At 48.4% G+C, this 106015-nt stretch overlaps 10 protein-coding genes, 2 long non-coding RNA genes and 1 pseudogene across 28 annotated transcripts; 7 read left to right on the top strand and 6 right to left on the bottom strand.

The window, feature by feature from the left end:
- Nucleotides 1-6958: 6958 nt before the first annotated feature.
- Nucleotides 6959-30850, bottom strand: LOC309638705 (heat shock factor protein 1 pseudogene; annotated as a pseudogene). The gene has a single exon. The product of its transcript is annotated as a heat shock factor protein 1 pseudogene (transcript).
- A 116-nt stretch (nucleotides 30851-30966) lies between these two features.
- Nucleotides 30967-33942, top strand: SMIM40 (small integral membrane protein 40). The gene has a single exon (XM_082415008.1). It carries the CDS (start codon nucleotides 31375-31377, stop codon nucleotides 31615-31617), a length of 243 nt encoding a protein of 80 aa, XP_082271134.1. The 5' UTR covers nucleotides 30967-31374; the 3' UTR covers nucleotides 31618-33942.
- Nucleotides 33943-34093: 151 nt separating this feature from the next.
- On the top strand, nucleotides 34094-38529 carry DAXX (death domain associated protein). 2 transcript variants are annotated; one of them, XM_082414985.1, is made up of 8 exons: nucleotides 34094-34213; nucleotides 35107-35365; nucleotides 35520-36351; nucleotides 36477-36691; nucleotides 36851-37070; nucleotides 37233-37707; nucleotides 37868-38090; nucleotides 38285-38529. In XM_082414985.1, the coding sequence occupies exons 2-8, from the start codon at nucleotides 35159-35161 to the stop codon at nucleotides 38342-38344; spliced, it is 2232 nt and encodes a 743-aa protein (XP_082271111.1). In that variant the 5' UTR covers nucleotides 34094-34213; nucleotides 35107-35158; the 3' UTR covers nucleotides 38345-38529. The 2 variants fall into 2 exon arrangements, with proteins under 2 accessions (XP_082271111.1, XP_082271112.1); XM_082414986.1 differs by having other exon boundaries at nucleotides 34107-34213; nucleotides 35110-35365.
- On the bottom strand, nucleotides 38498-39090 carry LOC309638715. Its single transcript, XR_014251252.1, has 2 exons — nucleotides 38969-39090; nucleotides 38498-38706 (listed from the first exon to the last, which is right to left on the bottom strand). It is a non-coding gene; the product is annotated as an uncharacterized lncRNA (long non-coding RNA).
- On the top strand, nucleotides 38702-42509 carry ZBTB22 (zinc finger and BTB domain containing 22). 2 transcript variants are annotated; one of them, XM_082414992.1, is made up of 2 exons: nucleotides 38702-39046; nucleotides 39921-42509. In XM_082414992.1, exon 2 carries the CDS (start codon nucleotides 39990-39992, stop codon nucleotides 41898-41900), a length of 1911 nt encoding a protein of 636 aa, XP_082271118.1. In that variant the 5' UTR covers nucleotides 38702-39046; nucleotides 39921-39989; the 3' UTR covers nucleotides 41901-42509. The 2 variants fall into 2 exon arrangements, with proteins under 2 accessions (XP_082271118.1, XP_082271117.1); XM_082414991.1 differs by lacking the exon at nucleotides 38702-39046 and adding an exon at nucleotides 39169-39270.
- Nucleotides 42510-42637: 128 nt separating this feature from the next.
- Nucleotides 42638-52723, top strand: TAPBP (TAP binding protein). 2 transcript variants are annotated; one of them, XM_082414994.1, is made up of 8 exons: nucleotides 42638-42915; nucleotides 43048-43218; nucleotides 43452-43712; nucleotides 49422-49820; nucleotides 50223-50564; nucleotides 50655-50744; nucleotides 50878-50915; nucleotides 51608-52723. In XM_082414994.1, exons 1-8 carry the CDS (start codon nucleotides 42879-42881, stop codon nucleotides 51617-51619), a joined length of 1350 nt encoding a protein of 449 aa, XP_082271120.1. In that variant the 5' UTR covers nucleotides 42638-42878; the 3' UTR covers nucleotides 51620-52723. The 2 variants fall into 2 exon arrangements, with proteins under 2 accessions (XP_082271120.1, XP_082271121.1); XM_082414995.1 differs by lacking the exon at nucleotides 50655-50744.
- LOC309638713 lies at nucleotides 45905-51741 on the bottom strand. The gene is made up of 2 exons (XR_014251251.1): nucleotides 51631-51741; nucleotides 45905-46572 (listed from the first exon to the last, which is right to left on the bottom strand). It is a non-coding gene; the product is annotated as an uncharacterized lncRNA (long non-coding RNA).
- A 511-nt stretch (nucleotides 52724-53234) lies between the features above and the next one.
- Nucleotides 53235-60667, top strand: RGL2 (ral guanine nucleotide dissociation stimulator like 2). Of its 4 annotated transcripts, none has more exons than XM_082414978.1 (18): nucleotides 53420-53579; nucleotides 53805-54004; nucleotides 55276-55359; nucleotides 55615-55793; nucleotides 55924-55974; nucleotides 56064-56361; nucleotides 56633-56884; nucleotides 56967-57070; nucleotides 57164-57248; nucleotides 57338-57406; nucleotides 57574-57648; nucleotides 58270-58302; nucleotides 58423-58544; nucleotides 58641-58736; nucleotides 58819-58930; nucleotides 59039-59329; nucleotides 59745-59859; nucleotides 59968-60667. In XM_082414978.1, the coding sequence occupies exons 2-18, from the start codon at nucleotides 53846-53848 to the stop codon at nucleotides 60177-60179; spliced, it is 2337 nt and encodes a 778-aa protein (XP_082271104.1). In that variant the 5' UTR covers nucleotides 53420-53579; nucleotides 53805-53845; the 3' UTR covers nucleotides 60180-60667. The 4 variants fall into 4 exon arrangements, with proteins under 4 accessions (XP_082271105.1, XP_082271104.1, XP_082271107.1 ...); XM_082414980.1 differs by having other exon boundaries at nucleotides 53433-53579; nucleotides 53805-53936; XM_082414979.1 differs by lacking the exon at nucleotides 59745-59859 and having other exon boundaries at nucleotides 53235-53579; nucleotides 59968-60098.
- An 809-nt stretch (nucleotides 60668-61476) lies between these two features.
- Nucleotides 61477-63634, bottom strand: PFDN6 (prefoldin subunit 6). 4 transcript variants are annotated; one of them, XM_082415007.1, is made up of 5 exons: nucleotides 63515-63634; nucleotides 62500-62578; nucleotides 62160-62230; nucleotides 61954-62078; nucleotides 61477-61705 (listed from the first exon to the last, which is right to left on the bottom strand). In XM_082415007.1, exons 2-5 carry the CDS (start codon nucleotides 62561-62563, stop codon nucleotides 61576-61578), a joined length of 390 nt encoding a protein of 129 aa, XP_082271133.1. In that variant the 5' UTR covers nucleotides 62564-62578; nucleotides 63515-63634; the 3' UTR covers nucleotides 61477-61575. The 4 variants fall into 4 exon arrangements, with proteins under 4 accessions (XP_082271133.1, XP_082271131.1, XP_082271130.1 ...); XM_082415005.1 differs by having other exon boundaries at nucleotides 62500-62645; nucleotides 63515-63611; XM_082415004.1 differs by lacking the exon at nucleotides 63515-63634 and adding an exon at nucleotides 62782-62907 and having other exon boundaries at nucleotides 62500-62645.
- WDR46 (WD repeat domain 46) lies at nucleotides 63062-70204 on the top strand. The gene is made up of 15 exons (XM_082414993.1): nucleotides 63062-63295; nucleotides 63395-63607; nucleotides 63705-63785; nucleotides 63929-64041; nucleotides 64172-64259; nucleotides 64386-64447; nucleotides 64669-64773; nucleotides 64879-65029; nucleotides 65155-65290; nucleotides 65621-65720; nucleotides 68780-69093; nucleotides 69239-69333; nucleotides 69474-69569; nucleotides 69697-69810; nucleotides 69924-70204. The coding sequence occupies exons 1-15, from the start codon at nucleotides 63227-63229 to the stop codon at nucleotides 70020-70022; spliced, it is 1836 nt and encodes a 611-aa protein (XP_082271119.1). The 5' UTR covers nucleotides 63062-63226; the 3' UTR covers nucleotides 70023-70204.
- A 278-nt stretch (nucleotides 70205-70482) lies between these two features.
- B3GALT4 (beta-1,3-galactosyltransferase 4) lies at nucleotides 70483-76821 on the bottom strand. 2 transcript variants are annotated; one of them, XM_082415000.1, is made up of 2 exons: nucleotides 76725-76821; nucleotides 70483-71935 (listed from the first exon to the last, which is right to left on the bottom strand). In XM_082415000.1, exon 2 carries the CDS (start codon nucleotides 71910-71912, stop codon nucleotides 70776-70778), a length of 1137 nt encoding a protein of 378 aa, XP_082271126.1. In that variant the 5' UTR covers nucleotides 71913-71935; nucleotides 76725-76821; the 3' UTR covers nucleotides 70483-70775. The 2 variants fall into 2 exon arrangements, with proteins under 2 accessions (XP_082271126.1, XP_082271125.1); XM_082414999.1 differs by lacking the exon at nucleotides 76725-76821 and adding an exon at nucleotides 72115-72740.
- Nucleotides 72873-77378, bottom strand: RPS18 (ribosomal protein S18). 3 transcript variants are annotated; one of them, XM_082415003.1, is made up of 6 exons: nucleotides 77293-77378; nucleotides 76725-76823; nucleotides 73509-73595; nucleotides 73319-73420; nucleotides 73120-73211; nucleotides 72873-72992 (listed from the first exon to the last, which is right to left on the bottom strand). In XM_082415003.1, exons 1-6 carry the CDS (start codon nucleotides 77293-77295, stop codon nucleotides 72917-72919), a joined length of 459 nt encoding a protein of 152 aa, XP_082271129.1. In that variant the 5' UTR covers nucleotides 77296-77378; the 3' UTR covers nucleotides 72873-72916. The 3 variants fall into 3 exon arrangements, with proteins under 3 accessions (XP_082271129.1, XP_082271128.1, XP_082271127.1); XM_082415002.1 differs by having other exon boundaries at nucleotides 77278-77332; XM_082415001.1 differs by having other exon boundaries at nucleotides 77239-77310.
- Nucleotides 77379-77432: 54 nt separating this feature from the next.
- VPS52 (VPS52 subunit of GARP complex) lies at nucleotides 77433-98775 on the top strand. 4 transcript variants are annotated; one of them, XM_082414990.1, is made up of 20 exons: nucleotides 77433-77802; nucleotides 78638-78722; nucleotides 78880-78932; nucleotides 79116-79191; nucleotides 79378-79449; nucleotides 79743-79918; nucleotides 80302-80452; nucleotides 80746-80846; nucleotides 80958-81090; nucleotides 81228-81285; nucleotides 81992-82125; nucleotides 82569-82724; nucleotides 83179-83297; nucleotides 83575-83698; nucleotides 83989-84084; nucleotides 84198-84305; nucleotides 84533-84598; nucleotides 97402-97513; nucleotides 97730-97848; nucleotides 98013-98775. In XM_082414990.1, the coding sequence occupies exons 6-20, from the start codon at nucleotides 79746-79748 to the stop codon at nucleotides 98199-98201; spliced, it is 1839 nt and encodes a 612-aa protein (XP_082271116.1). In that variant the 5' UTR covers nucleotides 77433-77802; nucleotides 78638-78722; nucleotides 78880-78932; nucleotides 79116-79191; nucleotides 79378-79449; nucleotides 79743-79745; the 3' UTR covers nucleotides 98202-98775. The 4 variants fall into 4 exon arrangements, with proteins under 4 accessions (XP_082271116.1, XP_082271114.1, XP_082271115.1 ...); XM_082414988.1 differs by having other exon boundaries at nucleotides 77437-77802; nucleotides 79382-79449; nucleotides 98055-98775; XM_082414987.1 differs by having other exon boundaries at nucleotides 77485-77802; nucleotides 79382-79449.
- The last annotated feature ends 7240 nt before the right edge of the window (nucleotides 98776-106015 follow it).

The following is a 106015-nucleotide window of genomic DNA, read 5'->3' on the forward strand; positions in this document are numbered from 1 at the left end:
CATAAGACACTACAACCCAAGAAAGATCCTTCCTGATACAGAGGGACAAAAAGCCGTTGAAACTAGAAAACCTGTCTCTGGATCTGCAATGCTTTCAGAGAATGATCTTGATCAAAAGGGAGAAATGTAAAAAAAGTAATATCAATAAATAGAAACCTCAATTAAATACAGTCAGGAGACCAGCAGGGGGAGCTCTCACACCCTGCGACAACAGCAGAGACCAATAGGAAGAAGAAAGACTCCTCTTTCCTGGCAAGGACTCGGCCAGTGAAAAGCCATGGATTCTTTGTTTGCTATAGCCCTCCCAACTTCCTTTTCCTCTCTGTAAAAGAATTCTCCTTCCCTTGTCGTGTAGGGACTTGCACGTGCCTCACCAGACTGCAGATCCCAAACTGCAACTCTCTGCTGATCCCTAATAAGCCTATCTTTGCTGGAGAAATATCTGGCAGTCTACTTACTTTAGGTCAACAGTACTAATTAGAGAGTCTCTAGACTGGAGGACATCAGAGAGCAAGGGTGTCATCCTGAAATAGGAGGATTAAGTGAAAATTTAGAGTTTCCCAATGAAAGTTGAGATTCCCCGTCTTTCCCCCCCCACTTAGCTCACAGACCCTGGCAACCAGACTGTAACCCTGCAGACAAGAGATTGTCCAGAAAATATGACAAGGACAAAAGAAAAGACCTAAAAATACAGATGCAAGTTCCCAAGTAACAGCCCAGCTAGGTCACTACAGCAGACATCACTGCCCCCACTCGTATCCTCTGGGCAATCCCACTTCAGTGTACTCCTGCTGACTACCAGCTGCCAAAATCTGAGCCTCTTTGCCTGGAGTCTCTCTCCAAAGCCAGGTAAGGCGACCTTGCCCAGGTACAAGGCAGAGGCCAGAGGTTCTAAGGAATTAATACCTTCCTCCGCAGGAGAAGCTCTCAACCAATGACTGTCGGAATTTGTTGTATAAATACTCCAGCTCTCTTGCCCTTGTATGCAATAATTCTGAGGTGTGTGTTTTACGCCATTTTCCCAAAGTTACTCCATAGCAGTAAGCCTCAATCACAGTTAGCTTTACAGCTGTTTTCTCTTCCCTGTCTCACTTTCCTACTCCCCTACTTATGTTTCCACCAAGTACTTCCACTCAAATACATGGCTTTAGGGTCTCTTTTGGGAGAATCCAAACTAAGATTATCATGTTAAAGTTGAAAAGCCCCATGCAAAGTGAACAGATCTTCTAATGAGCTTTTTAGTGCACCATTTTTTTAAAAAATTTATTTATTTTTGGCTGCATTGTGTCTTCATTGCTGCGCATGGGCTTTCTCTAGTTGCTGCAGGTGGTGGCTTCTCTTGTTGCAGAACATGGGCTCTAGGTGCACAGGCTCAGTAGTTGTGGCACCCAGGCTTAGTTGCTCCACAGCATGTGGGATCTTCCCAGACCAGGGATCGAACCCGTGTCCCCTGCATTGGCAGGCAGATTCTTAACCACTGTGCCACCAGGGAAGTCCCACCACTCTTAAATATAGGCAGACAGCCAAGGATCATCAGAAGTTTAAGAAAAATCCCTAACTGGAAATATAAAGATCAAAATAAGAAAATACCTCATAGGAAACAGAGACTAAAAAGGAGGAAGAAAACTTGCTAAAATATCTATTATTAATTTCTTCAAGAGAGTTAAGAAAAGAAATTACATTCATGAAACAATAACAGAATACTATAAAAAATAATATTCAGAGAATATAACAGAATTCTTGAAAATGAAAAAATATATATGATAGAAGTGAAAAACATAGAGATTTGAAAGATAATGTTGGTGAAATCGCCCAGAAAGTAGAGCAAAAGGAAAACAATATGAAAAATGAGGGGGAAATAGGATTAAAAATTTTAGAGAATCAGTCCAAGAGGTCCAGTATCTGATTCTGGGAGTTATATAAAGAAGGAAAACAGCTGGAAGGATATAACCAAAGAAATAATTTAAGAAATTTCCCAGGACTGGCAGATGAGTTTCTAGAATGAAATTAAGCCCAGCACATTCAACAAAAATATGCCCGTTCCAGAGTTATATCATTTTGAAATTTCACCAGTGAGGAAAAAGAGACGATCCTAACAACTCCTAAAGGAAGATAAAACAGGTTTTGTTTTGTTTTGTTTGGCCGCACCACGTGGCATGAGGGATCCTAGTTCCCCGAACAGGGATCAACCCTGCGCCCCCTGCAGTGGAAGCGCGGAGTCTCAACCACTGGACCACCAGGGAAGTCCCCTAAAAAAGGTTTTATACAAAGGATCAAGAGCAAGAATGCCATCCATTGGAAGCAAGAACACAGTGGAGCAATGCCTTCAAATTTCTTAGGAAATTTTTTTGCAATCTAAGATTCAATACCAAACCAAACTATTAATCAGTGTATGAATAGGATAAATACATTTCCAGACATACAAAGTCTCAAAGCATTTACTTCTCGTGCACCTTTGCTCTGGAAACTTTTACAGGATGTGCTCCACCACAACTAGGAGATAAACAAAAAAGAAGAAGGCTTGATATGCATGAAACAGGAGGTCAAACACAAGGGAGGAGGAAAATTCCTAGGAGGACAGTGAAGGGAGACGTCAAACACCAGAGCTGTTCAGCAGGACTGGAGGGCAGCCACTTCCCACTGGAGCTGATCAGAGGCTTCGAGAGGGAATTTCATTTAGAAGATGTGATAGACTACTTGATGTGTTTGAACAAATTGAGAAGAAATACATACTGGAAGATATTTGGGGGTTGAATTAATGGTAAGAACATAGAAACAATACACAAAAGGGCAATTATTAGGTCAAGGGAAAATGAGAGTTTATCCAGTGAGTAATGTTTGTGCAGTCATAATAGGTTAATGATGAATATCCATCTAAGCAAAATGAGCTATAATGTACTAACTCTGTAGAGTGACAGATGATAACTAGACTTATCATGGTGATCATTTCATAATGTATAAAAATATCAAATCACTATGTTGTATGCCTGAAACTGATATAATATTACATGTCAATTATAATTCAATAAATAAATAAATAAATAGTTTAAAAAATGGGCTATGTTGGACTGGAGAAATGGGCAGATGGGTGGGAGGAGGGATGTTGTTTCCCAACTATGTGAATCTTTAGACTATATGCATGAATAACTTTGATTAAAAAATAATAAAAGTATGAAATTAATAGCAAAATAAATAGCTAAGTGAAATAAGGTTGGGACTTCTAAACAGGAGAGGAGGTAAAAGTAGAGATCAGCAGTTTACTTTTCTTTTAAAGCCTTTTTAAAATTTTTATTTATTTATTTATTTATTTATTGGCTGCGTTGGGTCTTCGTTGCTGCATGTGGGCTTTCTCTAATTGCAGCGATCGGGGGCTACTCTTCATTGCAGTGCGCGGGCTTCTCCTTGCAGTGGCTTCTCTTGTTGTGGAGCACGGGCTATAGGCACGCAGGCTTCAGTAGTTGCAGCACGTGGGCTTCAGTATTGTGGCATGCAGGCTCAGTAGTGTGGCTTGCAGGCTCTAGAGCGCAGGCTCAGTAGTTGTGGCGCATGGGCTTAGCTGCCCGGGTTCGAACCCGTGTCCCCTGCATTGGCAGGTGGATTCTTAACCACTGCACCACCAGCGAAGTCCCTATTTTTCTAATTTAAAAAAATTTGTTATTCTTTGTTATTGTTCTGCCTTTTTTTTTTTTTTTCCTGCTGTGCCTCACGGTTTGCAGGATCTTGGCTCCCAGGCTGGGAGGTCAGGCTTGAGCTCCTGTGGTGGGAGCACCGAGTCCAAACTGCTGGACTAACAGAGAACCTCAGACCCCAGGGAATATTAACTGGAGTGAGGTCTCCCGGAGGTCCTCATCTTGGCACCAAGACCCGATTCTACCTAACTGCCTGCAAACTCCAGTCCTGGACGCCTCAGGCCAAACAACCAGTAAGACAGGAATACAGCCCCACCCATCAAAAAAAAAATGAGACGACTAAAAAATATGTTACAGATGAAGGAGCAAGGTAAAAACTTACAAGACCAAATAAATGAAGAGGAAATAGGCAACCTACCTGAAAAAGAATGCTGAGTAATGATAGTAAAGATGATCCAAAATCTCAGAAATAGAATGGAGGCATGGATCGAGAAAATACAAGAAATGTTTAACAAAGACCTAGAAGAACTAAAGAACAGACAGTGATGAACAACACAATAACTGAAATGAAAAATACTCTAGAAGGAATCAATAGCAGAATAACTGAGGCAGAAGAACAAATAAGTGACCTCAAAGATAGAATGGTGGAAATAACTGCTGAAGAGCAGAATAAACAAAAAAGAATGAAAAGAATTGAGGACAGTCTCAGAGACCTCTGGGACAATATTAAATGCACAAACATTCGAATTATAGAGGTCCCAGAAGAAGAGAAAGAGAAAGAGAAAGGGTCTGAAAAAATATCTGAAGAGATTATAGTAGAAAACTCCCCTAACGTGGGAAAGGAAATAGCCACCCAAGTCTAGGAAGCGAGAGTCCCATATAGGATAAACCCTAGGAGAAACACACCAAGACACATATTAATCAAATTAACAAAAATTAAATTCAAAGAAAAAAATATCAAAAGCAGCAAGGGAAAAGCAGCAAATAACATGCAAGGGAATCCGCGTAAGGTTATCAGCTGATTTTTCAGCAGAAACTCTGCAGGCAGAGTGGAGTGGCAGGACATATTTAAAGTGATGAAAGGGAAAAACTTACAACCAAGATTACTCTACCCAGCAAGGATCTCATTCAGATTCACTGGAGAAATAAAAAACTTTACAGACAAGCAAAAGCTAGGAGAATTCAGCACCACCAAACCAGCCTTACAATAAATGCTAGAGGAACTTCTCTAGGTGGGAAACACAAGAGAAGAAAAAGACCCACAAAAACAAACTCAAAACAGTTAAGAAAATGGTAATAGGAATATACATATCAATAATTACCTTGAATGTAAATGGATTAAATGCTCCAAACAAAAGACACAAGCTGGCTGAATGGATACAAAAACAAGACCCGTACATATGCTGTCTACAAGAGACCCACTTCAGACCTAGGGACACATACAGACTGAAAGTGAGGGGATGGTAAAAGATATTCCATGCAAATGGAAATCAAAAGAAAGCTGGAGTAGCAATACTCATATCAGATAAAGTAGACTTTAAAATAAAGAATGTTACAAGAGACAAGGAAGGACACTACATAATGACCAAGGGATCAACCCAAGAAGAAGGTATCATAATTATAAAGATTTATGCACCCAACATAGGAGCACCTCAGTACATAAGGCAAATGGTAACATCCATAAAAGGGGAAATAGACAGTAACACAGTAATAGTGGGGGACTTTAACACCCCATTTACACCAATGGACAGATCATCCAGGCAGAAAATAAATAAGGAAACACAAGCTTTAAATGACACAATAGACCAGATAGATTTAATTGATATTTATAGGACATTCCACCCGAAAGCAGTGGAATACACTTTCTTCTCAAGTGCACACAGAGCATTCTCCAAGATAGATCACATCTAGGGTCACAAATCAAACCTCGGAAAATTTAAGAAAATTGAAATTGTACCAAGCATCCTGGAGTAAAGAAAACCCTCTTACACTGTTGGTGGGAATGTAAAATTGATACAGCCACTGTGGATAACAGTATGGAGGTTCCTTAAAAAACTAAAAATAGAACTACCATATGACCCAGCAATCCCACTACTGGGCATATACCCTGAGAAAACCATAATTCAAAAAGACACATGTACCCCAGTGTTCACTGCAGCACTACTTACAATAGCCAGGTCATGGAAACAACCTAAATGTCTATCAACAGATGAATGGATAAAGAAGATGTACATATACATAATGGAATATTATGCAGCCATAAAAAGTAACAAAATTGGGTAATTTGTAGAGATGTGGATGGACCTAGAGTCTGTCATACAGAGTGAAGTAAGTCAGAAAGAGAAAAACAAATACCATATATTAATGCATATATGTGGAATCTAGAAAAATAGTACAGATGAACCTATTTCCAGGGCAAGAATAGAGACGCAGATGTAGAGAACAGACGTATGGACACAGGGGCAGAAGTGGAGGGTGGGATGAATTGGGAAATTAGGTTTGACACAAATACACTACCATGTGTAAAATAGATAGCTAGTGGGAACCTGTGGAATAGCACAGGGAGCTCAGCTTGGTGCTCTGTGATAACCTAGATGGGCAGGATGGGGGGGATGGGAGGCAAGTCCAAGCGGGAAGGGATATATGTATACATATAGCTGATTCACTTCATTGTATAGCAGAAACTAACGCAACATTGTAAAGCAATTATACTCCAATAAAAAAAAAGTTTAAAAAAATCTCAAAAACAAACAAAAATTCATGAGGAAGACATAATAGTCCTAAATGTTCATGCATTGAACACAGCTCCAAAATACATATAGCAAAACTTATAGAACTGAAAGTCAAAATAGATAAAACCACAGTTATAGCTGGAGGCTTCAATACTCCTGTCTCAGTAATTGATGAAACAAGTAGACAGAAAATCAGCAAAGGTAAAAAGATCTGAACACACTATCAACAGATTTGGCCTATTTGACACTTATAGAACATTCCACCCAACGACAGAAGAACAACATTCTTTCCAAGGGCACATGGAGCGTTCATCAAGATAGATAACAGTCTGGACCATAAAACAAGCCTCAACAAATTTTAAATAACTGAAATCATAAAAAGTATGTTCTCTGACCACAACTGAATTAAATTAGAATGATATCTGGAAAATCTCCCAAATATTTGCAGGTTAAACAACACACTTCTAAATTACCCATGGGTCAAAGAGGAAGTCACAAGGGAAACTAGAAAATATTTTGAATTGAATAAAAATGGAAACATAACATATCAAAATTTGTGGGACACAGCCAAAGTGGTGCCTAAATGGAAATTTAAACATTAAACTAGAAAACAAAAAAAGTTTCAAATTATTAATCTATGTTCCATCTTAAGAAGCCAGAAAAAAAAAGAGCAAATTAAATTCAAAGTGAAAAAGTAAGAAATAAGGAAGATTAGAGCAGAAATCGATGAAATTGAGAACAGAAAAATAGAGAAAAATCAATGATACCAAAAGCAGGTTATTTGAAAAGATCATTAAAATCAATAAACCTATAGACAGACACTAAGAAAAACTATTTTTAAAAATCTGTAGGAGCAGAAATCAGATCAGTGCTTGCTAGTGGCTTCATGATGGGGGAGGCGATTGACTACAAAGGAGCCTGAGGGAATTTTGAGGTGGATGGAAATGTTCTATATCTTGATTGTGGTGAGGTCTGCGACTGCATACATTTGTCAAAACGCATGGAACTGTACACCTAACAAGGGTGGATTTTACTGTATGTAAATTATGTCTCAATGAACCTGAAGTAAAAGAAAATACAAGAGTGCATTTTAGCACTTTATGTAGGAGAATTTCATGAAATTTTTGTTTTGGATGCGTGTGTTCTGGATTGCAGTAATAAAATGTTTTTTATCCCATAAATTGTAGTTAAAAAAGAAAAAGCAAGTCATTGCCCGAGAACGTGCCAAGGTCTTCCCTGTCTTGCGACTTAACACTAGCCAGTCGCTCTGCCTGAAACACTGGGACAGTTCATTCTCCGACTTCAAGTCGCCCCAGGGAGTCATTTCCAGGCCACTCTATCAAGAAACCCAATGCCTCCCCTCTCTCTATAGCTCTAATTCTCTCTCACGCTGTTTATTTCCTTTATATCACTTACTACAATCTATAATTTTTTTATCTTTGTAGCAGTACATTGAGTCTGTGGGCTTGTAGGTTGTAATCAGATAATAGCTTTATCCTTTTCCCCCATTGTCCCTGGTAACCTGCCCTGTGGAGCTAGTTCTTTCTCTGCCTTTGAACAATACTCAGGAAGGTCACAGAGCGAATCTGCTCAATCTCTCTATAAAAAGTCCTCCACACTTCATTTTAAATTAAGTTTCTTCCCTCGGCCAGCTATCACTGGCTTGACTTGGAAAGTTGTGCTGGGGAACAAAGACAGTGTGGCCGGATTCTTCTTTGTGAATTTCTTTCCAGACTCCCGCAGCATCCCACCATACCCATCAGTGCCAGATGCAGGGGAGGAAATGCTTTACTTAACCAGCACAGACTGGAAGTGGTTTTGGTTTCCTCTGGCTGTGATAGATGTTCAGATTGACTTTTGCTCTGTGGGATGTTTGTGGGTTTGTATAGCCCCATGATTGCTGGCTATCTCTCACCTGCACTCTGTATCCCAAACTTCAAATTTATCTAGGTGTGGAATTGGCTGCAATTCTCCCCACTTCCTGTTATCTGAGCTCTTTGCAATGTGCTCTTGGCAGCTACTCCATCAAAAGGTGGAGCTTGTTGCCACACTCCTGGAATCTGGATTGGCCTTGTGACTGGCTTTGGTCAATAAAACCAGGTGAAAGCAACCTTGTGCCAGCCAAGGCCTCAGAAAGCCCTGTACACTTCTGCTCTCAATCCCAAAACCCTGCCAGCCAACACCCTCAGGCTAGTCCTCTGGATGACAAGACCTGTGGCCCAGGCACCTCTTATCACCACAGCAACACCCAGGCAACCTTCAGAAGCAGAGCTGTCCAACTGAGCAGCTGCTGATCATAAACATATGAGTGAGCTTTGCTGAGATTACAAGAATTCCATACAGGAGCCCAGACCATGCTGCCAACCCACAGAAGCGTGAGTTAATTAAATGGTTAAGACACAAAATATTGGGATAGTGAGATACACAGTGTTAAAAAACAAACTGAACAGAGAAAATTTGAAGATCTAACTGGCTTTATTCAATGATTCATGAGTTGGGCAGCATCCTATCTAACAAAGAGGAGTGTGCTCAGGGAATTCCCTGGTGGTCCAGTGGTTAAGACTCAGCACTTTCACTGATGTGGGCCCAGGTATGATCCCTGGTCAGGGAACTAGGATCCCACAAGCCACGCAGCAGGGCCAAAAAAAAACCACCAAGAAACTGGGTCTTCCCTGGTGGTGCACTGGTTAGGAACCTGCCTGCCAATGCAGGGGACACGGGTTCGATCCCTGGTCCTGGAAGATCCCACATGCCGCAGAGCAACTAAGCCCGTGCGCCACAACTACTGAGCCTGCGCTCTAGAGCCCGTGCTCTGCAGCAAGAGTAGCCACCGCAATGAGAAGCCCATGCACCGCAATGAAGAGTAGCCCCTGCTTGCCGCAACTAGAGAAAGCCCGCGCACAGCAACGAAGACCCAACTCAGCCAAAAATAAATAAATAAAATAAATAAATTTATTTAAAAACAAACAAACAAGCAAACAAAAAAACTCACCAAAAAACAAAGAGAACTGTGCTCTGAGGAGATGTTCAAGATGGAAAGATTTTATAAGCAGAAGGAGGATGAGACAAGGAAGTTAAGTGAATCTTCCAGGGAAGATCCCCTTGCGTTAGGAGAAGGCAGGGGGTCTTATCAAGCTGATTGCTTCACTAGGATTGATCAGGTACTTTCAGACTAATTGGTTTAAAATTCCACTCCTGGGAGAAGTGGAAACTACAATTAAGTTAGGTACTAAGTCTTAGTGGGGCTTAGCATAAGTGACTCCATTTGGGGCCTGTTGTTCCTTTTTAAAAACAGCAATTAGGACTTCCCTTGTGGTGCAGTGGTTAAGAATCCGCGTGCCAATGTAGGGGACACGGGTTAAAGCCCTGGTCCAGGAAGATCCCACATGCCACGGAGCAACTAAGCCCGTGTGCCACAACTCCTGAATCCACGTGCCACAACTACCGAAGCCCGTGTGCCTAGATCCCGTGCTCTGCAACAAGAGAAGTCACCGCAATGAGAAGCCCGCACCCCAACGAAGAGTAGCCCCCGCTCGCCACAACTAGAGAAAGCCCACAGCAACGAAGACCCAACGCAGCCATAAATAAATAAATAAATAAATAAATACCAAAAATAAATAAATAAATAAATAAAAACAGCAATTAGCTAACTGATACAGTCTGTTAAGAAGTATCTGTGCCAGGGCTTCCCTGGTGGCGTAGTGGTTGAGAATCTGCCTGCCGATGCAGGGGACACGGGTTCGAGCCCTGGTCTGGGAAGATCCCACTGCCGCGTAGCAACTAGGCCCGTGAGCCACAACAACTGAGCCTGTGCGTCTGGAGCCTGTGCTCCGCAACAAGAGAGGCCGCGATAGTGAGAGGCCCGCGCGCCGCGATCAAGAGTGGCCCCCGCTTGCCGCAACTAGAGAAAGCCCTTGCACAGAAACGAAGACCCAACACAGCCAAAAATAAAAATTAATTAATTAATTAATTAAAAAAAGAAAAATGAGTAGAGGCTTCTTCCTTCAACTCTAAAAAAAAAAGAAGTTATCTGTGCCAGCTGGATTCTTGTTCAAAATTTGCATGGCATACTCTTATCCCTTTGCTTTAATTTTTTGTGTGTCCTTATGAATCTTTTTAAAAAGCCAAATAACAGGACCAGAATTATTGTTTATTTTGGTTTTCCAAGCTAACTATCTTTTCTTGGCATAGGCTCTTTAACTCCAACTTTGTGAAGTAGAGATTATTATCTACTTTAGGTATAGTTAATTGAGTCAATGAAATTTAAAAGATTTGCCCAAAGTTACTTAGTTAGCATGAGGCAGAACTGGAACATGAACCCGGCAGTCTGGCTCCAGAGCTGATGCTATTAAACGCCATCTACTCTGTTCCCTGCCACACTGACAAGTATTTCCTGGGACGTGTGTAAACCAGTTTGAAAAGCATGAGTTTAAAATAAAGTATGTGTATATTTTACCTCCAGCCTTTACTTTCCCAAAGTTATTTCTAAATAACAGGCAGCACTCCCCAACATATAAAAATCTCTTTCAAATCAATATGAAAAATATTGACAACCAATAGAAAATGAGCAAAGACATAGATTATTTATAGGAAAGGAAATTCAAATGGCTTTTCAACCACTTGATTGAAATAGAAATACACTTAATTTCACTCCTAACTTTTAAAAGTAAATTAAAATAACAATGACACACTATTTCTTGCCCATCATATAGACACAGATATAGAAGTTTGATAACACTCTCAGTTGGCAGGGGCCAGGGAACGAAATTAGTACTGTCCACCCGTTGATAGGAGGGTACACCAGTGCAACCTCTACAGACAGCAATTTTATAGTATCTACTGAAGTTAAATATTTACATATTCTTTAATCTAGTGATTCTCCTTCAAAGAATATACATCTACACTGGACATTTTTGAGAATCTAAGGGAGCACTGTTACAAGCAAGGACTACCCCAGACACCTGCAGGTATGGTCACCCTGACTGTGAATTACGTACAAGGTTATTCATTGCAGCACCGTGTGTATTGGTAGAATAGTGGAAATAACTCAATTATTCATCAATAGATGAATGTTTACATAAAAGTACCATTATCCCTACAATAGAATGTAACACAATGGTTAAAAAGGAGGCAACTCTTCTAAATATTGATTTCAAGATATGAAGTGTAAAGAAGCAAGGCAGAGAACAATGAATATGATATACTACTGTTTATGTATTTTTATAGAATATATGCCAATACACGCTTGTATATGAAGACACTGTCTCTGGAAGCTAGCAGATTCAGGTTTGAGGGGCTCTGAAACTTGTACAATTCTGGTGGCCCTTTTTAAGAAAAAGAATACAAAAAGTACAAATACAGAATTAGCTACAAGGCCTGGGAAGGGGCCTAAGCAAGCAAGGGACGCTGATGCAGAAGCATAGTTGGCTTCACAGTAAATTGTCTCTATCTGGAAAGATGCAGGAGAAACCAGTAAAAGAGTTTGGCTCCTGAGAGGTGAACTGGGTGGCTGCAGGACACGAGAAAACAAGCGATGCACCTTTCTCCCTTTGGGATTTTGCACATATGTTACCTATTCAATAGGAAGAATTCCTTTGTAAATTAATTGCAGTGTCAAACCAATACAATTCCTAAATAACCAGAACAAACAGTAATTTCTCAGAAAAAGATACATTTCTTTCTTTAGAGACTCCCTTCATTTTCAAGACAGAAAAAGAAGATACATACCATTTTTGGTTGGTTGAGCTAAGGATAATAATGACAACTGTTGTTTTTTAAATACCAGTAGCTTCTTTCCCTCATAAGAAGAAAAATCTGGATCTTAAAATTGGCCTTAAGGTTTTATTTCTCATATACTGTTGATCATCTTACAGCACCTCCTTGCTGATTTTTTACAGCATCCTGTTCTTCTTTCATAGATACTCTAGCTTATCTATGAGGAAGTTTATTATAGTTTATGTGACATTCCCCTCTTCTCTCTGCCTCTGTTTACTCTGTATTTTGTTGTTGTTGTTGTTTGTTCTTTGCCACAGAGCCCGTTGTTCATAGATCTCTGCCTGTCTTGTCCGTCTGTCCATCCATCCGTCCGTTCTCGTATGTATCTGTGTATCTCTACGGAAGGGGAAAGGGGGTTTCTCATGTAAAAATCCAAAATATAGTTCTAGGAACACCCGTGTACTAGTCAGTCCGAGTGTGGCTGTGAAGCCCCAAGCAAGCCTTGGCACATGGGGCCAGACCCTTGGTCTGGGGGGCCATGCCCAGACCCGGGCCTCTAGGAGACAGTGGGGTCCCTGGCTTTGGGGGGCTCAGAGCCCATCAGCAGGGAGATGGTGGGGTCGTCGGCGTGGTCGTCCTCCTGCGAGAAGCAGGAGCCCTCCCCCAGCTCTAAGAGCACCGGTAGACCGCTGCCCCGCACGTCCACGTAGCCCGGGTCCAGCAGGAGCTGCTTCCCCAAGTCAGGGCTGCTGCTCTCTGCCTCGCGAGGCCTGGGGGTCTCGCGGGCCAGGCTGCTGTCAAGGTCGGGCAGGCTCCTGCCGGGCACTGTCACGGAGAGGCCGAACAGGTCCGGCAGGGCACTGGTGTCCACGCTGAAGCCGTGGCCAGTCGGCTTGGTCTGCAGGTCGCCCAGGTTGGAGTCCATGGCGTCCAAGTGGTCCCTGAGCTCGGTCCCCTGGCTGGACTCAAACACGCAGAGAGGAGGAGGGGCAGGGGAAGAAGCGGGCGACCCCAGACATCTGTGGAGCGCGAGTCAAATTGTCCAGGCGGGCTACGCTGAGGCACTTCTGGGAGGGATGGGGGGTGGGGCCGAGGCGGGCAGGCGCGAGAGGGGGCACCCCCTCCCCCCCTCCGCCCCCGCGTCCGTGAAGGGTGCGGCCGAGGCCGAGGCAGCCGACGCAGGCTCTTCCACAGGATGGAGTCAATGAGGGTGGTTGGGGACAGGGGCGTATCCACCATGGTGGACGGGTGCCCGGGACCAGCATCCTCTGCCCGGGGGCTCCGAGGTGGGCTGGGGGGCTCCACCTTGACTCGAACCAAGGGCCTACTGGACAGGGGCCTCTCGTCGTCTACGCTCCTGCCTGGACAGGCCAAGGGGCTACTGGGGCAGCTCAGTGATGTCAGAGATGATGGGTCCCGAGTTGGCAACAGCATCTGGGGAACAGAGGCTGCGGCCGCTGTGGGCTAGGTCGGAGCCGAGTAGGGCCCCGGGCCGTGGATGTGCTCCAGGGAGTACTGGGCATGGAATAACTGTCATACAGCCTCAGGGGGAATCCTTCTCTTCACCCCCAGGATCTGGTTCCACTGCACCAGCGAGATGAGGAACTGGATGAGCTTGTTGAAGACTTTCTGCTGCCGGGCGTGCTTCTGCCGCAGGCCAGCCACCTTCCGCCACAGGGCCTTGTTCTCTTGCTTCACGGTCAGCAGTTTGGAATCCATGCTCTCCTGCTTCCCCTTCATCCGCTGCACGTCGGTCAGCAGCTTGGTGACACTGTCCTGGGGAATCTTTATGTCCTCGCTCCTCAGAGTGGACACGCTGGTCACTTTCCTCTCGACAAGGGGCTGCTCCTGGCCGCGCAGGAAGCACAGGTGCTGGAACTCGGTGTCGTCCCCCTCTGGCTTGACCAGGCTGCCCTGCTCAATGCGGACCACCTTCCAGAAGCCACACATGTTGAGCTGCCCCACGAAGCTGGCCGTGCCGCTGTGCTTGGAGGACTTAGGTGGCACCTCCTTGGCAAACGGGCCCTGGTGGAGCACGTGGACGCTGCTGCTGCTCGGGCTCCAGAACGTCCGTGTCTTGGTTGCTCACGAAGATCCACAACTTGGTCAGGAAGACCTGGACGTTGCTGGGCTCCGCCGTGCCCAGGCCCGCGGGCAGATCCATCCCGGGCAAGGCGGGAGAGGCGGAGGGAGTGACCACGAGGACAGACCACGGGCCGGCCGCCACTGCGGGCCGCCTGGATGCGAACCGGGCCCGGGGCCTGCGGCCCACATGGCCGCCGCCATCTTCTGACGGGCAAGCTCCAGCCGTCGCCGCCCACTGGCCTCTTTTTAACTTTTTATTTTGATTTTTTGTTCATGTCCAAAGTCTCCCTCAAATACAGTATATGGTGGTCCTGACCTGAGCACTCCTATTTAAAAGCGAGACACCCACAAGCTGGTGGGCCACTCTGGAACCTAGGTGGGAACTAGTGGCCTTGAGTAATTGAGTGGGAATCCAGACTTTTAAATTTTTGAATCATGGGAATTCCCTGGCAGGACAGTGGTTAGGACTCCGCGCTTTCCTGCACACAGAATGGCAAATTTTTTGAATCACATTCAAACGTCAATATCTGTGGGTGTTTTTTCTTGAGGGAGTCAGTTGCCTCCTGGGGGGTGAGAGTGGATTGTCAGTCTTCTGGGAACCAAATGGGGAAAGGGGGCTGGTGGCTCACTGCTTGGGATATAGGTCTTCACTAAAGGCCCCTGTGTTCAGTATGGAGCCTCCTCTCTGCTCTCATTTGGGCTTGGTGTCCCCAAGGCCAGAATCTGTCTGGTTTGGCCTTTCCCCAGTCTTCTCCCAGCAGGATGGGCTGGCCTGGGAGTTGCCTGGTTACCAACTGTGGGGGGAATTAACTGCAGGTATCTCAGCTTCTTCAAAAACTTTTAATCCATCCTCCCCTTGCACCTCTGCTTTCACAGGAAACTAGAGCTGTGAAACTCCTACATCTTCCTGAAGTTCTGCCTCAGGAATTGCTTCTTGTTGCCCACAGCTCCTGCTCTCACCCTTATGTTTTGCTTTTTCAGATTAACAAGGTCAGTAATCACTCTTCTCTCAGCTCCACCAGCTTTCCAATTAAGATGTTGTCTTCTCCTGTCTGATATTGTCTCTCCCCCTGTTCTCTTTGTGCCTTTCTTATCCCATTTCAGGGAGGTTTGCAGCATGAGGTGAGAGGAACTTGAATGTCCAATTCTCAAGATTTAACCAAAAGAGCTTAAAATTACTTTCACGTTCAAAGAAATGAAGCATAAATTTGTCCTTGGATCCAGATATACCTTTGTTTGGGGATGGACTACTTCTGTAAACCTTTTGTTTAGCATTGGTGTTTTCATCAATTGATTCAAAAATATTTCTAAGTGTCCAGTATACTGCACAGACTGGACAAGACAGTGTTGGTTGCCAGCCTCATAGAGCTTTGATTCCAGTTTTGAGAAAGGAGACCCAGAGATAAAGAAGAGAAGACAATATGTATATATATATATATATATATATATATATTATAAACTGCAGTAAACATTATAATGAAAACAAATAAAAGGGATAAAGAATAATCCTATTGTCCTCCTCCTTTTCACATCCAAATAAGAATTGTTAGTATTGGCTTTTCCCATCCCCCACCTCCCACTCATTTTTCACAACCCACTCCAGTTGGTCTTCTGCCTCTTACTCTCCTAAATCCCCCAATGACTTGGATGTAACTAAATACAATACATTTCCAGACCTCCTCTTACTTGATTTCCCCAGCACCAGATAAGTGGACTTCCACTTTCTTGGGACACTTTCCTTGGCCTCCAAGACCCAACACTTTCTAATATCCACCTCTGTGATCACTCTTGACCTCCATTGCCTTCTTTATCCTGATGATCTTGGAGACGCACCAGCAGTGAGTGGTGGCTTGAAGCAAGATCTTAGTTCCCTGCCCAGCAATTGAACCAGGGTAGCCTGGATGAAAACCAGGAATCCTAGCCACTAGACCAGCAAGGGCTAGAGGCTAGAAGTAAATTTTCTCTGGCTCTTGCCTCCACTGAAAAATGCATTTCTCAAGGAGACAAAAACTGTAAAAACAGGTATGAAGTTTATTATTAGAGACACAGCACAACAAGTGGGAGAGCACACAGAGAAACAGTTTGTTTAGTTAAGACAGAAGCAAGGCAGAGATAACACACCTAGGGAGAAAGGGTGTGGGTGTCCTCCCTAATGAGGAGGAGTGCAGTAAAGAGGCAGTTAAATCATTTATACAGGGTGGCTCGTCCCGGTCTTTGTTTACCTTTGGCCAATTATCTGGTTTCTTTTTCCACACCTGACCTGTCCTAGGACCCTCCCCAACTTGCGTGCACAACTTTTTTCCAAGATGGATTCCAGCCCAGAGGCCTATGGGGGCCCTTGGCATCACCTATTCTGGGGTGGTGAGCCCTCCTTTTTGACCCCCAAGGAGCCTTTCTGCGCATGTGCAGTGTCTCCTTTGCCCCAAAGATGGGAAATATAGGACCTCTTGATCTTTCACTCAAACAGGGTTTAGCCCCTCTCTGTTCCTGCCATGACTGTTATCTTAAAGAGTCCTCAGGAGACAAAGCCTGGCTACTTACCCTGTTTCTGTTGTTATTCCTATTTCGAAGTTTCAGGAAATGCAAACAGGAGGCCAGTTGTAAATGCCTAGCCTGGAGCCCATCTATCTCCTGCCCCACTGACATTAAATATTGGAGCTGTCCAAAGCTTGAACCCCCTTCTCTTCTCATTTTGCTACCCTGGGAGAGTTCATCCTTAAGAACTGGAAATTTTAGGACTCACCTTCCTGTCTGGACTTCACCAATAATCCTGATGTTACTTTGCATACAGCCTTGACTCCTTTGCTCCTTCATCCTTTCCCAGCACTCTTGGCAAAGTCCTAACTCTGCCAACTCTGCCATTGCATGCACGTGGCTGAACATATCTGGAGGGAAAGGAAAACACACATCATGCTGACTGGTCTCACTTTGAATTTTTGGTTAAGTCTCAAGTAGACCTTGTGCTGGCTGACAATCATACTACATGTCCCTAGTCCAGTGGTCTTCACCCTGGAGTGTGCAGACTCCAAGGAATACACAAAGTGCTACAAGGGACAGGAAGACATGGCCAGTTATGAATGTATCCATTTTCACATTCTCTATTTCTGTATATCCTTTTCCTAAAACTGATTTACTTGCGAACTTTTGTGCATATTTTCATTTCTCTCCTCCTCTTTTGCCATTGCCCATTTGCCATTCTCCCAAGATGGGGAAATATAAAAACATCTGAGATGCTAAACAAAAGTACAATTTGAAATATTGTTTTTGAAAGTAAATGACTCTAATGATTGAGTACTGAATCCTTTAGCAAGTCAGGTGGTTTTCAATTCGTTGCTTTCAACAAAATTAAAAGAGAACCTAATTGAGTTTTCAACTTGAATATCATTAAAATACATTTAATGATGGCTCATTATGTGATTTTTGGCATATAATTCAGAAGGAGTTCAAAGAAGTGAGTGTCATTGCTATAATAAAAGTATTTCCATTCCCATTTACTTATTTATGTGAACAAGAACTCTCAGCTTTTATTCTGATGAAAAAAAAAATAGATAGAGAATTGTTACTGAAGGTTGTCCCATTTCAGCTATGCTATTCTTACGATTCAATGATACATGAACTGTTACCTAAAGCAAGCCCATGTGCCTGAGGCACAGTGAGGCCAAACAATACCAGAACATTATTGTTGTCAGAGTCTGGAGCAGAGAAAGGTTTATTGCAGGGCCAGGCAAAGAGACGGGTGGCTCATGCCTTAAAAAGCCCAGACTCCCCAAAGGCTTTCAAGCAAAGCCTTTTTCTTTTCCTTTTTTTTTTTTGGCCACACTGTAGGGCATGCGGGATCTTAGTTCACCGACCAGGGATTGAACCCATGCCCCATATAGTGGAAGCAAGTGTGGAGTCTTTACCACTGGACCACCAGGGAAGTCCCAGCAAAGCCCTTTTAAAGGCAAGATGAGGGAAGGGCGTGGTTAGTTGTTGCAGACTTCTTGGTGTGGGATCGTTTGTTCTTGCAGCTGTCCAGGTAGGTCAGTTCACAGGTCATGATGTTCCTCTAAACCTCCAACAAGACAAATGTTATTCTGTGTTCAGGTCAGGTCAAGGTCAGGCTATCCTGTATACTTGAAGCTATAGGCAACATTCTTTAACAAAAGGTGCAGAGCCAGCATGACTAAGCACAGGAAACAGAGCATAAAGATTAAAGTAAAAGGAGGACTTTCCTGGTGGTGCACTAGTTAAGAAGCCGTCTGCCAATGCAGGGAACACAGGTTCGAACCCTGGTCTGGGAAGATCCCACATGCTGTGGAGCAACTAAGCCCATGCACCACAACTACTGGGCCTGTGCTCTAGAGCCCAAAAGCCACAACTACTGAGCCTACATGCTGCAACTACTGAAGCCCACGTGCCTAGAGCTTGTGCTCTGCAACAAGAGAAGTCACCGCTCACCACAATTAGAGAAAGCCCACGTGCAGCAACGAAGATCCACCGCAGCCAAAAATAAATAAATAAATAAAATTTTAAAAATAAAAGAGGGCTTCCCTGGTGGCGCAGTGGTTGAGACTCTGCCTGCCAATGCAGGGGACATGGGTTCGAGCCCTGGTCTGGGAAGATCCCACATGCCGCGGAGCAACTAGGCCCGTGAGCCACAATTACTGAGCCTGCGCGTCTGGAGCCTGTGCTCCGCAACAAGAGAGGCCGCGATAGTGAGAGGCCCGCGCACCGCGATGAAGAGTGGCCCCCACTTGCCGCAACTAGAGAAAGCCCTCGCACAGAAACGAAGACCCAACACAAGCCATAAATAAATAAAAACAAATAAATAAAAATTAAAAATAAATAAATAAATAAAAGAAAAAAATAAAAGGAACAGATCTAATATGGAGTCGTATTTGTTCTTCCCTAATACAGAACTAGCTAAAAACCCATTAAAAGATGCATTGTGAATAAAATTTTATGTTTATTGATATCTATCAAAATGTATAATATATTTATGTGATTTTGATCAATTTGCTTTGTTGCTAATAGTTCAATCCAAAAGAAAAGTTTAAACATTTAGAGTATTATGGTTAAAAGAAATTAAAAAGAACTAATTTTTAAAAATATATTTTGTTACAGAGAAATATAGAAAGATCAATACAAGACTTTCACATATAAAATACATTAAGAAAAAATTATGTAGTGGAAGTGAATGAAATATGAATTCAAGGAAAACGTAAATAATGTAAAATGTCCAGCTTTTGAAGAAGAGTTTATTCATATGTTTTATCTGTTTTTTTTTAAAGATTTTTTTTTTTGGATGTGGACCATTTTTTTAAAAGTCTGTATTGAATTTGTTACAGTATTGCTTCTGTTTTATGTTTTTTGGTTTTTTTGGCCTGAGGCATGTGAGATCCTAGCTCTCCGATCAGGGATTGAACCTGTAACCCTGCATTGGAAGGCAAAGTCTCAACCACTAGACCACCTGAGAAGTCCCGATTCAAATGTTTTTTGAAAGGATGATGTTGAATATGAAAAAGCTATGGCATTGGGACTTCACTGGCGGTCCAGTGGTTAAGACTCTGCTCTTCCACTGCAGGGGGCGCGGGTTCAATCCCTGGTTGGGGAACTAAGATCCCATATGCCTTGTGGCACAGCCAAAAAAAAAAAAAAGCTATGGCATTTAGGTTCTATTGGTTACATTTAAAACAGTAATATAAACAGTCTTATTTTTAAATGTTGATATTTACAAGATACTAAAATTTTTACACTGTTTGTAGTTATTTAAATTTACAAGGAAAGAAATCAGATATGAAGTAAAAGATATGCAGGAGGTCACATAGTTTTCCAAAATGTTTTTAGGGAACATGCAAGCAAAAAAATTGAAGATTGATGAACGAGTCCTGGTACTATTAGTACACCCAGGCAAGAAGGGACTCTGCCTTGAGCCCACATTTAAGAGGACACTGCATGTCAACACACACAAACAATTTCGAAGGGACATAGGGGTATCTCTGTTACTAAGGATCTGACACTTAATTCTGGCACAGTGTATTAATTATCTCTCACTATATAAAATTACCCCCAAACTAGTAGCTCAAAGCAACACACATTATTTCATGATTTCTGTCAGTCAGAAACCTGGGAGAAGCTTAGCTGGATCCTCTGCTTCAGGGTCTCCCATGAAGCTGCAATCAAGGTGTTGCCAGTGATCTCATCTGAAGGCTCAGTTGGGGAAAGACCTGCTTCTAATCTTGCTCCACGAATTGTTGGCAGGATTCAGTTCCTTAAAGGTTGTTGGACTGAAGGTATCAGTCTCTTTTTGGCTATTTCCCAGAGGCCACCCTCAGTTTCTTGCCATGTGGGCCTCTCCAAAGTGGCAGCTTGCTTCTTCAAAGCCAGCAATAGAGTGCCTACAAGACAAAAGTCATGACTTTTAATCTCAGAATTGACCTCCCGTCACTCTTTGCCAAATTCTATTCATTAGAAGCAAGTCACTAGGGGACTTCCCTGGTGGCGCAGTGGTTAAGAATCTGCCTGCCAATGCAGGGGACATGGGTTCAAGCCCTGGTCCGGGAAGATCCCACATGCTGTGGAGCAACTAAGCCTGTGCGCCACAACTACTGAGGCTGCGCTCTAGAGCCTGCAAGCCACAACTAGAGCCTGTGTGCCACAACTACTGAAGCCCACGCGCCTAGAGCCCGCGCTCCGCAACAAGAGAAGCCACCGCAATGAGAAACTCACGCACTGCAACAAAGAATAGCCTCCGCTCGCTGCAACTAGAAAAAGCCAGTGCGCAGCAACAAAGACCCCACACAGCCAAAAATAAATAAATAAATAGAAGCAAGTCACTAGTGGGAATTCCCTGGCAGTCCAGTGGTTAGGATTCTGTGCTCTCACTGCTGAGGGCCTGGGGTTCAATCCCTGGTCGGGGAACTAAGATCCCACAAGCCATGCGGCATGGCAAAAAAGAGAGGAAAAAAAAAAAGAAGCAAGTCACTAGATTCAGTCTACACTCAAGCGGAGGGGATTACATATGGGCATAACCATCAGAAGGTGGAGATCACTGGGAGCCATTTTAGAAGGCCTACTAGACACAGCATGACCATAAGTCTAAACATCTGCTGTTATAATTAACACTATTCAAGTTGCAAGGAAATGTGTCTCCTTACCTCTTGTCCTCTATCATTGAAACAAGAGGTGCTGGTGACCAAATGCCGTGAAGATTCATAGGTTTTGCTGTTGCTGACCCTGCAGATGGCCACTTGTTTTGGATGCAGGGAGAATTTAGCAGTGATTGATAGTGATTAAGTAACAGAAAAGACAAATCAATTAACTTGTCAAACCTTCTCTCTCAGTCAGTATGAATGCAGTACCTTCTTACATAATGATGTATCCTTTCCCAGTAGGGTCACAGTTGCCCACAGTGGCTGAGGAACATGTTCCTGTACTAAACAATTAATATTACTTTTCAATTTGTATATATGCATATGTATGTATAACAAATATGACACATGAAGTTACACTGGCAACTAGTTATCTAATACTTGAATAGTTTTATTTTTATAAAAATATTTCATAAGATTTAATTAAAATTTCAAAAAGTTAAATTTTCAAATGGCAGCTTTCTTTTTTTTAAATTAATTAATTAATTTTATTTTTGGCTGTGTTGGGTCTTCGTTGTTGCTCGCGGGCTTTCTCTAGTTGCGGTGAGCGGGGGCTACTGTTCCTTGTGGTGTGCAGGCTTCTCATTGCAGTGGCTTCTCTTGTTGCGAGCATGGGCTCTAGGCACTCAGGCTTCAGTAGTTGTGGCACGTGGGCTCAGTAGTTGTGGCTCGCGGGCTCTAAAGTGCAGCCTCAGTAGTTGTGGCGCATGGGCTTAGTTGCTCCGCGGCATGTGGGATCTCCCCGGACCAGGGCTCAAACCTGTGTCCCCTGCATTGGCAGGCAGATTCTTAACCACTGCGCCACCAGGAAAGCCCTCCCTTCAAATGGCAGCTTTCTATAAATAACTTTTAATATTTATTCAGTATAATTTGCAATTTACACTTCAATTTTAATAGATGATTTAAATATTAGAAAAATAACATTTGAAAGATGATAATAATTTTACATTAACTTCATTATATGTCTTCATGAAAATATATTCAAATTATGTAAAGTTTGAAGTCAGTTGCATTTAACTTTTATTTTATTTTTAAATTAACTAGTTAATTTTTGGCTGCGTTGGGTCTTCATTGTTGCGTGCAGGCTTTCTCTAGTTGTGGCAAGCAGGAGCTACTCTTCGTTGCAGTGTGCAGGCTTCTCATTGTGGTGGCTTCTCTTGTTGCGGAGCATGGGCTCTAGTCACATGAGCTTCAGTAGTTGTGGCACGTGGGCTCAGTAGTTGTGGCTTGTGGGCTTAATTGCTCCACGGCATGTGGGATCTTCCCTGACCAGGGCTTGAACCCGTGTCCCCTGCATTGGCAGGAGGATTCTTAACCACTGTGCCACCAGGGAAGTCCTGCATTTAACTTTTAAATTCTTTAGCCCATTACCGTTAATAGAACACAGATTATATGAAAATCTCAATTATAACAACATAATTAGTGACTTTGCAAAAATGAAGATAAGAAAAATAAATGGTTTGAAATATATATTTATTAACTTGTAAATAATGCATGTCTCTTTTAAATTGAGGTAACATTGGTTTATAACATAAGTTTCATGTGTACAACATTATACTTCTACTTCTGTATACACTATAGTGTGCTCACCACCAAAAATTTTGTTTCCATCCATCACCATAAAGTTGACCCCCTTTACCCACTTCACCCTCCCCTCATCCCTTCACCTCTGGTAGCCACTGCTCTGTTCTCTGTATCTACGTGTTTGTTTTTGTTTGGTTTGGTTTGTTCATTCATTTATTTATTTATTTATTTTTTGAATTCCACATATGAGTGAAATCATACAGTATTTGTCTTTCTCCATCTGACTTACTTCACTTAGTGGAATACCCTCAAGATCCATCCATATTGTCTCAAATGGCAAGATTTCATCTTTTTTATGGCTGCATAGTATTCCATTTAATTACATACACCACATCTTATTTATCCTTTCATCCGCCAGTGGGCACTTAGGTTGTTTCCATAGAGTAGCTATTGTAAATGATGCTGCAGTAAACACAGGGGTGCATATTTCTTTTAATTAGTGTTTTCATATTTTGGGGATAAATACCCAAAAGTGGAAAAGGTGGGTCATATGGTAATTCTATTCTTAATTTTTTGAGGAATCTCCATACTGTTTTCCACAGTGGCTGTAGCAGTTTACATTCCCACCAACAATGTACAAGAGTTCCTTTTCTCCCTCCACATCCTCATCAACACTTGTTATTTCTTGCCTTTTTGATAGTAGTCATTCTGACAGGCATGAGATGATATCTTGCGATTTTTGATTTGCATTTCCCTAATAATTAGTGATGTAGAACATCTTTTTCATGCGCCTATTGGCCATCAGTGTGTCTTCTTTTGAAAAATGTCTATTTGGCTCCTCTGCCCATGTAAAAAAATCAAATAGTTTTTGAGTTGTATGAGTTCTTTATATATTTTAGATTTTAAGCCTTTATCAGATATATGATTTGTAAATATCTTCTCCCATTCGGTAGGTTGTCCTTTCATTTTGCTGATGGTTTCCTTTGTTGTGCAGAAGCTTTTTAATTTGATATAGTCTCCTTTGTTTATTTTTGCTTTTGTTTCCCTTGCCTGTGGAGACATATCCAGAAAGATATTGCTACAATTGATGTCAAAGAGCATACTGTGTATGCTTTTTTCCAGGAGTTGTATGGTTTCAGGTCTTACATTCAAGTCTTTAATCCATTTTGAGTTGATTTTTGTAAATGGTGTGAGGTAGTGGTCTAGTCTCTCTCTCTCTCTCTCTCTTTTTTTTTTTTTTTTTGCATGTTGGCTGTCCAGTTTTCCCAGCATCATTTATTGAAGAGACTATTCTTTCTCCAGTAATGCACATCTTTATTTTGTTACTCATCCAGCCATATCTGGCCCACCAAAAGAATACCTAGATACATGCGATAATAATTAAATGTAGTCATTTTGATAGTTTTTCAACTGTGTTGCTTTACACACATTCTTTTGTTGTTATGAAAGTAGACTTGGCAAAGTAAGAGTAAAGAACATACCTAACAGTTTATTAGCTTGATGATTAACTTTAAAAAATTTAGACCTATGATATGTGAGCCTCCATTTTTATTCTTGCCCTGGGGCACCTTCTTTTCTCTCCTCAAATCAACTCCCTCACACCCAGCTGATGACATTACTTCCTAGTTCACTGAAAACCAGGGACAACAGAAAAGAACTTCTTTTTCCACTTCCCACCTTCTCCTACATTTCTACCCTTAGACTCTGTCTCCCTCCAGGCATCACAAATGTGTCTATCTAGGGTCACCCCCTCCACTTGTGCACTGAATCCCAGTCCTTCTCAGTCAAGAGCATCACTCCTACAATTGCACTCCCTGGTCCCTGTCCCTGTCTACTCTGTCATTCCTATCAGCATATAAAAATACCAAAATATGCCCATTTTAAATATCCTTCCTCTGAGCCCACATTTCTTTCTACATTATGCTGCATTTCTTTCCTTCCCTTTAAGGCAACATTCTTTGAAAGGACTGGCTGTACTCTTGTTGTCTTTCTCATCTACTACCTTGTCTTGAACTCTTTCCATTTCTTCTGTCAAGAGGTTGGTTTATAGACTCACAGACATAGAGAACAGACTGTGGTTGCCAAGGATGGGGGTGTGGGGGAGGGGAGGATTGGGAGTTTGGGATGAGCAGATGCAAACTATTATGCATAGGATGGATAAACAACAAGGTCCTACTGTATAGCACAGGGAACTATTTCAATATCCTGTGATAAACCATAATGGAAAAGAATATGAAAAAGAATATATATATATATGTATAACTGAATCAATTTGCTATACAGCAGAAATTAACACAACTTTGTAAATCAACTATACTTCAATAAAATAATTTAAAAAAAGAATTGGGTTATGAGGTCCATACCTCCTCCCCTTAAATCTAAACATGTTTGTAACTGTCTTATAACCAACAGAATGAAGCAGAAGTCATACTGCATGATTTCTGAGGCTAGCTCAGAAAAGATTATACAGCTTCTGCCTTACTCATTTCAACATGCTTTTGGAGCCATGAGTGCCATGTAAGAATTTTAACTACCTCAACGTTGCCAGGCTGTGAAAAAGCTCATGCTACGTGGAGAGGACAAGTGTAGGTGTTCTGGCCAACATCCCCAGCAGAGAGCCAGCTGACAGCTAGCATCAACTGCCAGACATGTGACAGAAGATGCCTCCAGATGATCCCAGCTCTCAGTGGTTAAGTCACCCTCAGCCTTTAAGTCTCCCCAGATAAGGACCCAGACATCACTGAGCAAAGACAAGCCATCCTTACTGTGTTCTTTCTGACACAGTATTCCATGAGCATAATAAAATGGTTGTTTTACACCACGTTTTGGGGTGGTATGTTAGGTGTGTGTGTGTGTGTATGTATGTATGTATGTGTATACATATATACATTCATATATTTCCTAGCTCTATTTGCTGAGAAGGCCTAGGAACAATGGCATCATAGTAGCAATGAAGATATCTGGCACCCAGATCTTGGTTTCCAGATACTATCCTTTGTTAAAAGAAGCCAGAGAGGGCTTCCCTGGTGGCACAATGGTTAAGAATCCGCCTGCCAACGCAGGAGACACCTGTTTGAGCCCTGATCCGGGAAGATCCCACATGCGTGGAGCAACTAAGCCCGTGAGCCACAACTACTGAGCCTGCGCTCTAAAACCCTCGAGCCACAACTACTGAAGCCTAGAGCCTGTGCTCCGCAACAAGAGAAGCCACCGCAATGAGAAGCCCACGCACTGCAATGAAGAGTAGCCCCCGCTCACCACAACTAGAGAAAGCCCACACACAGCAACGAAGGCCCAACGCAGCCATAAATAAAATAAATTTATTAAAAAAAAAAAAAAATGAAGCCAGAGCCTCTTGAAGAAATGGTTGATTCCTGGGCTAAGTCAGGAAAAGTACAAATTGAGCCTGAATTACCTCTTGTACCAGAAAGTAAGGAAATGATCAAATAATGTTGTAGACATTGCAAAAGGACACAGGAAACAACTTGAAGCACTTTCTCATTTGCCAAATTTGGGATAATTTTTTTTAACCTTACTTTCTGTTTAATTCATTTTGCCAAACAAACATAGTGAAAACTTTAATCTGACTAATTGTACAGAAAATAGAATTTGTAGCAAACATAACAGCATAGACTTAAGTCCTTGGCAAGCTGGATCTCCACTGAGATCCCATAGATTGCCTTGTAGATAGCCTCCTGGGAGGGAGGTCCTAGGAGGGAGAGGCACAGATCTGCCAGTCCCTATCAGAAGCACAGGCTGCACGTGGGAAGGAAAAGCACAAAAAGTAGAACTGATGTTACTTGAATCTCTTATCACTACATGTGGAAGAGTTCTGATTGCTGGCCAAACTCAAGGTGTTGTCTTCCCAAACCCATAGTCCTTGGGCATCCTGCCTGAGTCCATAGGGGATAAGTTTCAAGTTCAATGGTTCTGAAGCCTCTGCTTCACCAGAACCTGCAACGTAAATTTGGGGGTGGGGGTGAAGGTGGGGAGGGGTAGACAAAGTCATAATTGCTGGTGTCACCAGTGCAGAGTCTGAGATCCCAGACTTCAGGACCTTGTTTCAGGAGGAAACAAGAGAGGGTGCCAGGTCACCAGCAAGAGTCCAACTGCCCTAAGCCTCAGTACTGTCAACCAGTGCCCCAGGAGTATGAGGGAGTTCAACAGCGGCGGCCTAAGGTCCCCACTAAGCTGCTAGGTGTCTGGGAGTCCCGAAGGGCGAAATGGGACTCGTTCACATCCTGTGCTTTTTGCGGATGACAGCCATAGCCAGCAGCCGATCCCTCTCGAGGAGTTCTTCACGGAGCTTGGCCTCGGTGAGACACTGGTGAGGATGCTGCCCTTCATCTCCTTCATCTTCACCTCCATCAGCGCCAGGATGTCCAGCTGCTTGTCCAGCTTGCACAGGAGCTCCTCCTCCGTGGTGCCTGACGACAAGTAGAGTGGTCCGAGCCAGTATCAGGGAAGCCCTCACCCCCCTCCCTGCCCCCCACCAGCTGGGGGCCCTTGGGGCACTCTGTGGCCTCCAGTCCTGCTGTAGCAGCCTCTAGCTCCGATGCCGCAGCTGCTGTGGCTGTGGCCTGTGAACTCCACTTGCACCACCAAGCCCATGGGCTTCCCATCTTCTCCCGTGGGAATGGTGGGCGCCAGGCGGCACGGATCCCAGAGTCTGGCGCCTCCCAAATTTGGGATAATTTGCGCATGAAATTAATGATGATAGTAACTGACTATAATTAATTAAATAAAATAGAAATGCATGGGTCCAGGCAATATAAATAAATATGGTAGTAATGGATTACAAGTTATTGAGTAAAATAGGAATCTGTGAGTCCATATGATATAAATAAATAAATGAATAAATCAGGGAGAAAGAAATGTTCTTTTATAGTCGATTGTTGACTGAAAACTGAAGAAGAAATGACGGAGTAAAAAAAAAAAAAAATCACCATTTAATAAACATCATCTGGCTTCCCCGGTGGCGCAGTGGTTAAGAATCTGCCTGCCAATGCAAGGGACACGGGTTCGAGCCCTGGCCCGGGAAGATCCCACATGCCTCGGAGCAACTAAGCCCGTGCACCACAACTACTGAGCCTGAGCTCTAGAGCCCACAAGCCACAGCTACTGAGCCCACGTGCCACAACTACTGAAGCCTGCACTCCTAGAGCCCGTGCTCCACAAGAGAAGCCACGACAATGAGAAGCCACAACGAAGAGTAGCCCCCGCTCACCGCAACTAGAGAAAGCCCGCGCACAGCAACGAAGACCCAACACAGCCAAAAATAAATAAATAAATAAATTCTAAAAATAAAAATAAACATCATCATGCTTATTCCGATGAGAGTCATAAAGGGATGCTAAGGCAGGTGGTGGAGATTTGGTGCTGTGCCAGATACTTAGGAATTACAAAGGGACAGTTATGGCTTTACGGTGAAAAACCTGCCAGACTGGTTTGGCAGCATCAGGAGTGAGCCGGTTTGCCTCCAGCAACTTCTGATGTGATACACAAAGGCCACATCGTTTCTCTCTTGCCCCAACATGCACTTAGGTTGGAGAGACATTGTACAGAAATGAAAACCCTGTACTCTTTAAAACTGATTCATGAAAGAGAAAGACAGACAAACTGCCCACATTGAAGGAGTCTGCAGATATGTGACTACCAAATGCGATCTGCGATCCTGGACCAAAAAGGACAGAGGCATTAGTGGGACAGCTGATGAAATCTGAATTGTACCTATAATTGGATAGTGGTGTTGATTTCCTGATTAGGATGGTGTATTTGTTTGCTAGGGCTGCCATAACAAAGTACCACAAACGGGGCGGCTTAAACAGTAGAAATTTATTTTCTTACAGTTCTGAAGGTTAGAAGTCAGAAATCAAAGAGTCAGCAGGGTTGGTTCTCTCTGAGGGCTGTGACAGAAGTCTATTCCATGCCTCTCCCCTAGATTCTGGTGGTTTGCTGGCAATCTTTGGCGTTCCTTGGCTTGTAGACACATCAACCCTAACTCTGCCTTCACATTCACATGACATTCTGGTCTTGACGTATGCTGGTATGGACGTGATGTTCTGGTCTGGACATGACGTATGCTGGTCTGTGTCCAAATTTCTCCTTTTTATAAGGACATCAGTCATATTGGATTAAGGGTCCACCCTACTGCAGTATGACCTCATTTTATTTTAACCAATTACATCTGCAACAACCCTATTTCCAAATAAGGTCATATTCTGAGGTACTGGGAGTTAGAGCTTCACTATTTGAATTTTGAAAGGACACAATTCAACCCATAATAGATGGTTATATTGGGGTTGAGAGAAATAAGCAAATATAACCAAATGTTGACAAATGGGGAATCAGGGTGGAAAGGATACCAGAGTTCTCGATACTGTTCTTAAGTGTTTTCTGTAAGTTTGAAATTACTTCAAATTTTTTTTTAAATTCAATAAAGTGCTGAATTTATGTATTACACAAGATCTTAGTGCTGAACCTACCATGGGGAAGGAACTATAAGGAGATGATAAAGGTGTTTGGGTGGCTTTATTGCAAACTTGCCTGAGACACAGTGAGGGTATCAGAAATTAATACATTATGTTTACACAGCACTTCATAATTTACAAAAAAAAAAAATCTTATTTCGTTTGTCCCTCCTGACAACTTTGTGAGGCAAGACTTTTTCAATTTTATAAAAAAAGTAAAGAAAGTTCAGGTGACTGGCCCAAGGTCCCCATCACACAACTGTTAAATGTAAACTGAGGCATGTTAAAATTTTAAGTTTATTTGAGCAAAAAATGCATTCAAATGGGGCCGTGCCAAACCAGAAGTGGTAATGCGTGCTCCTCAGACCTCAGCCAGAGGAAAAACTTAAATGGAGAAAGTGTGGAAACAGAGAAAGGAAATTATTTGATTGGCTATAGCTTAGCCCAGTTGGCTGTGTGTGATTGGTTGTCCTTTAGTGTTTTTTTGTTTTGTTTTGTTTTGTCTGTGCCTCCCAGCATGCAGGATCTTAGTTCCCCAAACAGGGATAGAACCTGTGCCCCCTGGAGTGGAAGTGCTGAGTCCTAACCACTGGACTGCCAGGGAATTCCCTCCCGTGGCATCTTGATTACATGACCTTGAGGCATTTACAGGTTTAGATTTTGGCTTGCTTAAATAGGCCGCCATGACATTAGAGCCCCTCAGTCTGATGGCCTCCTTGTTTAATTAACACAACTTATAAATGATTAGTTTGCACCCTGGTCCAGTTTTTTTTTTTTCTGACTCGTAATGACCTCCTGTGGCGGTAGCAAACGATAATACGAGTTGACTCTAAACAAAACTGTGACTTCCCTGGTGGTCCAGTGGGTAAGACTCCACGCTCCCAATGCAGGGGGCACTGTACCATCCCTGGTAGGGAACTAGATCCTGCAGGTATGCCTCAACGAAGTCAGCATGCCACAACTACGACCCAGCGCAGCCAAAATAAATAAACAAATATTTAAAAAACAACAACAAAAAACCTGTGACATCCTTTGTACCATTTTGGGGTAAACAAGTTCTTCCCAAGAAAACAATGTCTTCTTATTAAGATCAAACTGGAGTTTAGGTAAGAGACCATAGAGGCTCCAGATATGAGGTTCACTATGGACCCTTTCCTCCGCTGTCCACACTCCACCCCCCAACCACCACCTACGGGGCGGGTGTGGGCCGGTCTCCATATGGACTTCGATTTCCCTCATGAACTTTCAGGCCAGTGCCTGGGGAACAGGGTCAAGAAAAGGCCTTCAACCCGTTGCCACAAGACAGCCTCTTGGACATTTCCCACCAGCTACTCTCACACCACGCCCCTCGCGCACAAGCTCGCTCTTCCTTATTATTGCCCCAATAGTTAAGTCCCAATAGTTAAGTCTCGCACCGCTGGCCAATCATGTTCTTTCTCTTTTTATAAACCTCCGCCCTGGCTCCTGCAGTCCAATGATTGATATAATCGTCTTCGAAGTCACTAAGCGAGAGTGCGGGGTTTCAGCGCCGCAACCTCGGGGGCCTGCAGACCTGGGGAAGAACTACGCGGCTGCGTGGACTGTAGCTGCCGCTGCTTGCCCCCCCCAACCCCACCTAGGTTAGGCGTGTCCCCACCACCCACCCACCCCCAACCACCCAATGTAAAGCTGAAAAGGGCCTTAGGTGCTTGACTGAGAGCGGCTCACAGTAGCATACTAGGTCCACTTGTTCACTCTGTCTGTAGGGGCCCAAGACCTTGAGCCTTAAGCTTAGAGGCCCAGAATGACTTGGGCAGCTCCAGCTGGCATGTCTCTGTTGAGCCTTCAGCTTCCGAAACACAGAATTATAAAACGGTAAAGCTGGACAGACTTTAGGAATTGTTTAATCCAGACCATTCACATTGCATTGACTGTTCCAAAGGCTCAGAGGCCCTCCTCTCCTTTCTTTCTCTTGGTTGGGGGAATTAGGGTCAAGCTCGGCAGATGCAGGACTTGCCGACACCACGCCCCTTAATCCTGGCAAGGCTGAGTAAGGGCTTCCATCCCAGCCTCCGTGCTCCAGACAGCTGTCACACTGTGGGTTAGGATGGCTGAGGAGGAGGGTGATGTGGACGAGGAGGATGTGTTCCTGGCGTTTGCCCGGAGGCCCTCTCCTCCCAGGGGTCCCCTGCGGCAGGCCATGGACAAGGCCTTCTTCATCTTCCTGGTCCTCGTCCTGACACTACTGACTCTGGAGGCTGTTTATAAGCTGCTGTGGCTGTTACCATGGGCAAAGTTTGGGGACTGGCTCCTGAGAACACCTCAGATGGAGGAGGAGCTGGAACTGTGACTGCCTTTCCTATAAACGTCCTCTTTCCCTGCCACGGAGGTGAGAGGGGAGAAAGGGGGAAATGGGGGCTTTGGAGGGACACTTGGAGAGCTGAGAGCAGCTATCTTAAAATGTCTGCACCTATACCCCGGGAATTAATTTTGAAAAAGTTTATACTCCTCAAGTATTTTTAAGTAAGCACCTAAAACTTTTCATCATACATTAACATTGTTTCAAGGATGTAATTCCTGGCATACAAAAAATAGTCACATTTTAAAATAAAACAATTAAATCCATCTTTTGTGTGTCCAGGGGAGTTGAAATATCAGAGTGACTTGATATTCACCACCACTCGTTTAAAAATATAATTGGGAATCCTTCTTTTCTTCTTCCATCATTCTCTTTTCTCCTAGAACTCCTATTACCATTCTACTTCTCCACAGACAATTTTATGCTTTTATACTTGAAAGTCTTTTATTGACCAATCTATCACTCTTTCCTACGTAAACATATATATTAATTGAGATGAAAAATATTTTTCTTTCTTGTGACCATAAGACTCTAGTTTTTTAGAAAAATTTCTTCTGGGTTATCATTACAATTATGTGAGCAGAACTGATTAAATAGCATAAAGATTGTACACATTTTCATAGTTGTTAATATTAAAGGTACATTTTTTTTCTATGTTTCAGCTTGCAGGATCTTAGTTCCCTGACCAGGGATCAAACCCCGGCACCCTGCTTGGCAGCACAGAGTCCTAACCACTGGACTGCCAGGGAACTACCTAAAAGTACATTTTAAATGAGATAGACGAGGTGGTGCTTATGGTGCCTTGAAAGAAATAGGTTACATGTCTCTTTATTTAAGACAAGGTAAGGGAATTCCCTGGCAGTCCAGTGGTCAAAACAAAAACAAACACAAACAAACAAAACCAAAAAACAAACAAAAAACAAGGTAACATTATCCCCAGGAGATTTCATGATTGAGAACTACAGTATCCTTTTTTTTTTTTTTTTTTTTTTTTAAAGAGGGAGAAAGTCTATTGTAAAAGAGAAAAGGAAGAAGGAGAAGATCTACTGCAGGAATTTACTGAGGAAAACAAATTTTGGGAAAATTGAGAATCTGGAAATTAAGTCCCTTATATCTCCCAAATCCGAGTACCCTTGGGCAAGTCTTCATGTCCCCCATTTGAAGACTATAGGCTTAGACGACTGGAGAGAAGTGGTGTGGGATTCTTTAATGGAAGGGAGAGTTTGAGCTTCTGGGACTCTGAGGGCTTGGGGATGTAAGGGTCTGTGATCCCAGAAAGTGGCAAGATGCTCACCATCTGTGGAATTCGCAAGGATGCAGGAGGTGGGAAACTCAGCAGTTGGAACCGTGTTAACATTTGCGGTTTCCCCAGAAGCTCACCTTTGGACCCAGCTCTGCCTCCACGAGTCCCTCCAGCTTCCCTAAATCTGGGTTAGTTGTGTGGGGCGGGCGAGGCGGGCGTCAAAGTCGGTTTCTTCTCTCTTCCTTCTTTCATCAGCTCTCTCAGAGGAAGAGGACGAGAGAGACTGGAGGTATTTTACGAGCCTCATTTCGTCTCACAGCCCTCACAGCGGCAATTTGCAGATTCTTCTCAGAACCCCCTCCCCACATCGCCCGTCCTCAGGCCCTGGAGCTCCTGGACAAAGCACAGCCTCCTGGTCATCAGCGCCTGCGCCTCGGGAATCCCCTCCAGAAAAGGAAGGAGAACCACCCAGGTCCCACCTACTTGGTTGGTCATTAGTTCTGTGGTGGAGCTTGAAAAGCAAACCAACAACAATAGCAGTAATAATAACACATTTGTACAGCGTGTTGTGCTCATTTGTATGCATGTGTTATGACTTCACGATTGGGAAATGTAGGCAACTGGATGTAGAAGTAGCTTCTGGACAGCGACAAGGGAGCGCGCAGCCCATAGAAAGGAATGACAGGCGCAGTCGATTAAGCCGTGGAAACTGGTACCTGGCAGGTAGGAAAGCAGCGCCAGAAGGCTTGGCAATAGCCCAGTGGATGGAAAAGGTTTTATTTCCCTCTTAAGAGATTCCCGCCTTTCCGTGCATCCTTGTGCAGCCTTGGAGGGCCAATTCCTCAGCTGCCCTGTTCCGTTCCCCCCTCCCCTACTTGGAAAGGTGGCTCAGTCCTCCCGGCACGCGACTCGCCGGCGGTTGGGCCGGGATGCGGGAAGTTTCTGATTGGCGGAGTCGCAGAAGCACCGGGTGAAAAGAGCTCCACTGGCGGCGCGCCCCAATCCGGGGGTAGCCAGCGCCGTACGGCAAAATGGCGGCCTCCAGGTACTTGGGACGCCCGGAGGGGACAATTCTGCCGCCTGCAGGTCAGGGGGAAGGGAGCCGCAGACTATGTGGGTGGCATTGGAAGCCCTCGCGCGGCGGGTCTATCGTCACTTCCGGCCACGGGGGGGGGGGGCTGGATTCCGTACGACAATATGGCCGCGCCCAGGTGCCTGTAGGCGGAAACTGCGCGGCTTCCGGTCCGGAGTAGGGCCTGCGGTGGGAGGGGGAAGGAAGACGGAGGGAACCATGCGAGCTTCTGAGATCAGCGGCGAGGGTCTTCTCGAGAGACCTTTTCTGAGGTGGGGGCCGGACGGTGCGGGGAGCGAAGGCGGGGGCGGGAATGTCGAGGGAGAGGTACTGGGGGGTTCCGGGCGCTGAGTCTGAGGGGCAAGCTGTGGTACCTTCCTTCCTATCCCTGAAGGGGAGTGGGGCGGCCGGGGGCTGAACTGGGGGAGGGGGACTTGGCGGGAAGCTCATCTAGGGGAAGGACCGGACTCAGGGCTGGAATCTGAGTGGAATCAGGAGAGCCCAGTGTGGGGCTCACGATCGGTTACAGGTCCCAGAAAGAGAATGGGGAAAATTAGGGTGGGGTGAGAGGGAGGGGACTTGAGGTGAAATATCTCCAACCTAACGCCCCGGTTTGAGGAGAGCCATCAGAGGGTGGAATATGGAGATAATTTAAGTAGGAGAAAGGGAAATGGATTGTTGGGAGGGAACCTCCTTCGCCTAAGAGAGTCTCAGAGTTGGGGTGACCCTTCAGGTTGGAGTGAGGGTGTGGATTTGATGTGTGTGAGAGCGAAAGGGGAAAACACCTGAGGTGGTGCCAGCGGGGGTGTGGTATCTGTTTGAGGGGATGTCAAGGAAATCTGGAGTGCAATGTGAGAGGTCGTCCAGGGGTTGAGAGGAAGAATCAACTTGCCAACTATGAGAAATAGTGGGGAAATGCAACTGAAAGACCGGATATCGACGTGAGGGGTGGAGCTGGGGGTGGGACTTAAGGTTTTCAGATGGTTTGGGGCTCCCATAGTAAAGGGCCCAGAAAACATGGTACTAATGGTTGCTGAAGATAGGCAGTGAGGACACTGTTGGGCATGGCTGGGTGTTTTGAAACCCAAGAAGACTGGAAAATGTGTGAGATGAAGGGATGGGGCTATGCTGGAGGGGCTCTGTCTGAGGCCCCATCCCCTTCCAGCAGGAATTACGAAATCCCCAACACTTCCTCCCTCCGGGGGATTTGATCCCCCATGGCCACCGCTAACAGCATCATCGTGCTGGATGATGATGACGAAGATGAAGCAGCTGCTCTGCCAGGGCCCTCCCACCCACCCCCCAATCCGGCTTCACCCAGGGCAGAAGCCCCTGGCTCCTCCCAGCCCCACGGGGCTGGAGGAAGCAGTAGTTCGGGCGGCAAGAAATGCTACAAGTTGGAGAATGAGAAGCTGTTTGAAGAGGTGAGCTTTAGGGGAGAAGATTCTTGTACCCCAGGGAGGGGGATGGCTGACTGGCTCTCCTGTCCTTTCTTCCCCACTAACCCCACCTCGCCTTCTTTCTCTCAATCCCATCCCTTGTCTCTTTCCCCCTCCCTTTTTCTCCTGAACCTTCCAGTTCCTTGAACTGTGTAAGACGCAGACGGCGGACCACCCTGAGGTGGTCCCGTTCCTCTATAACCGGCAGCAGCGGGCCCACTCTCTGTTTTTGGCCTCGGCGGAGTTCTGCAACATCCTCTCTCGGGTCCTCTCTCGGGCCCAGAGCCGGCCAGCTAAGCTCTATGTCTACATTAATGAGCTCTGCACTGTTCTCAAGGCCCACTCAGCCAAGAAGAAGCTGAACCTGGCCCCTGCTGCCACCACCTCTAGTGAGCCCTCTGGGAATAACCCTCCTGCAGACCCCTCCTCGGACCCCACAAGTGCTGAGACCACTGCCTCTGAGGCCCCAAGGACCCATGGTTCCCGGCGGCAGATCCAGCGCTTGGAGCAGCTTCTGGCACTCTACGTGGCAGAGATCCGGCGGCTGCAGGAAAAGGAGTTGGATCTCTCAGAATTGGATGACCCAGACTCCACTTACCTGCAGGAGGCGAGGTTGAAGCGTAAGCTGATCCGCCTCTTTGGGCGGCTGTGTGAGCTGAAAGACTGCTCTTCACTGACAGGCCGGGTCATAGAGCAGCGCATCCCCTACCGTGGTACCCGCTACCCAGAGGTCAACAGGCGCATTGAGCGGCTCATCAACAAGCCAGGGCCTGATACCTTCCCTGACTATGGAGACGTACTGCGGGCCGTAGAGAAGGCAGCTGCTCGGCACAGCCTTGGCCTCCCCCGACAGCAGCTCCAGCTCATGGCTCAGGATGCCTTCCGAGATGTGGGCATCAGGTTACAGGAGCGTCGCCACCTTGATCTCATCTACAACTTTGGCTGTCACCTCACAGATGACTATAGGCCAGGTAGGCATTAGTGAGATGCTCCTTGGTAACCCTCATTCGTCAGGTGTGTGGTGGAGGGGGCGTCTCTCTAGTCCCTTCTTCTAGGGTTCTGGGTGAGTACACTGATTTTACATCTTCCCACATAGGCATTGATCCCGCACTGTCAGATCCTGCCCTGGCTCGGCGCCTGCGGGAGAACCGGAGCTTGGCTATGAACCGGCTGGATGAGGTCATCTCCAAGTACGCAATGATGCAAGACAAGAGCGAGGAGGGCGAGAGACAGAAGAGAAGAGCCCGGCTCCCCCAAGCCACCTCTTCCCACTCTGCAGACCCCTCGAAAGCCTCCTTGGATTCCGGTGAGGTATGGAAGGGAATACACCCTTCAGAAAGACCTTGTCCTTCCACTGCACTGGCCAGGAGGGAGTACGTGGTGACTGATCACGGCGTGTGCAGAAGGAACGCAAGAAGCAGCCCCTCTGGGGCAAGGGATTCCTTAGAGAAACTCCTTTGTCCCCTGCAGGGCCCTAGTGGGATGGCATCCCAGGAGTGCCCTACCACCTCCAAGGCTGAGACCGATGATGAAGATGAGGAAAGTGATGAGGAGGAGGATGAAGAGGAGGAAGAGGAAGATGAGGAGGAGGAAGAAGAGGAGGCCACAGATTCCGAAGAAGAGGAGGGTCTGGAACAGATGCAGGAAGGTCAGGGGGACGATGAAGAGGAGGAGGAGGAGGAGGAAGCAGGTACGTCAAGGAAATAGTCTTCTCGTCGGTTCCCTCTACTCTGTTGGGCATGAGCCCCCTGTTTGAGAGCCTTCCCTTCCTCCTCTTACTCCTAGTATCCTCTCAGCAGTTTTCTTTCCCCTAGTTCTTTTGCTACCCCTCCCCTCTTTTCTTCTTTTCCAGGGAAGGATGGAGATAAGAGCCCCATGTCCCCACTACAGATCTCCACTGAAAAGAACCTGGAATCTCGCAAAGGGATCAGCGGGTCGTCGGGGGAGCAGCAAAACAAAGGACTCACAGTGTCACCATCTTCACTGGCAGAAGAGCCCCCAGCCCCCTCCAGCGTAGTTGCTGAAGGCAGTGGAGAGCACCTCGAGGAGTTGCCCCTGGAGGAAGAGAGCCCTATGTCTCAGCTCTTTGAGCTAGAGATTGAAGCCTTGCCCCTGGATACTACTCCTTCCCCTGAGGAGAGGGACGTTTCCTCTTCCAGGAAGCAATCAGAAGACCCCTTCACCACTGTCTTGGAGAATGGAGCAGCCATGGTCACCTCCACTTCCTTCAACGGAGGCGTCTCTCCTCACACCTGGGGAGATTCCAGTCCTCCCCACAAGAAATCTCGGAAGGAGAAGCAAACAGAAGCTGGGCCATTAGGAAAGAGGTAACAGCAATAAGGAGGAGAAAGAGGGAAGCCAAGGAGGGACTGCGGGGGCTTTCTGAGAGGAATACTGTGGAACGGAGTCTGCGGGGAGAAACTGGATGCTCCCCCTCCAGCCTCAGGCTCCACATACCCTTCCACCCACATATGTTTGTGTCTCTAGCTATGTGGAAAGGCAAAGGGCAGTGCATGAGAAGAATGAGAAGAAGACACATACCCTGCCCAGCCCGCCTTCCCCCTTGGCTTCCATGGCTCCAGTTGCCGATTCCTCCACGAGGGTGGATTCTCCTAGCCACGGCCTGGTGACCAGCTCCCTCTGTAGCCCATTTCCAGCCCGGTTGTCCCACACCCCACAGTCACAACCCTCCAGGCCTGGTACTTTTAAGGTAAGAGGGGGAGGCTGTGTTTCCTGACTTCATTCTCTTTCATTGTTCAGTTTGGGGTTCTCTGTCTGCTGCACTCATCACCTCCTCTCTCTCTTTTCCCACCCCAGTGTTTGATCTCTGATAAGTCCTTCCCTTGGCCTCTCATCCGCTGTGTTCCAGACCTCTCTGACTCTCTGTCTCTCACTCCCCTGCAGATGAGTGTGGCCACACAGTGCGATCCAGAGGAGATCATCGTGCTCTCAGACTCTGATTAACTGCCTCCCCCTCCTCCCTGCCTCCAAAATGTTTTGGGATAGTATTTGGAGGACGGTGGGAAGCAGACGACTGAGGAAGGGATGGACTGAGCTAATCGCCTTTTGGTGGTTTCTTCTAAGAAAAAAAAAAAGCTTAAGTTTTACACAGAAACATTAATAAACAATAAAGTTCTTTTCTTATTGTATCCCTGTCTTTTCCTTGTCCCGCTCTCACCAGCTGGTGATTGGCACGAGCTGTTCTCTGGCTCAGGGTTAGCCGTGCCCCCGGGATAGCCCTGGATCTGTACTTTCCAGCTGCCTTCAGCACGCCTCTCGCGGAGTTTTTCTCGCCCTCAGGCCTTCTCCTTGCCCTCTGCCAGGCGCTGAAAAAATGTACTTCAGCCTCCTGAACGCGCTTTACTTTCTCACTTCGAGCGGTAGCAGTAAAAAGGCCAATCACGGGCCGACTCAAGGTTATTTAGCCAATCCAGGCCCGGAGGTAGGGGGCGGGGTTTCAGGGGGACTGTCTGAAGCTGGGAGACCGGGGCGATTAGATCCCGCAAACACGCTAATGGCCACAGCTCAGGGGCGGAGCCCAGGCAGCGACGGCCTAGACCCATCGCCAGTGCGAAGAGGCAGGCTTACCGAATTAAAGGGGAATGAGAGCTTCGGCCGAACCGAGTCCTCCGTCCTCAGCGGCGGAAGAGACCTGGTATCTTTAAGGTGGAAGGAAGCAGCTGTTCTTTAAAGGGGAAGTGGCCGAGTCGGCCGAGTATTGCCCAGCGGGTCGGGCGGGGTTCCCGCCTGTGCCTTTAAAGCCTGAGGGGCGGGAGGCGGAGCGGAGGCGGAGGGCGGAGGGAGTCGGCGCAAGATGGCGGCGGGAGGGGCCCAGGCTGCGGCTCTGGCCGCCGAGTGAGGGGCGGGGGGGCCCGGGGGCGCGCGGCCCGGTAAGCGGGGACGCGCGGGGTTGGGGGGCGCCTTCCGGGTGGGAGAGGAGGTCGAAGTAGCGCTTGGGGCGGAGCAGAAGGGGGCGGGTCCGATGTGGGCGGGGGTAGATAAGGGGCGGAGCCCAAAGCTATGGGCGGGTCTTGAGGTGGGCGGGGCCGAAATGGGCGTGGCTAGGGATAACTGGGGGCAAGGGGCGTGGCCAGTGAGAGCCGGGGGGCACGGCCTAAAGGGAAGTGGGGAGAGGGGTGGTTTTCAACACCAGAGCCAACCTGCCCCCCTCCCAAGAAAAGGGTACAGAACCCCAGAAAGGTAAATTTTGGAAAGTCAGGCTCTCAGGCAAATGGGAATTTCTGAGGGGAGGCACCCCACTCCCCAACAGCACCTTATTTCTGTAACGTCCAAGGAAAGAGCACTGGATTTGGAGTTAGGACAGCTGCGTTTGTGGGTGCTGCCACTTAATGGTGTAACCTTGGATAATCTCTTAATATTTCTGAGCCTCAGTTTCCTCATCTGTCAAACGGGGTTGAAAGGAATACCTACCTTATAGTGTCGCTGTGGGGAGTTACTCAGATAATGTGTGAACATGTTTTTAAACTGTAAAGGGCTGTGTCATTATGGGATGTTATCATTTTTCTCTCTTTCTTTCCAGAGACCCCCCCGGCCGCCCTCCTCCTTCCCTTGTTCCTGTGGCTGGGGGGGTACCCCTTCCCTCCACACCATGGAGCCATCTCCTCTGTCTCCCAGCGGGGCAGCACTCCCCCTGCCTCTATCGCTGGCCCCACCACCACTGCCCCTGCCTGCAGCGGCAGTGGTGCACGTGTCCTTCCCCGAGGTGACCAGTGCCCTCTTGGAGTCTCTCAATCAGCAGCGGCTGCAGGGCCAGCTCTGTGATGTGTCCATCCGAGTGCAGGGACGGGAGTTCAGGGCTCATCGTGCTGTCCTGGCTGCCTCTTCCCCTTACTTCCACGACCAGGTCCTACTCAAGGGCATGACCTCCATCTCGCTGCCCAGCGTCATGGACCCAGGCGCCTTCGAGACTGTCTTGGCTTCAGCTTATACTGGCCGCCTCAGCATGGCCGCTGCTGACATTGTCAACTTCCTCACAGTGGGGTCTGTGCTCCAAATGTGGCACATCGTGGATAAGTGCACTGAACTCCTCCGAGAGGGCCGGGCCTCAGCCACCACCACCACCATCACCACTGCTGCAGCCACATCGGTCACTGTCCCTGGTGCTGGGGTCCCCTCAGGGAGTGGGGGCACCGTGGCCCCTGCCACTGTGGGCTCCGTACGCTTCCATGCCTCCAGCCGGACCAGTGAGAATCAGTCCCCCAGCAGCAGCAACTATTTCAGCCCTCGGGAGTCCACTGATTTCTCATCTTCCTCCCAGGAGGCTTTTGCAGCTTCTGCAATGGGCAGTGGGGAGCGTCGAGGAGGTGGCCCTGTATTCCCCGCCCCTGTGGTTGGCAGTGGGGGGGCTACCTCTGGGAAGCTGCTGCTGGAGGCAGATGAGCTGTGTGATGACGGTGGGGATGGGAGGGGTGCAGTGGTCCCTGGGGCTGGGCTCCGCCGGCCCACCTATGCACCCCCCAGCATTGTGCCGCAGAAACACTGGGTATATGTGAAACGGGGTGGAAACTGCCCAGCACCAGCGCCCCTGGTTCCCCAAGACCCAGACCTGGAAGAGGATGAGGAGGAGGAAGACTTGGTGTTGACCTGTGAGGATGATGAAGATGAAGAGCTGGGGGGTGGCTCCGGGGTGCCAGCAGGGGGAGGACCTGAGGCTACCCTTAGCATAAGTGACGTCCGGACCCTGTCTGAGCCTCCAGACAAGGGAGAGGAGCAGGTCAATTTCTGTGAGTCCTCCAATGACTTTGGCCCCTATGAAGGTGGGGGTCCTGGGGCAGGGCTTGATGACTCAGGGGGACCAACCCCTTCCTCCTATGTTCCCTCCCACCCTTCGAGGCCCCTGCTTCCACTGGACATGCAGGGCAACCAGATCCTAGTCTTCCCATCCTCTTCATCCTCCTCCTCCTCCTCACAGGCTCCAGGCCAGCCACCAGGGAACCAAGCTGAACATGGGGCAGTGACCCTGGGGAGCACATCAGCAGGGGCCCTGGGCATGCCGGGTGGCACCGGTGGGACTCCTGGAGGGACAGGCAGTGGGGATGGAAATAAGATCTTTCTGTGCCACTGTGGAAAGGCCTTCTCCCACAAGAGCATGCGAGATCGCCATGTGAACATGCACCTCAACCTGCGGCCCTTTGATTGCCCCGTGTGCAACAAAAAGTTCAAGATGAAGCATCACCTGACAGAGCACATGAAGACACACACAGGCCTCAAGCCCTACGAGTGCGGCGTCTGCGCCAAGAAGTTCATGTGGCGAGACAGTTTCATGCGCCACCGGGGACATTGTGAGCGCCGGCACCGCCTAGGCGGCGGGGGCGGGGCCGGACCCGGACCCGGGGGGACTACCGGTCCAGCCTTGCAGCCCAAGAGAGAGTCCCCCGGCGGCGGGGGCAGCGGCGACGAGGCGAGTGGGGCTACGCCCCCGTCCAGTCGACGGGTCTGGTCCCCGCCCAGCGTCCACAAGGTGGAGATGGGCTTCAGTGGGGGCGGAGGAGCAAACTGAAGAGGCGAGCTACTGGGGGTAGCTTTCCGGGAAGAGGGATTAGGGATCACTAGCCAGGGGCGCTGTGGCCCCTAGGTGATCTCCCAACACACTTACCGTCTTCCTATCTCTATGGACTTGTATATATTCCGGAGAGGGAACCTCCTCGCACCATGGGCCACCCCTTTCTACTCCTCAGCCCCTCCTCCCTAAAGTATCACCGGAACTCAGCCCTTCCTTCCCTTCAGAGGGGTACGCTGAAGCCCCAGCTCCCGAGTAGGGCGCAAGTGGTGGGGGGGGGAGGGAGAGGGGGCTTGTTGAGTATCCTGGAGTCGCTGGGTCAAGGGTCAGGTGGTTGTAGTCTGTACCTGAAGTCTGTGTTTGCGTAGTTGTGGGGACCAGGCCTCTGAGCCCCACCCTTGTCCTAGAACATACCCTGCCCCCCAAAAGGATGTGCCCCTTATTTCTACCCTAATCCCTCCTCCTCCACCTTGGGGGTCCCCCAACTCCATTCTCATTGGGGAGTGGGGGAGTGGAGACAAGGAGGGAGTAAGTCGTAGGGAGTACAAGGGTTTTATTTTAAATCTTATTTTTTTTAAACGGTGATTAAAATATTTATTGGTCATTTCATTTGGCTTCCCGACAACCCCTATGTGTTTGCTGGGGACCTGGCCCAGGTCGGGGAAGGTGGAGTAAGGGTTCTCAGGGAAGTGGATTCGGGGTTAGGGTGGACAGGAGGGGGTGCCTCTGGTGTGGGAAGGCTCCCGGACTCTGTGGTGCTGGGTGGTTCAGGACGGCTGGGCGGAGCTGAGTTCCCCAGATCAGAACTGGAGAGGATGTTACGGGATCCCTGCCCAGCCCGTGGAGGAAGCACCTGCCTCCCCCGAGCCTTCCCCTAACCGGAGCGGAGATTTCCTCCGTCCCTCCTGCCGGCCTTTGGAGGAAAGTGAAAGTGAAAGGGGGAAGAGGCGGCTTCGGAGCTGAGAATATCGCGGCGCCATGAAGCCCCTGTCCCTGCTCCTCGCTGTGGCTCTGGGTGAGCGAACCCCGCAACTCTTAGCCCAGGGAAGCGGTGGGAGGTGACTGCCACCACGTCTGGGGGTCGGGTGGGGGAGGTCGGGTCACCTGACGTTGGGGCCGTCCCCTCACTCGCGCCCCTCCCCCCCAGGCTCGGCGACCGCCGTCTTGGCGGGACCCGCAGTGATAGAGTGCTGGTTCGTGGAGGATGAGGGCGGCGGCCGGTTGTCCAAGAAACCTGCTGCGCTGCTGCTGCGCCAGGGCCCGGAGAGCCCACCTCCCCGGCCGGACCTCGACCCAGAGCGCTACCTCAAAGTGCATGGTGAGTCATGCCGGACTCGCTCCCAACTCTGTCGCCTCCACTGAAACCCCCTGCTCTTTAGGTCTCACAGTGACCTCGGGCCTCAGTTTCCCCCTCTGTAAAATGAAACTGGATCACTTTTAAATCTCTCGCTACCGGGTAGTCTGTACCTTTAAAATTCCCTGGACGCTGCCCTCCCCGCCCCTTTCCTGGCGGAGATTCTACGGCAGCAACTTCTCTCTCTGCGCTCACAGACCCCGCGGGCACCCTCCTGGCCGCCTTCAGGCGATACCCGCGGGACGCCCCCGCGCCACGCTGCGAAATGAGCCACTACGTCCCGCTCCCTGCCTCGGCGAACTGGGTCAGCGGCTTGACCCCGGAGCAGAGCTGCCCGCGGGCCCTGGATGGGACTTGGATCATGGTAAGCATGTCCAGCCCGGTCCTCAGCCTCTCCAGCCTCCTTCGACCACAGTCCGAGCCTCAGCCGGAGCCTACTCTCATCACCATGGCAACAGGTAGCTACCGAGGGGAAGTAGAGATAAACGGGTAGATTCTAAGGGTCCAGATCAGCCGTTAACTCGCTATGTGGACTTGAGCGAGTCATTTCCCTAGTCGGGTCTCAGTTTCTTTATTTATAAATCGAGGCAGTTCAGCTAAAGTTAAGCTGTCTCTACCGCTTCTTCTAGTCCCAGTCTAGTTTAAACACAAGTGCGGTTTGGGGCGGGGCTTTGGAGACAGGCGGGGGTTCCTGACATCGACCTTAAGAAACTCGCTAGGCGACGGAGTTGGGAGGGTCTCAGAAGCAGGAACTTTTGCACCTTTCCTCCTAGATCTTGCTAGGCTCCCCCACATTTGCGGTTCACCCAGTTTAAAAAAACAGCCTTCGCGCCCCACCCACGCCCACATCCGGCACTGCGGCAATCAGCAAAGCACAGGCTCTTGAGCTCAAGTGCGTCGACCTCCCCTGACAGACCCTTCCCTATAGCGCGTGATGATGCCCTGACTCTGTGGTCACCGAATGGTGGGCTTGAGTGCGTGGAAGGGAAGCGGCAGGAGATCTAATGGTTCCCGCTGCAAGGACCACTTACTGCATTGTGTTACGCTGTTTGAGGCCCAGGGGTCGGGCACCTTGCTGGGCTGGGGCGCAGGGAGCGAGTGGGCCGATAAAGCAAGAATGGGGAAGATCTGACCGGGATTTGGGATTTCTCGGAGCTCTTCTCGGGAGGGTGGGTAGGATATTAACAGAGTCCTCGGCTTCCTTCAGTCTTGTGCGATTTTATGGAAATAATACAGCCTGACCGGCTGGTCAACCCCAGCCGAGCCCTACACCCTCCCTTCCCCAGTATCTTCTCCCTGCCACCCTCATCACCTAGAGAGAATAACCCACAGGGCTCAGCACCCACCCTGCAACCCTCACATCTGCCTACACCTCCATTTTTAGTCCCCAGACCTCGCCGTGGGCAGGGGCAGAGGCAAACTGCTCCTTGTGAGGACAGTAGCTGTCTCTAGTGGGCAGGAATATTTCCCAGGCTGTTGGCTTCACAAGGTGGGGTGAGAATGTCCTTTTCTCTCTGAATCTGCTTTTCCAACTGTAAAATGTGAATGGTTATTTCCCATCTGCCTTCCCATTGTTGTAACAATCAAGAGAGACACTTTGTTAATTTATTCACTGATTAAATAAATATTTATTATCACCAAGAATAAATTAGGGCCCAGTAGTTCTCAGTCCAGGCTGCAAATAAGAATCCTTTTGGAGGTTATACTGAAATCCGAGTTTTACTCCAGATGAATTAAATCAGAACCTCTGGGGTGGCCTTGGGTACTTTTAAGGGTCACAAAGGTGATCGGATGTAGAGTCTACTCTCAGGAAGGTTCCCATCAGATTTGTCATGGGTAATTGTAGAGTAGAAAGTGACTTGGACCGTAACAGAAGTGCAGATAGGGAGCCATGGGCGTGTGCCCAGGAGAGAAAATTATTGCATCTCACCCACCACCAGGGGTGAAAACTAGTTGCTGTGCTCAGTCCTCCTTTTCAAGCATTCCTACTTGATTAGGGATTTAAGAATATGAAAGTTGTTGTTTCAATGTAAAATTAAAAATGAACTCTTTCCAGGGTCACAGATCATCAGTAATTTTGCTAGTATGCATTTATACTTTATTTCTTACCAAATTAGTTGTCAAATACTCTAAAATGTTTGTTGAGAAATATACTTTCGTAACATACTTGTGTGTATAGTGTTTAATTCTCATCATTCTTTTAAAATTGTTATAGAAAGTTTCAATGACACACTAAAGTAGAGAACAGTAAAATGAACCCCCTATACACCCATTATCTACTTGTATAGTTATTACATTTTACCAAATTGTTTTACCTATCCTCCCCCAAACTTCTGTTCTTTTTTGGAAGTGTTTTTAAGTATATCCCATCGTATTATTTTACTCATAAGTACTTCAGTAAGCATCTCTATCATATAAGGACTTTAACAACCCCCGCCCCCGACAAGAGCATTATCATACCTAACAAAACAAACAATAATTCCTTAGTATTATTTAATTCCTGGCTCATATTAAATTTTTCCCCGATTGTCTCAATGATGTTATTTTACAGTCTATTTGCTTGAATCAGGATCAAAAAGAGGTCTATATATTCTATTTGGTTGTTGCAGCTGCTTGGGCTGCCATAACAAAATATCATAAACCAGAGGGCTTAAACAACAGGAATTTATTTTCTCACAGTTCTGGAGGCTAGAAGTCCAAGATCAAGTCCAAGATCAAGGTGCTAGCAGGGCTGTTGTCTGGTGAGAACTCTCCCCTTGTGGTTACAGATGGCTGCCTTCTGGCTGTGTCCCCACATGGAGGGGAGAGAGAGAGCTGTGGTGTTTCTTCCTCTTCTTATAAGGGCACCAGCTCTATCAGGTTAGGGCCTACCTTTATGACCTCATTAACTTTTATCACCTCCTCATAGTCCCTATCTCCAAATACAGTCACATTGTGGGTTAAGGCTTCAACATTTGAATTGGGGGGGTTGGGGGAGGGAGAACCACAGACATTCAGTCTATAACAGTTTTGTCTCTCTTTTATTTTAAATTAATTTATTTATTTTTGGCTGCCTTGGGTCTTCATTGCTGCATGCGGGCTTTCTCTAGTTGCGGCGAGCAGGGGCCACTCTTCATTGCGGTGCGCGGGCTTCTCGTTGCGGTGGCTTCTCTTGTGGAGCACGGGCTCTAGGCGCGCGGGCTTCAGTAGTTGTGGCACACGGGATCAGTAGTTGTGGCTCGTGGGCTCTAGAGCACAGGCTCAGTAGTTGTGGTGCACGGGCTTAGTTGCTCCGCGGCATGTGGGATCTTCCCGGACCAGGGATCGAACCCCTGTCCCCTGAATTGACAGGCAGATTCTTAACCACTGCGCCACCAGGGAGGTCCCAGTTTTGTCTCTTAAGTCTCTTTTATTTGTAATTGCCCCACCCCTTTAAATGCTATTGATTTGTCATTTGTTCTGTAGAGGTTCCCACATTCTATATTTGGCCAATTGTTTCCTCATCCTGTCATTTCCCTTGTTCCTTTTCCCTCCATATTTCCTATAAATTGGTAGGTAGAGCTAGAGGCTTGATTAGATTTGGGTTTAAATTTTTTCAGTAATACTTTATAATAGTTTTTACCATTCACTTTTTAACAGAAAAGCATACGCCTATATAGTACAAGCTGCAAAACAGGTAGAAATTTCCTTACCAACAGGTTCTGGCCCTGTTGTGCTTACATTTGTATTTTTACAGAGTCCAGGTTGTGGGATGCAGGTCTACAATTGCTTCATAAACCCATATTAAAGAGCACTGTTAGCTTAAGGTTGAACTGTAAAACCTTTAGGTTTTGTTTATTAATCCTACGGATTGATTCTTACAATTCAAAACTGTATTTTTGGATTTTAATAAACTAAATGAAATTGCTTACTTTTTTTTACTTTATTGAACAAAAACAATCCCATGAAGTTCAGAGAAGTTTAACCTTGTAGGCCTTAGAAGCTAGGATTAAAAATTACACAAAAATAGGGAATTCCCTGGCAGTCTAGTGGTTAGGACTCTGCGCTTTCACTGTCGAGGGCCTGGGGTTCAATCCCTGGTTGGGGAGCTAAGATCCCGTAAGCCCCGTGGCATGGCCAAAAAAAAAAAAATTACATAAAAATAACCACAAGAGAAAAAAATTACTTCTACCTGGAAGACCCAGACATTTCTGGCAGTGGAACAGATCTGAAGGACATGAAGTAGTTAGATGTTGGAGAAAATGGGGGAGGGACACTGGAAACTGAAGGAACCAAAGCAAAGCCCAGTGACTAGAGTTTCTACTGGTCACAAGAAAGGGATTCTATGTGGCTGGTTCTTAGGGTGCAAGAGGAGTCTGGAAAGATGGGTTGGGGGCTGGATTACCAAGTACCCTGAAAGCTGGAGTTTATAAATGATAGTGAACCATCAGAAGTTTTGTATGTGTGTGTGTGTGTGTGTGTGTGTGCCATTTTCCCAAAAGCCTGTTATTTTACTTGATTCCTACAAAAGGTAAGCAAGGATTAGATCATTGGACTAATGGGGAAAATAGAGATTAAGTCCTTTTCCCAAGATACCCAGCAAGTCCATCATGATGATGATGACAGTAATGAAAATAGTAACAGCTAAGCGTTTTCTATATGCCAGCTCCTGTTCTAAGCACTTTATTAGGCATAATCTTATTTATTCTTCTCAACAACCGTAAGAACTAGGTACTGATGTTATTCCCATGTCACAGATGAAGAAATATGAGACACAGAGCAGTTAGGTAATTTGCCCAGGGACACACAACTTGTAAGAAGCATGGCTAGGAATTGAACCCGGGCCATCTAGCTCCAGCGTGTGCCTTTAGTTGCTGGCTTCCTAGGTAGCTGGGATTTTTAAACAGGCAAGTGCCCAGATCAGACTTGTAGCCACGCTATTTGGTTTTAGTGTGGAGGATGAAATGAAAGGGAGAGAGATACTGATAGAGGATAGGGAGACCTGAGAGGAGGCTGTTGTAATTGTCCAAATGTATATTGATAAGAACTTGAGTAGGAAACATGTAAGATCTATTTGGGAGACAGAATTAGGGCCTGGTGGGGATAGCACATAGCACATTATATTTGGCAATCTGTCTCCTACACAATTTGAGGGCAGGGGCTGCCTGTCTTGTTTACTACTCTCGTCAACCGTGAACATCCTAGGTGCTCAATAAATATTAGTTGAATGAATTAATTAGAAGAAGGAGTCTTAGGGACTCCAAATGCTTGCCTTTAGTGCCTGGGGGCTGGTGGTGATCATTGGTCAAGGCAGGGAAGATGGGCATTGGAGCCGAGTGGGGAAATGTTCTAGAGATGCTATTGAGTTGGGGCACGTTATGTTTGTCTGGCAGATGGTTGGCTGTAATCACAGCAAACACTTTTGTAGTCATACTGTGTTCCAGGCACTGTTCTAAGCAGCTTTCATATATAGGTGTCTTTGTTATCCAGAATCAGGAACTGCATACATCTGAGTAGCAGGTGTTAAATGATTTAACCTTCACTACAACCCCATGGGATAGGTACTATCATCATTATTATCCCTATTTAGGAGATTCGGAAACTGAAGAGTAAAGTAACTGTTCCAAGGCCATATTAATAACTGCAAAGTTGGGATTAACCAGGGCAGCCAGGCTCCAGGCGCTCAACCAGCATATACTGCCTCAGTAGAGCATAGATGTCTGTGTTCAGGTTTAGTCTAGAGCCAGAACCTTCAAGAGTCAGTAAATACTCTGCATAGCACCATAGGGTTGACAGTCATTAGTCATCACTTCTTCACCAGCAAACCAAGAAAGGCCTGGCTCTTCAAAGGTGGGCGTGGAGACTGGTGGGCTGGTTCAGGTTGTGTCAGAGCACACTCAGATCCCGCTGACCCCAGAGCTGGTGCAGCATGGGCTGTGTGTTCCGAGCAGCCTTCAAGGGCTGTACCCACTCACTGCCTCTATTCACCTTGAGACCTCTCTGCTCACTCTGAGTCACACTGGGTCCCACCCAGTCCCAGGGCAAAGGGGATTTGCAGGGAGGGCTGGGAGATGGTGAGTGTCAGAAGGGAGGTGTCCTCAGAGGGGTGGGTAAATTAGAGTCGAGTCCCCCCCCCGTAACTCCATTTCTCTATTTTTTTCTCTTTCTTCCTCTCTCCCTCCCCACCTTCCTCTCCCCATCTTCCCCAGCTGTGCTGACTGTCCTCACTCACACCCCCACCCCTTGCATCCGAATGGGACAAGATGCCCTGCTGGACTTGAGCTTTGCCTACACGCCCCCCACCCCCAAGGCTGCTACCTCTCTGGCCCCAGGTCCCCCTCCCTTTGGGCTGGAATGGCGACGCCAGCACCTGGGTAAGGGGCACCTGATGCTGGCTGCGACTCCTGGGCTGAGTGGGCAAATGCCAGTTGCCCGAGAGGGGGCGGTGGCATTTGCTGCTTGGGATGATGATGAGCCCTTGGGGCCATGGACCGGAAATGGGACCTTCTGGCTGCCTGCAGTGCAGCCCTTCCAGGAGGGCACCTATCTGGCTACTGTACACCTGCCATACCTGCAAGGGCAGACCACCCTGGAGCTTGCTGTACAGAGTGAGTGAGGGGACAGGGGTCCCTGTGGGTAGAGGGTGATCACTGGGATTATGGGGACACCATGATGGGGGAAGGATGGTGGAGAAAAGGGTGCTGGGTGAGTAGAGGGAGACAGCTTGGGGGTCCCTGAGAGTCAGGGGGGCAATGGGTAGAGGGTCCCTGGGAATCTGAGTGGCTTTGGGATGAAGGTTCCCAAATCTGAGGGAGTAGGGGTCCCTGAGAATGGGGGCTTTGGCATGGAGATTCCTGTGAAACACCAATGGGGAGATGGCGGGTTCCCCATCCTGGGAGGAAAAAACCCAAACCCCTCAGTATTGGGGAAGCCAGAGGGCACACTGAGGGCCTCTGAGAGAGGACAATGTTGATTGATTCCCCCATGCTGCTTTCTTACTCTCTCCCCAGAGCCCCCCAAGGTGGCCCTGACACCAGCACCTCTTATATGGGCTGCCCCCAGGGAGGCACCCCCGGAGCTGCTCTGCCTCGTGTCCCACTTCTACCCTTCCGAGGGCCTGGAGGTGGAGTGGGAGCTCTGGGATGGCCCAGAGGGTCGCTTTCAGAAGGCCGAGGGGCAGAGGTGGCTCTCGGCCCTGAGCCATCACTCAGATGGCTCTGTGAGCCTCTCTGCACACCTGCAGCCACCCCCGGTCACCACTGGGCAGCACGGGGCACGCTATGCCTGTCGTGTCCACCACCCCAGCCTGCCCGCCTCGGGGCGCAGCGCCAAGGTCACCCTGCAGGTAGCTGGTAAGAGCCTGGAATATGGAGAAATGGGGAGGGGGGTGGGGAGGGGTGCCTGGGAATTTCAGACTCATTCTTGCCCCTTCTGCCTGCCAGGTCTCTCTGGGCCCTCTCTGGAGGATGGCGTAGGCCTCTTCCTGTCTGCCTTTCTCCTCCTTGGGCTCATCAACGTGCTGGGCTGGGCCGGTGAGTGTAAGCCCCACCCAGACTGGGACCCTTGACTGGCAGACATTCTCTTCCTCCTCTCAGAAGAAGCCTGACACCCATCCCTCTGCCCTTCTACTGCCCCATCCCATCCCTTCTAAATTTCTCTCCACAGCTGCCTACCTGGCAACTTCCAAGGATTCAACGGAAAAGGTAACAACACTCCACCTTCCTTTATTTTTCCCTTCTCATTTTATCCCCTCTGCCCAACTCCTCACCCAGGAGGGAGGCTGCTGGCTTGGTGGGCAGAATCCAGACTTGTAATTCACACAGACCTGCATTAAATCCTGCCATCTCAAACATGCTACACCTCAGTTTCCTTGGGTGTAGGGGGAAAAAACTGCTTAGGCAGCGCTGTCCAATAGAAATATAATGCAAACCACATATGTAAATTTAAATACATAATCTAGGGACTGCATTAAAAAGGTAAAGAGATATCTAATATATCCAAAATGTTATCGTGGCAACATGTAATCAGTCTAAGAAATTATAGTGTTTTTTCCATTCTAAGTCCTCAAAAACAGGAGTTTATTTTAAACTGGCAGCACACCTGAATTTGGACTAGCCACATTTCAAATGCTCAACAGACACAAGTGGGTGGTGGCTACCCTACCGGCCAGCAGAGCCTCAGAGGGCTCTTGGAATGATTAAAGGAGAAAGGGCATCTCCTCTGGAAGATGCAGGAGCAAAAGCACTTGGCACAGTGCCAGGCTTAAAACACATGGAAAATATTAGCCTCTTTGATCTGCCATCCTCTGTGCCCATGATGTTCATTTGTCTCTGGATTGACCATGAGCACTTCACCCTGCCCCGAATTCCTCACCTCCTTTTTACTTCTCTTCCAGAAAACACAGTGAGGCCAACTCACCACCATCCTGGGGCAGCCACCATCATCTCTGGTCTGAGCCACTGTAGTAACTCCCCCGAATTGTATACCCTTGGTTCCTGCTTCCTCCAGTCTCTCTCCAGTGAGCAGCTGCTTTCTGAAAAGACACAAGACATTCACCTTCTTAGGGCTCTAGAGCAGCACTTCTCAAAAATTTTGCTCTCAGGACCTCTTACAAATTATCAAGGACCCTATAGAGCTTTTGCTTATGTGGGTTATAAACTATAGATATTTATTGTACTAGAACTTAAAACTGAGAACAATTTAATACACAGGAAGACACAAGCACACGTTCCATTAGCTGTGGGGACGATGTCAATACACGTCATGTAGCTTCAGGAAAACACTGTACGTTTTTTAGAGAATGAGAATGAAAAGGCAAATAACAGTTTGGGATTGTTATGAAAATAGCCTAAACTTCGCATACCCCCTGAAATAGTCTCAGGGACCTCTGGGACAGAAACGGGTGCTCTAGAGGCAAAATCCATTCTTCTTGTCCTGGCTTGTGTATCCCTGCGCTCCAGCCACTGCTTACCTCTTCAAGCCCGCCTCGTGCTCTCTCCGGCCCTCTTCTCAATGCTCGTCACACCTACGGCTGATCCTTTTTCTTAATAGCCTCCCACCCTCCCTGGGTCCCAGAGCGCTGTTCCCTCTGCCTGGTCCACCCTCGCCCTTCCTGGGCTCCAGACCAGGTCAGCCTTGTCATTCCCTCAGATGGCCGCGTGTCCCTCTTGTGCGGTTCACCACGGTTGTATTTAAGTGATTGTGCGAGTCGTTGTTAAATGCCTGTCTCCCTGCCCGGACTGTCGGCTCCTCGAAGGCGAGGACGAGCCTGTCCGTACCCTGGTGTATCCCCCGCGCTGGCACAGGCCCTGGCGCCCGCTGGAGGGCGCTCAACATAAGAAGTTAGTCTTTTTGCGTCCTAAGAATTCAAATGCAGGTGTTGGATCAAATAACTATTGGAGGATGGAAGCAGCGGCTCGGCTTAGGGATCTCCGAAGGTCAGGACGGTTGGCCAGACCGACGCGGGGAGCGGGTCTAATCGTATGGGAATAAACTTGTTCAGTGCTTCCAACGGGTGCCTCAGTTCTTCCCCAGGGATCCCCTTTCCAAGCGCAAGGACACTTCCAATCACGTGTGGTTCCTTCTAACGACCCCGCCTCTCAAACGCCTCGGCTGCACCCAATCGCCCTTCGGAACTGATTGGGGTCGGGCGCCACTAATGGCGGACAGGACGCCCTCAAGCAGCCGGCCCTCGCGGGGTGACCGTACGTGAGCCAAGATCCAGGCCTTGGCGTCGGAAACCCCCGAGCGCCGAGTCCCTAACCGGACGTGGCGGCTTCCTGCTCCGCCCCCTTCCGAGGGGGCGGAAACCCAGGGCTCTCAAGAAAAGCTGGAGTGGATTTGGGCGCGCTACACGCGTGGGTGGGGGTGGGAGTGGAACCCCGCGGGCTGGAGTAACTGTGTCCGTCCCCGCCTAAAACGCTTCCCGCGGGAGTTTTAGCCTAGTGGTTGTGTTGGGGGAGAGGAATGTCAAATTTGGCTCCTGCCCTTCCCCGGGGGCTGGAGACTGAAATCTTTATACCAGTTCACGGCGGGCGACTTGGGTTCCAGGATCCCCGAGTCCGGGGGGCCCGAGGACAGCGGAGCTGGAGACCCGGGCTCCTGGGTCCCGGCCCCTGAGTGTCCAGCGCTCCTCTCGTCCGCGGCCCTGGCTCCTGTCCTCACTTCCTTCCCTTTTTGGCTCCTGCTCTCGGAGCGGGCGGACGTGGGGGGGAGCGGAAAGGGCGGGAGGGCCCGGGAGTCTGGCGAGGGTACAAGGGGGTGCGGAAAAGCCGGGGAAGGGACTCGGTCCGGGAACTTGATCAGGGGCCGGAGACCTACGGGAACAGCGGCCCGGGACCCGCGCTGCCCCCGCCCCTCCTGAGCAGGTCAGAGCCAGAGCACCCTGTGACCCTGCCCGTTCCCGTACTCGTGACCCCCTCATCCCCAAAATGCAAGGCCCCCCATATTTCACCCCTGTATCCCTCCTTCCCCCCCGCCCAGCCTCCCTGCAGGACTCCCATCCGGTTACCTAGAACCCACCCGCTTACCTCCCCTCCGGATCCCCCTCGCCCACCTGACTCTCCACCTGCCCCCCTCCTGTCTCTCCCCAGGCGCCCCCATGGCCCGACCCCGCTGATTCCTTCACTCGGCCATGCTCCCGCGGCCCCTGCGGCTGTTTTGGGACACGAGCCCCCCCGGGGGAGTCGTGCTGAGCAGCTTCCGGAGTCGAGACCCCGAAGAGGGTGGGGGCCCAGGTGGCCGGGGCGTGGGCGGGGGGCAGGAGGAGGAGGAGGAGGAGGAAGACGACGAGGTGAGACGCGGGAGGTGGGAGGTAGGGGGCGTGTATATTTCAGAGACTCTCCACCTTTCGGTGTCTGTGTCCCTTCATCTCTTCCTGCCTCAGCTACTTCCGCGCCTCTCGCTGGTGTCTGCCTGTCTCCCCGCTGCGGGGAGCCCCGGTGTTTCTGTGGTTCTGTGCCGCAGTGTGACTCAGGACCTGCCCGCAGGAACCTGCCCTGTTCCTGCCAGGAGCGTCTGTCTGGCTGTCCTGCGGGTCTCTGGCCCTCTCCGCCTGTGCCCGAGTGTGCCCGTCTCTCTGGGCTTGGTGTCTAGGTCCCTGTCTCCTTCCCTGTTTTTGTTTGGCGGGGAGGGGTTTGTTTCCACAGTAACCCGCTCCTCTGATTCCGGGACTGGGGAGGGAACCCTTTGATTTCGTGACCCCTCCCCCCTCTCCTGCCGTGCTCTGGGTGGAGGCGCGAAGCCAAGGTTCTCGGCCCTTGGAGGGACCATCCCGGGCTGAGTGGCGGGTGGTCACCTGCTTTTCCCCGGGACTAATGGCGGTGGCCAGGAGTAGGACTGGGGCCTCGGGAGGCCCCGAAAGTTGGATTTGAGGCCCGGAGGCTTTGGACTCCTGGGTCCAGAGTCTGGGTGAGGGCTGGGTGACTAGCAGGGCTGGTTTTTCGGGATCGGTTGGGGGAGGGGCTGGGTCACATGACACGCTTGAGTCTTCCCCCCACATCATCCCCACTTCCCCTTCTCCTTCCTGTACTGGGATCAGAGCCGCCACCTCGAGGGGGGTCTCCAGGGCTGAGGGACCCGGGGAAAGGGGGCTAAGGGGAAGGACTAACTCTTTGGGCTTGGTCAGTTCCTGCGGGGGAGGGCGGAGCATGCGGCTGTGCCTGTGACTGAGGTTTCAGCTTCTCAAGGTCTCTGCCTCAGGCTTTCTGCCTCTCTCGCTTCCCGTCTCCTATCCTTTGCACCTTGATTCTCCGCTGTTCTGGGGTTCAGCTCTGGGGGGAAGGGGCTACAGCGGTCTCCAGGACCAGGGTTCCTGCATTCCATCCAGCCCCCCACGGCAACCCCCTAGACTCCACCGGGCCCTGAGGCGGCTTGCGGGGGGCTGTCTGGGCCCCAGGGGGGGAGACCTGGGGTCACCAGTCCCCCCCACCCCTCGTACTCGCTGGTACTGTCCCCCGCCGCAACAGGTGAGGGGTACAGAGGGAGGAGTAGGGCCTGGGGCTGAGGGTTGGGCAGTGGGGTATGGTGTGGAACTGTCTGACCTCCCCTTCCTTGCTCCTCCAGGCCCCTGTGTCTGTCTGGGACGAGGAGGAGGATGGTGCCACCTTTACTGTCACAAGTCGCCAGTATCGGCCTGTTGATCCCTTGGTGAGATCATAACTTTGACTTCTCACCTCTGACCCTCCACCTCCCAGTTCCCCTTCCTCCGGCCAACTTTCTGGCCAGAGTGCCAGGTTGGAAGTTTGCAGACCGGACTCTGCTCTGTGACTTAGGTCAAGTCTCTTGCCCTCTCTGAATCTTAATACAGTGAGCCTGGATCATCTCCTAGGTCTGGGATTTCTCCCAGATATCTAGGGGCAGAGTTGAAAAAAGGGTCAGTGACTGGCCCTCTGTCTCCCCCAGGCCCCGAGGCCTCCCCCGCATTCCTCCCGGAGGCTCCGAGCTGGCACTCTGGAGGCCCTGGTCAGACACCTGCTGGACGCCCGGACATCAGGGACTGACGTGACCTTCACGGCAGCCTTCCTGGCTACTCACCGGGCCTTCACCTCCACGCCTGCCCTGCTAGGGCTTATGGCTGACAGGTCAGGGTCATAAGGGAGCAAGGGTCATTGACATGTCTGGACTTTCTAAAGCCAGAATATCCCGCCCAAATAGTCAAAGCCACTAGCATTTTGGAAAAAATGGACAGATAGAATCTCTTCCACTCCCCAGGCTGGAAGCCCTTGAATCTCATCCTACAGATGAGCTAGAGAGGACAAAAGGGTGAGTGACCCCTGATTCTTAACCTCACAGTTCCCTCCGCCCAGGCTGCAGCCTGACATCTGACCCCTGGCGGATTCCACTTCTCCCAGGGTAGCCATCTCTGTATTGTCAACCTGGCTGGCCTCTCACCCTGAGGATTTTGGCTCTGAGGTCAAGGGTCAGATTGACCGGCTTGAGAGCTTCTTGCTTCGGACAGGGTATGCAGCAGGGGAGGGTGTTGGGGGGGGCGGCGCTGACCTCATCCGCAACCTCCGGTCCCGGGTGGACCCCCAGACCCCCGAACTTCCTAAACCCCTGGCCCTCCCCGGCGATCCCCCTGCTGACCCCACGGATGTCCTGGTGTTCCTCGCTGACCACTTGGCCGAACAGCTGACCCTGCTAGATGCGGTGAGACCTTGACCTCTGACCCCCCCTGCCCCCTGCCCCCTACTAACCTGTCCCTGACTCCAGATCCTTACCGTGCTTCCAATCCTTCCTGATCCAGCTCCCAGTCTCCTCCGTCCACCCAGTTTTGACCTTGCCCCCTTTCCTCTTGATTGTTGCCCTTCAAACCCTGTGCCCCTCTGGTTCCTTGGCCACCTGAGATCCTCACACCCCCGATATTGGAAGACTGACCTCACTTGGCTACAAACTTTAACCTCTAACCTCCGCCCCACAGGAGCTATTTCTCAATCTGGTACCCTCTCAGTGCCTGGGGGGCCTGTGGGGTCACAGAGACCGGCCAGGACATTCCCACCTCTGCCCATCTGTCCGGGCTACTGTCATACAGTTCAACAAGGTGGCAGGGGCAGTGGTCAGCTCTGTCCTGGGGGCTACCTCAACCGGAGAGGGGCCTGGGGAGGTGACCATACGGCCACTCCGTCCCCCACAGAGGGCCCGGCTGCTGGAGAAGTGGATCCGTGTGGCAGAGGTAGGAGAGAGGCTCGGCCCTACTGGGGACTGTGGTGTGGAAAGAGGCCCACAGCTGCAGCCCCCTCTTGTGAACCCCACAGGAGTGCCGTCTGCTCCGAAACTTCTCTTCAGTGTATGCTGTGGTGTCGGCCCTGCAATCCAGCCCCATCCACAGGCTTCGGGCAGCCTGGGGGGAAGCAGCCAGGTGGGGAGGATGGGGCACTGGAGCCGGGTAAGGGCTGGGAGGGGGGCAACTGAGCCAGGCCCCTCCTCAAGGCCACTGCCCCCTGCTCCCCAGGGACAGCCTCAGAGTCTTTTCCAGCCTCTGCCAGATTTTCTCCGAGGAGGATAATTATTCCCAGAGCCGGGAGCTCCTCCTGCAGGTGAGGCCTGTTCCCAGCATTCCCAGACATCCCCCCCCACCCCCCCCCACCCCCCCCACCCCCATGTCTCCTTGTTCTGTCACCACCAGGAGGTGAAGCTGCAGCCTTCTCTGGAGCCAAATTCCAAGAAGTCCCCGAGGTCTGGCTCCCGGGGTGGGGTGAGTGACTAACTGGGGGTGGAAGCAGTCTGAGGGATGGAAGAGGAGGCACAGCAGGGTGAGGAGAATTCAACTTGTTCTCTGAGGCAATGGGATAGGAAAGTGCGGAGGGATGGAGAGCCCTTGGATCAATGGCAGGGGTGACTGACTCTTACCTCTGATCTCAGGGTGTGGTCCCATACCTTGGCACCTTCTTGAAGGACCTCGTGATGCTGGACGCAGCCTCCAAGGATGAGCTGGAGGTCAGTGGTGTGTGTGTGTGTGTGTGTGTGTGTGTGTGTGTGTGTGTGTGTGTGTGTGTGTGTGTGTGTGTGTGTGTGTGTGTGTGTGTGTGTGTGTGTGTGTGTGTGTGCATTGCGATAATGGAATGAGTAGGCCTCAGGGTCAGACAGACCTCCTTCCAGAAGGGGCTGCAAGGCAGAAGCACTGCCAGGACTCTGTTACTTCGGCAAGTTTGCTTAACCTCCCTGTGCCTTAGTGATCTGTAAATGGGAAACTAGTGACGTATCTACATCAACCTTTTATTATGAGAGTTAAATCAATTAATGTTTGGCGAGTGCTCAGAACATGCCTGAGATGTAAGCATATATAGGTAGTTTGCTAAATAAACCAATACTGGGATCTTGGGCAAGTTCCTTATCTTTTCTGAGCTCTAATTTTCTCAACTGTAAAGTGGACACAATTTTGACCCGTGATGTTCTATTTAAAGGGTAAGGTAGGGGGCTTAGGGCATGATGGATGAGAGGGGGAGGAGGGGGAGGGCCGGAGGAGTCAGAGAGGCCGAGTGAAGTGAGTGTTTGGGAGAGGGCATGTTCTCTCTGTGGCCGGGTTGGGACCCTCACCCCACCCCTTTATCCTTGCAGAACGGATACATCAATTTTGACAAGCGGAGGAAGGTGAGGGGAGCACTTGGGCTGGATGCTAGCTGTCCCTAGCCACATCCCAGGAAGGGGAGAGGAGGGCAAAGTCAGGGGTCCCTGAATTTTGGTGCCTGCAATCTGTGGGCTCCTTCCTAGGAGTTTGCTGTCCTTTCTGAGCTGAGGCAGCTCCAGAACAAATGTTGTGGCTATGACCTCCAACCTGACCCCGATATCCAGCGGTGGCTACAGGGGCTCCGGCCACTGACAGAGGCCCAGAGGTGACTGGCTGGGTGCGGTTGGGACTCCAGGGCTCAGGCTGGGCGTGGGGGTCAGTGTGTCACGCATTGACCTCTGCCCATTGCCCCCGTCCCCAGCCATCAAGTGTCCTGTGAGGTGGAGCCATCCAGTACCAGTGACCCTCCTGCCCCGCGGGTGCTTCGGCCAACGCTGGTCATCTCACAGTGGACAGAGTGAGGGAGTCAGTGGTTGGAGGGTGGTCTCTTGGGGACTTGTCCTTCTCCCTCTGACCTTCCCAATGTCCTGCCACTCCAGGGTGCTGGGTTCTGTTGGAGGTCCCACACCCCTTGTCTCCTGGGACTGGCCCAGTGTGGGGGCAGAGGAGGTGCCTGGAACCCCCGCTCCACTGCTGACCCGGCTGGCCCAGGTGAGCTCCGCTCCTGACCTCTGGTCTCAACACTGACCCTGACTTCGTGAATCTTTCTCCCTTGACCTCCCTGCCTTCGTGCCAGTTCCCTGTGTCGTTTGTCCCCAGCACATGAAGTGGCCGTCTGTCTCATCTCTGGACTCCGCCCTGGAAAGCACTCCAGCCCTGCAGAGTCCCGCTGACCCCAGCCACCTCTCTCCCCCCGCTTCCTCCCCGAGGCCTTCTCGAGGTCACCGCCGCTCAGCCTCCTGTGGCTCCCCGCTCAGTGGGGGTGCAGAAGGGGCCTCCAGGGGGGCTGGATATGGGGGAGGGGGGCCTGGGCCAGGGTCCTCTGATTGCCGCATCATCCGAGTCCAGATGGAGCTGGGGGAAGACGGCAGTGTCTACAAGAGCATCTTGGTGAGGGAGCTGCGGGCTGGGAGGTGGGGTGAAGGATGGTGCCCCGAGGGACTAGAGATGATGTCTTAGGTGTCAACAGCCAAATGGGAGGATGATTTTACTTTTAATTGACCTTTGGTTTTAGCAACCATGTTTTCTTTTGAAGGTTACTTTGCATTAGCTGGTGCACCTTGAACTTTGGGTGGCTGTATTAGATTTTCAGAACCAACAGCGGTTTCCCCACAGGGAGCAGCCCAGCAACTATGCGGGCTGGCGGATGGAGTACAGGGAGCCACCATGTTGGGTTTCCCTCTTCGCTCGAAAGTTTGGGCGTGGGTAACCTTTTCTGGTTGGGATCACTGCCTAGGGTTGGAAAAATGGAAAGCACAGGTCATCATGGCCAACTGATTGTTCTTTTGGTCTGCTGTCCTGCCAGGTGACAAGCCAGGACAAGGCTCCAAGTGTCATCAGTCGTGTCCTTAAGAAAAACAATCGTGATTCTGCGGTGGCTTCAGAGTATGAGCTAGTGCAGCTGCTCCCAGGGGAGCGAGGTCAGAGGCTGGGAGGGCAGACAGACTCTGGAGGAGAGTGCATCCACATCCGGGGGGTTGTGCGGGGAATGACTGTGTTTGTGCTTGACACCCTTTCTGAACCTACAGAGCTGACCATCCCCCCCTCGGCTAACGTCTTCTACGCTATGGATGGAGCTTCACTCGATTTCCTCCTGCGGCAGCGGCGACGGCCCTCCACTGCTACACTGGGCCGCGCCAGTGGCCCTTCTGCCTTGGGAACTCCCCCAAGTGAGGGAGGAGGGGGTTCTTTTCCCAGGATCAAGGCCACAGGGAGGAAGATTGCCCGAGCACTGTTCTGAGGAGGAAGCCCTGTTGGCTCCTAGAACTCATGGTGGCAGTGCCAGATGTGGGGAGCCATCCTGAATGGTGGCAGTTGCCGCACTGGGAAAAAATCCAGAAGGACGGCCAACCACCCTGGGGCAGTGAAGCGCCACTGGTTTACCAGACAGCCGAGATCCAGCCCTATGGGAACTGGTAATCTTGGTACCCAAGACGGATACCTGTGTATAGCTTCCCACTTTCCATGAATGCAGCACACAGCTAGTGCTGGGAAAAGGATCCGTTTCTGATTCCTGGCCACATCCTAGCATGCTAAGGGCCAAGGAAAGGCCTGGAAGTAGGGGGAAAGGAAAGGCCTGGAAGTAGGGGGAAAGGAAAAGCCTAGAGGCTCTGAGCCCCAGGGGAAGGGAATGGTAAAAAAAAGGTTCTAGTAGGAGTTCCTCTTCCTACTCTGGGGGTTCCTGTCACTGTGACAACACTAATAAACCAAAACACTACCTGAACTCTACTCCCGTCCTTGCAGTGTGTACGAACTAGCTGCTCGGAGTGGGGGTGGGGAGCTGGCTGAAGGTAGACACCATGGAAAAAGAGGGGCCCAATGTTCTCTATCCATGAAGAGCTGGAAGCAAGAACTTGGTGGAAACGGTTTCCTCAGAATGGTTTGTTCCTCCCCAGCAACCTCGCCATCCCTGGTCCCTTTATTTGCTCTTACATTTTTCTCCTCAGTTGCTACAAACTCATGTCAAGTACTAGCCATCCCAATTAAAGTGATCAGCATGAAGAACACCCCTGGCTCTGAATTTGTAAGAAACAATTTTAGGACAAAGAAATGGAAGAACAACTTTGTGGACAATGTATAAACTGGGAGACCTTACAATATTACAATGCATTATGTGCTGGGGCTTGAAATCAGTTTAAGCTACACTCAAATTCTAGGAAGAAAGAGACTAAAAAGAACTAATATGCCAGGGCTATTTTGAGGATGACAAGAAATCATAGCAAAGGAGGGTCACCATGTTTCATTCTGGGGTTAGAGAATTGTGAGTTCTTCAGTAAACTCACTTTCCCTAAAATCATTGCGTTGTAAATGCCCTTTTCATGTTTCCAACCAAGATAAGGAAGAGTTAAGGGTTCCACATACAGGCAAGAATTAGGTTTGAGACATTTCGGATTTTAGTCTCAAGAAAGAAGGATTACTCTGCCACACAGAGATTCCAGTGCAAGGATCTGGACCTGAGAGAGTAATGCAGGTGATAAACATATAAGATGGAAGGGACCAGGAGAATGGATGCAGACAATTATGACAGAAGCGGCTGGTCAGAAAAAGGCCAGGTATTTTCACATTTTATTAGCTACAGTATAGACCCTAGAGCTGCCTCATTTCCTCCCCTCCCCCCCACCCCCACCAGGACAGGGTCAGACCTTCCCAGGAGCCCCCGCTTTTGCTGCCTGGGCCCGCTGGAACTCCTGCTGCAGCTGAGCAAGGGTCTCTCTCTGTTGCTCTGACTGTCGCTCTAGGTCCCGGAGCTGGGATTCGTATCGCTTACTGAGGAAAGGCAAAAAAGCAAGTAAGGAAAAATTAGTGAGAGTTACTGTTGAGGGTGCTGAAAGCAAGAAGGAGATTGGTGGAAAACTTGAGATCTAAGGGGAGGATTGAGAAGAGGAGTTACAAGGGAAGGGTTGGAGGAACTGGACAATTGGAGGCTAACTCTGGAGAGCGACTCTACAATGGTTCCTCAACACCTTTATCCCAACGCATCAGGTACCTCACAGGGGGGTGAAATAAAGACTCACATCTCAGCCGTGATGTAGTCAAGCCTTTTCCCCACTGTGGCCCGAGCTTCCCCCAGCTCCTGTTTGACCAGCACGGGACCCAGAAGTTTAAAGACCATATTGGATCCATCCAGCAGGGCCAGTTCCTGATGGAGGGGTGGGACATATATGATCAGAATTACTGCCAGGACAGGTCCCTCCTCACCCCGTAAGTCCCAGTCTCTCACCTCTTTCACGATATTATTTTCTGTTAGTTGTGCCTCTAGTTTCTGCCTCCCTGACATGGATTTACTCAAATCTGGCAGGTGGGAGGAAAGACGTTATTAGACACACCACATGCGCCACCCGACCCCCAAAATCCTGATGAGAAAAAGATGCAGTTGAGGAAGTAGGCCAAGGACGGGGCAGCGAGTCAGTGGATGGTAAGAGTATAGAGGTGGGGATGGAACCGCACGCTGGGGCCGGGAGTAGGGGGGTGGGGTGGGGGCAGGGCAGAACACATTGTCTGGGTATGGCTTTGGGTTGTGAGGGAATTGGGGCGAGGCCACACCGACCCTGCTCCCTTACCCTTCTGTAGCTGTTGATATTTCTCAACTTCTCCCTGTAGCTTCTTCTGGATTAGCTCAGCCATGGCGGGGACGAAAGCCTGCGGGGAGCGGGAGCGGGGCGCTGGGTCTCACACGCTGGAAGGTACCCGAGCTCCCTTTTCTGGCCTGCGGAAATGACAGCCCTCCTGACAGGCAGCCTCTCGGGACACTGCAGTCTCTCCGGGTCCGGAATATCTGCTCCACCCCGGTGGCGGGTGAAACAGGACCCCAAACCCCTCAACCGAAACCCTGGCCCACTCACGTTCTCCCTTCAATATTGGTAAACCCGGAAGTAAACAACGAATGCCGGGAAAAGACAGCGCCGGAAGCTTTCGTCTGACGCATGCCGGGAAATGTAGTTCTAACATGTTTAATGAGCGGCATTCCGCTGAAAAGACTGGATTTGTAAGGTTTTAGGCAAGATGGGGAAACCAAGCTGGAAAAAGAAACTGCACGGTTGCTTGGGTCCTGGCCCTGGACAGCCTCTCTTTCATTACTCGGGCATAAGCTGCTGCACGGGAGGGCGGGGCCAAGGCCCGCGGAGGCCCTCAGTGGCGAGCGCGCCCTCAGTCAAGATGGCGCCTAGAAGGCCTTAGACCTGGGGCGGCGCTGATTGGATGAGGGTCGGAGAACTTCCGGGAGTTCTCCATCCGATTGTGGGACAGCTGAGAGGAGTTTGCACGTGTATCGTGGTTCGAGTGGACTAGATGGAGACGGTCCCCAAGCCCGGCAGTCGTGTCCCGCCCAAGAAAGACAAACTTCAGGGCAAGAAGAAGGTAGTGACCTCCTTGGGGTGGAAGGGAAGTTTTTAGCTGCGGGGTTGGAGGGGCGGGGCGAGGGGCAGCGGACTATCGGGGATCCTGATCTGCCGGCAGAAACCGCGGCGATACTGGGAGGAGGAGACCACTCCGACCGCTGCCGAAGCTTCTCCAGGTCCCCCTCGTAAACGGAAGAGGAATCGAGAGCTCCGCCCCCAGAAGCCAAAGAACACTCACAGCACAAAGAAGTCTCGGATTTCCAAGAAGCACCAGGTCCCGAAGAAACCACGGGAACGGAGGAGTCCAGGGCCTCAGCGGAGTTTGTCTGGGGTGAGCCTGGGACCTGATAGGGTGGCAAGGCAAGTCGCCTTGTGCTTGAGGGTACGAGGGTTGAGCCTGTTTCCTAATTGCCTCCTGCCTGCCCCAGGCCCAGGACCCATTTGCAGGCCCCGCCCCCGTCCCTGTGGAGGTGGTTCAGAAGTTCTGTCGCATTGACAAATCCAAAAAGGTGAGGACCAGTCGGAGAGTGGGGAGGGGTTGCAGGCAGGGAGTGTCTGGGTGAGTTGGATGGAGGCGGGGCCAGGTGGCTCTCCGGTGACCCCCATATCCCTTGGTTCTTTTCCCACTCTTTCTCCACCAACGATGTTGTAGCTGCCACGTTCTGAGACCAAAATCCGGAGCCGACTTGAGGCGGCTGAAGCTCAAGAAGAGGAAATAAGTGTCAAAGCTGCTCGTTCTGAGCTGCTGCTTGCTGAGGAACCTGGGTGAGTTCATTAGGACCCTAATGTGGGCCTCCCCAGCCCCTGCTTCATGGGGCTCTCGTTTCTCATTTTTATGTTGGTACACCCACTTCATATTAGGAAGCTTTAATGCACCCCTGATGCTCACTTGCAGGTTTCTGGAAGGAGAGGATGGGGAGGACACAGCAAAGATATGCCAGGCTGATATCGTGGAGGCTGTGGACATTGCAAGTGCAGCCAAAGTGAGCCTGAGGATGGAAAAGGGGCCAGTGGGTTGATGGATGCAGAGTAAGATGGGAGTGGGGACTAGAAAAAAAATTACCAAAGGGAGCCAGTTCTTTCTTTTTTTTCTTTTCTTTCTTTTCTAGCATTTTGACTTGAACTTGAGGCAGTTTGGACCCTACAGGCTTAATTACTCTCGAACTGGGAGGTAAGGAATTCCAGTTACTTCAGTCTTGCCCATCTCAGCCATACCAGTGTGTGTCTGGGTTGTTGATGTGGGGAGGGTCTTGTAATTTGCTTGCATGTGAGGGTGAGCGTGTATGGCAGCATTTCTGCTCTCACCTGGCGAGGAGGAGCTGGCGTGGGGCAGACCTCTGAGCCCAGGTGCCCCCCTGAACTGACACCCTGCCTGTCCTCCAACTACAACAGACACCTGGCTTTCGGAGGGCGCCGGGGTCATGTGGCCTCCCTTGACTGGGTGACAAAGAAGCTCATGTGCGAGATCAATGTCATGGAGGCGGTGCGGGACATCCGGTCAGTGGCCTTGGTCAGCAGCGGTGGGGCTGAGACAGCCTATCCCTGATTGAATGACAGCCAGTGACTCCCTTTCACGTTGTACCGTTACTCCGCTCCTCCCAGGTTTCTGCATTCGGAGGCACTGCTTGCTGTCGCCCAGAACCGCTGGCTTCACATTTACGACAACCAGGGCATCGAGCTCCATTGCATCCGCCGCTGTGACCGCATCACACGGCTTGAGTTCCTGCCTTTCCACTTCCTCCTGGCCACAGCTGTGAGTGGCTGCAGAGCACAGGGACCGGGTGGCAGCCCCTGAGAAGACTGACCATCCTCCCTTGGGGCCCCAGTAGAGGAAGGACAGAGGGCAATCAGGACTCATTTTCTCTCTCTCTCTCTTAGTCAGAGACAGGGTTTCTGACCTACCTGGATGTGTCAGTGGGAAAGATTGTGGCAGCTCTGAATGCTCGGGCTGGTCGGCTCGACGTCATGACTCAGAACCCTTACAACGCCGTCATCCAACTGGGACACAGCAATGGTCGGTCCCTGGGTGAACTTTGACCCTGACCATCCTGTCCTACTTTTCTTTTCTTTTTTCTTTCTTTTTTTTTTTTTTTTGCAGCTTGAGGGATCTTAGTTCTCCGACCAAGGATTGAACTTGGGCCCTCGGCATTGAAAGCTCTGAGTACTAACCACTGGACCGCCAGGGAATGCCCCTGCTTTTCTTCTATATTTGCTTTTAACGGGTCCCTTCAGGTTGCTCCTCTGCTTCCCTCTCTTATTACTTCTTGGCCTTGAGTCCCCATCTTTCCCAGGTTTAATCACCTCAGTGCCCTTTTAGTAACTAAAGTTCTCCTCTGATGCCCAGGGACTGTGTCTTTATGGAGCCCAGCCATGAAGGAGCCACTGGCAAAGATTCTCTGTCACCGTGGTGGGGTCCGGGCTGTGGCAGTAGATTCTACAGGCACGTAAGTCACTTGTTTGGGCCTGAGGTGCTGGGGGGTGAGGGGCAGTGTGTGTGTCACAGCTGGGCAGAAAGGAGTAGAAGGACCACAGACTCTGCAGCCCAGCTGCTTGGGTTTAAATCCTGGTGTTATCCCTGACCAGCCACGTCAGCAAGCATGTTAGGTGACCTCGGTGTACCACACATTGTCCTCACCCTGAGACTGGGGATATGAGTGTCTCGCTCAAGGGCCAGAAGACTTTTTCTGTAAGGAGCCTGATAGTAAGTATTTTAGGCTTTGTTGGCAACGGGGCATAACTGAGTGATTTACGAAGGTCCTTAAATAACAAGAGGAAACAAAGGGTTGCAAATTTTTAAGCAGTGAAATTAGAAAAATAATTGAATGCAATATTTTTATAATACAGGTCTACTCATGAGAAGAATTGGATTCCTGTTTTTGAGAATAACATTTGGCTTAATTGGGGTTGAAAGTTATTGTCCCAAATCATCCAACTCAATTGCAAATGTTTATCTACAGATGCCGATCTGTTGAGAGATTTTGCATATGTTATCTTTGCAAACATCTTTTCGCACAGATAGATGATGAGATGAGTGGTACTTGAAACGCTCTCAAGTGAGATGCTTTACGTGGTGTCAGTCTTGACCACAATACCATGCTGTCTTAGCACAAAAAGCAGCCACAGAACAAGTAATTGAATGAGTGTGACTGTGTCCCAATAAATCTTTATTTGTAGTTGCTGACATTGGAGTTTTCAAATAATTTTCATGTTTCAAAATATATTTCTTTTGATTTTTTTTCCCAACAACTTAAAAATGTAAAAACCATTCCTTATGGCTTGTGGGCTGTACAGAAATAGGTGGTGTGCTGGCTTTGTTGGCTCATGGGCCGTAGTTTGCCAAGCCCGGGGCTTAGCTTAGAAAACTGTTGTAGGCATGAACGTGAGTTAAGGCCTGTAGAGTTGATCATGGTGCCTGGTGGGTAGGGAGCGCTGTGTTTCATCATCTTTGTCAAAGACGATCGTCCTCTTTAGGTCTGGCTGGTGATGTGAAGGGTTGGGGGTGGCAGGTCTGCTTTGAATTTCCGCCTCACGACCACTATGAAGTCCTGACTGCTTTTCCCCTCCAGGGTCCCTCCAAGGTCTGTTTCTCACCCTTCTCGCTGTCTCACAGTTTCTAGCCTCCGGTTCTTCCTCCTTCTTGTGTGTCCTGGGTGTTGATGTCAGAATACTCTTTCCCACATGGCTTTCCTCCTTTTACACCATTGCTCAGGAATCTTCTACATAAAGTATTAACTCCATAACCTTACTTTTAAGTTGTTTGATAGAAAATCAGGAAGAAGAAAAGCCCAGTGGCTACCAACTTATGAAAGCCTGCCAGATGCTCAGGCCTCCTGGGCCCCCCATAGTTGTGTCTCTGTGGACAAGTGTTTTGCTTCTGCCCCTTTTACTCCATGTCTGTGCCAGTCTGGTGCTAGGAGTGTCGGGGGCCCTGTCCTGAGGTCTTCTGCCTTCTGTGGGCCATTGGACCTGAGCTGGACTTGGCCTTCCCCGGGCTGCCTGGGTCAGCTACTCCTGTGCTCAGGGCTCCATCACTTCGTTCACGGAGGTTTGGTCAACAGCCTGACACCAGACAGCTCTGGTCCTTGGTCTTAGGCCCACCCCGGCTTAGCTCTGGTCCTCCTCAGTGGTGCCTCAGACCAGCCACAGGGGCTCCAGAGATGAGGCTGACTGTCGTCCTCAGCTGGCTTTCTGGAAGCTTGCATTAGGACTGGATTGGACTCGCAAAGCTGAGGTGTTTCTCGCAAGTTCAGTAGCGTGGTAGTGTGGCCTTGGATACCCATCTGGCCACTGGGTGGGCATTTGCACAGGGGATCCCAGAGCTGGGTGTGTTTGGGGCAAGAGCCAGCGTGTGCTCCTGAGTTGTTGGCTCAGTGAAGGGTGTGACCCTGTGTCCCAGGAGCCCTCCAGAAGTCCTGGTTTGTGCTGATGGCCTCTCCCTTGGGTGGAGCTGGGCCCTGATTGTCTTGTCAGGACAAGTATCCAGCTGGGCCTATCTTTGGCCCCATCACAGGCCAAGTCTCTGCTCAAGTAGGAACTCCTTCTTAGTGTCTTCCTCCTGGGTTCCCAGCCAAGGCTAAGAGGAGGGTCTTTGGCTTCTGACAAACATACATCCTCTGGCCTGGCTGGTCCCCCTTCAGCCTTCCTGAGGAGCAACTTGAACATCAATAGAAACTCCAACCTCTGCAAGTAAATGACTTGCATGGTCCATGCTTCCTTGAGAGGATTTGGTCACCAACCTTGCCCACCCTCCTTCCAGGGAAGGGGGCGGGGCAGGGCCCTCTAGTGCATCACTTCCTTGCTTCCTAAGGAGGTTTTCTCAGGTCCATGCAGTCTCCACCTTGTGGCCTGTTATTGCCAGAGAGCAGCTTTGGGAACTATATCCCATCCGACCTTCAGGAGCCCCTGCAATTTGTCCCCTCCTGGCCCTCCTGGCCCTATTTCCCACCAGCCCGGAAAACAAACCCCTGCTTCCATCTCCCTGTCTCCACGCTCTGATGTTCATTCATTTGTACCTGTTATACATGCATCTCTGTTTCTTGTGCTTTCTTGAGAATTACCTAGAATGGCTCAAATCCCACGAAGCCCTCCCTGACCACTGCCATGAGCCCTTCCCGCTGCTTACTGATGGGCTGCCTGTGTATGCGGTGGGACCTCACACCTGGGTGTAAATTGTCGTGTGTGTCCTCCCTTTCATTCACGTGTCGTGAGTGGGTAAGAGCAGAGACACTAAAGACACAGGTCTGACTTGAATTCTAGCTCTACCACTCAACCGTGATTTCCTTTCTCTGAGCTAGCTTCAGTTTCTTCTCTGTAAAAGGGAAATGAAGATAGTACAGCTGCGTGACGCCTCACTGAGAGGAGGCGCGTGGGGTGTGTGGTGTGATGGTAGTGATTACTGTCATTGTTGGTCTTCTTCTCCTCAACCAGACCTGATGCCTGGACTTGGCCACAGGCCTGCCCAGTAAGCTCATACTATGGATTAATCACCCCCCCTTGCCCCCAGGCACATGGCCACCTCTGGCCTGGACCACCAGCTGAAGATCTTTGACTTGCGAGGGACGTTCCAGCCTCTGAGCGCTCGGACCCTGCCCCAGGGAGCGGGGCACCTGGCCTTCTCCCAGCGGGGACTGCTGGCTGCAGGAACGGGCGATGTGGTCAACATATGGGCAGGACAGGGCAAGGCCAGCCCGCCGTCCCTGGAGCAGCCCTACCTCACCCACCGGCTCTCGGGCCACGTGCATGGCCTTCAGTTCTGCCCCTTTGAAGATGTGCTGGGAGTGGGGCACAGTGGGGGCATCACCAGCATGCTGGTCCCTGGTGAGTGGGCAGGGCTGGAGCTCTAAGTGGATGACCTCCGGATGGAAGCTGGAGTGGGCCTGACCCTGAGACAGCTGGGGGCCAGGGGCTTGCTCAGGCTGGAGCAGGTTCCTGTTTACAGTTCCGTGCTTCCTCCTCCCTCCAGGGGCTGCTGAGCCCAACTTCGACGGCCTGGAGAGTAACCCATACAGGAGCCGGAAGCAGCGCCAGGAGTGGGAGGTGAAGGCCCTACTGGAGAAGGTGAGGAAGTGGCTGCGTGTGGTTTGGGGCCGGGGGTCTTGGGAAGAGTGGGCTTCAGCGGCGTCTCTGGTTTCCAGCCCTCTTTGGTGTCACCCTCCTGTGGCTCCTTATGCATTCCTGTCCCTCTGTGACACACCCAGGTACCTGCAGAGCTCATTTGTCTGGACCCACGAGCCCTGGCAGAGGTTGATGTCATCTCTCTGGAGCAGGAAAAGAAGGAACGGCTAGAGAGGCTGGTATGGAGCAGGCCCCCGAGGGCCCGGGCCTTCCTCACCCCCACATCCTGTCCCCACCATGTCCTCAGAAGTGCAGTTCCCTGCCTTGGAAGTCTGTTTCAGGTTTCACTCCTGTCCCCTCCCTCAGGGCTACGATCCCGACACCAAGCCTCCCTTCCAGCCAAAGCCAAAGCAGAAGGGCCGCAGCTCCACAGCAAGTCTGGTGAAGAGAAAGAGGAAGGTCATGGATGAGGAACACAGAGTAAGTGAGCACCTGGGGATGGGCCGGGCGGCCTGTGGGCTGTGCCCTCCTGCTTGTACCTTTGGCCTTGCCAGCCTGCCACTTCTCACCTCGCCCCTTTCTCCCCACTCCAGGACAAAGTTCGACAGAGCCTGGAGCAGCAGCTACAGAAGCAAGAGAAGGCCAAGCCCGTGGGGGCCCGGCCATCTGCCCTGGACAGATTTGTGCGCTGAGCCAGGCTCCAGGGGTTCCTGGGAACAACATTCTCTCCCCAAGAGCACCTGTGGGGAATGACCTGTTCCCTGGAATGAGGAGGGAGCAGTGAGCCCCCTCCCCCACAGGGGGTGGAAAGCTGACTCCTGGGGGTGGCGGGGAGAGAGCTTGGTATTAAACAGGAAGGTGGGTTTTTGGATAACATGTCTGGATCATCCCGTGGACCTGTTCCCTTACCATGTCCGGCCTGGGGCTGCTCTCGGACGCGAGGGGTCGTGGTGTCTTGCTTCTACCCTCACCCCTATCTTGTGGTCGCTGTGGCTTTAGTCTGGCTCTCTAGGGCCTTCCTCCAGGGAGAGGCTCTCCTCCCTCTCCCACATCCCTGGAGATGTCCTTTCCATCCAGCAGGCTCTGGTAGCCTTCAGGCTCCCCAGGTTTGTGATCGGAGACTCCTGGTGAGGACCACACTGTACTCAAGAGGAAAAGAGACAAGTTTATTGAGGGGCTTGTGCCCCTCCCCTGCCGTGGCTGGAGAGAACAACCCAGCATGTGTGGCTCTTCCTGATGACCATCTTTGGGGCTGGCAGGCCAGGCAGCCCCCTAGGTGTCTCCTGTATCCCTCAGTCTTCAGTGACAGACTAAGCATCTGATGTAGGGCAACCAATCAGCTGCAGCCAGCTAGAGCCTCTGCCTTGGGCCCGGGAGAGAGAAGGTGGTGAGGGTGCTGGCTGGACTCTCAGCTCCTCGCTCCTCTCCTGGGCACCGAGGCCCTCTCAGCTATGAAGCCAGGCTATTACCCGACATCGGAGGATGCCGAGGACTCCCTGGAGCCAGGAGCAGAAGGGTACAGTTCTTTCCCCGTCAGAGCCACCCACCAGCTTCCAGGCTTCCTGCATCTCCCAGGGGTCCAACTTGTGGGATGTCAGCAGGAATTTCCCATAGCAGCACCGATCCAGGGGGTAGTGGGTGGCACCAGCCAGCTTGACACAGTGGGTTGGGGCAAGGCCTCCTCGTCGGGCACTTAACCCCACAAAGACATCCTCCAGTGGCAGAGGGGGTGCCTGGCTGGCTACCTTCAGTATGAGCTGCACAGCAGAAGCCGATAGCACATAGCCCGTGCCTGAGGCGTAGGGGGGAAAGGGGCCCCAGGTGGGAGGCCACTGTTCCTCTGATATCTGGTGCTTGCCCCCTGGTGTCCGAGAGGGGTGCACCCGCCAATGCACACGGCCCAGGTACAAGAGAGGCACGGGCTGGCTCGCCAAGGTGGGGCCTCCTTCCCACTTTTCATCTCCAACTTTCGCCTTTCTCAGGGGCCCCATGCCCCTTTCCCATTGCTCCCAGCGGCCTCCTCGCCGGACCAGCTCTGATACCAGTTCGGGGACATTGACGAACACATCATCGTCGGTCTTGAGGATGTAGCGGGCCACAGGGCAGTGTTTGTCAGCCCAGTTCAGCCCGCTGAGGGTCTTGAGAGTGAGGTTGCGGTAGGAATCCTGGAAGGCCGCCTGCATTATGTCCCCCTGGGCCGCTGACTCCCGCGCCAGGTCGTTCCCGCGCGAGCCCCAGCTGGGCTCTCCCAGCAGAAAGACAGTCTGCACCCTGAGCCCTCGGGCCTCGCGCAGCTGGCCCCACGAGGCCCGAATGGCGTTTCTCTGGTTCAGGTTCTCCGGGGCCGTGCAAACCAGGATTAGCAGGAAGGGCGGGGGGCCGGGACCGCCGCACGCCTCCTCGTTGGGGATCAGGAGGCGGGGCAGGGTCAGGGGCGGCCCCGGCGAGGCCGGGCCTGGGAGCAGGGAGGCTAGCGAGAGGCTCAGCAGCTCCTCCCCGATGCCCGAGGGCCCAAAGAGCGTCCAGACAATCACGAGCAGCAGGGCGGCCAGGAGGAGGCGCCGGAAGAGGCTGAGGCGCATGGTGCGGCGCGGTCAGAGGGGACCTGGAGGGAAAGATGGAATGCGGTTAGAGGGCGGAGAGTGCAGCTCTAGGACACTTGGGTCCCTAACCGGCCACGCCAGGGCTGGGGCAGGCCGAGGGTACGGCCTGTACCAGCGCCCTAAGGTGCCGGCGCGGGAGGCGGCGCGGCGGGGCCCATGGCTGCAGCTGGGGGGAGGTTACCTTGTCGGTTCGGCCGCGGAGGCCCGGCTCCATGGCCGGCGGGTTTCCGCTTCACCAGTCACCTCCCCTGTCCTCGGCAGCGGCCTAGTCCCGCCCCTCTCGCTGGGAGGGCGTGGCGTGCGCGTCCCCGGCAACCCTGTCAGAAGCTTCGCAGCCGCGCGGCAAGCAGAATGCAGAGAGGAGGGAGGGGGTGGTGCAGAAGTGGGGTCTTTCCCGAAACTGGGCAAGAATGGAATTGGACCCCCGGGCCTCGGGCACAGCGGGCGAACGCTGTGCAGCCGGAACGGCAGCGGCTGCCTCGCAACCATGCGCCACCCACCCCCACCCCCGCCCTGCCGCTCAGTTCTTCCGGGTCACCAAAATCAGCATCTCCCACCAACTCGCAGAAACCTACGGTGGTAAAGACCTGGAAATACTCACCTAAGCGGCAACCGGCTAGGCTCAACTACCTACACAAGCCTCAACACCCTGCAAGCCAACAATAGGGAGCCTAGTCTTGAAAACCATGAGGGCTCCTCCTCGAGGATGAGCCTGTTGGTTGCCCCTTCTCCCACCCACCTGGACAGCGGGCACCACTAAGTAAAACGTTGCTTCCCATAGTGGGGAGTGGCAACAGCATAGCTTTAACCAAGACCAAGGACACTGGGCAGCTGAGTGGGGAAATCAAGCAGGAGGGAAAATGACCAACAGGGCCCAGTGTGAGAACATGTTCCCTATTAGTGTCTCCAGAAAAATGCAAAGAACCATAAAGAAGGAAGCCATAACTGTATAAACTATTTATTAACAGACAATGCCCACAAATTTATTTCTTCTTGGACACGCCCACAGTGCGGCCTCGGCGGCCTGTGGTCTTGGTGTGCTGGCCTCGTACACGAAGTCTGCAGGTGAGAAAAGAGAAGGGTTACAGGTCTTACACCATACAAAACAAACGTCTGGGAAAAGACAGAGCATGAAAATTCCCTGGGAGTCTAGGGACAGGCAGAGATGAGCCCCCACCCCACTCACCCCCAGAAGTGGCGTAGCCCTCGGTGGGCCCTAATCTTCTTCAGTCGCTCCAGGTCTTCACGGAGCTTGTTGTCCAGACCGTTGGCCAGGACCTGGATACAGAGGACATGGTGACGTATGCTTGTTCTACCCCCTGGCTTATGACCAATTCTAACTGGACACCCTGCTTTTCTCTAATCTCTCCCATCTTAATACACACCTGGCTGTATTTTCCATCCTTCACGTCCTTCTGTCTGTTTAAGAACCAGTCTGGGATCTTGTATTGGCGTGGATTCTGCATAATGGTGATCACACGTTCCACCTGGCAGGCAGGACAAGGGTCAGGTCCAGATGGTCTCCCCGCCCCCTCCCCATAGGCCCAACCCCTAGCCCCCCTTCCTTGTCCTCACCTCATCCTCAGTGAGCTCTCCTGCCCTCTTGGTGAGGTCGATGTCTGCTTTCCTCAACACCACATGAGCATATCTTCGCCCCACACCCTGAGGAAAGGTTTCAGAGTCGGATGAGTCTGATTTTTTGGGTTTCCTTTAAAGACCCATGATTCAAAAAGCACAGAAAGGTAGGTCCTAAAATAACCTAGTGCCTTATACTTTTCCAGATACAAAGCCTAATCATTAAAAGAGAAAAAGTTTTGTTCAGAGGCAGGGCTGGACCAGAGAACTTGGGGCAGATACCCCTTGAAAGCAGAATCTTTTTTTCCCACATTGCCCAGCATACAGACGTAGTTGTAAATGCTGCTGTTAAGACAATACAGCAGCACCCAAGAATGGCACCTCCTAATTTCTGCATCGTGGAGGATGAAGCTGATGTCCCTCAGAGCTGATGTAGCACCAAGGCAGCAAGACTAGGGTATTTTCAATTAATAGGGTTGATTAAGGGGTAGGAATGCCAGTTGCTCACGATGTCTAAGGGCCACGCGCCATGATCCTTTGGGCAGGTCACTGCACGATCAAAATAAACGAACACTTAAATCGGTGACATCGTATCACCACCACCACTGGTACTCCTTGCCACCTGAATTCACAAGCCAAATAGACTTGGATAGTGAAGGACTGTGTGCTGGGTTGAATAGTGTCCCACCAAATGTATGTCCATCTGAAACCTCAAAACGTTACTTTATTTTGAAATATAGTTTGTTAAAATGAGGTCATACTGGATTAAATCCAATGACTGGTGTTCTTATCAAAGGAGAGGACACAGACACAGAGGAAAGAAGGCATGTGATAAGAGGCGAGACACTAGAGTGATGCAGCTGTAACACAAAGAAACCAAGGATGTTTGGCATCCAGAACCGAGAGATTAAGTTTCTGTTGTTTGAAGCCAACCAGTCTGTGTTACAAGGGCCCCAGGAAACTGAAATAGATGGTATTTCCTCTCTGTAAGAAAGTGCCCAGGGAGTCAAATTACCAGATTGATTTGGAAGAGACTAGGATCTTAAGTCTCTCTCAAACTTTAATTCTCTTCCTTCTACTTTTAAGTGTTTCTTTGTATCTCAAGGGCCTGGACCATATAACAGAAGAGTTGATACTAACTTCATACTAGTCTCTGAAACCCAGTCATTGTGACCAATTCCGACCCCTTCCATGTTTCCAAACAATCCACAGACAACAGTTATCATCCTTATTTAGAGAAAGAGCAGAACAACCAGCCTTAAGGAATATTCATAGCAAAAGTGTACAAATGGAAACAAAACAACAAAGGGATCATGGCACAGAATAACCTTGCAGGTGTGTATTACCTCTCAGCAAATACCCTCTTCTGCTTGTGCCAACTTCAATACTTCACCTTTCCCTGGCCAATTAACCTTGCTCCTCTATTTTTTGAGGAACCCCTCCTTATACTCAACCTCCCCCCAGGCAACTTTCTTCCAACTTCTAAGTTTTACCCCGCCCTACATTCCAGATCATTAACAAAAGACCACCTGCAAAGGTGGTGGAGCAACAGGGCTCCCATACACTTCTGGTATAAAGTGTAAATTGATACGACCACTTTGGAAAACTGTTTAGCAGTACTTACTAAAGCTAAACATATACATGTCCTATATACCTACCAGAAATGTAGATGGATGTTCTTTAAGAACGTATATGTACATGTACTAGAACATTTGTAACAGCACTATATGTAATAGCTAAAAACTGCCCCCCCCAAAAGACCACTTGCAAGCTTCAGTTGTCTCACCAGAGGAAGAGCCAGCAAAGGCTGACTTTCCACACAATTAGCAATGGCCCTAGTACCTGTCTATATCTAATCTTTCCCAGTGATAAGTAGGCCATCAAGTTAATAAAAAGATTTCTTATCAAAATACTCATTAAGTATCGGAAACTGCTTTGGTTAAACTGTTTTAAGCTGACTACAAAGGTTGACACATACTTAAGGTAACAAATAACAAACTAATTGATTTCAAAGAGGCAGAGGAAGGGTTTAACAGAAGCATCCTACTAACCATGCTCATCTTTTATTTTCACTATCTCATCTACAGCCTTTAAAAAGGGAACAGGCAACCTCACAGATACAGTGGGCTCAGTTCCAGACCATGCCAAACAGTGACTATTGCAATAAAGGGAGCTACACAATATATTTTGGCTTCCCAGCACATGTAAAACTTATGTAGTCTATTAAGGGAGCAATAGCCTTATGTCTCAAAAAACCCCATACATACCTTAATTAAAAGATACCTTATTACTATAAAGTGGTAACCATCACCTGAGCCTTCAGCAAGTCTAAATATTTTTGCAATAGTAACACCAAAGGCCACTGATCACAGATCACCATTAACAAATATAGCAATGAAAACGTGTGAAATATTTCAAGAATTACCAAAATGTGACAGAGACACCAAGTGAGCAAATGCTGTTGGAAAACTGACTTCCTTGAGACAGGGTTGCCACAAAAAACCACATTATTGCTAAGCACGATAAAATGAGGTAAGCCTGTACTGTATTTCACACTGCCTTACTAGTTTCACAGAACAGAAAGAAGCAGTCTTCATATGTACCATTTAAGAATGAAAGCTGTGCTCCTTGAATTACAGAATTAAAAAGTAAATGGAATGGATCTTATAAAGAAAAGCTTATGATATACTGTTTTAAATTAACAACCTATCTATAAAATATTTATAATGGTGTCCTGTCATGACATAGTGACACCTCCCATCTCCCAACTTAGAATCTCTCGGCATTTCTACTCACCCTTCAAAATGTACAATTATCCAATTCCTAGGATATACACATTTTCCAGGAAGGGTTGCTGTTATGATGCACTGGGGGAGAGGGGCAGAAACCAAATCTAGCACGGACCTTACAAGCTGATTGATGGCTGATGGTCCAGGAAGTTTTTAGTGAATTCAGGTAGACAACCAAACCCATTCCCCAGCCCCTAGGTGAAATACATTGGCTTGACCTGAGACTATTCTTTGGCTTTTATCACTTACCTTTTGGGGCAAATATGGTTCAGGGGTTAAGGGGACTAGTTGTGCTCTTAACCATTCTTTTTTTACCCAGCAGACATGGTGATCTGGTTGGGACTTCCTCCACCTTGCCTTAACGACAGCTCAATTGTTAACAACCCAAGTTTCACTTACAACCCAAGCAGCCCTTACCCTACTTTACCTTAATTGCAGTAATGGCGAAGGCAATTTTCCGCCGCCCATCGATGTTGGTGTTGAGTACTCGCAAAATGTGCTGGAACTTCTCGGGGATTACTAGAGACTGACAGAGATTCGGGGAGAAATTAGACACCGTGAACTACCATTAAACCGTAACCTCAAACACGAGCGTTAAGCTTGTCACACAGAGAGCAAGAAGCCCCCGTCAGGTTTTCACGACACAAAAAACTCCTCAGTCCTGCAGACAGCAGGAGCATCAAGTGTTCAGGCTGGGAAAAACGCAACCTCCGGGAGGAAGCACGTCTCCTGCCCGTTCCCAAAGTACACTCTGAGTGGCGGAGGCCGGAGGTCCCCACTCACACCCAAGCCTTTCCAGCGCCCGGGAAGTGACTTCCTCCGGCCCCACTCCCCAGAACTGGATGTCTTTAGTCGTCCTTTTCCAGGGGTGCGATCCAAGGCTCCACACAGAAAGCTGCAGGCCCCCAGGGTAGGACATTTTCCGCCCCCTGACAGCAGACCTTCCTTGCCCCGGTTCCGATGTCGCCAGATCCCCGTACCGACTCCAGTCTTACCATGGCGGCGGCCCCAGCGGCGGCGTGTAGGCCTCCAGTGGAAGAGAGAACGGAAGTGACATAGCAGCACTATATCGCTACCAGTCGGAAGGGGCGGAACGATCTTGATGAGGAGCTTCCGGAAACCGTGCGAGAGTCTGAGGTGAGCGTCAAGAGTTCCGGTGCGGTTTATCTTTACGTGTTCGTAAAGTTCTTGGGTGTGAGAGCAACGAACATTCCGGATTGAGATCGTGCTTAAGACTTCCAATTCCCATTTGCACTTGGGTGAAGCGGTTAGAGCTGAAAGGGAAAGGCTGGAGGCAAACAATTTAACTCAAATATCTGGGAGCGATTTCGCGCCGTGCAAGACACTCCAGGACTTGTAGTTCCACTCCGGGGAACGGACTCGCCTGACAGCTGCCGGAAGTGAGGCTGCGCGGAATGGCCGCCGCTGCGACCATGGCTGCAGCCGCCCGGGAGCTGATGTTGCGGGCCGGAGCCTCAGATATGGAGGAGGAGGAGGGCCCGCTGGTGAGAACGCAGGGCTGTTTCTTCTCCAGAGTATCGTCCCATCTCCTCACGTCAGAAAGGCCTGGGCTGGGTGTAGGCACAAGGTTGGGAGCTCGGCTGCTACCGGTGATGCTACCCGGTTTGGCTCTCCATACACCTTCCTGGAATCGGACCTGAACCTGAGCGGGGACCAGAATGGCCGAGACTCAGGTTCTGGGGCCACAATTTCAGTTAATCTCCAGATGTTTGGGCAGAATAGAGAAGCAGTGTAGAGTAACAGCTAGGAACATGGCCTCTGGAGTTAGATTGCTTGGGTTCTAATTCCATCTCTGCCACTTCCACTCTGTGTGTCTTTGGGCAAGTTAACTAGTCCCTCTGTGCCATCACTTTCCACACCTATGATGAAGAAAATAAGACCTCCTGTATAGGTTGTCGGTTAGGATTAGGCAAATGAATACAAATAAGATGGCACCTGGCATGTAGGTAAACACTATAGGTTAGCTGACATTTCTAGAAAGGCTGGGGCTCCCCAGAGGGATAGTGATAGAACACCTAAGATAGCAGGAGTGTAGAGATCCTAAATTCAACTGCAGGTTCTGCTCTGTCCTCTGCATCTCCTAATTTTCCTCATTTGGTCACCTCCGCCCTTTCTGGGTTGCCTGTCTCCTGGTCATATTCCCTACCCATCAGCCCCAATCAGTAAGACTGAGACAATATGAGACTTTTGGAATTTTGGGACTCAGTATTTACCTATGGCTCCCCAGTGAAAGTCCTTCTCCCCCACTTGAAGGGTTGGTGATTATCCCATTATATTTTGTTCTCCCCCTTGCTTTCCCATTAACCTGCCCCTCTCCAGGAGGGTGGTCCAGGTCTTCAGGAGCCATTGCAGCTTGGAGAGTTGGACATCACCTCTGATGAATTCATCCTGGATGAAGTGGATGGTAAGTGATGGCACGGGGGTGGGGGGATGCAGTTCCTATAACCTGAGAGGCATGGGGGCTGGAAGTACTAAGGCAGGGGTTAGTGTGCAGATGTTCAATGTGGGGATGGAGCTGTGGAGGAGCTGGATGGACCCTTACGATGAACTTCTATTTGCAGTTCACATTCAGGCGAATCTGGAGGATGAGTTAGTAAAGGAAGCTCTTAAAACGGTGAGGTTTTCCACTATACTAATCTGTCCCTCCACTTACCCTCCCCTCAAAGAAAAGAAGAAGAAAACAATCTCTTGCTCTTCTAATATCACTTTGGTGTCTTACTCTCTAGTCCTTCATTGACTCTGTTCCAGCATCCCTTCACTGACTCCCTCCTGACCTGTCACGTTTCTGTCCTCCCAGGGTGTGGATCTCCGTCACTATTCAAAGCAGGTTGAGCTGGAGCTACAGCAGATTGAGCAGAAGTCCATTCGGGATTGTATCCTCCAGCAGAGAAAAAGGGTGGTGTTATTAAAATGGGCATTTTGGGGGGCATGGTGCTGACAGCCCAGCTGGGGCTGCCATCTTCTCTCTGAGGTTTATGTCACCTCAGGGAGAAATTGGAGGGGTCCTGCGGGTCTGAGGATCTCCATCTCCACAGTGAGGCCCCTTGACTTTTTGTGAGTCAGATATCCAAGAGAGTGAGAACATAGCATCTCTGCACAACCAGATCACAGCCTGTGATGCTGTCCTTGAGGTTAGTAACCCTCATAATCCTGAGCCCAGATCATGGTCTCTGGGACCTTTCTTTACGTCATCAGCCTCAGGCGGGGACAATTAGAATCACTTTCAGGATGACCTCAGCAGCCTTTTTTGTTGTTGCTCCTATGACTAATGTTATTTGCCAGTGACCTTTCAGGTACCTCTTCCCTTATCACCCACTACCCTCATGGACTGATAGATACTGGAGATTTTACCAAGAAACTTGGGTGGCCCACTCGTCCCTTACCAACCCTATGGCCATTCAGTAACACTTCCACCTTTCCCCAGCGCATGGAGCAGATGTTGGGAGCTTTTCAGAGTGATCTCAGCTCCATCAGCTCTGAGATCCGGACACTGCAGGAGCAGTCAGGAGCCATGAACATTCGGCTTCGAAACCGCCAGGCTGTCCGGGGGAAACTCGGGGAGCTTGTCGATGGTCTGGTGGTGCCCTCTGCTCTGGTCACGTGAGTCACCAGTTTGAAGGGGCATAATGTTTATACCAAGTAGATGGGCTGGAGCGACCTACCCTACTTACCACATGGGTCTCCATCACGTCACTTCCAGAAACTGATGAGTGGGTTGACAGCTCTTCCTAACCTTGATGCAGGCTTTAGGCATCAAAGATTAGGAATCATCCAGGGTCGGGCGTAGAGAAGGGGGTCCAAGGCTTACGTGGGTGGTGGAGGTGTGTGTGTCTAGGAACAGAAAACTTTGTACGTGTGTCCTGACTCTATGATGCAGTGTAAGAAGGGAGAGGAGACAGAGGCTGGATGCCAGGGGTATGGTTTAGAGTCTAGGGGTGTCTGGGTCTCCCTCCGCACCTATCCCACCCCTCCTTGCTCCCCAGGGCAATTCTGGAGGCACCAGTCACAGAGCCCCGGTTCCTGGAGCAGCTGCAGGAGCTGGATGCCAAGGCAGCTGCAGTCCGAGAGCAGGAGGCTAGGGGCACAGCGGCCTGTGCAGATGTCCGAGGCGTGCTCGACCGGCTCCGGATCAAGGTGGGGAGGGGGGTGGATACCCTAGAGACTACTGAAACCAGCCTCCCTGAGAAGTCCACCCTGAATTGCCCTGGCAAAGCTCATTGTAGCCTGTGCCCAAGAACTTCACCTTGCCTTTACCTGGCAGAGCTCATTCTCACATCTCTGGGTTCCCCTGAAAGTCTTAAGAAATATCAAAGAGGTATTCTCTACTCTTCCTCCTCCCATATCCAACATTTGTTCCTTCCCTCAGTAATTCCCAAACAGTGAGAAGGTTGCAGCTTCATGCCCTGTGTTTGGTCCCCCATGTCTAGGCAGTGACGAAGATCCGAGAGTTCATCCTTCAGAAGATCTATTCCTTCAGAAAACCAATGACCAACTATCAGATCCCCCAGACGGCCCTGCTGAAGTACAGGTTGTCGCCCAAAGGAAGGGCTGGGGGTGGCCTCGGAGCTCTTGAGCAGCCCAGCATGATGCTGGGCATCTTGGGCCGTCAGGGAGACTGACTGGTCCCTGGCTCCTCCAGGTTTTTCTATCAGTTCCTGCTGGGCAACGAACGGGCCACCGCAAAGGAGATCAGGGACGAGTACGTGGAGACGCTGAGCAAGATCTACCTGTCCTACTACCGCTCTTACCTGGGGCGGCTCATGAAGGTGCAGGTGAGGCCACGGAGGGAGAGGCAGTCCTGGGCCCCTTGGCTGCGGGGAGGGGCAGCTACGGGGCAATGGGGGACAGTATAAAAAGACATTTTTTTGGGGAAGCAGTGGTTCACAGTTCTCTCTGCTCTTTTCTCTAGTATGAGGAAGTTGCTGAGAAGGATGATCTAATGGGCGTGGAAGATACAGCCAAGAAAGATATCCTGGAGCTGAGGGGCCCTCATGCTGGGTCTGGAGAGTGAGGGGGCTTCTGGCTCCAGCCTCCAAGGCACTGCTGCTTACCTTTTTCTGTGGGACCAAAACCTTTGAGAATGTGATCAAGGCTGTGGCCTCCCTCCCCAGAAAAATGCACAAATCATCTTTTTTTTTTTTTTTTTTTAAAGTTTTTTTTTTTTTTTTTTTTTTTTTTTTAATTTATTTATTTATGGCTGTGTTGGGTCTTCGTTTCTGTGCGAGGGCTTTCTCTAGTTGCGGCAAGTGGGGGCCACTCTTCATCGCGGTGCGCGGGCCTCTCACTATCACGGCCTGTCTTGTTGTGGAGCACAGGCTCCAGACGCGCATGCTCAGTAGTTGTGGCTCACGGGCTTAGTTGCTCCGCGGCATGTGGGATCTTCCCAGACCAGGGCTCGAACCCGTGTCCCCTGCATTGGCAGGCAGATTCTTAACCACTGCGCCACCAGGGAAGCCCCACAAATCATCTTGACACAGAGTTTTGCATATGATGTCAGGGGGTGTAGAGGCTCCTTAGAGTCCATTCACCGATGTGAGGTGAAGTGGGGCCCCAGAACTGGGAAAGAGGGACCCTGGGGCTGTGTCTGGCTGCTGGGTGCCCCTGGAGGTCCTGAGTCTTTGACCTTCCATCACAGTTGTGATCTGACTGTTTTCCTTGACTCTGACTCTCCACGATTCTTCTCAAAGCCATCCCTCCGCAGCAGGAACACCATCTTCACCCTGGGGACCCGGGGCTCTGTCATCTCCCCCACTGAACTGGAAGCCCCCATCCTTGTGCCCCACACGGCCCAGCGGGGAGAACAGAGGGTAAGAGGAGGAGCAAGCCTTAGCCGACGGGGTGGGGGTGGGGCGGGACAACTCCGAGTACAGACCTCAGGGCAAAGCTTCCCCTACTGCAGGCCCCCGTGGGAGTCCCCTTCTCCAGTCACCCCAGTGTTCTGTGATAAGAGGGTTGGGACCATTGACTTAGGGTGTACAGAGGGAAGAGGTGGGTGGTATGTCACGAGGCAGGTGTGGAGGAGGATATGGGAGCAGCAACAGCAGGTGGGGGCGGCCTCTTCTCGTGCCCCACCTCCCCCTACCTCTTCAGTACCCGTTCAGGATGCTCTTTCGCAGCCTGGACTAGGGGTAGATGGGGAGGGTCTCCTGAGCTCCCATTACCCAGGTTTGCTGATTTCCCAACTGTGTCCACGGACTGCTGGTACTGGGGTCCATCCTGTCTGTCTCTCTTCTTACCCCTTCCATCCTAGTATCCTTTTGAGGCCCTCTTCCGCAGCCAGCACTACGCCCTCCTCGACAACTCCTGCCGTGAATACCTTTTCATCTGTGAATTCTTTGTGGTGTCTGGCTCGGCTGCACAGGACCTCTTCCACGCCGTCATGGGCCGCACGCTCAGCATGACCCTGGTAGGCTCCCTCGCTCCCGGGCTCTTAGAACTCTGTCCCCAGTTTTCGTCAGCACCGCAGTGAGGTCACAGCCCTGGGGTTACTGAAACCAGGATCCCCTCGTTCTAAAATGCATGAGCCACGTCCTCGCTGTGTGACTCCCCATGAAACCATCAAAGCTTGGGGTCCCGGAGGCTCTTGGGGACACACAGGTGACAGCACCTGAAAACTCAAGGGCCCCTAAACCTTGGTGTTCAGCCCTGAATTCTGCTATGATGGGCTTGTGATTTTAGATCTGGGGAGCAAGGCAGCAGGACCACCCGAGTGGCCAGTGGGCAGGGAAGGAGCATTTCCCATTTAGATCCCCTCCCCAGTGCCAGGTCCCCAGGGGAGCACAAGCATCTGTCCATGGCTACTGGGAAAAGCAAAGTAACAGATACTCTCTTCCAATCCCCTGCCTGTTCCTAAATCACAGAAACACCTGGAGTCTTACCTCACTGACTGCTACGATGCCATTGCTGTTTTTCTCTGTATCCATATTGTCCTCCGATTCCGCAACATTGCAGCCAAGAGGGATGTTCCTGCCCTGGACAGGTCGCTGAGTTCTGGTCCTTGATGTCCCACTGGCCTTGAAATCTTTAGTCTTGCACCAGCCTGCCCTGACCCGTGGGCTCCTCCTGACCTGAACCATTGACCCTGTTCCCATTTGTCTGTCTAGAGGCAGTATTGCTGCTTCCAGACTCACCTTTCACACCCACTCCAGCCTCCACCAACCATCACTCATCGCTCAGGGTTTCCGCACACACACCCTCCCCCTGGCCCCCACCCCTGACGTTCCTTGCCAGATCTCTCATTCTGATCAAGCCCACAGGTACTGGGAACAAGTGCTTGCCTTGCTGTGGCCACGGTTTGAACTGATCCTGGAGATGAACGTCCAGAGTGTCCGCAGCACTGACCCTCAGCGCCTCGGGGGGCTGGACACTCGGCCTCACTACGTGAGGGCGGGCAGGGGTAACAGGCTGTTGAAAGGCAGGGCTTGAAGCCTCGCTGCAGGGATCACCCAGGTTCACGGTTGTGTCCATGAGCCTGGCTGGACAGCTAGCCACGCTGTGTGAGGGGCAGTCTGGGAGTGTGGTCAGACTCAGGGTGGGCTGGGCACTGTGGTGGGAGGGATTGGAGGTGGGAGTCACCCAGAGACCGGTTGACCAGCTTCAAGGGAGTTGGGGGTTTCATGGGTTGGGCCAGGGGGTTGGCGTGATTTTTCTTCCCACCTTCTTTCTCCCAGATCACACGCCGCTATGCAGAGTTCTCCTCTGCTCTTGTCAGCATCAATCAGACGATTCCCAATGAACGGACGATGCAGCTGCTGGGCCAGCTACAGGTGAGGGGCGGCTGGGAGAGGTTTCCGAGCCACAGGGCTGCTGCAGGGGGCTGGAGTGTGAGGTGGGGGCCCTTGCCTGCTCCTGTCACCTCCTCCTTTCATTTTTTTTTCAGGTGGAGGTGGAGAATTTTGTCCTCCGAGTGGCAGCCGAGTTCTCCTCAAGGAAGGAGCAGCTTGTGTTTCTGATCAACAACTACGACATGATGCTGGGGGTGCTGATGGTACCTGAAGCCCTTTCTCCTTGTCTCCCTCCCCGGAGAATTCGGGTTCCCCCCCACTGCTCCGTTACCTCCACGGGGGCAAAGATTATGCTGGCTTTGTTTGGTGTTTTATTCTTGCAGACTGGCACAGCATCTGGCTACGTACAGTAAATGTGGGGAGAAGGGGATATTCTGACGTGAAGGGCAGCTTCTCCCCAAACTTGAGATTTCCCTTTGTCTTCCCTTAGGAGCGGGCTGCGGATGACAGCAAAGAGGTTGAAAGTTTCCAACAGCTGCTCAATGCTCGTACACAGGTAGGGGTGTGGGGAAGAGGAAAGGGATAGTCCCATGTGCTGTTTAGTTCAGATTGTGTGTGTGTGTGTGTGTGTGTGTGTGTGTGTGTGTGTGTAGGGGCCGTTAGCAGACTCCAGATACACAGAATTGGAATTGTTATAACTCTTGGTTCACAACATGCTGTCATTATTGGTCTATTTTATTTTCTTTTGTATTTTTTTAATGATATAGACATCCATGAACCTACCACACACCTTGGCAATAAACCCCACCCCATCACCCTGCATCTCACATAGAGGCACCTCTTGACCTAAATGTTGTCTTTATCACTCCCTGGCTTTTAAAAATACAGCTATAGGGACTTCCCTGGTGGTCCAGTGGTTAGGACTCTGCACTTCCACTGCAGGGGGCACGGGTTTGATCCCTGGTTGGGGAACTAAGATTCCACATACCGCATGGTGTGGCCAAAAAAAAAAGTAAAAAAAAAATAGAGCTATAGGTATGCCAAAACAGTAACTATTTGGTTTTGGGTTTGAGTGCCATAAAAGCAAGAGTCACAGGATTATTTCATGCATAATATTTCTAGTATCGTCCTGTTATGACATATGGCTGTAGCTCATTCTTTTTCACTGCAATATAATGTTACATTGTGTGAATATAACAGAGGTCATTTGGATTATTTCCAGTTTCTTGCTCCTGTGAGCATTGTTTTATGAACAATTATGTCTTTTAGCACACATAGATATATCAAAAGTTTTATCAAAAATCTCTCTTGGAAGTAGGAGTAGGCTTGCTGCATCTAGAGAATGCTAGTATTCAACTTTATGAGACAATGCCAAATTGTTTTCCTAAGTGATGGGACCAGTTTATTCCTTACCTGAAATGTATAAGAATTTTCACTGAGTCATATTTTCTCCAACATATGATAGATCATACTATCTTTGCCTTTCTGGTGGGTGTCTCACTGGGATCTTGATTTGCATTTTCCTGGTTACTAATGAGATTGAGCATCATTTCAAATGTTAAGTAACCATACAAATTTTTCTTTTCTGTAAAATGTCTGTCATAGCATTTGACCTTTTAAAACTTGGGCTGTTTGTGTTTTTCTTATTGATTTATAAGAGTTCTTAATACAAAAGACTTAATACAAAAGTTCTTAATACAAAAAATAATACAATATAATAATACAAGAGTTCTTAATACAAAAAAACTTAATACAAAAGTTCTCCTAATCTTTTGTTGATTGTATAGGTTGCAGATACCTTTCAGGAGGTGTTTTATCTTTTACCTTTTTTTTTAAATTTAATTTTATTTAAAGAAATTTTTTTGCCCTCTCTGTGAGGCTTGTGGGATCTTAATTCCCTGACCAGGGATCAAACCCAGGCCCTCGGCAGTGAAAGTGCGGAGTCCTAACCTCTGGACTGCCAGGGAATTCCCCTTTTTACTTTTTTTTCTTCTTATTATTTTTTTTAATATTCATTTATTTATTTATTTGGCTGCATTGGGTCTTAGTTCCGGCGCACGCGGGCTTAGCTGCCCCACCGCATGTGGGATCTTAATTCCCCGACCAGGGATCGAACCCCCATCCCCTGCATTGGAAGGTGGATTCTTAACCACTGGACCACCAGGGAAGTCCCCCTTTTTTACTTTTTTTTATGTTGTCTTATGATGAACAGAAATTTCTAATCGTAACTTGATGAATTTAATAATTTTTATTTTTGTGTTTTGTTTAAGAAATCCCTAATTATCCCAGTCATAAAAATATTATACTGTATTTTCTTCTTAATATTGTAGAATTTTGCTTTTTACTTTTAAGCCCTAAATTTACCTAGAATTGATTTTTGTGTATGATGTGAGGTAGGAAACTAATTATTTTCTATTTGGAAAAATGATTGGCCTAGAACCATTTATAGGAAGTCCCTTTCTTTCCCCATCTGATCTGTAGTCCCGTCTCTGTCACACAGCAAAACTCCACAAACATGTGCCTCTTGCCTCTAGTCTGTTCCACTGATCAATTTGTCTACCCTGCAAAACAGTTTTAATTATTATGCTTTTAGGACAAATTCTCCTACCTTCTTTTTTGTTTGTTTTGTTTTGTTTTGTTTTTGGCCGCACCATGCAGCTTGTGGGATCTTAGTTCTGCAACCAGGGATCGAACCCATGCCACCTGCAATGGAAGTGCGGAGTCCTAACCACTGGACTGCCAGGGAATTCCCTCTCCTACCTTCTTTTTCATCATTATCTTGAGTATTATTGGCCTTTTGATTTTTCATGTAAATTTTATGATCGGCTTATAAGTTTTCACATAAAAAAAGCTCATTAATGATTTTGAATGTAGTTGCATTGATCAGTTTAGAAGAATTGATACTTTTTGATATTGAAACTTCCCATCAACATGGCCCCTCTCTACATTTTTGAATATATTCTTTAATGTCTTTTGATAAACTTTTATAATTTTCAGCACAAAGATATTGCAAATCTTTTGTTAGAATTGTTCCTAGGTAGGTGTAATATGTAGCTTTAGTCCTACTAGGAATACATAAATCCTTCCTAATTCTTTACCTTTTATTTCTTATGTCTTTGATCTTTTACTCTTCTGGCCAGGACCTCTATGACAGAGTGTAATAGTTGAATAATATCCTGTTCCTGAGTTTAAAAGAAATGCTTTTATCATTTTCTCATTAAGAGTAATGTAGATGTAGGTTTTTTTGTAGAAGCCCTTTATCAGGTTAAGAAAATTCCTTTTAATCACTCGTGTGCTAGGAGTTTTTATTGTAGTTTTTCCTACTAGAAATAAATCTACATTTATTTAGGGATAATTACTAAGAATAATACTAGGAATTACTAGAAATAATAACTACATTTTTTTTTCTCTCTAATTGTTTGGACTTTATTCTTTTAGGATTTGTCCTTTAAATAAACTGTTGCTCCTTAAATATTGTCTTTTAAAAAAGAAATTTACTTGTTTGAAGTGGTGTATAGAAATGCTGTTGATTTTTGTACATGGATTATATAGCCAGCCACCTTCCTAAATTCTTTTTTTTAAAAGTATCATTTTAACTTTATTTTTATTTTTTAAAATTTATTTATTTATATTTGGCTGTGCTGGGTCTTCATCGCCGCATGGAGGCTTCCGCAGGCTTTCTCTGGTTGTGGCGAGCAGGGGCTACTCTTCGTTGTGGTGCGCGGGCTTCTCACTGCGGTGGCTTCTCTTGTTGTGGAGCACGGGCTCTAGTCGCGCGGGCTTCAGTAGTTGTGGCACTCGGGCTCAATAGTTGTGGCTCGTGAGCTTAGTTGCTCCGCGGCATGTGGGATCTTACTGGACGAGGGATCGAACCCGTATCCCCTACATTGGCAGGCGGATTCTTAACCACTTCGCCAGCAGGGAAGTCCCCTAAATTATTTCTAATAATATTTTTGGAGGTGTGTGTGTGTTTCTTTGTAGGCGTTCATCATCTCTGAATTGTGACAGTTTTATTTCTTCTTTTCTGATCCCTATGTATTTAATTTCTGTATGTCTTTGTTCTCTTACTGCATTGGCTAGTACCTCCAGTACAAAGCTGAATGGTTGAATAGAAGTGGTGATAGTGAGAACGCTTATCTCTTCCTAATTTTAAAAGGAGTGCTTTCATCATTTCCGCATTAAGAGTACTGTTGTAGGTTTTTTATAGATATCCTTTATCAGGTGAAGAAAATTCCTTTCGATCCCTAGTATGCCAAGAGTTATTAATTTTAAAAAAATCATGAATAGGTATTATTTTTAATCAAGATTGTGTGCTTTTTCTGCATACATTGAGGTAGTCATATATTTAATTTTTAAAAAATCTATTATGTCATGGGTGGGATAAATTAGGACTTTGGGATTAACAGATACACACAACTATATATAAAATAAACAACAAGGACCTACTGTATAGCACAGAGAACTATATTCAATATCTTGTAATAACCTATAATGGACAAGAATCTGAAAAAGAATGTATATAACTATATGTATATATATCTATATCTGAATCACTTTGCTATACACCTGAAAGTATCACAATGTTGTAAATCAACTATACTTCAATTAAAAAAAAAAACTACTGTGTGGTATATTACATTTGTAGATTTTAGAATGTTAAACCATTCTGGATTTGGTCTAATTCATTTGGAATATTTGCTTCTCTGTGCAGAAGCGAGATTGGCCTGTGATGTTCTTTTCTTGTACTGTACTTGTGTGGTTTTGGTACCAAAGTCATACTGGATTTGTAGAAGAAGGTGGGAAGGAAGTATTTCTTCATTCTTTTTATTCTGAAAGAGTTTGAGATTGAAATGATCTCTTCCTTGTAAGTATCTTAGAAATTGCCAGCACAAACATCCAGGAAGATTTAAAACTATGAAATTCCTGGGCTTCCCTGGTGGCGCAGTGGGTAAGAGTCGGCCTGCCAACGCAGGGGACGTGGGTTCGAGCCCTGGTCCGGGAAGATCCCACATGCCGCGGAGCAACTAAGCCCCCGCGCCACAACTCCTGAAGCCCGCGTGTGCCCTAGAGCCTGTGCCCCGCAGCAAGAGAAGCCACTGCAATCAGAAGCCCGCGCACCACAACGAAGAGCAGCCCCTGCTCGCTGCAGCTAGAGAAAGCCCGCGCGCAGCAATGAAGACCCAACGCGGCCATAAATAAATAAATAAATAAACAAATTTGTTTGAAAAAGTGTGGCACTGCCATTGAAAAAAACAAATTCCCTCTAAGTACTGCTTTTATTGAGTTCTGTAGGTTTGAATATGTAGCATTTTTATTATTCAGTTCTAAGAATTTTTATATTTCAATCATTTCTTTTTCAATCCATGAGATTTTTTAGAGGAGTATTTTAAAATTTCCAAAAGTAGTTTTTTTACTTATCTTTTTGTTATTAATGCCTAAATTGCATTGTGGATGGAGAATGTGGCCTTTTGGTACTGAAAATTTTTTGAAATTTGTTTATATTTGCTTTGGCCTAGGACACGATCAACTTTTGTAAATGTTCCATGGTATTTTTTAATTTTAAAATTTAAAAATTTTTAAAAATTTATTTATTTGGTTGCAGCCGTTCTTAGTTGCGGCATGTGGGATCTAGTTCCCTGACCAGGGATCGAACCTGGGCCCCGTGCATTGGGAGTGCAGAGTCTTAGCCACTGGACCACCAGGGAAGTCCGCCATGTATGTTTGAGAAGATTGTGTATTCTTTGATTGTCAGGTGTGGAAATTAAGCTCTTTAATTCTGCTGTTCACATCACCTATATCTTTACTGATTTTTTTTTGTCTACTTATCGGTAGTTGAGACAGATGTTTTGAAATTCATAAGTTTATCAGTTTTTCACTGCAGTTTTTTTTTTTAACACCTTTATTGGAGTATAATTGCTTTACAATGGTGTGTTAGTTTCTGCTTTATAACAAAGTGAATCAGCTATACATATACATATATCCCCATATCTCTTCCCTCTTGCATCTCCCTCCTTCCCATCCTCCCTAACCCACCACTTTAGGTGGTCACAAAGCACCGAGCTGATCTCCCTGTGCTATGCGGCTGCTTCCCACTAGCTATCGGTTTTACATTTGGTAGTGTATATATGTCCATGCCACTGTCTCACTTTGTCCCAGCTTACCCTTCCCCCTCCCTGTGTCCTCAAGTCCATTCTTTAGTAGGTCTGTGTCTTTATTCCTGTCCTGCCCCTAGGTTCTTCGTGACCATTTTTTTTTTTTTTAGATTCCATATATATGTGTTAGCATATGGTATTTGTTTTTCTCTTTCTGACTTACTTCACTCTGTATGACAGACTTTAGGTCCATCCACCTCACTACAAATAACTCAATTTCGTTTCTTTTTATGGCTGAGTAATATCCCATTGTATATATGTGCCACAGTTCTTTATCCATCCATCTGTCGATGGACACTTAGGTTGCTTCCATGTCCTGGCTATTGTAAATAGAGCTGCAGTGAACATTGTGGTACGATTCTTTTTGAATTATGGTTTTCTCAGGGTGTATGCCCAGTAGTGGGATTGCTGGGTCATATGGTAGTTCTATTTTTAGTTTTTTAAGGAACCTCCATCCTGTTCTCCATAGTGGCTGTATCAATTTACATTCCCACCAACAGTGCAAGAGGGTTCCCTTTTCTCCACACCCTCTCCAGCATTTGTTGTTTGTAGATTTTCTGATGGTGGCCATTCTTACTGGTGTGAGATGATATCTCATTGTAGTTTTGATTTTCATTTCTCTAATGATTAATGATGTTGAGCATTCTTTCATATGTTTGTTGGCAATCTGTATATCTTCTTTGGAGAAATGTCTGTTTAGGTCTTCTGCCCATTTTTGGATTGAGTTGTTTGTTTTTTTGATATTGAGCTGCATGAGCTGCTTGTAAATTTTGGAGATTAATCCTTTGTCAGTTGCTTCATTTGCAAATATTTTCTCCCATTCTGAGGGTTGTCTTTTTGTCTTGTTTATGGTTTCCTTTGCTGTGCAAAAGCTTTTAAGTTTCATTAGGTCCCATTTGTTTATTTTTGTTATTATTTCCATTTCTCTAGGAGGTGGGTCAAAAAGGATCTTGCTGTGATTTATGTCCTAGAGTGTTCTGCCTATGTTTTCCTCTAAGAGTTTTATAGTGTCTGGCCTTACGTTTAGGTCATTAATCCATTTTGAGTTTATTTTTGTGTATGGTGTTAGGGAGTGTTCTAATTTCATTCTTTTACATGTAGCTGTCCAGTTTTCCCAGCAACACTTATTGAAGAGGCTGTCTTTTCTCCATTGTATATCCTTGCCTCCTTTGTCATAGATTAGTTGACCATAGGTGCATGGGTTTATCTCTGGGCTTTCTATCCTGTTCCATTGATCTATATTTCTGTTTTTGTGCCAGTACCATATTGTCTTGATTACTGTAGCTTTGTAGTATAGTCTGAAGTCAGGAGTCTGATTCCTCCAGCTCTGTTTTTTTCCTTCAAGACTGCTTTGGCTATTTGGGGTCTTTTGTGTCTCCAAACAAATTTTAAGATTTTCTGTTCTAGTTCTGTAAAAAATGCCATTGGTAATTTGATAGGGATTGCATTGAATCTGTAGATTACTTTGGGTAGTTTAGACATTTTCATAATATTGATTATTCCAATCCAAGAACATGGTATATCTCTCCATCTGTTTGTATCGTCTTTAATTTCTTTCATCAGTGTTTTATAGTTTTCTGCATACAGGTCTTTTGTCTCCCTAGGTAGGTTTATTCCTAGGTATTTTATTCTTTTTGTTACAACAGTAAATGGGAGTGTTTCCTTCATTTCTCTTTCATACTTTTCATCATTGTGTATAGGAATGCAAGAAATTTCTGTGCATTAATTTTGTATCCTGCAACTTTACCCAATTCATTGATTAGCTCTAGTAGTTTTCTGGTGGCATCTTTAGGATTCTCAATGTATAGTATCATGTCATCTGCAAACAGTGACAGTTTTACTTCTTCTTTTCCAATTTGTATTCCTTTTATTTCTTTTTCTTTTCTGATTACCGTGGCTAGGACTTCCAAAACTGTGTTGAATAATAGTGGTGAGAGTGGACATCCTTGTCTCGTTCCTGATCTTAGAGGAAATGCTTTCAGTTTTTCACCATTGAGAATGATGTTTGCTGTGGGTTTGTCATATATGGCCTTTATTATGTTGAGGTAGGTTCCCTCTATGCCCACTTTCTGGAGAGTTTTTATCATAAATGGGGGTTGAATTTTGTCAAAAGCTTTTTCTGCATCTATTGAGATGATCATATGGTTTTTCTTCTTCAATTTGTTAATATGTTGTATCACATTGATTGATTTGCATATATTGAAGAATCCTTGCATCCCTGGGATAAATCCCACTTGATCATGGTGTATGATCCTTTTAATGTGTTGTTGGATTCTGTTTGCTAGTATTTTGTTGAGGGTTTTTGCATCTATATTCATGAGTGATATTGGTCTGTAATTTTCTTTTTTTGTAGTATCTTTTTCTGGTTTTGTTATCAGGGTGATGGTGGCCTCATAGAATGAGTTTGGGAGTTTTCCTTCCTCTGCAATTTTTTGGAAGACTTTGAGAAGGATGGGTGTTAGCTCTTCTCTAAATGTTTGATAGAATTCACCTGTGAAGCCATCTGGTCCTGGACTTTTCTTTGTTGGAAGATTTTTAATCACAGTTTCAATCTCATTACTTGTGATTGGTCTGTTCATATTTTCTATTTCTTCCTGGTTCAGTTGTGGAAGGTTATACCTTTCTAAGAATTTGTCCATTTCTTCCAGGTTGTCCATATTACTGGCATAGAGTTGCTTGTAGTAGTCTCTTAGGATGCTCTGTATTTCTGTGGTGTCTGTTTTAACTTCTCCTTTTTCATTTCTAATTTTATTGATTTGAATCCTCTCCCTTATTTTCTTGATGAGTCTGGCTAATGGTTTATCAATTTTGTTTATCTTCTCAAAGAACCAGCTTTTAGTTTTATTGATCTTTGCTATTATTTTCTTTGTTTCTATTTCATTTATTTCTGCTCTGATCTTTATGATTTCTTTCCTTCTACTAACTTTGGGTTTTGTTTGTTCTTCTTTCTCTAGTTCCTTTAGGTGTAAGGTTAGATTGTTTATTTGAGATGTTTGTTGTTTCTTGAGGTAGGATTGTATTGCTATAAACTTCCCTCTTAGAACTGCTTTTGCTGCATCCCATAAGTTTTAGATCGTCGTGTTTTCATTGTCATTTGTCTCTAGGTATTTTTTGATTTCTTTGATTTCTTCAGTGATCTCTTGGTTATTTAGTAACGTATTGTTTAGCCTCCATGTGTTTTTGTTTTTTACGTTTTTTTCCCTGTAATTGATTTCTAATCTCATAGCATTGTGGTCAGAAAAGATGCTTGATATGATTTCAACTTTCTTAAATTTACTGAGGCTTGATTTGTGACCCAAGATGTGATCTATCCTGGAGAATGTTCCGTGCACACTTGAAAAGAAAGTGTAATCTGCTGTTTTTGGATGGAATGTCCTATAAATATCAATTAAATCTATCTGGTCTGTTTTGTCATTTAAAGCTTGTGTTTCCTTATTAATTTTCTGTTTGGATGATCTGTCCATTGGTGTAAGTGAGGTGTTAAAGTCCCCCACTATTATTGTGTTACTGTCGATTTCCTTTTTTATAGCTGTTAGCAGTTGCCTTATGTATTGAGGTGCTTCTATGTTGGGTGCATATATATTTATAATTGTTATACCTTCTTCTTGGATTGATCCCTTGATCATTATGTAGTGTCCTTCCTTGTCTCTTGTAACAATCTTTAATTTAAAGTCTATTTTGTCTGATACGAGTATTGCTACTCCAGCTTTCTTTTGATTTCCATTTGCATGGAATATCTTTTTCCATCTCCTCACTTTTAGTCTGTATGTGTCCCTAGGTCTGAAGTGGGTCTCTTGTAGACAGCATATATATGGGTCTTGTTTTTGTATCCATTCAGCGAGCCTGTATCTTTTGGTTGGAGCATTTAATCCGTTCATGTTTAAGGTAATTATCGATATGTATGTTCCTATTACCATTTTCTGAATTGTTTTTGGTTTGTTTTTGTAGGTCCTTTTCTTTTCTTGTGTTTCCCACTTAGAGAAGTTCCTTTAGCATTTGTTGCAGAGCTGGTTTGGTGGTGCTGAATTCTCTTAGCTTTTGCTTGTCTGTAAAGCTTTTGATTTCTCCATCGAATCTGAATGAGATCCTTGCTGGGTAGAGTAATCTTGGTTGTAGGTTCTTCCCTTTCATCACTTTAAGTATGTCATGCCACTTCCTTCTGGCTTATAGAATTTCTGCTGAGAAATCAGCTGTTAACCTTATGGGAGTTCCATTATATGTTGTTTGTCGTTTTTCCCTTGCTGCTTTCAATACTTTTTCTTTGTCTTTAATTTTTGCCAATTTGATTACTATGTGTGTCGGCGTGTTTCTCCTTGGGTTTATCCTGTACGGGACTCTCGGCACTTCCTGGACTTGGGTGTCTATTTCCTTTCCCATGTTAAGGAAGTTTTTGACTATAATCTCTTCAAATATTTTCTCTGGTCCTTTCTGTCTCTCTTCTCCTTCTGGGAATCCTATAATGTGAATGCTGTTGCGTTTAATGTTGTCCCAGAGGTCTCTTAGGCTGTCTTCATTTCTTTTCATTCTTTTTTCTTTACTCTGTTCCACAGCAGTGAATTCCACCATTCTGTCTTCCAGGTCATTAATCCTTCTTCTGCCTCGGTTATTCTGGTATTGATTCCTTCTAGTGTATTTTTCATTTCAGTTATTGTATTGTTCATCTCTGTTTGTTTGTTCTGTAATTCTTCTAGGTCTTTGTTAAACATATCTTGCATCTTCTCGATCTTTGCCTCCATTCTTTTTCCGAGGTCCTGGATCATCTTCACTATCATTATTCTGAATTCTTGTTCTGGAAGGTTGCCTATCTCCACTTTATTTAGTTGTTTTTCTGGGGTTTTATCTTGTTCCTTCATCTGGTACATAGCCCTGTGCCTTTTCATCTTGTCTGTCTTTCTGTGAATGTGGTTTTTGTTCCACCTGCTGCAGGATTGTAGTTCTTCTTGCTTCTGCTCTATTTCTGTTTCGTAGATAGGTTCATTTGTGCCATATTAGATTCCACAAAAGATTTTATTTTTTAAGTGGAAGTAGTTTATTTTTAAATGGAATAAAAGTTTCATTTTCACCTTACCAGATCTTACTATTTGGGTTGGGTTTTTTGTTTTTGTGTTTTTTCTTTTTTCTTTTCCTATTTTAATTCCTCCCTTCCATTGTTTTTTACTTGTTTGTTTGCTTTTTCATTTTAACTCTGTGTTTTGGGAAATTTCAAATGTACATGCTATATAGAGGATAACATGATGAACTCCCAGGGGCCATCACAGATCTTCAACCAGTAACAACTCACAGACAGTTTTGTTTCATCTGTATCAGCACTCACTGTTCATCCTCCTCCTACCTGTCCTTCCCACCCCCAGTGATTTTGAATTTAAAAAGTTTTTTTTTGTCTGCATTGGGTCTTCGTAGCTGTGCGTGGGCTTTCTCTAATTGTGGTGAGCGGGGGCTACTCTTCATTGTGGTGCATGGGCTTCTCATTGTGATGGCTTCTCTTGTTGCTGAGCATGGGCTCTAGGCGCACAGGCTTCAGTAGTTGTGGCGCTCAGGCTCAGTAGTTGTGGCGCACGGGCTTAGTTGCTTCACGGCATGTGGGATCTTCCCAGACCAGGGATCGAACCCATGTCCCCTGCATTGGCAGGCAGATTCTTAACCACTGCACTACCAGGGAAGTCCCTGAATTAAATTCTATACATCCCTATCACTTCATCTGTATCAGGATGTGTTTTAAAAACCACAATACTTTATCACACTTAAAAAAAATTATCACTTTCAGGGAGTTCCCTGGTGGTCTAGTGGTTAGGATTTGGCGCTTTCACTATGGTGGCCCAGGTTCAATCCCTGCTCGAGGAACTGAGATCAGCCGTGTGGTGCAGCCAAAAAAAGAAAAAAAACACTCTCAAAATAGCCAGTATTCAGGTATCCCCAGTTATCTCATAAACAGTGGTTTAAGTCAGGATCCATATGCATCCATACACGTCTCTTTTTTTTTTTTTCACGTGTCTCTTTTTAATCTATAGATTTCCCTTCCATCTTACCCCCCTGCCCCGCTCTGCAATTTATTTGTGGAAGAAATTGAGTCATTTGTCATGTAGAATGATGTACAGTCTGGATTTTGCTGACTGCATTACGTGGCATGCCTAAACTGTTCCTCTTTTCCCATAAATGTGTAATTCGATGGAAAGGCTTGATCAGGTTCCAATTAGATTTTTTTTACAAGGCTATTTGAGAGGTAGTGGTGTGTACTTCTATCAGGGGCACATAATGTCTTCTTGGCTCTCTTTTTGCCAGTAGCATCAATGATCACTGCGTAGACCATTAGATTTCTGTACTTATCAATGTCTCAAAAATTTCCATCTCCTTATCTGTCTGTGCTGCATTCTGAGTCATTTCTTTAAATTCCAATTTGCTCTATCATGCTTCCAGATATTTCTAATCTGAGATTTAGCCAGTTGACTTTTTAAAAAATTTTTAAATCATTTCTTTAATATTCCATTTTGTTTCAAGCCTTTCCATTCCTAATCTTGTTAATTGGTCATGTTTGTGTCTGTACCTTTAACTTCTTTGAACAGTTTTTACAGAATGTTAGCTGCTCTGTATCTGACAGTTCTAACATTGGCAGTCTTTGGAGGTCTAAGTCCATTGCTTATTGTCTGTGCTGACTCTCGTGGTAGCTTGCTTTCTTCTGTGACTGGTGATCTTTGAGTTCTTTTCTTGGTCTTAAGCAGTCATAGGGGCCTAAATTGGGATCGAGGGGATTTCAGAGAAGATTTGCCTCTCCTTTTGCAATAGCTGAAAGATGCCGTCCACCTGGGTCTACATTGGCACCTCTTTGAGGCTCTTGTGAGAGACCAGGCTCAGCATCCCCACTCAAGGCTAGCATCAGGCTCAGCTTCCTGATAGCAGAGTTGCCATGGCCACTTGCCTTCTGGTAGCCCTGCCTCTCCCAGTTGTCCACTTCTCTGGTTCCAGCCCTCTGCTCCCAGCTCAATTTTTTTCAAATGTAATTTAAAAAAAAATTTTTTTTGAGGAGGGTAATCCTTGGAGATTTCCCCTACTTCTTGTGAGACTGGCAGTGTCTTAAAGTATATGACCTTTGCAGAGTTTAGCTGTTCTGTTATGGGAGTTTTCTAAGGACCAAGTTGGGCATGATGCCAGAATTGGGGAAAATCTGCCGACACCAGTAAACTCAACTCTGTATGTGTGTATGTTTCTACAGGAATTCATTGAAGAATTGCTGTCTCCCCCCTTTGGGGGTCTGGTGGCATTTGTGAAGGAAGCTGAGGCTTTGATTGAGCGTGGACAAGCTGAACGACTTCGAGGGGAAGAAGGTCTGAGGATGGGGTGGTGTGATGGGGTCAGTGGAAAGGTGAAAGGAAAAGAAAAATTCAAGGATGCAGATTACATGGGGAGGGTGTCGAGCAGGAAAGAGTGGGTTGGGAGGACATTAAGAAAGAGGGCTTGCATGGTGAGGATGACTATGCCTTGGGGAGGACTTAGAGGGATCAAATATCACTTAGCCATGATCTCTTTCCTCCTACTCTCAGCCCGGGTTACTCAACTAATCCGTGGCTTTGGTAGTTCCTGGAAATCATCGGTGGAGTCTCTGAGTCAGGATGTAATGCGGAGTTTCACCAACTTCAAAAACGGAACCAGTATCATCCAGGTGACCTGCAGTTCCCAGTCCCCACTCCCACCCCACCCCATCACTGATTTTCCCCCCTCTTTTCTCTGGGCTCAGAATCATACAAATGACCCTTGATCTTCAACTACCAGCTGTGCCCAAAGTTCTGGATGAGCCCTAACCTGACTCCTAATCATCATCCTTAGCACCACCCCACCTCTCATCCCTCCGTGACTTTCTCTGAGCAGGGAGCGCTGACCCAGCTGATCCAGCTCTATCATCGCTTCCACCGGGTGCTGTCTCAGCCGCAGCTCCGAGCCCTGCCTGCCCGGGCCGAGCTCATCAACATCCACCACCTCATGGTGGAACTCAAGAAGCACAAGCCCAACTTCTGATGCGCCAGACCCTGGGAGCCGCCAGCCCTCTCCATGGACTTCTGTGCCCCATTCCATCCCCTTCTTCACCTGGGGGCTCCCTTCCAGTTCTTCCCTTGCTTCCCAGGTCCTTGACATGCCTCACCCTCCCTTCATTCCCAGGACCCTGCCTCATCAGGTTAAGCTGAATCCCTTTGGCTTTCAGAATCTCCCATGTCTTCAGGTTTCCCAGGACCACTTCCTCCTGGGCTTCCAAAATGACCTTTATTATTTTTCCAGTTTTGTCATTCCTCTCTTTCCCTCCACTGCCCCACCCACAGGGCTTTTTTCTTCTCCCAGTAAAACCTTCTGGTTCACTCAGCTCTTGTCACCATGTTATGAGGTGTGAAGCCTCGACTCTTCGAATTGGTGTGGCAAGGGGAGACTGCCTCATAATGGTTGATGTTTTTTTTTTTCTTTTCACTCAAAGTGAGTTCTTTTCTGTAGCTTTTTGACCTAAGATCTCAGCAACTTGAACACTAACCAGTCCCCTCCTGGCTTGAGAGTTACACCACGGTCAGTCTGCAGAAAACAATAAATATTTAACATGACATAACACTCTTTTCCCATTTCTTTTCTCCTTCCTCCTGGGGCCTTCAAGTAGCCCCATCTCTGCTCCAGGGTCACGTTGGCTCTCTGACTACCTCCTGGGCCTACATCGCTTCTAGTGGGTGTCCAGAAAGTAGGGGCACACGGTTACCTCTCACCTTTAGCTACCTCAGGCCAGAAGAGTGGCTGCAGTGCTTTTAGGGCAGAGACTGTTTCATGAGTAACCAGCCTGATGGAGGAAATGGCCCTGGTTAAGATGGCAGATGCATCAAGGGCTGTGCCACCTTGGGCACTGTCCAAGGTCTGCCTTGGCTCCCTGACACCGACACCAGTTCTCTTTGCCTCCTGCCTCCTCAGGCTGACCCTGGGATTGCCTCCTCTCCTTCAGTGTCAGCTCCCTAGCTCCTCTGGTGTGGTTGTCACAGCCACTTGCTAGAGGGCTGCAGTACCCACACCACTGGGGCATTAGTAGGCCAGGTTTGCAATGTGATCATCTCATCCATTTCTGTGACTCGGCGCCTGCCTGATGCCACTGCCTGTACACCTCATTTGAACTCAGACTCTAGACTGGGGAGACATGGGGGCGCCTTAAGTCCTAAGGGGGAAGGCCTGGGCAGTCAGGGGAAAATGGTAATTTGGAGACGCTTCCTCCGCCCCTATGGCCTAATCATTCCCTCCCAGCCCCGGCTTCGGCACTCTGGATGCAGGCCCAGCCCGCCCGCGGCGGCAGAGAGAATAAGAGTACAAAGGCGTCCCGCGTGTGGCCCGAGTGCGGGTGGCTGAAAGCGAGGACCGCACGTAGCGAGGCAGAGCTGGACCGGTTTCTCCCGGCGGGCCCTGCCGATTGGCTGCGGCCGGAGGGGGCGTGGCAGGGTCGCTGGAGCCGCCTTCTCCGGCTCCCGCTTTTTTTGGGTTCCGCCCCATCTCTGAGAGCAGCGCTCTGATTGGCTTTGGGACCCATATCTCTGAGCTTCAGCCTCAAGGACCAAGTCTGAAGAGTCGGGGAGGGTGCAGAGATGTTGGGGACTGAGGGCGGCTCCTGACTGGCTCAGACGCCTCAGGGGCGGAACCAGGATAGTGTCCTTAACTGACCTCACCCGGTGTCACCACCACTTTCCCCCTCCACTCGGCGTCCTTCCAGGTTTACCCTGCCTGACTCTTCGCCCCAGACATTCCCTGAGGCCTGACCAGTGCTGGGAGGTGGTGTGCTGGGCTCTGGGGGACCGCGAGCTCACCGCTGGGCGCCTCCACCTTCCTGTCCCGTTTCTACCCCCCAACCCCACCACCACCAGGGGGATCCAGATATTCTCACATTTGACCTGATTCCTGCCCCAGCTCGAGGAGCACAGAAGGGCCCAGGATTTGGGACTTGGGAATAGGGAGACATAGGCTGCTTTGACAGAGCAGTTTCTCAGAGAAGGGGGTCTCTGGATATCCCACGAGGGAGATTCCCGAGACAGGTGTCTTCATCGAAAGTCAACTAATACTACGATGGGAGAAGGGCTGTGCATGCCGGCACCGTGGTTTTCGAAGTTCTGCCCTTCTCTTCTGTCCATCTCTGAACCCAAGTATATACGCTGGGCTGATAAGCACGGTTTCTTGCAGGCCTCACTGAAGAGCATTGCTGGAATATGAGGAGGCTCATATTCTGGAACCTGGAGGCATTAAAGTTACATTGGAGCACACAGTTTTCGGGAACATTGAACTGCTCCGGGAATCCACAGGAGCCCTCTGACCCAACGGTCTCAGGAGGGCATGAAAAGGCGACAGAATCGCGTGAAAGGGAGCCGCGATACCTATATCGACCTCCAGGGGGCAGCATCGACCAGGGGATGGAGTTCTTCATTCTCTCAAACTGTTGGCGACTGCTGAAGCGCCCCCTTCATTCCCCCTTCAAGCTGAAGCAACTGAGGGACTTTTCCTTTAGTCTAACAACATTCAGTCCTGTGGCTTAGATGGGTCCTTGTGATCCCCAGGCTGAAACTCATAACTTCTGGCTAACATCACCGCCCCTCAAACTTCTCCTTCATTTTTTTCCTTTTGCTGATGACAGACACACTGGCCTCACAGACCCAGAAGCATCAGGGATCACTCCTTAGGACGGGACTGTGTCAATATCCTCCTTCCCTTTGCTAACCTGTAAGACTCGTGTCTGTATCTGGTACATCGGTTCCTGTCTTTACCTAGTGTCATATAGGAAGGACTTGGAGGTGTCCTTATGGATTGTAATAGTGCCCCAGTGCTAAGGGATCTCTGTCCTTTAAAGAAATATCATTTCCCTCTATTTTTACACCTCTGTGCCTTCAGCTTGTCCTGAGTTATTTCTTAACTGGACTCTCTGGGAAATATCTACTCTGTGTTCAACAGCTCTGTTTCTGCATAAAATGGGGGTGCCCATCTCAGCATCAATTTCAGAGCTATTTAATGTGGACATGTACCCTGAGGACAAAAGAAATAAGGGATTCCTCCTTTCTTCCCATCCTATCAATATGGACCCACCCACCCTCCATTTAAGAAGGGTGGCTTTTCAGATTTTAGGAAATCAGGCATGAGGGGAAGCAGGCAAATTGGCTGGGTTCCAACATAGATTTAGGGTAAAGATTCAAGGAAAGAAGGAGAAAGCAAGACCAAGACAACTTTGAAGGGAAGAATAGAATCAGTTCTCTCCATCCTGAGGAAAATGGATGCAATTCATGTTGCATTTGAGTTTATAGAGTGTTTTCAGATACAGTGTTCATTAAACCAAGGCATATGTATTGATCCCCTTCTCTGTGTTCTGTGACAAGCACTGTAGATTCAGCAGAGAATAAATCAAGGTCCCTGAAATCACAGAGCAGATATGTCATCTCACCGAATTCACACACCTGTCCTTGGAGGTGTTCTTCCTGGTTCATGCGCTGGAGTAAGTAATGAGCCCAACACCACACAGCCGTTCAGTGGTTCAAACCTTCTGTGCCCCAATTCCCCTCTTCTTCCATGACTCCAGGCTGGGAGTCATGGAGCTGAGGAAGGAGCTGTCTGCAGAGAAATAGCAAATTAACTCTAAGAAGTAAGAGTAAATTATTAGAAGGATCTTTACAGAACTGAGGGAAAAGCTGGACAGGCAGGATTTAGAAAGGACAGAAGCCAGGACAATTCCAGGATTTAGGGACCAAGGGTCAGAAGACTGGTGGGCGGGGAGCAACATGTTCTCCTGACCTGGCTTCCTTTCCACTCTGAGACATCGCTGGCTCTAAGGCAAGGCTCTTAACAGCATCCCAAAGGATCTGTGAATGAGAATGGGGAAAAGAACATTTTATTTTCACTAGCCTCAAAGTGAAATTCAGTATTTCTTCCAAGGCAGTTGTCTGTAGAGAATTTTTAAATAATACTAAAATCGACTTTTTATTGTTACCATGCACCAGCAATTCTACAATGATAGTGACAAAACACTGCTCCCTGTGGTGCAGCGCCCTCCCACTCCACCTCTCTTGGTATATCACCGCACACAGGAGAATTAACTATTTTCAGTTCACATACACACACTTAGCCTTTGGAGAGTCCCCTTTACCCTCAACTCTCCCTCTCTCCTGAGGTCTCCTCAACCCGATAGTCTGTAATCCCATCCCCTGCGTGGGCAATGATTTGATGGCCATCAAACCACCTTCCATCAAGGGTTTGAATACAATAAACAGCTTCCTCTGCATTCCTCCACATCAGCTGCGTGCCTACCAAAGAAAAGGAGCTTCTTAATTTGTCCAGGCTTGGAACACTCTACTCAGAGGTGTTTTCTGATCTCCTTCGGCACCAATGCATCATCCTCTGAATCCACTGGATGAAATATATTTTTGATGATGACAACTCACTCTTGGTACATTCTGGTTGGCCCATCTTGCCTCTCAGGTCTCCAGTCCAATTGCTTCTGTTGCAGAGACAGCTTCTTCTTGTAGATTTTGTACTTATTCTTCTTTTTTGAAGCATCATATCACTCCTTCAGCTGAAACTTTGCCACTTTGAGCTGTAATTCGTAGCTTCTTAATGTTGTGTTAATTTCTGCTGTACAGCAAAGTGATTCAGTTATACATATATAGTTTTTTTAATATTCTTTTCCATCATGGTTTATCTCAGGATATTGAATATAGCTCCTTGTGCTATACAGTAGGACCTTGTTGTTATCCGCTCTATGTGTAAGAGTTTGCATCTACTAACCCCAAACTCCCTGTCCATTCCTCCCTATAGCTTCCAATTTCATCTTCATCGAAGAGCTGTGATGCAAGATCCAAAGATTTCCTCTTCAAATAACAGCAAAGCCCATCTCCTTTAAGATTTCTTTGATTATCTTTGTAAAACATGACCTTAAATTCTTCTGACGATCGCTCATAATAATGCAAAATTTGGATGTCAGCTGTGTAAATTCACCTACTGTAATGTCTAGAGGCAAGTCAGATATATAATACATTTGTATTTCTATCTTTGTGGACATGAGACCATCTTGATTCTTCCTTTTCTCTCCCTTCTTTTTGGGATCAGTGGGTGTGAGGTTTTTCTTGTGGAAGTTCCTCTGCATCCCTAGCATTGACATCTTGTATTTTTGCGGTAGAGCTAGACATGCTATCATTAGAGAAGCCATAATTGGCCTGATATGTAGCAATGAAACCTTCTGTGATCTTGGGGAACCAAGCCTCCCTCCCAGATGTAGGCAGTGTCTTCAAGCTGCTGCCCCCAAAGCGTCCATTTTTCTACCAGGATCTTCTTGGGTGTCTCTGATCTTGGAGTCATTCTTGCATTTGCAGCTGCTCATCAAACTCCTCGTTCCCATCCAATGGGTGGCTACTTGGCTTTCCTACCTAGCACAGGGCAGGGGCCAGGTGAGCCAAGAGGCTGCTCTCCTGGGCTTGGGAGCCACCACCGAGTTATCTGAAATGACTGTCCAGACACTGTTCTCAACATTTAACACACTAAGTCACTGGTTCAGCACAACAACCCTGTGAGGTCAGAACTATTGTTATGCCCATTTTACAGAAGAGGAAATGGGGGCCCAGAGACCTTGCCCAAGGTCGTGCATGACAACGCTGGGATTTGAATCCAGCAGGTCTTCTCTAGAGGCCACATCCTGAACCATCACTTCTTATAGCTTCCCAGAGACTAATGAGATGATATCCAGCCTGCCTCCCATCCGTGTTTTTATATTTAAGAGTGAAAATGTAAACTCCCTGGCCCACCTACTCTACCGCGTTGTTGTCTCCGCCACACTCTGTGCTTTCTGGCTCTGACCCACGTGCCCCCTCCTGAACCCACCCTCGTGCCCTCTAATAAGCTGGGAGTCTCCTCCTACCCTTCGCTTCTCCTCCACTTCCTGGCTTTAACCGAAATTGAACTCTCCCTGGAGGGTACTACCTCCTCTGCAGGCTTCTGAAATGACAGCTGTTTATTTTCTTATAGGTGAGGGTGCTTTCCTTGCTCCAGATGGCTGCCTCCAGACCCTCGTCCTCCACCCCCACACCCCCAGTTTCTGCTTTAAAATAACCCTTTGCCTCCGGAGCTCAGCCATGGGGCTAAATTGCTGTCTTCCTTTTTGCTACTGTCTGTCCCCTCCCAGACCTCTCCACCTCACTCAGGGGGACTCTGGCACTCGGCAAACTGTCTGTCTCTTCCCATCTCATTGTCCAAGGAGAGGACCTGTTGCCCACCTGACATCTCAACACCTTGGTGACTTCATGCCCTGGACCTTCTCCACTCCGACTTGGCCACCCCTCCTCACTGTCACACCCTGGACCTTGTCACCTGCAGCAGCTCCTCCAGAATCACTCAACCCCCATCTCCTAAGCTTCCCCCCTTCAGTCTCGGCTCCTCTCACAACCATTTCTCAGTCTCCCGGGACCTCCGGGTCAATGATGCCTCCCTTCCTCTAGCCCATCAGCCCCACCTTATGTGGCTACACCTGTGTGGTCCTTCATTTCATCAACTCTCTCGACAGTATCCTGAACTGCCTTGCCCTGCTATATTTCCATCCTTTGTATCTCTCAGGCAAAACCTCAACCCTGGTGAGCCTAATGATCTCTTTTCCTCAGGAGTTTATTCTTCAAGCTAAGAAGTGTTGGAGGAAGTCTCGAGCCAGGAAATGGTCACCACTCCTCATTCGTGGTCCCTAAGAGGCATTGCTTTGTTAACCAGTCACATCAGGCTGGTCATTGGCTACATTAAACTCCCTGATCCTGGAGCCTATGAGATGCCTCTCTGTCTCCACCTCACATTCAGTTGATGATCTTGCTCTTACATCACAGAGAAAACTGAAGCCATTAGAGGTGGACTCCTTCAACCACCTGTTACCAAATCCACATAGCACCTGTGCCCATCTCTCCCTGTTCCTTCAGAAAAGAGCGATGGTTTTCCAACTTGGCGCATCAGAATTGCCTGGAGGGCGTGTTAAAACACGTTTCTTATTCAGCGGGCGGGTGGGTGGGGGGCTAGAATTTTCAGTTGTAACTAGTTTCCAGGTGATGCTTGATGCTGCTGGCTGGGGACCCCACTTTGAGAACCACTGGAGCAGAGGCCCTCCTCCTGCCCAAAGCCAGTTTCCCTACCTGTGACTGCATCCCATTTCCTTGATTACCCTCCCCCTTTTCCCCTCCTGAATCTTCAGCCTCTCCCTCTCAAAATAAAACACGAAAAACCAACCCCCCACCTCCACCTCACCTCCTCCTCTGACCACTCCCTGTACCTCTCCATCCTCTCATCCAGCCTCACTCTCCCACACACAGCGCATGTACATTGATGGGATCCTAATTTGAAAAGACATGTATAAAAGACATTTGGGGGTTCATCTGAGTATATTCTGTATATCAGGTGGTATTAGGGACTGATTGTTATTTCCTTAGCTGGAGGAAGTCCTTACTTTGAGGCAATGTGCTCAATGTGTGCTGAAGTGTTCAAGTGTGAAGCATCACGATTTCCTCAATTTTCACATGGTTCAAGGACTATATCTAAATATGCAAATATTCGTATGTACGTATAAATGATAACGATTTTAAATTAAGTGGTGGATGTACAAGTGATCATTATACTATAGTTTCAACTTTTCTGTATGTTTGAAACTTTTCATAATAAAAAGTTGGGGGAAAATTCTCTCTCTAGTCCCTCACTTCCACTCACTCCTCAACCCTCTTGGGCTGGTGTCCACCTCTCCCAGGCCACACAGGTGCTTTTTTTATGACCCTCATTTCATTAAATCCATTATTTAGTTTTCTTCTGCTTGACCTCCCTCCAGT

Source organism: Balaenoptera physalus, assembly GCF_965194825.1.
Source record: "Balaenoptera physalus genome assembly, chromosome: 11".
Taxonomy (NCBI): Eukaryota; Metazoa; Chordata; class Mammalia; order Artiodactyla; family Balaenopteridae; genus Balaenoptera; species Balaenoptera physalus.

Coding starts and splice junctions, on each gene's coding strand:
- SMIM40 (XM_082415008.1), top strand. CDS start 31,375: ATGGCTGAGGAGGAGGGTGATGTGGACGAGGAGGATGTGTTCCTGGCG.
- DAXX (XM_082414985.1), top strand. CDS start 35,159: ATGGCCACCGCTAACAGCATCATCGTGCTGGATGATGATGACGAAGAT. Junction 37,071..37,232: donor GGAGGAGGAGGAGGAAGCAG/GTACGTCAAGGA, acceptor CTTCTTTTCCAG/GGAAGGATGGAGATAAGAGC. Junction 38,091..38,284: donor CCAGGCCTGGTACTTTTAAG/GTAAGAGGGGGA, acceptor ACTCCCCTGCAG/ATGAGTGTGGCCACACAGTG.
- ZBTB22 (XM_082414992.1), top strand. CDS start 39,990: ATGGAGCCATCTCCTCTGTCTCCCAGCGGGGCAGCACTCCCCCTGCCT.
- TAPBP (XM_082414994.1), top strand. CDS start 42,879: ATGAAGCCCCTGTCCCTGCTCCTCGCTGTGGCTCTGG. Junction 43,713..49,421: donor TCTCATCACCATGGCAACAG/GTAGCTACCGAG, acceptor CATCTTCCCCAG/CTGTGCTGACTGTCCTCACT. Junction 50,745..50,877: donor CAACGTGCTGGGCTGGGCCG/GTGAGTGTAAGC, acceptor TTCTCTCCACAG/CTGCCTACCTGGCAACTTCC.
- RGL2 (XM_082414978.1), top strand. CDS start 53,846: ATGCTCCCGCGGCCCCTGCGGCTGTTTTGGGACACGAGCCCCCCCGGG. Junction 55,975..56,063: donor GAGCTAGAGAGGACAAAAGG/GTGAGTGACCCC, acceptor CACTTCTCCCAG/GGTAGCCATCTCTGTATTGT. Junction 57,071..57,163: donor GCCTGGGGGGAAGCAGCCAG/GTGGGGAGGATG, acceptor CCTGCTCCCCAG/GGACAGCCTCAGAGTCTTTT.
- PFDN6 (XM_082415007.1), bottom strand. CDS start 62,563: ATGGCTGAGCTAATCCAGAAGAAGCTACAGGGAGAAGTTGAGAAATAT. Junction 62,231..62,499: donor ATATCAACAGCTACAGAAGG/GTAAGGGAGCAG, acceptor CCCACCTGCCAG/ATTTGAGTAAATCCATGTCA. Junction 61,706..61,953: donor GACTACATCACGGCTGAGAT/GTGAGTCTTTAT, acceptor GCCTTTCCTCAG/TAAGCGATACGAATCCCAGC.
- WDR46 (XM_082414993.1), top strand. CDS start 63,227: ATGGAGACGGTCCCCAAGCCCGGCAGTCGTGTCCCGCCCAAGAAAGAC. Junction 64,042..64,171: donor CTGCTTGCTGAGGAACCTGG/GTGAGTTCATTA, acceptor GCTCACTTGCAG/GTTTCTGGAAGGAGAGGATG. Junction 65,721..68,779: donor GCAGTAGATTCTACAGGCAC/GTAAGTCACTTG, acceptor CCTTGCCCCCAG/GCACATGGCCACCTCTGGCC.
- B3GALT4 (XM_082415000.1), bottom strand. CDS start 71,912: ATGCGCCTCAGCCTCTTCCGGCGCCTCCTCCTGGCCGCCCTGCTGCTC.
- RPS18 (XM_082415001.1), bottom strand. CDS start 77,295: ATGGTAAGACTGGAGTCGGTACGGGGATCTGGCGACATCGGAACCGGG. Junction 76,824..77,238: donor TCGGAACCGGGGCAAGGAAG/GTCTGCTGTCAG, acceptor AATCTCTGTCAG/TCTCTAGTAATCCCCGAGAA. Junction 73,421..73,508: donor GAGAGCTCACTGAGGATGAG/GTGAGGACAAGG, acceptor CCTGCCTGCCAG/GTGGAACGTGTGATCACCAT.
- VPS52 (XM_082414987.1), top strand. CDS start 77,713: ATGGCCGCCGCTGCGACCATGGCTGCAGCCGCCCGGGAGCTGATGTTG. Junction 77,803..78,637: donor AGGAGGAGGAGGGCCCGCTG/GTGAGAACGCAG, acceptor GCCCCTCTCCAG/GAGGGTGGTCCAGGTCTTCA. Junction 79,919..80,301: donor GTGCCCTCTGCTCTGGTCAC/GTGAGTCACCAG, acceptor CTTGCTCCCCAG/GGCAATTCTGGAGGCACCAG.